The following is a 110,748-nucleotide window of genomic DNA, read 5'->3' on the forward strand; positions in this document are numbered from 1 at the left end:
TGCGTGATGAAGTCCTCATCACAGAGCTGTTGCTCAAAGGATGGTGGTTTCCCAGGCTTGGAACCAGACTCTAAAGATTTGGGGAAAAACATAAAATAAACATTACAAAAGACCCTTAACAGTTGCAAAACATGACTGCTTTAGAACTGACTGTGTCCGTGCTCTACGTATACCAGAACATAAAACACCAATGTAATTTGGAACGTGTATACCGCCACACCCACACAGTCTTCCATAGACAGACAGAGCAGTACCCCTTATGGTCACACCCACCCTCTCCAGTGATCCTGAACTCTTCCTGAGGGTCAGTCTTCCACACATCCTCTGCTGTCTCCTCATCTTTGATCAGTATGGGTTCAGTCTCCACTCTCTGCTCCACATCTGTAGGCTGTAACAGGGACTGAGGTTATTACTCTGGAAACACCATGTCTAATGCTTTTCATACTCATGAATCACACAAAAGAAGTAAATTGTCATGATATTCCAATATCAGAACTGTCATTTTAAAATGTGATGTATCACACCTTGGGTTGAGAGTCCCCTTCAACAGCCATCTCTCCACCTCTCCACTGTGAACTACTCTTCTGCTTGTTCAAAACTATCTTGACTGGATATGAAGATCTCTCTGGTGCCATGGGATAAAACACGGGAAAATACTAGTAATTGTATTCAGTCAAATATTAGGGCTATTAAAACACATTTACGTGTTGCATATGCAATCAATTTAACATGAATAACATCAACTACCTTTTCTCCTGACTCGTCCTCGTGTCTTCTTCAGCTCGCTCTCCATCATTTGACACTTCCTTTTCAGTACATCAATATCTCGCTGACTTTGGATAACTTCCATGCGTATAACAGCACAGCTATCATCTACACGATTGTTTATTTCGGCTACCGCTGCTTTAGCCAATACCTCCATAATGGATATAAACTGCACCTGAAAATTGCAGCTGGCCATCTTGTCCAGCCCAAATTAAAGATTTGTATTATCTGTGTGAAGTAAAGTCTACAATTTCCAAGCTAATGTTCAACAAACAAGCCGTAAATGTCGATAAATTAAAACAACGCGTGATGCGTGCGCAATTGCACTTCCGTTCAACAACTCGTGACCTAAGTATTTATTACCGTAAATATGAGATTGCAACAAACCTTCAAAATTGTTAGAATTAGCACTGGCACAACAAATAGCAGGGTCTATTATAGTCTGCATGTAGGATAGCCATATCTATTGACCAAAAAAGACGCCGTTTTAAAGAATTCAGATCGTAAAACGTATTAGTCAATACAAGATATGGCTACATGTAGTGTAATGCAGTGGCGCACATGGTTATTACAGGTCATGAGCAATACATGTTTTTCGTGAGATTGGATGGTATTTGGATGAAACCTGATCAAAGTATGATGACCAAAGTATGAAAAAAATGTTGCTTCTACATTGATACAATTTGATCATAAAGTTACTGGTCCCTTCCTCCATGTCAAACACTTGGATTCAGGAGGCACGCTTATTGAGAAGGGTGCAATTGCGCCCTGTGATTTGGAGTGTTCATGCATTTGAGCATTCCTGATAAACCCCACAGAAGTAGGGTCGGGCACTGTTTTTCCCGAGTTCTGTTAACGACGGCGAGGGCAGGCGGGAGCGAAGTACACTGTGTACTAGTTTAGATAGTTTGTCAATGACTCCGGTACACGGAATGCGGGGACTAGTTAGTACATGATGTCGCTAACTATCAAGATAGCTAGTACACGGTGTCACCCGAGCGGGAGGCGGAGACAATCGGGAGACAGATGCAGTAATAACCCAAATTGTGACCTGCAGTTTCACAGAGGATTATTAAAGGAATAGGGTGACATCGCCCTAACTCTCATTTTAATACACCAATGGTAACATGATATCCTCTTACCTAATTTACATAAATACCGCCTTGTAACCAACAGGCATGTCTCTACACCCGCGATAACATCTGCTGAACACGTGTATGTGACCAATACAATTTGATTTGAACATTGGAGAACGCGTGTTTGCGGAGGGGGTGCTAGATAGCTATAGAACCTCACAGTGGAGGTCATAATACCCATAAAACCTAACAGGGAAATTGTTCCAATTGCTATTTCCACCATTCATTTTTCCCATAGGGAATTTTAGAAAAACTTAAAAATAAGGGCAGTGTTTGGTGTAGGCTTACCCTGGCGTGACTTTTTGAGAACCAAATATATATCAAATATTCAGCTCGATTTACTGTCAGATTCAAAAATGCTAATAAGCATCAAAGACATCATGCAAGACTACAAATCTCTAGCTGACACCAAGAAGGAGAGTGATGTCTACTGCATCAGATGACCTGGCCTCCACAATTACCCGACCTCAACCATACAGAGATGGTTTGGGATGAGTTGGACCGCAGAGTGAAGGAAAAGCAGCCAACAAGTGCTCAGCATGTGGAAACTCCTTCAAGACTGTTGGAAAAGCATTCCAGGTGAAGCTGGTTGAGAGAACACTAAGCTTGTGCAAAGCTGTCATCAAGACAAAGGGTTGCTACTTTGAAGAATCTAAAATAAACAAAATCAAAATACATTTTATAACACTTTCTTGGTTACTACGTGATTCCATGTGTTATTTCATAGTTTTGATTTCTTCAATGTAGAAAAAAATAGTAAAAATAAAGAAAAACACTTTAATGAGTAGCTGTGTTCAAATTTGTGACCGGTACTGTGTGAGAGAGCGAGAGATAGAGCACACAAACCCACACTTTATTTCAGGTAACTATTGCATACTACATGCATTATAGCTGATTAACATTCAGAGGTCCTTCTCTTAGGTTTTAAAGGCATGTACATATAAAAGTATTGGGTATTAGTATGCATATTACATGGTGTGTAGAAGATAGTGTTGATTGAGGTGCTTGAGAGAATATTCATAAAAGTACAGTAGTACTGATAGACTACATGCAAAAGTATGTGGTCACCTGCTTGTCAAACATCTCATTCCAAAATCATGGGCATTAATATGAAGTTGGTCTCTCCTTCTGCTATAATAACTTCCACGCTTCTGGGAAAGCTATCCACTAGATGTTGGAACATTGCTGCGGGGACTTGCTTCTATTCAGCCCCAAGAGCATTAGTAAGGTCGAGCACTGATGTTGGGCGATAAGGCCTGGCTTGCAGTCAGCGTTCCAATTCATCCCAAAGGTGTTCAATGGGGTTGAGGTCAGGGCTCTGTGCAGGCCAGTCAAATTCTTCCACACCAATCTCAACAAACCATTTCTCTATGGGTGCATTGTCATGCTGAAACAGGAAAAGGGCCTGCCCCAAACTGTTGCCACAAAGTTGGAAGCACAAAATGATCTAAAATGTAATTCTATGCTGTAGCAGTAAGATTTCCCTTCATTGGAAATAAAGGGCCTAGCCCGACCATGTAAAACATCCCCAGACCATTATTCCTCCTCCACCAAACTTTACAGCTGGCACTATGCATTGGGGCTGGTAGCGTTCTCCTGGCATCCGCCAAACCCAGATTCCTCTGTCGGCCTGCCAGATGGTGAAGCATGATTCATCACTCCAGAGAATGCTCCAGAGTCCTATGGCGGCGAGCTTTACACCACTCCAGCCGACGCTTGGTATTGTGCATGGTGATCTTAGGCTTGTCTGTGGCTGCTCGGCCATGGAAACCCATTTCAAGAAGCTCCCGACAAACAGTTCTTGTGCTGACGTTATGTCCTGAAGCCGTATGGAACTCGGTAGTGAGTGTTGCAACCGAGGACAGACATTTTTTTTACACGCTTTGGCGGTCCAGTTCTGTGAGCAGTCCCGTTCTGCAGGGCAGAAATTTGATGAACTGACTTGTTGGAAAGGTGGCATCCTATGATGGTGCCACGTTGAAAGTCACTGAGCTCTTCAGTAAGGCCATTCTATTGACAATGTTTGTCTATGGAGATTGCATGGCCCCCCTAGCTCTGACAGCTACGTTAAAGGAACATTTTTACTTTCTATGCCTGTAATATGTGGTTGTCCCCCTAGCTATCTTAAGATGAATGCACTAACCTTTAGTCACTCTGGATAAGTGCATCTGCTAAATGACAAAAATGTCAATGTAAAATGTGTGGCTGAAATAGTCAAATCAACTAATTTGAAGGGGTGTCCACATACGTTTGTATATATAGTGTATATCTGTGTGAGAGTAAGTTAATTTTGACTCTGTGCGTGTATACAATGTATGTGTGTACACTGGGTGGTTATTCTCTCCAGGAGAGGAAGTAGAGCTGGCCCAGTGCATCGCCACACACCAGTTCACTGGAGCAGTGTGGGTTCACCTCCAAGACCAGAACAGGACCCGCACACACAAACACACCCACCTGTGCAGAAACACAGAGATAGTGTAAACACACACACACACACACCATTACTGTGACTATTCATCTGTTCTTTGTGAAATGATTTGAGTGCGTGAAAGAGTTAGAATGACATGCACCTGTTTCTTGGTGTTTCTGTCCCACATTTTGACCGTTCTGTCATGGGACGCCGAGATGATAGTGCTGTTGGTGAGTCTCAGAACACTGATCCTGTCACTGTGTGCCTAGGGAAAATCAATCAAAATTATCATAGAAAAATAAGACAACAGTTTCCTCTTCAAGACAGTCACCATCACCATCAGAGAAAAGGGGAGGGATCTTACAGGTTTCCTGCTGCTCCAGGAGTTGATGTTTGGTGGCTGGTTGAACCACATATTCCCCTTGGAATCTCCACACACCACCAACTCTGGAGACAGGACACAAATTACAGTGCAGTTAATACATTATTAATTTACAGATGATTCACAAGTAGTATCAAAATTAATATGAGTATGTGAGTGTCATTTTACTGCAGTGCAGCTACCTCTCTCCACAGTCACAGCAGTTATCCAGCCACCTTTTCCACCACAAGTCTCCTCCATTTCTAGCTCAATTTTACCACATGATGACAGCAGGTCAGTCTTTGGGCCCATGGCATACTAGGGAAGGCAGATAGGACCATATTATAATCCACCAATATAACTCTTATTAAAACAATCTAAAACAGCAGCAGTGTTGTCATTGATGATGATTATATCAGTGATGGTGGTAAACTTACCATGAAGCCAAGCACAATCTGTCCTTTCTTTTCGCCCACCAGCCAAGTGCTTTTTTCATCATTGGCCACCATCCCAAGAATTTGTGTGTCATCCTTCCAACTGCAATTTAGGCAAGTTATGTACATTTCAAGTCAGTATTTTTCATCTAATAATGTGTATACCATGAGTGAGTGAGTGAGTGCTTTACTTGTCAATCTCTCTATCAGCGTCAGCGAGGACATTGATGATATTTCCATCCTCACAGGTTCCCAGCAGGATGGAGCAGTAGTACAGGTGCATCACTGGGGTAGGCACTGAGTATGTGGACACCTTCAACAGACTAGGGACAACAGGATGACAGTCTTTGCCGGCAGGCAATGCAGGAGTACAAGAACAAATGTTGACAAAAATTTTATCCATGTACTAATGAAAGTTCTACAAATTTGCAACCAGCAGATATTGCCTGAATCAATCTCTTACAAATGCCAAATTGGGCCAATAGCAATCATCGCCATAGTGTGAAAACTTGACATATAATGGCCAAGAGCTGACCTTGCAGCGTTGTGCTGAGGATTCCACTCCACCTTCCACACTGACACAGAGCGTTGCCTGCATCCCACAGCAAACTGGTCATCAGGCATGGAGCATATCGCTGTTACACTACTGTCAGACACCTGAGCGACACAAGCAAATCAAAGATAAACCAACTTTGTTCTATTAGTCAATGAGAGAATCACAATAACACTACAAGGTGCTGAATGGTTGGCACTGTATGGAGATACCTTTTTGTGGCCAACTGCAGAATTGTGTTTCCATAGCTCTACTCTGCCAGACTCATAGCCAGACAGTAGCAAATCCCCACTCTGGCAGAAGGACAGGGCGGTAACAGTGCCCCTCTGGTTGAGAGGACTCTCTGGAAGAAAAAATAAAGAGGGGAAATTAATCAATAAAACAAAAACAAGTATAGAAATTGGATGATAGGTTTAGGTTGACAATTCAGGTTGATTAATTTGTTACCCATTGCTGCAGCAACGCTCCAAGACCTCAACGATCGATCTTGAGACACAGTGAGGAATGCCGGGACTCCTTTCTGCTTTGAGACTGCTCCATGTATCCCTCCGCTGTGGCCTTGCAAGGTGCTGTGATGCTGTACCTAGAATTAGGAGGCAAAGAGACAATCAGACCAAGTATCACTGCATATTGATACATGCATCTTATTCAAATCAACCTAAATCCTAGAAATTACAAGCAAATTGCATTAATCCCACCTGGAAGGGGTGCCACAGCTTCACTGTGCCATCATCAGACGCCGTAGCAACCACCATGTCCTCCTGCTTAGTTTCCTTGGTCTTGTCTGAATACAAAACATTTAGGAACAATACACTACATGACCACAATGGTATGTGTATCATAGTATTTTTAAAAAGGGGAATAATATTAATATGTTTAATTATTTTGTAAAGATGCAGTACCTGGGTCAGGTAGCACAGAGCAGTGGTGTATGCGTGACCTGTGAGCTGAAATCCTGCTGATTTCCATCCCTGAATCCCATTTCCACACGTGCAGCTCCCCCTCGGCACAGCCTGCTATCACAAACTCTCCCTGCGGACCCCCCAAGACAACAAACATCATCAAGACAAAATGGAAACACCATCACAACTTACAGTGCCTCATTACATATAGAAAGCACAATTTCACCGTGAAGATACTTTTTTCCCCCTCAACACCTTCTCCATTAAGACTACAGTTTAAAGCCATCCATCCAGTACCATTTTAGAGAGGTCCATACTGCCCCCTATTGTTAGACTCACCAGGCAGCAGACTGCACTGAGGGAGGATCTCGCCAGGATCTCTCTCACACTGCGACCTTTCTGTAGGTCCCACATACGGATCTTGCAGTCACTGGAACAGCTCACCTGAGAGACAAACAGACATCAAGTTACTTGGGTTTAATTCAGAAGTATCTTTGTAGTTGAAATGATAATTATCATCAAGATAAAAACAGGCAGCAAAAGGACATAGAAGAAAAAAAAACACTAAAACAGACACTAACCACACAGTTTGGGCCCCAGACACAGCCAGTTATCCAGTCTCCATGGCAGTGTGGTAGAGACTGAGTGAGAGTAGGAGGAGAGGAACTGGCATTCCACACCATTAGAACCTGAAAAGAAAGTCACATTATCACTACAACTGCCACAAGTAACAGACAGCTCTTAATATTCTTGGTTGTTTCCATCAACAACATCCCCACTATTCACAATAAAAGTACAATTTCAACACACTAACTAATCTCTCGTGGACTGACTACGTAAACAACAGGTACCGTAGATCTGTCATGACACAACGGGATGCATAAGATAACGAGCAGCATTCATTTCAGTACTTGTCAATGGTTATTTGGACAAAACACAATTTCACAGGTGTTTGCAACTTTCACATTTCTGAAGGGGACATTTGGCCCATAGACTTGCCCGTAACTTGCAAAGAGAGCGGGTGGAGCTCTTAGTTCCGATCCTCGTTCTCCCTCTTCCTTTAACACGTATGGACCCAGAACTTAAATCGAGCATCTGACCACTTTAGTTCTGGGTTAACTGAGATTACACACCAACCGAAAGTCAAATATGAACACACTCTTTAAACCTATACCTGATCTTTTCCACCAGACAGCAACTCCTCCCCTGTTGGACTGAAGGCCAGGCAGGTGACCCCTCCACTGTGACCTCTCAGGACAGAGATCACACTGGGGTCAACCCAGGGGTCAGAGGTCAAGTCCTTCACTGCCCACAGAGCAATGGAGCAGTCATCTGAGGAAAGAGATGGCGAAAGTTAGTAAATTGTTAATAAAATGATTAGATTAATTAGTGATTAGTACAAAATGAGTTTACTACTGATCAACTGAGTGTTTAAGTTATTGGTCTGACCTGAGGCAGAGGCCAGATAAGAGGAGTTTTGTGCCAGGGCCAGGATGGGGCCTTGTTGCACCCCAAAAATTCCCAGCAACACCATGTCTGCATCCTCCTGTCTCCACACCCTCAGCCGCTGGTCCCCGCCCCCAGACACCAGCAGCTCAGGTTCGTCTGCAGCCAGCCACATCAGGCAGAGGATAGACACCCGCAGGTCCTTGCTAGCCCATGTCCTCTCACCTGCACAATAGGGTTGGAGTGTGTTAAGTGATTCATTAAATTGATTAATTTCCTTGGCTTGCAGAGTTGTGTTTGTTGGAAAACTTAAAACCATATACCTGATTCAAGACTGAAAAGTTTCAACCCATCACCATGGTAACCCACTGCAGCATAACCACCAGCGACAGCCACACATAGAGCAGCGGGCTCCGTGGTCGACATCTTCTTTCCCTTCTGAATAACAGACTCCTGTCAAGGCAAAGAAAGTGATTTTTGAGATTCCAAGTGACAGAAATGGAAATTGAGGAACTTCTGAAACATGAGTGGAACAGCATACCTTGGATTCTCCAAATACATTCACAGAGCGACCCAGACCACCTGACCATAACTGGACCTGTGGAGGAAGGGGGAACAGGCAAATAAGGAACCTCTCAAAGTGTGTGTGCGCATATGGGAAGATCTCAATTGCCTACTCCTCGCATCCGCTCTCCTCAAAATCCATTGGATGAGAAAGACAGAGGTCCCTCCTCTCTGAAACTACTCCTACAATGGGTTTTGACAAGGAGAGGATGCAAGGAGTATGCAATTGAGATCTTCCCTGTGTGTGTGTAGGTAAACCATCCTTCTCACCGTGTGGTCAGATCCAGCACTCAGGAGTACCGTCCCGCCCAGCAGGAAGGTGAGCACCTCTGTAGATCCGCTGTGAGCCTGGTAGCGCCCCACGCAGGTAGAGGCTGGAACGGACCACATCCTCACCTCTCCAGACAGACAGCCAGAGCATAGCAGAGAAGAGGAGGGAGAGAAAGACAGACTGCGTACTGACCTCTGATGACCAGAGAGAGTCTGAAAGGGAGGAAGGAAGGAGGAATGATGAAAGGTTGTTTTAAAACAACGAACTAATTAAACATTTAACAGTGTGACATCTCTCGCTGCAATGCGGTCCTTCATTCGACTCACCGTAACTTCACCCTTCAGCCAGTTCCAGAGACGCACAGCTCCATCCCAACCCCCAGCTGCCACCTGATGACCTTCAGGGTCAAAGGTCACACAGTTCAGAGGGCTAGTGCTGGAGAGGGCTGTGACCAGACTGCCCTTTGGAGATGACCACACCTGTGGAGAATAACATTGATAACATTAACTTTCAAATGAATGGCTGAAGTAGGAATCAGAGCGACTGGCATTGTCTTGATGTGAGACTCACTTTAAGGCTTAAGTCCAGAGACACAGTTGCAAGGTGCTTCCTGTCTGCACTGACGTCACTTCCTGTTATTCTGTTTGAGTGGCCATCGATGAGGGCAGTTCTAGAAAGACAAGACAGTTAACCATTTTGTATGACTGCAAATTTGGAATTTCATAATCCCATATAGGCCTTGGGAACTTTTTTAAATTCCAAGCATTGTCTCACCTGCAGCCATTCTCAACATCCCACAATTCAATCCGTCCATCAAATGAAGTAGTTCCCATAAGCCCCTCCCTCAAGAAGACACATCCTGAGATTCCGTCACAGCTGCTCACCAGTGACCTCACTTCCTGTTAACGGTCAAGGTAAAATGGACTTAGATTCAAAGATATTACTGTCATATTTTAGTGCTGATGGTGGCATATAGTCAGTAGTAAGTCCTTTTCTAGTCTGTTAGGTCAGTGGCATATTGTTGTTATGAAAATAGAGCAGGAGTTTACCTGTCCAGTCTCTGTGTGGATGAGGTGGAGGGTGCCCTGTCCAGTCCCTACTGCCATGACCTCACCCCCTGGACTCACAACCACACAGGTGGGCTCAGAGGAGAAGGTGGAGACCAGCTTACTGTGGTAACAGAGGACACCAGCATCACTAAGATAACAATATAACTAACTCACTGAGGTAGGGAACACAGAGGTCAATATGGTCTAACTGCAATAACTGTACAAATCAGATTAGCTACCTGGTTTCCGTCTGGGTATGTTGTTCATTGTTCAGCCACCTCATCACATGCACCCCTTTTCCCATCATGCCTTGTGCCCATACATGGGCGTCAGTGTGGTTGGGCTCGTTGAGAGCTTGCTGCAGAAACAGGGCTGGCCATGAGGACAGGATGGGTGCATGGCGCTGCAGGAACCCGACACAATCTGTCAGACCGCTCTGGTCTTCAGAGGAAAAAGGAGAGAAAGACTCAACTCTGGGCTTTGTCTGAGGAACAGATTCTAGAGACTTTTCTATACAGGTAACCAGTAAAAAGGGCTAAATTATTTTACCTAAAGTGTCCCATGAACCAATACCTTCCAACTCGAACCTCTTGCCTGCAGTGAAGAGAATAATAAAAGTGGAAGTAGAGTAGATTAGTTACTAGATAACCTAACACCCATTATCGAATGAAGTTCTTCCATTTCTCCAGAGAGGTGACTTACCAAACAAGCTGTAGGTCTCCAGGAGGTGGTGCAGGAGGCCATGGCGCACGTTTGCAAACAGGAAATTATAACTCGAGAGCAGGCAATGCAGCGCGTCCCACTGGCCACTTCTCATCTGACCAAAGACAACCAAGTGTTAAGGTGTGGTCAGTGACACAGAGGTCAACTGGGAGAGAGGTTAAAAAGCTAGAGGAAATGTCACTGACCAGGTGGAATGGCAGGTTCAAGATGGAGCTGGCCTCACAGTGAAGAAATGTGCATGTTCCCTGAGGATCTGCCTGCACCAAAAGATGGGCTGAGAGAGAAATAAACAAATCCTTATGTATCCATGTTTGTTTATATACAGATGTAAGCAGTGAATTTGTGTGTAGGATCTTTATAATAGTAGCTACCTGCCAACAGGATATGAGCCCTGGTCCAGTCAGCCTCTCCTGGTAGGAGGAGCTCTTTTTTAAAGGCCAGCTTGACCTCGGGATTGGTCAGTGCCAGGAGGTCATCCGGGCCGTAACAGCGGGATGGATCAATCAGGCTGCAGAACAGAGTCAACAAAGAGATGGACTGTGTTTACGTTCAATTCCTTACAACAGCGCATTCCATGAGAGGGAGTGAACACTTCTGGGAGAAGGGTAGAGAATTGAGCATCATCCAATATTAGTTTTATTGCCTCATTAACCCAAATCTGACCTCCGACTGCCCATCATTTGACACAGCCTCATACCTCTGTAGACTCCGCACCATGTGGGAGAAGGTTGCCATTGGGACACGCTTTATGGGCTTTCTGGCCAAGTGCAGCATATCCTGCCATGTTGCCTTCTCACCTCCAGAGGTCAGGCCATTGCACATGTTCAGTATGGCATATAGGTCTCTCTCCCTTAGGCCTGCAATGGAACCAGGTTGGAATTGTTATGATATGTCACAGAGCAGCATTGCTGAGTGAGATGAGGAAACGTGATTAGTAAGTAGGGTATGAATATTAGTGAGTGGTAGATTTTAGCCACTGGAGTCACTTGAGCAGATATAAAAGTTTGTCCATACCACCATCAGCCACCAGGTAAGGAGTGCATGTCCAAATTAGGTTTTGGGTAACATATAGGAAGTACAGTTGAAATCAGAAGTTTACATACACTTAAGGTTGGAGTCATTAAAACTTGTTTTTTCAACCACTCCACACATTTCTTGTTAACAAACTATAGTTTTGGCAAGTCGGTTAGGACATCTACTTTGTGCATGACAAGTAATTTTTCCAACCATTATTTACAGACAGATTATTTCACTTATAATTCACTGCATCACAATTCCAGTGGGTCAGAAGTTTACATTCACTAAGTTGACTGTACCTTTAAATAGCTTGGCTGGCTTTAGAAGCTTCTGATAGACATATTTGAGTCAATTGGAGGTGTACCTGTGAATGTATTCCAAGGCCTACCTTCAAACTCAATGTCTCTTTGCTTGACATCATGGGAAAATCAAAAGAAAATCAGCCAAGACCTCAAAAAAAATGTGCAGACCTCTACAAGTCTGGTTCATCCTTGGGAGCAATTTCCAAACGCCTGAAGGTACCACGTTCATCTGTACAAACAATAGTACGCAAGTATAAACACCATGGGACCACGCAGCCGTCATACTTCTCAGGTCTCCTAGAAATGAACGTACTTTGGTGCGAAATGTGCAAATCAATCCCAGAACAACAGCAAATGACCTTGTGAAGATGCCGGAGGAAACAGGTACAACAGTATCTATATCCACAGTAAAATGAGCCCTATATCGACATAACCTGAAAGGCCGCTCAGCAAGGAAGAAGCCACTGCTCCAAAACCACCACAAAAAAAGCCAGACTACGGTTTGCAACTGCACATGGGGACAAAGATCGTACCTTTGGGAGAAATGTCATCTGGTCTGATGAAACAAAAATAGAACTGTTTGGCCATAATGACCATTCTTATGTTTGGAGGAACAAAAGGGATGCTTGCAAGCCGAAGAACACCATCCAAACCGTGAAGCACAGGGGTGGCAGCATCATGTTGTGGGGGTGCTTAGCTGCAGGAGGGACTGGTGCACTTCACAAAATAGATGGCAACATGAGGCAGAAAAATTATGTGGATATATTGAAGCAACATCTCAAGACATCAGTCAGGAAGTTAAAGCTTGGTTGCAAATGGGTCTTCCAAATGAACAATGACCCAAAGCATACTTCCAAAGTTGGGTAACACAACAAATTCAAGGTATTGGAGTGGCCATCACAAAGTCCTGACCTCAATCCTATAGGAAATTTGTGGGCAAAACTGAAAAAGCATGTACGAGCAAGGAGGCCTACAAACCTGACTCAGTAACATCAGCTCTGTCAGGAGGAATGGGCCAAAATTCACCAATCACTTATTGTGGGAAGCTTGTGGAAGGCTATCCGAAACATTTGACCCAAGTTTAACAATTTAAAGGCAATGCTACCAAATACTAATTGAGTGTATGTAAACCTCTGACCCACTGGGAATGTGATGAAAGAAATAAACGCTGAAATAAGTCACTCTCTACTATTATTCTAACATTTCACATTCTTAAAATAAAGTGGTGATCCTAACTGACCTAAGACAGGGAATTTTTACTAGGATTAATTGTCAGGAATTGTGAAAAACTGAGTTTAAATGTATTTGGCTAAGGTAAACTTCCGACTTCAACTTTGTGTGTTGAAAAGACAGTGGATGGTGCCTCCCGGGTGGCGCAGTGGATGGTGACAGTGGATGGTGCCTCCCGGGTGGCGCAGTGGTTAACAGCGGATGGTGACAGTGGATGGTGCCTCCCGGGTGGCGCTGTGCCACCAGAGACTCTGGGTTCGCGCCTAGTCTCTGTCGTAACCGGCCGCGACCGGGAGGTCCGTGGGGCGACGCACAATTGGCATAGCGTTGTCTGGGTTAGGGAGGGATTGGCCGGTAGGGATATCGTTGTCTCATCGCGCACCAGCGACTCCTGTGGCGGGCTGGGCGCAGTGCACACCAACCAAGGTAGCCAGGTGCACGGTGTTTCCTCCGACACATTTGTGCGGCTGGCTTCCGGGTTGGATGTGTGCTGTGTTAAGAAGCAGTGCGGCTTGGTTGGGTTGTGTATTGGAGGCCGCATGACTTTCAACCTTCGTCTCTCCCAAGCCCGTACGGGAGTTGTAGTGATGAGACAAGATAGTAGCTACTAACAATTTTTTTTTTTTTAACACACAAAAAAGAAAAGACAGTGGATGCAGTTTGTGAATAAGGTGGTTTTGAAGTGCCCTGGCTCTCACCGGTGCTGCTGACAGTCAAGGCGGCCAACGCCCAGCCAAGTCCCACTTCTCTGTACTGGGACTGCAGTCTGCTCAGGCTGTGCTGCACCAGCTCACTCAGAGACGGAGGAAGAGCCTGCAGGCTCTCCTTCATCTGGAACACAGACACTTATTCATCATCTGACACAGATCATCATGACTATGGGTCGGGTCAATGTGACATGCATGATGTCTGACCTTTTCAAAGGAGGCAAAGTTCCTCAGGTCCTCACAGGCCAGGTGCAGATAAAGTGGACTCACTGCTCCCTTCTTCATCAGAAGGGTCTGAAGCTATACAGGTACACAGAGACAAGAGTTAATTAATGGTGACAAAATTATACAGAGCAGGTTAGTAGTTTACTATTCACAACACTGTTAGTAGGCTTTTCAGAGTGATGATATGGTGTCCCATGTGGCTCAGTTGGTAGAGCACGGTGCTTGCAACACCAGGGTTGTGGGTTAGATTCTCACGGGGGACTAGTACAAAAAAGTATCCACTCACTACTGTAAGTTGCTCTGGATAAGAACAGCTGCTAAATTACTCAGAAGGAAAAATAATAACCTGATTATTGAAAGCTGAGTCACTAAGCTTCTTCCCGTAAACGCCAAGTTCCTTCTGAACTATCTCCTTTCTGTCCGGCAAAGAAAGCTGTCCTAAAGGAAACAAGAAGGCCAGTTTCCTCTTGGCAAGGACTCGCAGCAGGGCCGAAGTGGAGGTGACACTCAGCACCAAAGACACACCCTGTCAGAAGAACACAACAAAAGAAAGAGCAGAAGTTTTTTAAATTTATTCGTTATTTTACCAGGTAAGTTGACTGAGAACACATTCTCATTTGCAGCAACGACCTGGGGAATAGTTACAGGGGAGAGGGGGATTAATGAGCTAATTGTAAACTGGGGATTATTAGGTGACCGTGATGGTTTGAGGGCCAGATTGGGATTTTAGCCAGGACACCGGGGTTAACACCCCTACTCTTACGATAAGTGCCATGGGATCTTTAATGACCTCAGAAAGTCAGGGCACCCGTTTTAACATCCCATCCGAAAGACGGCACCCTACACAGGGCAGTGTCCCCAATCACTACCCTGGGGCATTGGGATATTTTTTTAGACCAGAGGAAAGAGTGCCTCCTACTGGCCCTCCAACACCACTTCCAGCAGCATTTGGTCTCCCATCCAGGAACTGACCAGCACCAACCCTGCTTAGCTTCAGAAGCAAGCCAGCAGTGGTATGCAGGGTAGTATGCTGCTAGTGTTAAGTCCTATACTACAGTGGAGCAAAAAAGTATTTAGTCAGCCACCAATTGTGCAAGTACTCCTAATTAAAAAGATGAGAGAGGCCTGTAATTTTCATCATAGGTACACTTCAACTATGACAGACAAAATGAGAAAAAAAATCCCGAAAAATCACATTGTAGGATTTTTTATGAATTTATTTGCAAATTATGGTGGAAAATAAGTATTTGGTCACCTACAAAAGTTTCTCAATACTTTGTTATATACCCTTTGTTGGCAATGACAGAGGTAAAACGTTTTCAGTAATTCTTCACAAGGTTTTCACACACTGTTGCTGGTATTTTGGCCCATTCCTCCATGTAGATCTCCTCTAGAGCAGTGATGTTTTGGGGCTGTTGCTGGGCAACATAGACATTCAACTCCCTCCAAAGATTTTCTATGGGGTTGAGATCTGGAGACTGGCTAGGCCACTCCAGGACCTTGAAATGCTTCTTACGAAGCCACTCCTTCGTTGCCCGGGCGGTATGTTTGGGATCATTGTCATGCTGAAAGACCCAGCCACGTTTCATCTTCAATGGCCTTGCTGATGGAAAGAGGTTTTCACTCAAAATCTCACAATACATGGTGCCATTCATTCCTTCCTTTACACAGATCAGTCGTCCTGGTCCCTTTGCAGAAAAACAGCCCCAAAGCATGATGTTTCCATCCCCATGCTTCACAGTAGGTATGGTGTTCTTTGGATGCAACTCAGCATTATTTGTTCTCCAAACACGATGAGTTGAGTTTTTCCAAAAAGTCCTATTTTGGTTTCATCTAACCATATGACATTCTCCCAATCTTCTTCTGGATCATCCAAATGCTCTCTAGCAAACTTCAGACGGGCCTGGACATGTACTGGCTTAAGCAGGGAGACACGTCTGGCACTGCAGGATTTGAGTCCCTTGCGGCGTAGTGTGTTACTGATGGTAGGCTTTGTTACTTTTGTCCCAGCTCTCTGCAGGTCATTCACTAGGTCCCCCGGTGTGGTTCTGGGATTTTTGCTCACCGTTCTTGTGATCATTTTGACCCCACGGTGTGAGATCTTGCGTGGAGCCCCAGATCGAGGGAGATTATCAGTGGTCTTGTATGTGTGTCCTTTGACAGCTCTTTGGTCTTGGCCATAGTGGAGTTTGTAGTGTGACTGTTTGAAGTTGTGGACAGGTGTCTTTTAGGCTGATAACAAGTTCAAACAGGTGCCATTAATACAGGTAACGAGTGGAGGACAGAGGAGCCTCTTAAAGAAGAAGTTACAGGTCTGTGAGAGCCAGAAATCTTGCTTGTTTGTAGGTGACCAAATTCTTATTTTCCACCATAATTTGCAAATAAATTCATTTAAAAAATCCTACAATGTGATTTTCTGCATTTTTTTCTCTCATTTTGTCTGTCATAGTTGAAGTGTACCTATGATGACAATTACAGGCCTCTCTCATCTTTTTAAGTGGGAGAACTTGGCTGACTACTTTTTTGCCCCACTGTATATGATACTACATCACCATCAGTGGAGGCTGCTGAGGGGAGGATGGATCATGTCTGGATAGTAAAGAACAGAATGGCATAACATTCCACCAATTCCACTCCAGCCATTACCCCGAGCCCGTCCCCCCCAATTAAGGTGCCATCAACTTCCTTTGGTCACCATGTACACAGATAAACTGAAAACGTCTGTGTACATTTAGGCTGAGTTTCTGACCTGAGGAAGGTGCTGTGGTATCCAATCAGAGGTCAGCTGTCCTGTACCATCCTGCACATGCTCTGCCCCATCAACTAGCAGGGCCAGTGGTTGGTCCTTCCTGGTGTCACTCAACTGAGAGTGGAATTCTGTCAGCAGATCTCTATGATAAAACAGATATGGTTGGATTAGTCTTGAGCAGCATTGGCCCTTCCTACTGACTTTATTGGCAGGGTCATTGAAAGGCCATTTGACAAAATCTGGATAAAATGTTTGCTGTCTGCACTCACTTATAAGAGGAAGGGAGAGGCAAGTCTTCTTTTTCATTGCCTCTCCGTAACCACTGTACAAGGCAGCGTAGAAGGTTTTCCACAGTGCATGCTGATTGGGTAGCAGCAGTGGAGTAGGAGATGACATCACCTCTAGGGGTTTTCTGGGACTTGGTAGGAGTTCTTAAGGCGTTCGCCAGAGCAGCCTGTGTGAAGGGAGGAGACAATTTATGAGAAAAACCTTACAGAAACCGGGGAGGCCTAAAAGATGGATAACATCTTTATACTGAGCGAATAAATTGTGTATCTCTGCTAAAGCTGCTGCTATGGTTTACCATGAAGACAGTCTTGCCCTCTCCTGGAGCTCCCTCCAGCAGCACCATTCCTCCTTTGAGCTGAGCCTCCTGCACCTTCCCCACCGCCCCAGAGAGCAGCTTGGCACGGCCAAAGAACTGCCGCTGCAAGGCGCCCTGGTGCACTTCCTGCTCTGACAGATCTGACCTGGAATCACTTTCATCCGTTTTCTGTCAGAGAAACAACATCAATACAATGATTGGTGGAAGTGGAACCCAAAATGGCTTCAATGTTAAGTTGCCTGTCATTTTTAAAGTCTCTGACCTCCACAAACTGCTTCAACAGTGCCCCCCAAAGGTCCTCCAGCACCACCTTCCCAAACTCCTCCAGGCCTTTCACATAGGGCTTCCCATCCACAACACCACCCCACTCACAGGGGTAACTGAGACAGAGAGACAGAGCCCATGAGACCAATAATCTTAACAAAGCTACTTCAAGACAATGTGTAAGGAACAAAAACTGAGCTCACTTCTCTGTGACTTTCGCTTCACTATCCACTATTCTTCTTTTCAGGTCAGCCATCTTACATTCAGCCTCCTTGGACTCAGGAGCAAAGTCTGACCTCCACGCCACAGGAACAGACCTGAGAAACAAACATTGTACGATGATTATTAACATTATATTATTTCATATTCAAATGCATAGTAAATTTTATTGTTCATATGAATCATTGGCAGATGAACAATTGGACAAATTAGTATTTTTCAAGGTGTGAACCTGGATAAGTGGACTGATTTGATAGTGTACCTAGACAGATGGGGTGTCCTGAAGTAGCAAAATATGCGATTCTGAGCTGTGTCTGGATGAAGGGCCTGGAACTGTCGAATCTCCATCTCGGTGATGGACAACCCCGAAGGAGCAGAATCCAGCTGTAGAGAATGGTAACCAAATCATGAAATATCTTTATCTTATTAAGCATATTTTCTGACTAGGTGTGGCTGCAAATAAAAACTTCTCTCCTGATAAAAAACATGACATTTTGTGCAACCAGACAGCTTAGTAGGACTAAGAAAGAGAGAGATGGAAAGAAAGATAGCATCTTGAGAAGGCAGGCCTTACCCAGCTGTATTGTGGGAGGTCTGGTAGGGATGGACAGGGAGGAAGCAGTCCATATCGCTCTCCCAGAATGCCTAGCAGCAGTTGGCTACGGCACACCTCTGAGAGGCAGAGCTCCACGACACGCCCAGTCTCCTCCTCAGTCACCCCCCAGCGCAGTTCCACCTCCTGCAGGTAGAGGCAGTGTGGCGCCGCACGACGCCGGAGCTCAGGGAAAACACTGCGCACCAGAACATCTCTCTCAGCGTGCATGTCTCTGAACGTTGAGGAGACAAACACACGCACACCTCGCCATCTAAAAAGACAGGTAGGACAGAGAGCAAACGACAGGAGGACAGAGATAAGAGAGTCAGTGATGCAAGAGGAGAGAAAAGAGAGTAATGCTCAGCTTGTTTCGTGTTCGTTCAGCTCTATGGTTCTCTTGGTAACCCTATGGCTACCCTATGTTGTCAGAGACAGCCCAATCATCAAGTATGGATAATCATGGACAACCAAACCAGTTTTGAAGGAAACATATTCAACCTGCCCTGCCACAGTACCTCAGTTTTGGAGTGGCAGGAAGTGGGGTGATGGCAGCTTCTCGCTCAGCCTCTTTAGCACCCCCCTGTGGCGGGATAATGTGATGCAGCTTGTCTATGTGCTCCACGTGATCCAGCAGTCTAGACGAGCCTCTTTCAGCCACAAACCTGTAGAGTTAAACACTTCAGAGACACCATGCCACAATATGTGTGTGTGTGCGTGTGTGTGTCAGAGACAAGAGGGTAAATGAGAAGAAAGCTTGCCTGAGGATCTGCTCGCTGAAGCCTTGGAGTACCACACAGTTCCTGTCTGTGGATTGGTCTATCTTCCTGCAACAGACAGAGGCAGGACATACACGGCGAAGGTTGTAGCTGTTAACACACTGGGGATATAGAACATGGACCTACCAGGAAAGAAAGCAAGCAGGATGACTATAGAAAAGGTAGTTTCTCATAGAATAGCAAATGTATGGAGACAGCCCACTGCTTGCTCTCTCCTACGTGGCAGAGATATGCTGCTGCTCAGCACACAGAAAGGCACCCCCTACCCTTTCCCAAAGAAGATTTTCACTACGAGGACGTTGTTGTTCACATCCTTCCTGTATCGGTCAAGCGCTATGTCCATGTTATTATCCAAGTAACGATCCCCCAGCACGATGATATTGTCCACCTGAGAATGAAAACGGGAAGATCACGATTCAAAGTACAATTAAGTCAAATGGAGCCCTGAAAACAATTCAAAATGTACAAATAAACACACCTTGTTTTTCTGCGTCATCTCTCTGGTCATGAAAGAAGAGAATGTTTCATGCTTGTCATAGGCATTCTGAGCCTCCTGTAAGAGAAATTATTCAATCTACTATCAATCTCCAATACATCAGACTTTAAATATTCCCTTCAGTTTATTTAAAAGGACTTCACAGCAATGGCATTATGTTGGAAGTGTATTGAAACCGTTACAACAGTGTGTAGATAGACATGAGGGAAAGGAAGCGACAGCCTCACCTCTATCTGCTTCATCACATGCCTGACATTATCCAACAGCACGTCCGACTTGAGCGCTACTTCTGCACAACCCCACCAGTAAAAGTGGATCAGCTGGGGATGCTCAGCGCTGTGGGCTATCATCAGTGACAGCAACACTGCCACCTCCTGCATCTGTGAGGAAATACACAAATCAGCAGGGTCAGTAATAAGCACAGATTACAGCTGCTAGGCGTTGTAGAGTGTGGCCCCATCTAGAAAAAGATCCCTAGCCCCTACTCACTAGGCACTTGTCTGGGAGGACTGGACAAGTCTAAGCAATATGGAGAAAATGTGACCTAGCATGTCTGAGGGAAGGGTGAAGCTGCTACCATACTGACTATACTTCCCCATTTGTGTAGAGGGTAGAGGCTAGGGGTTGTTTCTGGTCAGGGACGTAGTATGTTGAGGGTTCTTACAGAGGGTGTGAGTTTCTCTTCCTTAGTTTCATCTACTTTCTCTGCCTCTACGTCAGGCGGGCAGCAGAAGTCCTGAGTGGCGCTCCAGGTGTCGTCCTCAGCCATGTTACCAGCGAACAAGATCACGGTGCGACCAGGGAGGGGTGGCACGTTGTAACGGCACGAGATCTGCACCGCTGTTTCCAGAGCCTTGCGGTACTGCTCCAGAAGGGCCTGCGAATACAGTCTCTGGCTGTGGACACACACACACTTCAGGGTGCATCGTCCTTACTCAGTATAAACATATATCTAATTATTATCACGCAAACACAGTAATGCAGATTTTAATATTACAGTTTCTCTGTACTTCCTCTACCTGATAAATATTCATGATCAAATCTCCCATGTCCCTTGGTTCCCCTGTCTGGGTCACCTGATTCCTCTCCCAGGTGAATACCCGGTGTTGATGTCTGTACCTGGCTTTCTTCAACTGACTCTTCTTCATGTTGTAGATGCGGTAGACAAAGGGCACACCTAACGCCACCCTCAGCCTCTTCTGCCCAGCCGTCTCCCAATCCAAACGACTGAGGCTCTTGCTCTTAGGCATCTTCTTCAGAATGCCCCTGAGGATCTCCTTAGAGCTGGAGACCGCTTTCTCTGGTGCACGGGCTAAAAGAGGGAGGTAAAAGCTTTTCCGACAACATCAAATGTAGACTTCTACAAACTAGAATGTATGTTTGTGTGAAAGATACTAACCCATGTTGTTGAGCTCCATTATGACCTTATAGGCGGAGAGGAAACGGAAGGGAAACTGTCTGCTCTGAATCACTGCTTTCTGTAACAACACCAGTGTTTTATTGGGATATAGGTGTTAATGTAAATATGCTGTATTCCCTACTGTAATTTTTAGCAACTTTTATTTGATCCTCCGCTAGACTTGTATCCTAGTGGTCAAAATCTACATGGATGTTGGACATGTGCTGACAATATATTTTTTATTTGTCCAATGATGTATTCTGCCGATTGCTTGAACATATTATAAAACAAGTGGGAATTTTTGTTTTTTAATTAATCATGGTTACTCACCCTGAAGGTCAGTCTTCCCAGAATCTTCTGATGATGCCGCTCACTGATGCCCTGGGTTATCATATTTCTCAAGTTCCTCAGCATTGCCATGAAGGGCAGAGAGTTACTGTCTGTAAAATAAATAAGGACAGCATTATAACAATATTACAGCCACAATCTGCATCATTGATTCACTGTGAGTGTGTGTGTGTTTTTAAACTAGACCTATCAGTTTCTCCCAGGTGGAGGCTTTGTTTCCCTCTTGGCTGAGTTTGCGTTCCCATGTGTCTGGCTGTTTGAGCTTCATGCGCTGCCCTGCCCGCTCCCTGTCCCACACCCCACTGAGCCCACTGCGGGAGAACGCCTTGGGGTCACCAGGGTAACTGAAACACACATACAAAGCACAGTATCGAGACTGTATACAGCTCAGAAAAGTAAAAACAAAAGTTAGCTAATAGATCGTTGGATCTGTCAAATAGAAAAACATCTGTCAACTTCGGTGTTTGGTGTACAGTACCGCTTTCCCAGTATGGCCAGGACATGCTGAGCAGGCTCTTTGATGTGAAGCCTCTTGATCATCTTTTTCAGACTGAACTCACTCTGCTTCTTATCCACCACAGGTCTCTCCTCCATTTTCAACTTCAAACATTTACATTATAGTAATTTAGCAGACACTCTTATCCGGAGCAACTTACAGTTCATGCAAAATCTTAAAATAGCTGTGGGTTTATATATTTTCAGGAGATGGGTAAGGCTATAGACTGCTGTCCTAGCTTCATAATCTCCTAGTTTCAAACAGAGATATCACAAACACAGTATAGGCTACAATATCAACATTTCCCAAGACATCACAAAGGCTAAAAGAGATTATTAGCATGCTAGAGAACACAAGACTGTACACACAAAATACGTTTCCATCCAAGTTTTATGCGAGTAGAGTCGTACTGTAGGGAAAAAAATGCAATTTTATAAATGCTGGCAGGTCATTTATTTGTTCGACATCTTCTGTCAGTAAAATGTATTTAGCAAGAAAATGGCAGTGGAAACACCTTTATGCGCATATAGTGATATAATAACCTTGGAACCACGCAATGATATGGTGTGTGGTTCATGTATTTAATCTGTAGCCTAATAAACCTCCCACTACGACTCAGTTTATTGCAGTTTATTAGGCTACAGATTAAATAAATTAACTTCAAAGGGTAGTAAAAGTGCACAGCGATGAGCATGATGCTCCTTTCCAATAAATATTGAGGGTCTTATTCTGGTGACATGATGATCAATGCTTAAAAATATTAATCTTATCCATAATAATCTCCTCTAGACTAGCCTACCCACTCTATCTGCCAGCAGTTGTTGGCTAGAGTGCACATGCCAAGAATTTGCTATTTTACAACAGACTGTGACAAAACTAACCGCTAGAGTTGAAAATGCATTAAAACACATTTTTATTCAGTACATGAAAACTGTGTGCACCAAGTCATCATGCACAGATTGTTATAAGCCAACAAGTCTGTTTGGTGGAAACACCACTGGTGGGAAATTTAGTATTTTTCTTTATGCGGATTTTAGAACATTCACATGAAAATCTGTCGCCAATAGGATGGAAACCTAGCACCACACTCACATATTTCTGCAGATTGGTGGCATCACTTCCAAGCATTTTTGCCCATTTTTCCAACTGCTGAGTGGATGGTTTCTGTGATGGAGAGAAAGAGAGAAGATGGAGAAGAGAAAAAACAAGGTGTGTGTGTGTGTGTGTGTGTGTACACACGCTTGCCGTACCTTGCCTTTGGGTCTAGAGCAACTGTGTTTGCAGCGATGTTTGCGTGTGTTGTATTTGGCCAGCTGATACTCGTTAAACTGCTTGAACTTGTCTCCCAGGGCTTTCTTCAGACAGGTGGGTAAAGAGTGGCCAAAACACTGAAGATGACATCACAGTGGAATGGTTAGGAGAGATATTCAGTGGATCGGCCTGAGCAAAGCACTGCACAGAATCCCTGATCTACAAATCAGTCTGCCTCCCAAACAACTACTCATTAAGTGATCAAGACGAGCAAACATGTGCAGTATCTTACCGAGTCTGTCCCATGTGGGGAGAGAGAGAGAGAGAGAGAAACATGTGCAGTACCTTACTGAGTCTGTCACATGTAGAGAGAGAGACAAACAAAGAGCAGTTGAGATTAGTAAGAGATTCACTGAGATTGACCAAGACTCACCGTGCTGTAGAGTCTCACCACTTCCAGCCAATCAGAGGGTAGCTGCACAGCTGCACAGAAGTACCTACGCACGTGTGGCTTAGTGGTGGGCAGATGGGCAGCAAGAGCCAAAAGGAAGTTAGCTGTGATACGGATGTTCAACTCCTGTCTGGTGTAAACTGCAACCTAAAAGGGAACAGGAAAATATGGTAAAATAGGGTAACTGTTTAATGCACCCGAAAATCCATAGAGGACCCTAGTTGGACATTACCAAGAGAGGTTCTCCAGTAACACACACCTTGAGGAGAAACTGGGGATCGTCAGTAGAGATGGCTTTGGACAAGTTCTGGATCCTTTTCCAGACACTTTCCTCTACATCCCAGTCCTTCTGACCGGGAGCAGTGTTCTTATTCACCAGAGAACAGCACACCTCGTTCAGCAGCAGGTACTGATTGAAGGGAAAGTGTGAGGAAAATAAATTATGGGGTAGAAAGAGAGAGCAGGAAAGGGGAGGGAGAATGGTTTTGAGGTTCAGGTTGATGTTGAGATACATGGTTTCTGTGCAAGACTAAATGCAGAATCTACTCCCTCACCTTTTTGTCTTTCAGTTCTTCCTCCAGTTCATCTTTCCCCCTCTCCATCTCACCAAACTCCTGTTCCCCAAATGGCATGGTTTGGTCCAACTTCTCTTCATCCAATGACATGTCCAGGACAGGCATTTCTGTGGATGCCTCAGTCTCCTCAGCCATGAGGCTGTCCCGGTCAGAATCCTACCATTTCATAAGGAGGAAAGAGAACACATTTGGTACAATGACAACAAAATGTGCCTGGACTGGAAGGGACCTTGTGCAAACCACATCAACAAAGCCAGACTGAAAAGGATGCATTGTGCCATATACCACAGTCATCTCTTCATAGTAAGACAGCGCGTCCTCAGAGGCAGGCTGCCTAATTCTTCCTTCTCCCCCCATCCGCTCGTCTACATTCAGAACCGGAGGGGGGAGAGAACAGGTAGGAGGCAGGACACGTGTAGAGGGTGCCAGGGTTGAAGAGAACAGAGGGGGGAGGGGAGAGGGGAGAGAGAGGGAATGAGGGAAGAGTAGTGAATCCTTCTTTAAGAATTTGTTCTCTGTGCTGAGGAGTGGAGATGTGAGGAGGGGGGAGGTAAGACAGGGAGAAGTGAGGGAGGAGGTGGTAGTGGAGAGGAGGGAGGAGGTGGTGGAGGTGAGCCTGGAGGGCTGGAGAGAGGGGCAGGAGGAGGGCTGGGATACTGGTCCAGAGAAGGACTGAGGCAGCACAGATGCATGGATCAGGCATCTGTTCTCCATGCTCTGGCCAAGGTAGTTAGAGTAGAGCCCCCCTGATGCAGCCTGCTGGTCCTGGGCCCCATGAGGCTGGAGCAAAGTCAGCACCTTCATCTCTGCTGGAAGACAGGTCAATAGACTGTCAGGCAAATATTCACTCAGCACAAGGAGGGTCCTTTTTATAGTACATCTAGGACAGCGTTTCCCAAACTCAGTCCTCGGGACCCCAAGGGGTGCACGGTTTGGTTTTTGCCCCAACACTACACAGCTGTTTCAAATAATAAAACATTTATGATTAGTTAAATTAGCTGTGTTGTGCTAGGGCAAAAAAACTAAACGTACACCCCTTGGGGTCCCGAGGAGAGTTTGAGAAACACAGCTCTAGGACAAACAGATTACACAGTACCTCAAGGTAAGAATGTATTTGTACTGTTTTACACCGATTGTAACCTGTGCACGTGGAAAGTAAACTTTGAAACTCGACTGACTACGTTTGTTAGAGATAAGCAGTTCATCCGCATTCTAGCCAGGTCTTATTTAAACAGTCAACGGTAAAACATACAAAAGGGCATTCATGTGTTTGGGTGGGTCGCTTGAATGACAAAGAGTAGTAAAAAAAGAACAAAGTTCACTCGACACACATAAAGATTGTCTTGTGCTTTAGATATGACTGGCTCATTAAATTAATGACAAATCCAGAACCATGCACCAATGCTGTTCTGTCCATGTCCAGAACACCAGACAGAAGTGGTGCTTGTACACAATGATAGATTGGTACAGTACTGCTTAGCTCTGGTCCAGGGCGTTAGGGACGCGCACTAACGCCCTGGACCAGAGGTATAGCGCATCAATGTTCTCTACAAATATAATAACACAGAAACACGAATGTCCAGACTATAATACATTGTGCCCATAGAACAATATTGTGGGAACTGCACAGGGATGAAAGTCTAAAACCAGGTAGAAATCAAAAGGCACATTGAAGTAGCTAGGCTACCCAGACTTACAGGTACTTTGAATGGGCGTGACTGTAGCTAAGTCTTCTGAAAGTCACAAACAGGGACGCAAACTTACCTAATAAGTAGCGGGACAACTACTGGCTAACACTTCAAAAATAATTCTAGATGTGTTCAGTTTCCAAATCACTGGTTCAGAGCAGCCAGATGAAATATTATTTCGGCATACGTCTCCGCCATGTAGCTGTCTGTCAGACGAGCGCAGTCTATATATCTATCCTCTACGGACACCGTAGGAGATCATATGATCAGGCGCTCCTCCCCTCCGTTTGTTTTCGCGGAAGTAAAAACTATCAATGTGGTAGCTAGCTAACTAACATTTGTCTTTCCGACTGAAAATTATCTTTAGAAACATAACACTAGTCAGATAAAATGTTGTTCCAGGAGAATATGACTAATTGTGTTACTTTTCAAACCAAATTAAGCTCAGTTATGGATGTGTTGGCCAAAACTGCGGTGGCAGAAATAAGTAAAATGTTCGATGATGGGTTTGCTGTTTTACGCTTGGAAATGTGCAGAAGAGAAAATGAAATTGAAACCTTGAAAAGACAATTATTGTTTATGGAGAACGAACGGCAAACGACGAGGTCCAAAACGCAAGAAGCAGGCTGTTCTTCTACATGCTCGTCCTCTTCCAGCAGAACGGAGGAGGGACAGGGTGAGCCACATCCGGCTTACTGTACTCATAGAAATATAATTCTGAAATGTGTTGCTGTAAATCTCATCTCAAGGGTCAATTCTTCAAAAATATATAAAATGCAGTAGGAATGAATCCTTTAGCACAATGCCTAACTACTGTAGCTAAGTTTCAGTTGTATTGTTTACTTTGTTAAATTGTGCAGTGCTCTCTCTATTGATTTTGACGTTATGCTTCTGACAATTCATTAAAACCTCCTCTTCAGGGTCCAAGGGGTCTGATGAGGATGCTAGTGAAAGGACTTCTTTTGAGCAGAACGCCAGAGAGAAAAATGACCAACTGGATCGAAATAGACCACAGCCACATGCAGAAGAAGTAGAGGGGCTTGATGAACAGTACAGGTCTGGCCACAGAGAGAAGGGTAGTGGAGTAGAGTTAGTGAAGAGAGAGCAAGTGGAGGAGTATGATGTTATTTCACTACATTCATCAGGAAGTGAACATGGCACAGAGAGTTCAGATCATGAGGAAACTGAGTTTGCTGTGGATGAGAGAGAGAGTCAGCTCTGGGCGTCTTTAACAGAGCGCAACTGTGACTCGGAGGGTCCAGATTACCATAAGTGCACAGAACAATATCCACTGGATCAAGATACAGACATACAGCTCATTCAAAGTGCAGTGGAGGGTCCTGATAGCATTCCATCGTCCGAGATGGGTGACAGTAACAGAGTTATGAAAGAAGAGATGCGAGCACAGTCTGTTTGGAATGACAGAAGGACCTCTACAGATTTGGTTCAGGCACAGCCAGGACAGCACAGAGAAACCATGCACCCAGAGAGAACCCAGGATGGGACAACTACCAGAGTGCCATCAGACAAACAAACACTAGCCAATGAGGGTGCAGGATATTCCAATGTTTGGCTAAACAGTGTATTTTCGCTTGCCCCAAATAGTTTTCACTCAGCAAAGGTATCCCCAAGGAGAACCCCAGCAAGAGAGAAGTGGTTTGTTTGCTCCTTCTGTGGAAAGAGCTTTGACCGGTTTGGTCACCTGGAGATGCATCAGCGGATTCATACGGGAGAGAAACCGTACAGCTGTGTCACGTGCGGGAGGTGTTTCGCTCAGCAGAGTAATCTCCGCACACACCAGCGAGTACACAGGACCCTAAGAACAAACCAAACTGTCTACTGATCCATCACCATGACGAGACAATTTAGAGCATCCTGGAGAAACCAGATGCCCATCCCACACATTATGAAACACAACCTCATTGACAAACATTTTCTAATGAGAAGACCATCAAGACACTTGCAGAAAGCAGCAGTGTGTTACTTTTGTCTTCCCATTCTATAAAGTGAGAGCAGTGAGACCCTACCACAACTGTTGCACTAGTGGTGCTTATATACTGTAGTGAGGGATCAGAGTTGCAAGTTTACAGCTTCCTGCTTGTAACCTTTTAAGGAACGCTTAAGAGGAGGATCTCCATTATCTTTAGGTTTTTGTAGAGATATGCCAGACTAACACTACAATGGACATGCTTTTGTTAATGCATACATTTTTCTGAATAAATGTGAATTCTCTCAAACTTTGAGCCCTTTCGTGTGTGTGGATTCTATAGGTGCCAGGATAAATGTTCAGGAGGGCTAATATCTGAAATGTTGCAGATAGAACTGACATGGGTCCTTGATGTACATGATAACCATATCTATTATACACAATGTATTTCTACATTTTTATACAGAACATTCTGTAACGTTGTACCCTACTGAATTCAACCCTTATTAACCTCTTAAGCCAACATGTTTGTGTGTGTGTGTGTGTGTGTGGGGGGGGGGGGGTATTTACACTGAACGAAAATATAAATGCAACATGCAATTACAGTTCATATAAATCAGTCAATTGATAAATTCATTAGGCCCTAATCTATGGATTTCACATGACTGGGAATCCAGATATGCACCTTAAAGAAAAGTAGGGGTGCGGATCAGAAAATGAGTCAGTATCTGGTGTGATCACCATTTGCCTCATGCAGCGTGACACATTTCCTTCGCATAAAGTTGATCAGTCTTGATTGTGGCCTGTGGAATGTTGTCCCACTCAATGGCTGTGCGAAGTTGCTGGATATTGGTGGGAACTGGAACACGCTGTCTTACACGTCGATCCAGAGCATCCCAAACATGGTCAATGGGTGACATGTCTGGTGAGTATGCAGGCCATGGAAGAAGTGGGACATTTTCAGCTTCCATAAATGATGTACAGACTCTTACGACATGGGGCCGTGTATTATCAAATTGATTTATATCGTACATCAGCTGATATCTCAAAGTGCTGTACAGAAACCCAGCCTGGAGATTATAACAGAACATGGCCAAGATGTTCAAATGTTCATAAATGACCAGCATGGTCCAATAATAATAAGGCAGAACAGTTGAAACTGGAGCAGCAGCACGGCCAGGTGGACTGGGTACAGCAAGGAGTCATCATGTCAGGTAGTCCTGAGGCATGGTCCTAGGGCTCAGGTCCTCCGAGAGAGAGAAAGAAAGAGAATTGGAGAGAGCACACTTAAATTCAACAGGACACCGAATAGGACAGGAGAAATACTCCAGATATAACAAACTGACCCTAGCCCCCTGACACAAACTTCTGCAGCATAAATACTGGAGGCTGAGACAGGAGGGGTCAGGAGACACTGTGGCCCCATCCGAGGACACCCCCAGACAGGGCCGAACAGGAAGGATATACTTAAAGGTTGAGACCGAGTTTGCATCTCTTACATGGGTAGGCAGACCATGCCTCCAGCTGTTTGGTTAGAAATTCTAGGGACAATTAGGAGGCCTGCGTCTTGTGACCGTAGCGTACGTGTAGGTATGTACAGCAGGACCAAATCAGAGAGATAGGTAGGAGCAAGCCCATGTAATGCTTTGTAGGTTAGCAGTAAAACCTTGAAATCAGCCCTTGCCTTGACAGGAAGCCAGTGTAGGGAGGCTAGCACTGAAGTAATATGATCAAATTTTTGGGTTCTAGTCAGGATTCTAGCAGCCGTATTTAGCACTAACTGAAGTTTATTTAGTGCTTTATCCGGGTAGCCGGAAAATAGAGCATTGCAGTAGTCTAACCTAGAAGTGACAAAAGCATGGATTAATTTTTCTGCATCATTTTTGGACAGAAAGTTTCAGATTTTTGCAATGTTACATAGATGGAAAAAAGCTGTCCTTGAAATGGTCTTGATATGTTCTTCAAAAGAGAGATCAGGGTCCAGAGTAACGCCGAGGTCTTTCACAGTTTTATTTGAGACGACTGTACAACCATTAAGATTAATTGTCAGATTCAACAGAAGATCTCTTTGTTTCTTGGGACCTAGAACAAGCATCTCTGTTTTGTCCGAGTTTAAAAGTAGAAAGTTTGCAGCCATCCACTTCCTTACGTCTGAAACACATGCTTCTAGCGAAGGCAATTTTGGGACTTCACCATGTTTCATTGAAATGTACAGCTGTGTGTCATCCGCATAGCAGTGAAAGTTAACATTATGTTTTCGAATGACATCCCCAAGAGATGAAATATATAGTGAAAACAATAGTGGTCCTAAAACGGAACCTTGAGGAACACCGAAATTTACAGTTGATTTGTCAGAGGACAAACTATTCACAGAGACAAACTGATATCTTTCCGACAGATAAGATCTAAACCAGGCCAGAACTTGTCCCTGTAGACCAATTTGGGTTTCCAATCTCTCCAAAAGAATGTGGTGATCGATGGTATCAAAAGCAGCACTAAGGTCTAGGAGCACGAGGACAGATGCAGAGCCTCGGTCTGATGCCATTAAAAGGTAAATTTACCACCTTCACAAGTGCAGTCTCAGTGCTATGATGGGGTCTAAAACCAGACTGAAGCATTTCGTATACATTGTTTGTCTTCAGGAAGGCAGTGAGTTAATGCACAACAGCCTTTTCAAAAAAATTTGAGGGGAATGGAAGATTCAATATAGGCCGATAGTTTTTTATATTTTCTGGGTCAAGGTTTGGCTTTTTCAAGAGAGGCTTTAATACTGCCACTTTTAGTGAGTTTGGTACACATCCGGGGGATAGAGAGCCGTTTATTATGTTCAACATAGGAGGACCAAGCACAGCTCTTTCAGTAGTTTAGTTGGAATAGGGCCCAGTATGCAGCTTGAAGGTTTAGAGGCCATGATTATTTTCATCATTGTGTCAAGAGATATAGTACTAAAACACTTGAGCGTCTCTCTTGATCCTAGCTCCTGGCAGAGTTGTGCAGACTCAGGACAACTGAGCTTTGAAGGAATACGCAGATTTAAAGAGGAGTCCGTAATTTGCTTTCTAATAATCATTTTCTTTTCCTCAAAGAAGTTCATGAATTTATCACTGCTGAAGGGAAAGCCATCCTCTCTTGGGGAATGCTGCTTTTTAGTTAGCTTTGCGACAGTATCAAAAAGGAATTTCGGATTGTTCTTATTTTCCTCAATTAAGTTAGAAAAATAGGATGATCGAGCAGCAGTAAGGGCTCTTCGGTACTGCACGGTACTGTCTTTTCAAGCTAGTCAGAAGACTTCCAGTTTGGTGTGGCGCCATTTCCGTTCCAATTTTCTGGAAGCTTGCTTCAGAGCTCGGGTATTATCATACTGAAACATGAGGTGATGGCTGAGGATGAATGGCACGACTATGGGCCTCTGGAACTCGTCATCGTAGCTCTGTGCATTAAAATTGACATCGCTAAAATACAATTGTGTTCGTTGTCCATAGCTTATGCCTGCCCATACTGTAACCCCACCGCCACCATGGGACGCTCTGTTCACAACGTTGACATCAGCAAAACGCTTGCCCACACAATGTCATACATTTTAATGCACCGGCATTCATCCATGAAGAACACACTTCTCCCAACATGCCAGTGGCCATGGACGGTGAGCATTTGCCCACTGATGTCGGTTGACGCTGAACTGCATTCAGGTCAAGACCCTGGTTAGGACGAAGAGCACGCAGATGAGCTTCCCTGAGACGGTTTCTAACAGTTTGTGCAGAAATTCTTCGGGTTGTGTAAACCCACAGTTTCATCAGCTGTTTGGGTGGCTTGTCTCAGACAATCCAGCAGGTGAAGAAGCTGGATGTGGAGGTCCTGGGCTGGCATGGTTACACATGGTTCGCGGTTGTGAGGCTGGTTGAACTTATTGCCAAATTCTATAAAATTACATTGGATGCGGCATACAGTAGAGAAATGAACATTAAATTATCTAGTAACAGCTCTGTTGGACATTCCTGCAGTCAGCATGCCAATTTCAAGCTCCCTCAACTTGAGACATCTGTGGCATTGTGTTGTAACACAACTGCACATTTTAGTGGCCTTCTATTGTCCCAAGCACAAGGTGCACCTGTGTAATGATCATGCTGTTTAATCAGCTTCTTGATATGCCACACCTGTGAGGTGGGTGGAATATCTTGGCAAAGGAGAAATGCTCACTAACAGGGATGTAAACAAATTTGTTGCCAAAATTTGAGAGAAATAAGATTTTTGTGTGTATGGAGCATTTCTGGGATCTTTTATTTCAGCTCATGAAACATGGGATTAACACATTACAATATATAGTTATATTTTTGGTTCAGTGTATATGGTTAGCTAAAATGACAGCACAAGCACCACTGATGTGGTTAGACAAGACTGGGTTTATAGTTGAAACAGTGACGCTGCAATTTGTCTAATCTCTATTTCGCTGGTAAATATTGTTTACATAGTGGAACACAAGAAGGCAATGCTGATGTAAAAAAGGACAAAAATCAACCATGAAAGTGAGCATGAGATTGCCAAACGCTTAAACTGTATTCCCGTTCAGTTCACTGGAATAAGTAACAAGCCTCCATGACCATTGGGTTAGGGCGGTCAAACAGGGAAATGTTCCCAATCGTTTTTCATCTTTCTCATAGGGGATTTTGAAACACTTAAGGGTTGTTTTATTGTAGGCTTACCGTGATGTTTTGATAACCATGTAAATCTCTCAGACAAGGACTTTTATTAATATATTCAGCTCTATTTACTCTCAGATCTGAAAATGCTAATTAGCATCTCTAGCTGACACCTTTGCTAACAGTTATGTCAATTTAAAACTTGCACAAGACGGTTCACAGAATTATCAATTTAAAGACATTTTGCAAATGTATTCATTACTAGCCAACATTAGATGGTTAATCCAGAGATTCTTACCTTTTCCTCGACTCGGCAGTCTCGTCCAGATCATCATGGCATTTATAGTTCTTTATGATAGCCACAATAGCAGCTAATTAGTGTTTCATTTTGGGGGGGTTAAATACAGGTGAATATATTAATAAGTCACTTTGTCCTAGAGAGATTTACACGGTTATCAAAATGTCACACCAGGGTAAGCCTACATGAAACACAGCCCTTATTTGAAGTGTTTCTATAATGGGAAAAATGAATGGTGAAAAAACGATTGGAACCATTTCCTTGTTTGACCGCTAGGTTTTATGGTTATTATGACTCATACTGTGGTACTCTATTGAGAGCTACATATTGCCAGGCATTGAGAGAAATAGGTAGGCCTGTGAGTTATTACATAGTAAACTTAATGTGCATTTTTAAACTTTCACAAATCTGTTCCTCTATATTGCCATCTCTTCAATCTAAGCCTACAGGATAGTGTGTGCCCTAAGGCCTGGAGGGAACAAAGGAGCACGATATTACAAAAAATACATTCCACTGCATGAGCCACAGACATTGCCTGACAACTCACCCTGAATTTAATTCCGCTGCTCTATCGATCGCTTCATACATTCAGTCCGAATCTGCAATCTGCCAGTGACTTCAAAATGGGGGGGGGGGGGGGGGGCAGGCATTGTACAAAACAAATGGATCAATGACTGGACCGCCTCTAACAAATCTATCCACATCCGAGTATAAAAGTTGATAATATCATTGTGTAGGCCGGCTCTGGCTCAACCCATCGTTTCTGTGACCAATCAGAACGGTCAGAAAGTGTTCACATTCTATAAATTGTTGCAGGTGAGGGAGGCAAATTCAGACTCTTTGTGGTGTAGAAATGTCAGTTGAACTAGAGCAATGTGGATGGGTAGCCAGGCAACATCAGATATTGATATACTAAAGAGGATTCTTGGAGGGGTTGATGTACGTTGAATGAATTGTGTGTTTAATGGCAAGAAGGAAAAGAGCTTGTTTGTCCTGGTGCTTTTTGATGTGGAGTCCCTCCCGACCTGAGCGCAGCTGGGATATGATGAAAATATGGAGTCTAATTTAAGGAATAACTATAAAGTCTCAGTAAGCTAAGATTCATATATGTCCTCATATACAATTGAAGTCGGAAGTTTACATTCACCGTAGCCAAATACATTTCCTGATATTTTACGTAGTAAAGATTCCCTGTCTTAGGTCAGTTAGGATCATCACTTTATTTTAAGAATATGAAATGTCATAATAGTAGAGAAATGATTTATTTCAGCTTTTATTTATTTCATCACATCCCAGTGGGTCAGAAGTTTACATACACACAATTAGTATTTGGTAGCATTGCCTTTAAATTGTTTAACTTGGGTCAAACGTTACGGGTAGCCTCCAACACAAGCTTCCCACAATAGGTTGGGTGAATTTTGGACCATTCCTCCTGGCAGAGCTGGTGTAACTGAGTCAGGTTTGTAGGCCTCCTTGCTCGCACACTTTTTTTTAGTTCTGCCCACAAATTTTCTATAGGATTGAGGTCAGGGCTTTGTGATGGCCACTCCAATACCTTGACTTTGTTGACCTTAAACCATTTTGCCACAAGTATGCTTGTTGTCTTTGTCCATTTGGAAGAACCATTTGCTACCAAGCTTTAACTTCCTGACTAATGTCTTGAGATGTTGCTTCAATATGTCCACATAGTTTTCCTGCCATCTATTTTGTGAAGTGCACCAGTCGCTCCTGCAGCAAAGCACCCTGACAACATGATGCTGCCACCCCCGTGCTTCATGGTTGGGATGGTGTTCTTCAGCTTGCAAGCCTCCCCCTTTTCCTCCAAACACAACGATGGTCATTATGGCCAAACAGTTCTGTTTTTGTTTCATCAGACCAGAGGACATTGATCCAAAAAGTACGATCTTTGTCCCCATGTGCAGTTGCAAGCCATAGTCTGGCTTTTTTATGGCGGTATGGAGCAATGGCTTCTTCCTTGCTGCGCGGCCTTTCAGGTTATGTTGATATAGGACTCGTTTTACTGTGGATATAGATACTTCTGTACCAGTTTCCTCCAGCATCTTCACAAGGTCCTTTACTGTTGTTCTGGGGTTGATTTGCACTTTTCGCACCAAAGTACGTTCATCTCTAGGAGAGAGAACGCGTCTTCTTCCTGAGCTTTATGACGGCTGCGTGGTCCCCTGTTGTTTATACTTGCGTACTATTGTTTGTATAGATGAACATGGTACCTTTTTAAGCATTTGGAAATTGCTCCCAAGGATGAACCAGACTTGTGGAGGTCTCCACTTTTATTTCTGAGGTCTTGGCTGATTTCTTTAGATTTTCCCATGATGTCAAGCAAAGAGGCACTGAGTTTGAAGATAGGCCTTGAAATACATCCACATGTACACCTCCAATTGACTCAAATTATGTAAATTAGCCAGAAGCTAAGTCAGAAGCTTCTAAAGCCATGACATAATTTTCTGGAATGGTCCAAGCTGTTTAAAGGCACAGTCAACTTAGTGTATGTAAACTTCTGACACACTGGAATTGTGATACAGTGAATTAGAAGGGAAATAATCTGTCTGTAAACAATTGTTGGAAAAATGACTTGTGTCATGCACAAAGTAGATGTCCTAAACGACTTGCCAAAACTATAGTTTAACAAGACATTTGTGGAGTGGTTGAAAAACTAAGTGTATGTAAACTACCGACTTCAACTGTATATTATGAATTCAATGCTCTTCATAAATGTTAAGGGGAAATACTTTTGTATATATAGTGTATGTGGACACCACTTAACATTTGTGGATTTGGCTATTTCAGCCATGCCATACATTATGTATAAAATTGAGCGCACAGCCATGCAATCTCCATAAACTTAACATGGCACTGTCATAGGATGCCACCTTTCCAACAAGTCAGTTCGTCAAGTTTCTGCACTGCTAGAGGTGCCCCGGTCAACTGTAAGTGCTGTTATTGTGAATTGGAAACGTATAGAAGCAACAACGGCTCAGCGACAAAGTGGAAGGCGACACAAGCTTAAGCAAAGGGACCGCGAAGTACTGAAGCACTTAAAAATTGTCTGTCCTCGGTTGCAACACTCACTACGGAGTTCCAAACTGCCTCTGGAAGCAACTTCAGCACAATACCTGTTCGGTGGGAGCTTCATGAAATGGGTTTCCATGGCCGAGCAGCCGCACACAAGACTAAAATAACTATGGTTCGGGCTAGGCCCCTTAGTTCCAGAGAAGGGAAATCTTAACACTACAGCATACAACGACATTCTGTGCTTCCAACTTCGTGGCAACGGTTTGGGGCAAGCCCTTTCCGGTTTCAGCATGACAATGCCCCGTGCACAAACCGAGGTCCATACAGAAATTGTTTGTTGAGATCGGTGTGGAAGAAACTGACTGGGGTGCACAGAGTCCTGACCTCAACCAGAACCCTGTTCAACCATAACCCAAAAGAGCTTCGGGACATCAGAACAGAGATTACTGACCTTGAATTGGACAAACAATTTTTCTTGAATGAGTCGGACGAGAGGGATTTACATCAGACACCCGAACAGGCCCTCATCCCTTTCATTCACAGGAGATAGAGACAGAGATTTCACGGAAGGAGATCGGGGTGCCTTGTGGGGATCAGGCAACGAGTGGCTAATCTGCCTTTGCCATCCATAATTATTAGCCAACGTACAATCGCTGGAAAAAAATTGGGACGAATTAAAATCCCACATCCCACCAACGGGACATTTAAAAACTGTAATATCTTATGTTTCACGGAGTCGTGGCTGAACGACGATAGTGTATAACCCGCCAGCTGTATGTTATCCATATCGTCAGGATCGAACAGCAGCCTCTGGTAAGACAAGGAGTGGTGGTCTATGTATATTTGTTAACAACAGCTGGTACACTAAGGAAGTCTTGATGTTTTGCTCGGCTGAGGTAGAGTATCTCATGATAAGCGTTAGACCACACTATCTACCAAGAGAGTTTCTGTATTTTCCGTAGCTGTCTACATACCAACACAGACAGATGCAGGCACTAAGACCACACTCAAGGAGCTGTATACCGCCATAAGCAAATAGGAACATGTTCAGAGGCGGCACTCCATGCCAAATGTGCAACAAGAAGGGGAAAAGAATTCTCGAACAACTTTACTACACACAAAAAAACGCGTACTAAGCTCACCCTCCATTTGGCAAATATGAACATAATTCTATCCTCCTGATTCCTGCTTATAAGCAAAAATTAAAGCAGGAAGCACCAGTGATTCTGTCAATAAAAAAGTGGTCAGATGAAGCAGATGCTAAGCTACAGGAATGGTTTGTTAGCACAGACTGGAATATGTTCCGGGATTCTTCCGATGGCATTGAGGAGTACACCATATCAGTCACTGGCTTCATCGATGACATCATCCTCACAGTGACTGTACGTACATACCCCAACCAGAAGCCATGGATTACAGGCAAAATCCTCACTGAACTAAAAGGTAGAGCTGCCGCATTCAAGGTGCGGGACTCTAACCTAGAAGATTATAAGAAACCCTACTTTGCCCTCCAACAAACCATCAAACGGGCAAAGCGTCAATACAGGACTAAGATAGAATCGTACTACACCGGCTCCAATGCTCGTCGGATGTGGCAGGGCTTGCAAACTATTACAGAACTCCAAGGGAACCACAGCTGATAGCTGCCCAGTGACACAAGCCTACCAGATGACCTAAATAACTTATATGCTCGCTTCGAGGCAAGAAACAATGAAACATGCATGAGAGCATCAGCTGTTCCGGATGACTGTGTGATGTAATGAAAAGAGCAGGTGTAATGAAAAGAACACTATGTAATTGTATATATTATTACCAACTTCAGGGAAATTAGACACAAGTCCTGGTGCAGCCCAACCTCCAGCCTAGGTTGGCCTAGATGTCACAAAATGGGCACAGTACTGTATGAGTGTGTTTTAAAGGCATTATAGATGTACAGATGTTGGATCTTAATTTGAGTCAGTTTGCAGCAACAGGAAATGTGAGTGAAGTGAATTATAATAAATTTACATTTTGTCAGGGTTGATACGTTTTTCGTAAGGGAAAATAAAGTCTACATTTCAAAATGGAAATTACAAACTTCAGAAGCCTTTCAAAACCTCAAATACACTAAGTAAAAAATGTCCTGCGTTGCATAAGTTGTCCTGCAACAGGGTGATCAAATTAAGATCCAACATCTGTATACTCAAGGTTAACTGTTACCAAGGTTATTTTTTAAAATATGTTTACGAGAAAAGTGTGCAGAGAACTTGCCGATCAGATCCTGGCCCTCAACCAATTCCACTCCCAGGTGAGGCTGTGCTGACTGGTATGGGGTCCTCGAGGTTGTGGACATGGAATTATGTAGAAATAGACCAAAAATAAATTAAATTATATGTTTAAAAAAACGCGACAACACCTAAAAATAAGAAAAGAGTTGGTGTAAAGACTGAAATCCTTCTGTAAGAAGATGCCTGTTCTCTGTCTCTCAAATCTATCAAATCCAAAAATAAATTACTTTTTAAAGTCAAGGTTAATGAATTTCGTTATTTACTATTGTGATCCTATATATTCCCACCAATGATTTCAGCCGTCTTTAAATAATCTTTGACTTTTAATGCCTTCAGGATCCCCTTCAATTCCTGTCCTCCTCACAATAATGGGCTTTTGTGGTAATGCCTGCCATTTGCCCTGTGTACTGTTAGAGTTGCGTCTTTCGAATCCGGTATCAGGAAGAATAAAAGTCAGAATCTGTCGTTAATTATCTTTAATTAAATTCAAGCAATAAATGGTAAATGCAATTTTTGTATATACGGGCTCTCTGTCCCACCTCGCAGGGCAAACAGAGAACTGACTTGTTCCTGACAAAGATATTATAAATATACTCTGACAGAGGTAGTTCCTGCTTCCGAGCCAGCCTGTCACAGAGTAGAGACTGGGTGTGGTTTAGACTCACCCAGCCTATCGTTGATTGTTGGCGCAGAGGCTGGTCCCAGCCCCCTAAGAGCTTCAGCGGTCAGTCGTTGTAGCTGTGTAGAATATACAGTTCAGGCACCTGGCTCCTGTTATCTAACAAAAGACCGTTTGATCTCTCAACACTACGTTCTGAATGTGTGTCCCCCAACTCATTGCACAGGTCCTGTCTTCATGTCATTCTGTATTTTTCCATCATGAGAAAGGCCCATGGCCCTGAAACTGTTAACAATGTTTCAAGTCAGCCATGTTGCATAACACATACATCCACACAAGCCAACAGCAGATAATATTCAATCACATATGATATGGTAACAGGCTATAGTGCATAACACAGAACCTCACAGTACCTGCCATAACTCCTGACATACAGAAAATGTGACAATGTCAGTGACACTGTTTAATTTATGTTTTCTATCAAGGTATTACAAAAACAAAACATTTACTTGTTGAAATAAAGTAGAAATGCTGTTAGCGGAGGTCCAATTCACAAACGTTGCTCTCTATAGGGAGCAATTGAAGAATGTTGATTAAATATGTTATAACTAAACCAAGAGACCACAGCCCATAGTTTCAAACGGGAACAAATTAGTAATAGTGGGCAGAACAAGCAAGGAAGTGGGCAGAGCCAAGTATGAGCTAGCGAGATCCTATTGGCGTGTTCTAGCATCATTTGCATATTTCCTTTAGAGAACGCATACTCTGAAGTGCGCGTGTGCCATAACGCTAATTCGCCTTTGCACTCCTAAACAAATCAAAAAAATATTTTTACTTTGGGAAAAGGTCAAGTCTAAAAACATAATCCACTCTGATTCTAGTTTAAGGAACACAAAACTGTATTCAGATCAAATGTTTAATCAATGACAAAACAAGCAGAAAGTCAGTCAAAATCCATCTTCTCCCACTGCCAACCACTGGGCTTCCTCTCACTACCATATTTGGATACGTCACATTTATACATATGGTGAAATTATGTATCATTGTTCTATCTTTGCTTTGATCACTTGAGGGTTGATATGACCCACAATTCAATGCAAACTGTAGACATGTGTCAAATTTAATCAACACTGCTGCATTATTGACATGTCAGAGAAAATTATGACGTTAGCTTGCATAAAAATACATATACAGTCAGTACCAGTCAAAAGTTTGGACACATCTACTCATTCAAGGGCTTTTCTTATTTTTTTTACTATTTTCTACATTGTAAAATAATAGTGTAGAAAAACTATGAAATAACACATATGGAATCATGTGGTAACCACAAAAGTGTTAAACAAATCAAAGTAGATTTTAGATTCTTCAAAGTAGCCAGCCTTTGCCTTATTTGCACATGCTTGGCATTCTCTCAACCAGCTTCATGAGGGAATGCTTTTCCAACAGTCTTGAACGAGTTCCCAATATATTTTTTTTTCCATTTATTTAACCTTTTAACTAGGCAAGTCTGTTAAGAACATATTATTATTTACAATGACGGCCTACCCAGCCAAACCTGGGCCAATTGTTTGCTGCCCTATGGGACTCCCAATCACGGCCGGATGTGATACAGGCTGGATCATGTGCTGAGCACTTGTTGGCTGCTTTTCCTTCACTCTGCGGTCCAACTCATCCCAAACCATCTCAATTGGGTTGAGGTCAGCTGATTGTGGAGGCCAGGTCATATGATGCAGCACTCCATCACTCTCCTTCAAATGATAGTCCCACTAAGCACAAACCAGATGGGATGGCGTATTGCTGCAGAATGCTGCGATTTCCATGGTGGTTAAGTGTGCCTTGAATTTGAAATAAGTCACAGACCGTCACCTGCAAAGCAGCCCCACACCTACTCCATGCTTCACAGTGGGAACTACCCATGCGGAGATCATCCGTTCACCTACTCTGAGACTGACAAAGACACGGCAGTTGGAACCAAAAAATAACATTTGGACTCATCAGACCAAAGGACATATTTCCATTGGTCTAATGTCCATTGCTCGTGTTTCTTGGCCCAAGCAAGTCTCTTCTTATTGGTGTCTTTAGTAGTGGTTTGTTTGCAGCAATTCAACCATGAAGGCCTGACTCACAGTCTTCTCTGAACAGTTGATGTTGATCTGTCTGTTACTTGAACTCTGTGAAGCATTTATTTGGGCTGCAATTTCTGAGGTGCAGTTAACTCTAATGAACTTATCCTCTGCAGCAGAGGTAACTCTGGGTCTTCCTTTCCTGTGGTGGTCCTCATGAGAGCCAGTTATATCATAGCGCTTGATGGTTTTTGCGAGTGCACTTTAAGAAATGTTCAAAGTTCTTAATATTTGGGATTGACTGACCTTCATGTCCTAAAGTAGTGATGGAATGTTGTTTCTCTTTGCTTATTTGAACTGTTCTTGCCATAATATAGACTCTTATTTTACCAAATAGGGCTATCTTCTGTATACCTTGTCACAACACAACTGATTGTCTCAAACGCATTAAGGAAAGAAATTCACCAAATTAACTTAACAAGATACACCTGTTAATTGAAATGCATTACAGGTGACTACCTCATGAAGCAGGTTGTCACATACGAGTGTATCTTAAATGTCCCTTGCCTAAGCGAGGGACAGTAACGATCGGAAAGGCAATGTCCTTGGTGAAAATCTTGAAGTTTAGCTTAAAAACAACCAACCAACCAACAACCAACCAATTAATGCACATAGCAAGCTAACATAGCTAGGTAGCACTGCTGTCAGGTAGCTAGCTACCCATAGTTAGTTTTATAGTTTGGTCATTTATTCCAATATATTTCAGAATTGCCAAAAATGTTTATGCTAGCTACATTTTATAAGCTCCTCACTATGAGACTAAGCCCATTTGCCAATGCTAAAATCAATGTAATTTCTATATATTTTTTAGCATGCAAGCATAATTTTGTCTGACATGCCGAAAATGCAGTTGATTAAATTTGACACTTCAGTGACTATAGTTTGCAATGAATTGTGGGTCATATCAACACCACAAGTGACAATGGCTGCGTTTCAAACTCAAAGTAGACAGCCCCTCGGGCCCTATGCCCTTGGGGGAATCTCCAATGCCATATTTGTCATTGGTCCAAACGATTAGCCAAGCAAGGAAAGTTTGCAACGTAAGCCCCTCAGCCCTCGTTTTTAATGGAGTTTGCGAGTGTACAATTATGTTCACGTCGGGGCCTGAAACGTCCCATAATTCCATTCACGATGATTACATCCGCTAAGAAAATTTTGCCAAAACTTAACTTAAAACCTCAACTTTAATATGGAGTCAACATACAAGTGTAAGTAAAAACGAATTTAACTAAGTTAGAAATTGTGCCACTAATGCACAAACACGTCTCGTGTTTTTGTTTGGTTAGCTTTTGGAAATTATAGAATTAAAACATTTTCCTTCTTCAGAAGTAACTAGGCAGACTAACTTTAGTTAGCTAGCTATCACACAGTAGGTGTATATTAATAATTATATAGTTAATATAAGCTGCCTGCCATCCAGGATCCAGGACCTCTACACCAGGCAGTGTCAGAGGAAGGCCCTAAAAATTGTCAAAGACCCCAGCCACCCCAGTCATAGACTGTTCTCTCTACTACCGCATGGCAAGCGGTACCGGAGTGCCAAGTCGAGGACAAAAAGGCTTCTCAACCGTTTTTACCCCCAAGCCATAAGACTCCTGAACAGGTAATCAAATGGCTAACCGGATTATTTGCATTGTGTGCCCCCCCCCCCTCCCCGCTACTGCTACTCTCTGTTCATCATATATGCATAATCACTTTAACCATATCTACATGTACATACTACCTCAATCAGCCTGGCTAACCGGTGTCTGTATGTGGCCTCGCTACTGTATATAGCTTGTCTTTTTTACTGTTATTTTATTTCTTTACCTACCTATTGTTAATTAATCTAATACCCGTTTTGCACTATTGGTTAGAGCCTGTAAGTAAGCATTTCACTGTAAGGTCTACATCTGTTGTATTCAGAGCACATGACAAATAAACTTTGATTTGACATGCAAATCATAATTGACTGCAGAGCATATAAAGCACCCACAAGCCACCGGTGGCTGAAAACACAATCATGGCGGGATGAATTTCTGAGCAAGGGAAGTCCATTTAAAAATCATTCCTTCCTCCCTTGCACCTTGCCCTGCATACTCTTCAGACGTCATGAACGTCATCAGAAGTGTCCACTTAATTTGAGGGGATAGGGTGTGTCTTAAGTGTTTGGAATGCATGAGGGGATAGGGTGTGTCTTAAGTGTTTGGAATGCAACCTAACGTTGTTCACTCGCTCCCTCGAGCTAAATCGAAGGGGCAACCTCCACATAAAATGGCAAGGGCTAAGGGGGTAAAAATAATGTGTTTGGACTGCAGCCAAGTTCTTCACTTGCTCAGTTGTTGACTAAATCGAGGGCCGAGGGGGCAACGTTAGTGAATTGATTCTCGACCTAAAATGGCAATTAAACTGCATCCGGTTTCGACGGGGATTTCGCCGAGGGAAGTGGCTATCGCGAGGGCTGAGAGGGTAAAAATGTGTTTGGACTGCATCCCCTACTCTACAGAGACACCATAGGACTCTTTAATGATCATATGACCACTCGTTCCTCCCCTCCGTTTGCTTTCGCGGAAGTAAAATCTGTCAATGAGGTAGCTAACAAAGCAGAGCATCTATTACCATTTCTTGTTTTTTTTGTCAGATTGAAAATCTGTAGAAACATAACACTATAGTCAGATAAAATGTTATTCCAGGATAATATGATAAATTATGTTACTTTTCAGACCAAATTAACCTCCGTTATGGATGTGTTGGCCAAAACTGCGGTGGCAGAAATAAGTAAATTATTCGATGATGGGTTTGCTGTTTTACGCTTGGAAATGTGCAGAAGAGAAAATGAAATAGAAGCCTTAAAAATCAAATTATTGTTTATGGAGAACGAACGGCAAACGACAAGGTCCAAAGCGCGAGAAGCAGGCTGTTCTTCCACATGCTCTTCGTCTTCCAGCAGAACAGAGCAGGGTGAGCCAGCTCCGGCTTACTGTACTAGCTAGCTAGACCTATCGGAAATGTGTTGCGGTCCATCTCAACTCAAGGGTCAATTCTTAAAAAATATGCAGTATTAACAATGGCAATTATTTCTCAATGCCTAACTAGTGTAGATAATGGGTTGCTATTGCAGTGCTCTCAATTTTGGTATTTAAAAATGTGTAACTTTAATCTCTATGCAGATAGTCATTTACTCCTGTGCACACACAGTACAGCAGGTCATACATGACCTTCAGCATGGTTTTGACTCAACTCAAATTGCCTACTTATCTTAAACTAGTGCTAAATGCTAATATAACCAAGTTTATGTAGATCTCGTAATGTTGACTCGTGAGGACCTGCATATTTGCACATTGACGGGAGCCCAAATTGAGCAAGTTCCCCATTCTAAGTACTTAGGTATTTGGATTGATGATACTCTTAAAACGCACTGAAAACTGACAAAAGATGAGAATTAAGATTGGTTTCTTTTATAGAAATAAATCCTGTCTCACTTTGGAAAGTAGAATGAAGATTGTTCAAGCAATGCTGCTCCCAGTACTTGATTATGGTGATATAATTTACATGCATGCAGCAGCCCCTGTTTTAAAACCTTTTAGATCGTCTCACTCAGCACTGTGATAATTTTTGTACAAAACACTGCATTTTATATAGTTCTGTTGGCTGGGAGTCTGATTACCAGAAGAGCCCAGCATTGGCTACTTTTTGTATATAAAGCAGTTCTTCAGACTCCCCCACTACCTCAGCTCATGTGTTAATTGGAGATACAGCCATTTTCAGACCCGCTCTATGGACTGGCTAGTTCTGGAAATCCCGCAGATCTACATTGACCTGGGGGAAAATGCGTTTAGTTTTTATGCCCCCAGCTCATGGAATAGCCTTCAGGCCACATTGAAATTGGACTCACTGGTCTTCATTGGACAGTTTAGATAGAGTTTAAGGGAGGTGATATGTGAGAGTTGTTTGTTTTGATTATTCTTACATTTTGTATATTCTTGTTCACAAGACACCCTTAATTGGACCCTGGTCTCAATGGTGACCCACCCTGTGTAGATAAAGTAAAATATCATTTTTATTTAAAAAAACATTACATACTGACAGTTCCTTTAAACCTTCCCTTTCAGGGTCCAAAGGCTGTGATGAGGATCCTGGTGAAAGGACTTCATTTGAGCAGAACGCCAGAGAGAAAGACGACCAACTGCATCAAAATAGACCACAGCCACCTGCAGAAGAAGTAGAGGGACTTGAACAGAACAGGTCAGGCCACAGAGAGAAGGATAGTGGACTAGAGTTAGTGAAGACTGAGCAGGAAGAGTATGATGTCATTTCACTACATACATCAGTAAGTGAACATGGCACAGAGAGATCAGATCATGAGGAAACTGAGTTTGCTGTGGATGAGAGAGAGAGTCAGCTCTGGGAGTCTTTAACAGAGCGCAACTGTGACTCGGAGGGTCCAGATTACCATAAGTGCACAGAACAATATCCACTGGATCAAGATACAGACATACAGCTCATTCAAAGTGCAGTGGAGGGTCCTGATAGCATTCCATCGTCCGAGATGGGTGACATTAACAGAGTTATGAAAGAAGAGATGCGAGCACAGTCTGTTTGGAATGACAGAAGGACCCCTACAGATTTGGCTCAGGCACACCCAGGACAGCACAGAGAAACCATGCACCCAGAGAGAACCCAGGATGGGACAACTACCAGAGTGCCATCAGACAAACAAACACTAGCCAATGAGGGTGCAGGATATTCCAATGTTTGGCTAAACAACGTATTCTCACTTGCCCCAAATTGTTCAAATGGTTTCAACTCAGCAAAGGTATCCCCAAGGAGAACCCCAGCAAGAGAGAAGTGGTTTGTTTGCTCCTTCTGTGGAAAGAGCTTTGACCGGGTCGGTCACCTGGAGATGCATCAGCGGATTCATACAGGAGAGAAACCATACAGCTGTGTGATGTGCGGGAGGTGTTTCGCTCAGCAGAGTAATCTCCGCAGACACCAGCGAGTACACAGGGCCCTCAGAACAAACCAAACTGTCTACTGATCGTTATCACCATGACTAGACAACTAAAAACATTGTAGAACAACATTTTCTAATGACTGAGAACAGAGTTGATAAGACCATCAAGACACTTGCAGAAAGCAGCAGTGTGTTACTTTTGTCTTCCCATTCTATAAAGTGAGAGCAGTGAGACCCTACCACAACTATTGCACTAGTGGTGCTTATATACTGTAGTGAGGGATCAGAGTTGCAGGTTTACAGCTTCCTGCTTGTAACCTTTTAAGCAACGCTTAAGAGGAGTATCTCCATCTTTAGGTTTTTGTAGACCTATGCCAGACTAACACTACAATGGACATGCTTTTGTCAATGCATACATTTGTATGAATAAAAATCTGAATTATCCAACTTTGAGCCCTTTTAAATTGTTGTTGAAATGAACATGAAAATAACTAACTCACAAGGTCAGGATATATTTGGATATCCGAACTATAAGGTTAGCTAAAATGATAGCACAATCACAACTGAGTGATTACACAAGACTGGGTTTATAGTTGATACAAAGTGATGGTGCAATCTTGTCCAATATCTACTTAGGACATACAAGAAGACAATGCTGATAAAAAAAGAAAAGACAAATGGCAATGAACGTGAGCATGTTGCCAAACCCTCACTTCTGTATAATGACCACTAGGTTAGGGTGGAGCTGAGTGCAGTTCCCTTTTCAGCCAAGCCTCATGTCTAGATGATCTGTCCTCTGGGGTGTAGGAGGATGGCGTTGGAGTGTGGTTTGGGCCGCAGGAACCCGTTGCTGTAGTGGAAGTGGTTGGAGAGCGCCTCTGAGATCTGGTAAGAACTGGTGTCACAGTCTGCCTCATCAACCTCCAGCACTGCCCGTCTGTGGCCCCAGTCTTCCCCTTTGGTCACCCCCTCCCTCTGGCCACACAGGTTACTGAGCATTGGGGGGATGTCTGTGGGCCCCACACTGCCATCCTGGTCCTGGGGCTTGATGGGGACAAGGGAGGAAGGAAGGCCAGAGTCCTGCAAAATTGAGACCACATATTGCAAGGCATTGAGAAAAACAGTTTATTTTGTAATAACTCACAGGCCTATGTGCATTTAAACTTTTACATATACTCTTCCTTGATCAAACAAATACACACCAAGGACATATTGCTTCTCTTCAGGTATGACTCCACCCTTCGTCTGCGCTCTTCCCTCTCTCCCTCCATCTCCAAGCCCCTCATACTCGCTCTGCCCTCATGCCAGCTAGACTGGTACAGGACAGGGCGGCCTAGGTAGTCCACATCCCCCTCTCCAACAGTCCCCCGCCTCCCACCCAGGGATGATTCACTGCCTATATAGATGGGACGGTCCTAACAGGAAGGATCCAAATAATGCCATAGATTAAACATCAATGAAAAAAATATTTGATAGTGGACATGTTGTAAATGTAGAATATTGCAAAAAAATATTTTATGGACTCACCTCAAGGGACATGAGGCTGTTTTTCATTCTACTGTCTAGTCTGAGTAGTGTACAGTCTTCATTCTGGGGTGAAAAGTAGAGAGAATTATTTGGGGTATCACAGTCATTCACAAGTAGATACTAACTGATCATGATAGTTATCATCTATTTTGCACCAATTTTCAGTTGAGTATGTAAAGTACTGAGTACCTGTCCTCTGGGGTCTGTGCTGACAGAGTTGAGTCTCCGGGAGGAGTCCTGTCTGGAGAGTGTGTTGATTTTTAACCTGTGAAAGACAGAGAATTTCAAACTGAAGGGGATTTGAGGATAGGGGTTAAGAGCATTGGTCAAGTAACCAAAAGGTTGCTGGTCCGAATCCCAGAGCCAACTAGGTGAACAATTGCAGATGTGCCCTTGAGCAAGGCACTGAATCCTAATTGCTCCTGTAAATCACTCTGGATAACATAATCTGCTAAATGACTAAAATGGAAAGGGGGAGCAAAGTATTGTGGAAATCAACTCACGTTCTTTCGCTAAGCTCCATCTCTAATTTTCTGTTTTTGCGCCTGTGGTATCGGTTGACTAAGATGATGATGATGATCATGACGATGACCAAAACCCCAGCAGCCACAACTATAATGATCATCACTAGAGTGTCAACAGTGGTTTCCTGCACACTGCGAATTTTCTCTATGTGAGGGATGGGAACATACACAATTGTAAACAAACAACCAACTGCAGTGATAGAGATACGTTGCAGATTTTCTATTTGAGCAAAGTTGGTATTTCAGATCACATGGGGGCAGCAATGTTTCACAAATGGTACCAAACACGGCGGGAGATAAGTTCTATTATGTTGTCCAGGTTCTCCCAATATACAGGAGTAACTTTGCCCATTACCTGTCACTGTGATGTTCGATTCTACTTTCCTTGTCCCAATGCCGTTGTTCACCACACATTCATAAACTCCAGTGTCATTCTGTCTCAGGGCTCGGCCAAACAGAAGCCTTGCTCCATTCACAGTGAGACCGTCTGGCAGGGCCTTACCACCCCTGCAGATAGAGACAAACACATACATTAAAGAAGATTGCCCATATTAATACTGAGCTACTCAACAATGTAATCGTAACCTAATTAACATGCACTACATGACCAAAAGTATGTGGAAACCTGCTCATCGAATATCTCATTCCAAAATCATAGGCATGAATATGGAGTTGGTCCTCCCTTTGCTGCTACAACAGCCTCCACTCTTCTGTGAAGGCTTCCCACTAGATGTTGGAACATTGCTGCGGGGACATACTTCAATTGAGCCATGAGCATTAACGATGTTGGGCGATTAGGCCTGGCTCGCAGTAGGTGTTCCAATTCATCCCAAAGGTGTTTGATGGGGCTGAGGTCAGGGCTCTGTGCAGGCCAGTCACGGACAGACAATTTTTTAAGTGCTATGCGCTTCGGCACTCTGCGGACCCGTTCTGTGAGCGTGTGTGACCTACCACTTCCCGGCAAGCCGTTGTTGCTCCTAGACCTTTCCACTTCACAATAACAGTATTTACAGCAGCTCTAGCAGGGCATACATTTTACAAATTGACTTGTTGGGAAGGTGGTATCCTATGATGGTGCCATGTTGAAAGTCACTGAGCTCTTCAGTAAGGCCATTCTACTGCCAGTGTTTGTCTATGGAGATTGCATGGCGGTGTGCTCGATTTTATACACCTTTCAGCAATGGGTGTGGCTGAAATAGCTGAATCCACTCATTTGAAGGGGTGTCCACATACGTGTGTGTATATACACACATATATATATATACACACATATACATATATACATACATACATACATACATACATACATACATACATACATACATACATACATACATACATACATACATACATACATACATACATACATACATACATAGTTTAAGTCAGAAGTTAACATACACTTAGGTTGGAGTAATTTAAACTAGTTTTTCAACCACTCCACAAAATTCTTGTTAACAAACTAAAGTTTTGGCAAGTCGGTTAGGACATCTACTTTGTGCATGACACAAGTCATTTTCCCAACAATTGTTTACAGACAGATTATTTCCCTTATAATTCACTGTATGACAATTCCAGAGGGTCTGAAGTTTACATACACGAAGTGGACTGTGCCTTTAAAAAAGTCATGAAGTCATGGCTTTAGAAGCTTCTGATAGGCTAAATGACATCATTTGAGTCAAGCTTCTGATAGACATATGAGTCAATTGGGGGTGTACCTGTGAATGTATTTCAAGGCCTACCTTCAAACTCAGTGTCTCTTTGCTTGACATCATGGGAAAATCTAAAGAAATCAGCCAAGACCTCAAAAAAAATTGCAGACCTCCACAAGTCTGGTTCATCCTTGGGAGCAATTTCCAAACGCCTGAAGGTACCACGTTCATCTGTACGAACAATAGTACGCAAGTATAAACACCATGGGACCACGCAGCCGTCATACCTCCCAGGAAGGGGACACGTTCTGTCTCCTAGAAATTAACGTACTTTGGTGAGAAAAGTGCAAATCAATCCCAGAACAACAGCAAAGGACCGTGTGAAGATGCTGGAGGAAACAGGTCCAAAAGTATCTATATCCACAGTAAAACGAGTCCTATATCGACATAACCTGAAAGGCCGCTCAGCAAGGAAGAAGCCACTGATCCAAAACAGCCATAAAAATAGCCAGACTACGGTTTGCAACTGCACATGGAGAAATGTCCTCTGGTCTGAAACAAAACTAAAACTGTTTGGTCATAATGACCATCGTTATGTTTGGAGGAAAAAGAGGGAGGCTTGCTGAAGAACACCATCCCAACAATGATGCACGGGGGTGGCAGCATCATGTTGCGGGGGTACTTCGCTGCAGGAGGGACTGGTGCACTTCACAAAATAGATGGCATCATGAGGTAGGGAAATTATATGGATATATTGAAGCAACATCTCAAGACATCAGTCAGGAAGTTAAAGCTTGGTCGCAAATGGGTCTTCTAAATGCACAATGACCCCAAGCATACCTCCAAAGTTGTGGCAAAATGGCTTAAGGACAACAAAGTCAAGGTATTGGAGTGGCCATCACAAAGCCCTGACCTCAATCCCATAGAATATTTGTGGGCAGAACTGAAAAGGCACGTGCGAGCAAAGAGGCCTACAAACCTGACTCAGTTACACCATCTCTGTCAGGAGGAATGGGCCAAAATTCACCCACTTTATTGTGGGAAGCTTGTGGAAGTCAACCCGAAACGTGTGACCCAATTTAAACAATTTAAAGGCAATGCTATCAAATACTAATTCAGTGTATGTAAACTTCTGAACCACTGGGAATGTGATGAAACAAATAACAGCTGAAATAAATCATTCTCTGTACTATTATTCTGACATTTCACATTCTTAAAATAAAGTGGTGATCCTAACTGGCCTAAGACAGGGAATTTTACAAGGATTAAATGTCAGGAGTTTTGAAAACTGAATTTAAAATGTATTTGGCTAAGGTGCATGTAAACTTCCAACTTCAACTATGTGTGTGTGTATATATATATATATATATATATATATATATATATATATATATGAGCGTACTTAAAATCAAATTTTATTTGTCACATACACATGGTTAGCAGATGTTAATGCGAGTGTAGTGAAATGCTTGTGCTTCTAGTTCCGACAATGCAGTAATAACCAACAAGTAATCTAACTAACAATTCCAAAACTACTGTCTTATACACACAAGTGTAAGGGGAAAAATAATATGTACATAAAGATATATGAATGAGTGATGGTACAGAGCGGCATAGGCAAGATGCAGTAGATGGTATCGAGTACAGTATATGCATATGAGATGAGTATGTAAACAAAGTGGCATAGTTAAGTGGCTAGTGATACATGTGTTACATAAAGATGCAGTAGATGATATAGAGTACAGTATATACGTATACATATGAGATGAATAATGTAGGGTATGTAAACATATTAGGTAGCATTGTTTAAAGTGGCTAGTGATATATTTTACATCATTTCCCATTATTAAAGTGGCTGGAGTTGAGTCAGTGTGTTGGCAGCAGCCACTCAATGTTAGTGGTGGCTGTTTAACAGTCTGATGGCCTTGAGATAGAAGCTGTTTTTCAGTCTCTCGGTCCCAGCTTTGATGCACCTGTACTGACCTCGCCTTCTGGATGATAGCGGGGTGAACAGGCAGTGGCTCGGGTGGTTGTTGTCCTTGATGATCTTTATGGCCTTCCTGTAACATCGGATGGTGTAGGTGTCCTGGAGGGCAGGTAGTTTGCCCCCGGTGATGCGTTGTGCAGACCTCACTACCCTCTGGAGAGAGAGCCTTACGGTTGTGGGCGGAGCAGTTGCCGTACCAGGCGGTGATACAGCGCGCCAGAATGCTCTCGATTGTGCATCTGTAGAAGTTTGTGAGTGCTTTTGGTGACAAGCCGAATTTCTTCAGCCTCCTGAGGTTGAAGAGGCGCTGCTGCGCCTTCTTCACGATGTCTGTGTGGGTGGACCAATTCAGTTTGTCTGTGATGTGTAGGCCGAGGAACTTAAAACTTGCTACCCTCTCCACTACTGTTCCATCGATGTGGATAGGGGGGTGTTCCCTCTGCTGTTTCCTGAAGTCCACAATCATCTCCTTAGTTTTGTTGACGTTGAGTGTGAGGTTATTTTCCTGACACCACACTCCGAGGGCCCTCCGCTCCTCCCTGTAGGCCGTCTCGCCGTTGTTGGTAATCAAGCCTACCACTGTTGTGTCGTCCGCAAACTTGATGATTGAGTTGGAGGCGTGCGTGGCCACGCAGTCGTGGGTGAACAGGGAGTACAGGAGAGGGCTCAGAACGCACCCTTGTGGGGCCCCAGTTTTGAGGATCAGCGGGGTGGAGATGTTGTTGCCTACCCTCACCACCTGGGGGCGGCCCGTCAGGAAGTCCAGTACCCAGTTGCACAGGGCGGGGTCGAGACCCAGGGTCTCGAGCTTGATGACGAGCTTGGAGGGCACTATGGTGTTAAATGCCGAGCTGTAGTCGATGAACAGCATTCTCACATAGGCATTCCTCTTGTCCAGATGGGTTAGGGCAGTGTGCAGTGTGGTTGAGATTGCATCGTCTGTGGACCTATTTGGGTGGTAAGCAAATTGGAGTGGGTCTAGGGTGTCAGGTAGGGTGGAGGTGATATGGTACTTGACTAGTCTCTCAAAGCACTTCATGATGACGGAAGCGAGTGCTACGGGGCGGTAGTCGTTTAGCTCAGTTACCTTAGCTTTCTTGGGAACAGGAACAATGGTGGCCCTCTTGAAGCATGTGGGAACAGCAGACTGGGATAGGGATTGATTGAATATGTCCGTAAACACACCAGCCAGCTGGTCTGCGCATGCTCTGAGGGTGCGGCTGGGGATGCCGTCTGGGCCTGCAGCCTTGCTAGGGTTAACACGTTTAAATGTTTTACTCACCTCGGCTGCAGTGAAGGAGAGGCCGCATGTTTTGGTTGCAGGCCGTGTCAGTGGCACTGTATTGTCCTCAAAGCGGGCACAAAAGCTATTTAGTCTGCCTGGGAGCAAGACATCCTGGTCCATGACGGGGCTGGTTTTCATTTTGTAATCCGTGATTGACTGTAGACCCTGCCACATACCTCTTGTGTCTGAGCCGTTGAATTGAGATTCTACTTTGTCTCTATACTGACGCTTAGCTTGTTTGATTGCCTTGCGGAGGGAATAGCTACACTGTTTGTATTCGGTCAGTGCATTCGTAAAGTATTCAGAGCCCTTCACTTTTTCCACATTTTGTTGCGTTACAGCCTTATTCTAAAATGTTGTTTTTATCTACACACAATTCCCCATAATGACAAGGCAAAAAACTGAAATATCACATTTACGTAACTATTCAGATCCTTTACTCAGTACTTTGTTGAAGCACCTTTGGCAGTGATTAAATCAAAATCAAATTTATTTATATAGCCCTTCGTACATCAGCTGATATCTGATATCTGAAATCCAGCCTAAAACCACAAACAGCAAGCAATGCAGGTGTTGAAGCACGATTATAGCTTAGTCTTCTTGGGTATGAAGCCACAAGCTTGGCACGCCTGTTTTTGATGAGTTTCTACCATTCTTCTCTGCAGATCCTCTCAAGCCCGGTCAGCTTGGATGGGGAGTGTCGCTCCACAGCTATTTTTAAGTCTCTCCAGAGATGTTCGATCGGGTTCAAGTCCAGGCTCTGGCTGGGCCACTCAAGGACATTCAGAGACTTGTCCCGAAACCACTCCTGCATTGTCTTGGCTGTGTGCTTAGGGTCATTGTCTTGTTGGATGGTGAACCGTCGCCCCAGTATGAGGTCCTGAGCACTCTGGATCAGGTTTTCATCAAGGATCTCTGTACTTTTCTCTGTTCATCTTTCCCTCGATCCTGGACTAGTCTCCCAGTCCTTGCCGTTGGAAAACATTCCCACAGCATGATTCTGCCACCATTATGCTTCACTGTAGGGAATCGCATTGGCCAGCTGATGAGCGGTGCCTGGTTTCCTCCAGATGTGACGCCTGGCATTCACGCCAAAGACTACAATCTTGGTTTCATCAGACCAGAGAATCTTGTTTCTCATGGTCTGACAGTCCATTAGGTGCCTTTTGGCAAACTCCAAGCAGGCTGTCATGTGCATTTTACTGAGCAGTGGCTTCCGTCTGGAATCCAATCAAGTTGTAGAAACATCAAGGATGATAAATGGAAACAGGATGCACCTGAGCTCAATTAGCAAAGGGTCTGAATACTTATGTAAAGAATCTTTTTTATTATATAGTTGGGCAAAAAAATATTTTGTCAGCCACCAATTGTGCAAGTTCTCCCACTTAAAAAGATGAAAGAGGCCTGTAATTTTCATCATAGGTACATTTCAACTATGACAGACGAAATGAGAAAAATCCAGAAAATCACATTGTAGGATTTTTTATGAATTTATTTGCAAATTATGGTGGAAAATAAGTATTTGGTCAATAACAAAAGTTTCTCAATACTTTGTTATATACCCTTTGTTGGCAATGAGAGGTTTTCACACACGGTTGCTGGTATTTTGGCCCATTCCTCCATGCAGATCTCCTCTAGAGCAGTGATGTTTTGGGGCTGTTGCTGGGCAACACGGACTTTGAACTCCCTCCAAAGATTTTCTATGGGGTTGAGATCTGGAGACTGGCTAGGCCACTCCAGGACCTTGAAATGCTTCTTACGAAGCCACTCCTTTGTTGCCCGGGTGTGTTTGGGATCATTGACATGCTGAAAGACCCAGCCATGTTTCATCTTCAATGCCCTTGCTGATGGAAGGAGGGTTTCACTCAAAATCTCACGATACATGACCCCATTCATTCTTTCCTTTACACGGATTAGTCGTCCTGGTCCCTTTGCAGAAAAACAGCCCCAAAGCATGATGTTTCCACCCCCATGCTTCACAGTAGGTGTGGTGTTCTTTGGATGCAACTCAGCATTCTTTGTCCTCCAAACACGACGAGTTGAGTTTTTACCAAAAAGTTCTATTTTGGTTTCATCTGACCATATGACATTCTCCCAATCTTCTTCTGGATCATCCAAATGCTCTCTAGCAAACTTCAGACGGGCCTGGACATGTACTGGCTTAAGCAGGGGGACACGTCTGGCACTGCAGGATTTGAGTCCCTGGCGGCATAGTGTGTTGCTGATGGTAGGCTTTGTTACTTTGGTCCCAGCTCTCTGCAGGTCATTCACTAGGTCCCCCGTGTGGTTCTGGGATTTTTTGCTCACTGTTCTTGTGATAAATTTTGACCCCACGGGGTGAGATCTTGTGTGGAGCCCCAGATCGAGGAAGATTATCAGTGGTCTTGTATGTCTTCTATTTCCTAATAATTGCTCCCACAGTTGATTTCTTCAAACCAAGCTGCTTACCTATTACAGATTCAGTCTTCCCAGCCTGGTGCACAGGTGTCTTTTATACTGATAACTAGTTCAAACAGGTGCCATTAATACTGGTAACGAGTGGAGGACAGAGGAGCCTCTTAAAGAAGAAGTTACAGGTCTGTGAGAGCCAGAAATCTTGCTTTTTTGTAGGTGACCGAATACTTATTTTCCACCATAATTTGCAAATAAATTCATAAAACTAAATAAGACTAAATACTTTTTTGCCCCACTGTATATATACACACACATACACATTTGCTAACTTTTTTTTTTAAACTGACTTTTTCATTATGGGGCATTGTGTGTAGATTAAGGGGGAAAAAATATTTAATCAATTTTAGAATAAGGCTGTAACGTAACAAAATGTGGAAAATTGAAGGGGTCTGAATACTTTCGGAATGCACTGTATGACTAAGGGAATAGCAGACTCACTGCATGAAACAACGGCTATGTTCATGAAGGCATATGTATTGGACAGGGTTGATCAATACACAATTCAAAAGTTCTAAGTCTATTTACGAAAACATTTTTAAGGCCTTTTGTTCAGCAAGACATTACCAGAATATAAACTTCTGAAGGGAATGTCAACTAAGCTACACAGAAGTAGCCTATAATTACATCCAAACAATAGGTCAGTGTGTATTGGTGAGGTGTTTTAGCTAAATACATTTGTTACATCAGGGTTACCACAAAAGGGAAACCAGCAATTTGCCTTCATCTGTAAAACCAGTTTAATTACTGCTCCTATTGATCTGAATAGACAAATGCCGCTTGGCTTGGTATGAGCCAACTACTATATGAAGGAAGACTAAGAGGCCCCTGAATAAGCTCAGACGTCCCAGGAACTATAATAGAGAGGCCGTTTCTGATCCCACCAGGAACTAGGTCCACTGAGAGGGCTCAAGTTGCCCAAGTTTCACTGTGCCAGACAGGCTGCCATTTTACTGCTCAGCCCAACAAGGGGCTTCTCACATTTCTCTTCTTACTCACTCAGCCCCACCTTATAACCAATCCTTTATAATGGAATCAAAGCCAGAGATTACATCTGACACTGAATACATGTTTGACAATAATTATACTGATAGGGTTTATTTTCATTCAAATGCATTAAGGTTTTAGAAACATGCCATAAATGTGATACTCTATATACAGTACATTTAGAAAAATTTCGGAAAAGTATCTCTTCAATTATTTTTAACTTCTGTGGAAACTGACGCACGATTTGTTAGCATGCTGCAATAGTGAGTATTTAATTGTGTGTGCTGTCATTATTGTAATGCTCGGAGAAGAATCTTTAATTACGTGCAGACCCTGTGTTTTACAGTGTATTAGAGTGATATTTAAAGCAAGGCACTATGATTAAGTGCTTAAGAGGCGTCTCCAGAGCTTCCTCCCTCCATGGCTCCCTCCCCTCCCTGGCTCGCTCACTCGTGTGAAAATGTATCCCTTTCAATCGGTTTTCTAATTCTGTAACTCGACAATGTATTTATTCCATATTGAATGGAACAAAGAGGAAGACACCCTCCTCTAGTTGACACTTTATCGTGCATGTCTGTGTGTTTCTCTTGCAAATATTTGAATAGTACATTTTATAGTGCAAAGTGTTACATTACGCAAATAATGACAGACAGAAACAGTCAGACAGGTAATACCTGGTCCAGGTGAAGCTCTGTGGTTTGGGGTTTCCTCCAGTCTCACACTTGAGTTCAGCTCCCTTCAGTCCCATGTACCAGTTTCCATTATAGCCAGTGACAGCTGCATCTGGGGGAACTGTCAACATAAACTTTGTCACTTTAATCCAAGCATGGCCATTTAATTATACTATCCCACCACAGTGACAGCTGAGGGTAAACTCACATTGCACCACCAGGCGGTTACTGATCCTCCGGGGTTGCTCCAGAGCAGGGTGCCAGACCAGGCAGTCCAGCCGCATGCCGTTCATACTCCTCAGGGGGTGCAGGGAGAAGTGGGTGGACACGGCCCCGCCCTCGGAGCTGCGGGTCTGGTTCTGACCAGGGAGATCCGTATCCCAGGTCAGTCGAGGTGGAGGACGGGCCACGGAGCGGCAGGAGGCAGCTATGCGGAAGGACTGGCCCTCCTCCAGAACCACTGGGTCCAGAGAGGAGATTGGTAGGGCTGGGGGGGGAAGTGAGGTAGAGGGGCAGGGCCAGGCTATATGAGATTCCATGTTGTGCAGGTAAATTGAGTGCGTAAGTAAGGCTTTGGTCAGCCAGAACAGATATTTCTTTCGGTGGTTGACGCCAACTAATCAAGTCAAATGTGGGGTTATTAACAGGAAATGACTATGATGAGTATAACAATGAAAATAGTCACATGGTTTACAACTATGATGAAGAGGATGGTGAAAGTAATTAGTCTTACTCCACACAGTGAGTGACAGCTGCCTCTCAAAGTTCCCATAGGGGAATGTGCTGATGTGACAGGTGTATTTCCCCTCATAAGACTCCTCCGTGTTCATGATGAGCAGGGCAGAGTCCACTGTGGGGCTACTGCTCTCAAACCTCACTCTCCCAGAGTATCGCCCAAACTCTGACAGACATAATACAGAGAGACAAACAGAGAGACAAAGACAGATTTATTCCTGGTAAACATTACAATCCTTGCAGACAAATGCAAGAAAACAACATTATGATTATAGTGATTGAGTGACTAAGTGGTTAAGATGGGGGTCTACTCTGTGTGAGTTGGTGAGGGCATGATGCACCAACCTGTGTGTCCCTCTGTGAGGTGGGCAGTGATGATTTGTTCCTTTGTGCCATCAGGTAGCTCCTTGAACCAGCTGACCTGAACTACCTGCTCCTCCTCCTGAACTTGAAACTGACAGGGCAGCCGCGTCTCAACCTCCGTCAAGGAACGCAGGGAGAAGGATGGAGGAGGCTCCACAAACCCACCCCACACACACACTGCTGTATGAGAGAGAGGTGTGTGTGTGCGTTAGAGAAAGCAAAACAGGGTGAGTGACGGTGTGGAGAAAGAGTAATGCATCATCACTATAACAAACAAGGAATCGCAAACATTGCCCTTTGAAGTGTTGAGGTGGGTATAGACTGTCTGTAGTTAATGATTCCTTCACTCATTAATGATTACACCCGCAGTTAAAAGACCATGGCACATACATGTAACTGCCAAAATAAAGAAAACACCAACATACTGTAAAGTGTTAATAGGGCGTTGGCCCAACACAAACTGCCAGAACAGCTTCAATGCACCCTGGCATAGATTCTACAAGTGTCTGGAACTCGACACCCTTCTTCCACGAGAAAATCTATATCATGTTTTGTTGATGGTGGTGGAGTCGCAGTCTCAAGGGACACTCCAGAATCTCCCACAAGTGTTCAATTGGGTTGAGATTTGGTGACCGAGACACACACACACACACCCTTCTAACCCCCTATTTGTATTTATTATGGATCCCCTGACAGAGTACTCTTCCTGGGGTCCAGAAAAATTAAGGCAGATTATACCATTTTAAAAACATTACAATACATTCACAGACTGTGTGCCCTCAGGCCCCTATTTCACGAACCTATGCTCCTTTGAGCCCATTCTTTGAATGTCACTGAGATCTTAAGGCTCCAGAATGGTGCAGCGGTCTGCTAGAGGTGTCATTACAGACCCTGGTTTGATCCTGGGCTGTATCACAACCGGCCGTGATCGGGAGTCCCATAGGGCAGTGAATAATTGTACCAGCATCATCTGGGGTAAGGGGAGGGTTTTGCCGGGGTAGGCCGTCAATGTAAAATAAACATTTGTTCTTAACTGACTTGTCTAGTTAAATAAATATACATCTCTTCTTCTAGCCATGGTAGCCCAAATAATAGGCAACTTGATTAATTAACTCAGGAACCACACCTGTGGAAGCACCAGCTTTCAATATATTTTGTATCTCTCATTTATCCAAGTGTTTCCTTTATTTTGGCATGTTACCTGTATACGAGTCATTCCGTTCATTTCAACCACACAAGAACAAGGACACAGACCCACAGAGGAATGCACTTATTTCTAGTGAACACAAAAAGGGACTTGTTGTGACCTATTTTACAAACGGGAGAAACAGACAGGCGCACACAGGGCCTCAGACAGAGGTCGTTAGTGCCACAAAGCTGTGTTACTTGCTTTTCCTGTTCATGGCATTTCTTGACCTTTATCACACCTCAGTTTGGCAGTTATGCTAAGGCCTATATTAACACACTAACAGAGTGCACCACACAGGAAGCTTACTTTTAAACACAGGTATAGGCCTACACATGCTACAAAAATGTGTTTGTTGAAACACTCACTACTAATCAAAACAAAAAGATAACAGCAGGGAAGTAGCCTGCACTTTGTTTTCCAAAGAATGTTACCCTAGTACATTTCTATGATGCCGATCCCTACTTGTCACCACTCCCTTTCCTTATAGTGTCAGGTATGCAACAAACATACATACCCAGATATACACCATACAATTAGGCTTCATATTTGTATTTTTTTTAAGGAAAAAAAAATCTAATAAACATTCCCAAATCTTACCAAATGCCCATAGCACCAACCACGCTGTGCCCCACTGGCTCTGGCCCTGGACAGGTAACTCCATCCCTTGATTCAGGGGCACTCCCAATATCAATCTTAGGGAGTTCCAAAATCTATCCAAGTTGAACAACAAGCTTCAAAATGGTATGAAATAATGCATTTTCGTAATCTCATTATTATTAAAAACATGAGAGTAAAGTGTTGCCATTGGAGTAGCCTATTTGGAGAAACATTTGTAGACAAGTTTACGGCGGTGGACTGTGCGTCAGGTGTTCGTGTCTCTTCGTAGGTCTTGCCAATCAAACCAAAGCTGCTCGATTTATTTACAGTAGCACACAAATTGTGTACACATTTTCTACAGTATAACTACATTCCAAATATTCAGTAACAAGAAAAAAAGGTCACAACTTTTCGGTTTACTTTTCAAACATTTCTTTCGCTCACTCTCCAGATATTCGTAGTCCGTAGCCTACCTGACGCACGAGGTAAAATGTTAATTCCAACTCGAACAGTTGCAAAACACCAGACAATCGGGTAACACTTGCTCTACAACATCGGAAAATAATTAGATTAAGTCATTAGCCTACACAAGACTAACATTCTTCTGTGAAATGTCTCGAATTTACACTTTACTCAAGCTTTTGCATTCCATTGTTGAATACATATTTTACTGCCTGCGTCTCTCTCCACCCCCTAATTATCATACAACGTAAAGTAGCCTCCTTTTTTGTCTTTTAAGTCTGACCATACAACAGTTAATTATTTTATTTGACACAATGCAATGCACAATACTGTACACCTAATTTATACGTGGTCTATTCTCAAATGGCTCTAGTCGTATTTAAATCTAAACGTATTTGGCCAGATTAATGGAAATTACTATTGAATCAGCTAAAATCTAATTTCAATAAATAACGTTGACGTCTAATTGGTCACTTTCACTCTTACCGAGGTCTACAGTCATATATTGGCCCGGAATTGTAGATGTTTTGTTTGATATTAATTATGGGTATTCACAAGGGGGCGGCAGGTAGCCTAATGGTTAGTAACCGAAAGGTTGCAAGATCGAATCTGTTGTTCTGCCCCTGAACAAGGCAGTTAACCCACTGTTCCCTGAAAATAAGAAAGAGGATGCTGTTGTTACAAAAATACATGATATAAGGTCTACATTTGTCATTCCTGTTTCAGACCAAGACCATTTTGAAAAAGTGAACTAGAATGTTATTGTGCTTTTGGTCTCGTGAGTTCATGTTACTGTGGAGATTAAATCGTGCATATTGCCGTTTCTCTATTATTTTATTTATATATTTTTTGATTTGAACCTTTATTTAACTATTGAAGTGGTTATTGTTTTGAATTTGTTTTGAATACAGTTCCATGACCAGTTATTTGTGTATGTAAATAATGGTGTTGCATGAGATATTGTAAAAAAAAGTGAACTAGAATGTTAGTGTGCTTGGAGATACTTGAGCCTCATTTCCAATGAGGATGTACCCCAGTGTTTTACCCAAAAGTCTCAGACTTATCTGTTTCTATCTACCTGGGCCGGCACCCGTATCTCACTGGGCCATGGCTCTGTCGGACCAGCTCTATCTTGGAGACAACGCAAGGCCCTGTGTACTTTTCAGCACCATTTACATAACAATGGCTAACTGTAAACTTCAATACCTTCAACCAGAGGTTGTTGATTCGGCTCGCCACAAGTATTGATGGAAACAATAACATCAAAAGGGAATTTCACCTTGGCTCTGCCACGGCATACAGCCATTACTATATTAACATTATTACGTTTTTATCATAAACACAATTATCCAAACCACAAGCTAATACTAGCACATTTTCATTTCAGTGGTAGAATCGGAAAGTTTCAACTTCCTGTGTATGTAACGGATGTGAAATAGCTAGCTAGTTAGCGATGGTGCGCGCTAAATAGCGTTTCAATCGGTGACATCACTTGCTCTGAGACCTTGAAGTAGTTGTTCCCCTTGCTCTGCAAGGGCCGCTGCTTTTGTGGAGCGATGGGTAATGATGCTTCGTGTGTGACTGTTGTTGATGTGTGCAGAGGGTCCCTGGTTCGCGCCCGGGTATGGTCTAAAGATATGCTGTTACATGTATTCATCTGCTCATAGTCAACCACAAAGTCCAGCATTCAAATGCAGATAACGCCCGCTAAGGTAGATGGGGCGTGCCCACAAACTTGAGCGATGCCAATGTGTACTTCAAACGAACACACAGCAATCTCAGAACTTCTGAGACTTCTGCAAGATTTCTTTGGACAATATTTGTTTTTCACTGTCATCATACCTGTGTGGTGTTCTGTGCTAATTACAAACAAGCATGAAAACATGTTATCTTTCAACGTTCTATCTACCAGAGATTTACCACAATTCTGCCAGTGGCTTGCATCTATCAAGAATGATGCTGCTTGCGGTGACTAAAGATTATCAGAGGGATTTTCAGGCTGAACTGATGGGGAATCCATTTCGACGACACCTGAGAAGCTCTCCCTCGCCCTCCATTTGGTAAATCCAACCACAACTCTATCCTCCTGATTCCTGCTTACAAGAAAAAATTTAAGCAGGAAGCACCAGTGACTCGGTCTATAAAAAAAAATGGTCAGATGAAGCAGATGCTAAACTAGTCTGTGTTTTTCTATCACAGACTGGAACATGTTCCGGGATTCTTCCGATGACATTGAGGAATACACCACATCAGTCACTGGCTTTATCAATAAATGCATTGAGGACGTCGTCCCCACAGTGACTGTATATACATACCCCAACCAGAAGCCATGGATTACAGGCAACATTCGCACTGAGCTAAAGGGTAGAGCTGCCGCTTTCAAGGTGTGGGACTCTAACCCGGAAGCTTACAAGAAATCCCGCTAAGCCCTGCAACGAACCATCAAACAGGCAAAGGGTCAATACAGGTCTAAGATTGAATCATACTACACCGGCTCCGACGCTCGTCGGATGTGGCAGGGCTTGCAAACTATTACAGACTACAAAGGGAAGCACAGCCACTAGCTGCCCAGTGACACGAGCCAACCAAACAAGCTAAATCACTTCTACGCTCGCTTCGATGCAAGCAACACTGAGGCATGCATGAGAGCATCAGCTGTTCCGGACGACTGTGTGATCATGCTCTCCGTAGCCGACGTGAGTAAGACCTTTAAACAGGTCAACATTCACAAGGCTGCGGGGCCAGATGGATTACCAGGACGTGTGCTCCGGGCATGTGCTGACCAACTGACAGGTGTCTTCACTGACATTTTCAACATGTCCCTGATTGAGTCTGTAATACCAACATGCTTCAAGCAGAACACCATAATCCCTGTGCCCGAGAACACAAAGGCAACCTGCCTAAATGACTACATACCCGTGGCACTCACGTCCGTAGCCATGAAGTGCTTTGAAAGGTTGGTAATGGCTCACATCAACACCATTATCCCAGAAACACTAGACCCACTCCAATTTGCATACCGCCCAAACAGATCCACTGATGATGCAATCTCTATTGCACTCCACACTGCCCTTTCCCACCTGGACAAAAGGAACACCTATGTGAGAATGCTATTCATTGACTACAGCTCAGCGTTCAACACCATAGTACCCTCAAAGGTCATCACTAAGCTAAGGAACCTGTAACTAAACACCTCCCTCTGCAACTGGATCCTGGACTACCTGACAGGCTGCCCCAGGTGGTGAGGGTAGGTAGCAACACATCTGCCACGCTGGTCCTCAACACTGGAGCTCCCCAGGGGTGCGTGCTCAGTCCCCTCCTGTACTCCATGTTCACCCACGACTGCATGGCCAGGCACGACTCCAACACCATCATTAAGTTTGCTGATGACACAACAGTGGTAGGCCTGATCACCGACAACGACGAGACAGCCTATAGGGAGGAGGTCAGAGACCTGGCCGGGTGGTGCCAGAATAACAACCTATCCCTCAACGTAACCAAGACTAAGGAGATGATTGTGGACTACAATAAGGTGCGAACACTGGCTCATTCCATCCACTGAATGCTGCCACTGTATGGAAGGTGAGGGCATACTCTGCAGCGGTCTGGTCCACTGTTGGAGTAGGCGCTCACACCCCTCTCTGCCCTCCAGTGGATGATCGAGGACTCCTCTGAACAGTGCCATAAACCTTCAATAGGAACCCAGCTCCTCCTCTCCTCACTACCAGGCAGCCGTAGCCCATGCACCCCAACATTGGACATCTCGGTGGTGGGGGCTCTTGTTTGATGAGAAAAATAGAGGGAGCACTGGAAGAGGAAGACACAGCATTTGGATGGAGTCCCATCATATTTGTCTGGAAGAGACAAAAGGGCATCGCTGACAAGGGCTGACTGCTGAATGGACTGGGGCTCTGGATCGCTGGGTCGACTCATTGTAGAAGATCCTCCGCTCGTTCGGGGTGACGTCCTTTGAGGAATATCTAGACATAGAAGAACGCAGAGGACCTCAACTCTAGTCATGTGCTAATGTTTGCTGGTAAACCTAGCTTTAGTTGGCTGGTTGTAATGTTGTAGCTTGCTGTTTAGTAGCTATATCTACAACTAAAAAGAGAAGAGGTTTTACAATCGAGAACGTGCTTCTATTGTAAAACCTCTTCTATTTTTGCGTATAGATATGACTACCGGTAGAAGTTTTGCTACCTTAGCTACCTAGATAGTTATCTAGATATTACAGAACAATTATTAGATTTCCCCCCACTGTAACAAAATAGTATGTTAGCCAGCAATACACAATTTGGGTTTCAGTAGATAAACTAAAATTAGCTAGCTAGGTGGCTTTCATGAAAAATAACTTACTTAGTTAGCTTCTTCAGGATTGGTGGGTCCCCCATGGGACAGTTGAGCTAACGTAGGCTAATGCGATTAGCACGAGGTTGTAAGTAACAAGACAATTTCCCAGGACACAGACATATCTGATATGGGCAGAAAGCTTAAATTCTTGTTAACTGCACTGTCTAACTGCACTGTCAAATGTACAGTAGCTATTAGAGTGATGCTATTATTTGAGGAGAGTGCACAGTTATGAACTTGAAAAGTTATTAATAAACCAATTAGGCACATTTGGGCAGTCTTGATACAACATTTTGAACAGAAATGCAATGGTTCATTGGATCAGTTTAACACTATGCACATACACTGCTGCCATCTAGTGGCCAAAATCTAAATTGTGCCTGGGCTGGAATAATGCATTATGGACTTTCTCTTGCATTTCAAAGATGATGGTACAAAAAAAATACAAAAAAATGATTTTTTTCTTTGTATTTTCTTTTACCAGATCTAATGTGTTATATTCTCCCACATTCATTTCACATTTCCACAAACTTAAAAGTGTTTCCTTTCAAATGGTATCAAGAATATGCATATCCTTGCTTCAATGCCTGAGCTACAGGCAGTTAGACTTCAGTTAGATGTCATTTTCGGTGATTTTTTTTTTTTTAAACAGTCTGATCCTTCAGAGGCTAGGCACCATATTTGGCATCTGCCTTCTTGGGGCTGGCATCAGCTGTAGCTGAGCTTTTAATTTTTTTATTTTACCTTTATTTAACTAGGCAAGTCAGTTAAGAACACATTTTTATTTACAATGACAGCCTAGGAACAGTGGATCAACTGCCATGTTCAGAACGACATATTTTTACCTTATCAGCTCAGGGATTCAATCTAGCAACCTTCTGGTTACTGGCCCAATGCTCTAACCTCTAGGCTACCTGCCACTTCTAATGTCATTAGTTAGCTAAATCCAACTCTTTGTTTCGAATCCTCTTCACTATATTCCGGTGGAAATATATATGGTTGAATGTCACCATATTGCTAATAGAACATAAAAAATTGTTGAGTTCATGTTGATGAAAGGAATCACTGGTCAGTTCTTTCAGTTTTGCCCAAAGGATTGTGTTTGAAAAGGAGTGTCTGCCTCCTTTAAAAAAAAGTCTGCCATGGGGGAGGGACGGTTGCCAGAGCACGAAGCACTGCCCAACACAAATTGTAGTCTTCCAGAAACTGGAGAAAATATATCTGCTTGTATATTTAGCAATTAATCAAATCAAATTTTATTTGTCTCATGCGCCGAATACAACAGGTAGACCTTACAGTGAAATGCTTACTTACAAGCCCTTAACAAACAATTCAGTTTTACGAAAAATAAGTGTTAAGAAAAAATGTATAAGTCAGGTACTCTGGTTTCACTATTATTAAAACAAGACCCAGATGGAAATATAAAGATCCAATCTATCTTAAAAACTGGAGGCCTCTTACACTTCAATGTTGTGATGCAAAAATACTAGAGAAATGCATAGCACTCTGAATTAAAATGTTTTACTAGGTTTTGTTCATCCTGATCAGACAGGTCTTTTACATGGACGATACATTGGAGATAATATACGACAACTACTAGAAATAATAGAACATAATGAAACATCTAAGAAGCCAGGCCTGGTATTTATAGAGGATTTTGAAAAGGCCTTTGATAAAGACTGGATTTTATTTATAAATTCCTGGAGTTTTACAATTTTGGTAATTCTCTTATAAAATGGGTGAAAGCAGTGTAAAGCAACCCCAGGTGTAAAATAGTAAATAGCAGCTATTTCTCAGAGAGTTTTGAATTGTCAAGAGGAGTTAAACAAGGGTGTCCGCTGTCACTGTATCTATTCGTTATGGCCATCGAAATGCTAGCTATTAAAATCCGATCAAATAACAACATTAGATGATTAGAAATCCAAGGCTTAAAAACGAAGGTGACCATGTATGCCAATGACTCAAGTTTTATATTAAGTCCGCAAGCTAGATCCCTGCAATGTCTCATTGAAGATCTAGATAACTTTTCTGGACTAAAACCTAATTTTGATAAGTGTACAATATTACGCATTGTTTCTTTAAAACTTTTACATTACTCTGCAGTTTACCTATGAAATGGGCTGACGGTGAAGTGGACATGCTTGGTATTCATATCGCAAAAGATATGAGCTCTCCACAAGGAATTTCAATAGAAAACTTGTAAAAATAGACAATATCCTGCAACCATGGAGAGTTAAATTCCTGTCTATTTATGGAAAATTTGCCTTGATTAACTCCTTAGTCATATCTCAGTTTACTCACTTATGACGCTGCCTACTATTCATTTTTCAAATCATATGGGCAAAAAATATTTCGCTTTATCTAGGATGCTAAACCAGACAAGATAAAGCGTGCCGATCAATATAATGAATTGGGTGGGTTGAGATTATTCAATATAAAAGCACTAAACCTCTCTCTAAAAGCTTCACTTAAGTTTTACTTGAACCCTAAAAGGTTAAAGTAAGTAGATTATTAAGAAAAGCTCCTCCATTGTTTAAAAATAGCCTTTTTGCAGATTGCCATGTCTCATTTTCAATTAAATGAGATGATACTTTTTTCAAAGTGTCTCTTTCAAACAAGCATTGCAGAGATGGCTATAATTTCAATTTCATCCCCCTGAAAAGAAATAACAAATATCATGGCTGAACTCAAATGTGCTGGTTGATAAAATACCTGTATTTATGGGAAAGATGTTTGAAAATTGTATTTTGGTCTTAAATTATATTGTAAATTGTAATGGTAGAGTTATGTCCTTCATGGAGTTATCAGAATTGTACGGGAAGGTCTGCTCAATCCAAGAGTACAACCAATTGATTACAGCATTGCCCCAAAAATGGAGGAGGCGGGTGGCAGTGGGAGGAAATAGTGAACTGGTCTGTCTGCCTAATATAAAGGATCAAAACTAGCGGAGGATTAAAAATAGCATAAATAGGAAAGTATACCGGTTTCTTTTGAGGACCAGGATGTTGACAACTGTGCCATACAGAATGCAAAATAGTTGGGAAGAGATTTTTGATGTACCGATTCCATGGTACAGGGTGTATGAGTTGATATATAAAACAACGCAAGATTCAGCTAAAATTATTATATAGAATTTTTGCCACCAACAAAATGTTGTAGATTTGGAGCATAAAATCATCGAAGCTCTGCACATTTTGTTGTGAGGATACAGAATCAATAGACCATTTATTTTGGTATTGCCCTCAGGTAGCCTGTTTCTGGTCTCAGGTTCAGGAATTGCTGAAAATGTAGAACATTGATCTAAAATTGACCCTAGAAATAGTACTGTTGGGAGATCTGGAGAGACCAGGTCAGTCAATTAAAAATATACTAATACTCTTAGTAAAAGTATTTATCTTCAACTCACAATCTGTAGATTCTATTAGATTAGATAGATTGAAATTGTATGTTAAACATCACAGTATGGTGCGTAGAAATCCAAAGAGGGTGGTTAGCAGAGATAGGTGGGAGGGGCTGAGGGAAGCTACGGGTTGGGATGGGGAATTGGAGACAAGTGGGAGTGGAGTTGCTGGGCGGGGGATAGAATGATGGTCAAAGATGAAAGTATAATAAAATAAAGTCAATATAAACCATAACAAAAAGTATGTTTGAATGACACTGAAGGGCAGTGTTTTTACAGCTAATGCCAGTTTGCCTGAGGCTGATGCAGTGCAGGTGTTTGACACATGCATATACACAGCACTCTCATTCAAATGCACACATGTGCATATACACGGATACACACACAGATAAATAGTGCCATACATGCACTCAAACATATTCAGTGTGCCTTGCTGTTGTGATTTTTGTTGTCCTTGATGTCTTTGTTGTTTTTTGCATTGTTGTTTTCTGTTTTCCTTTGTCTCTCTTTTTTCTCTTTTGTTCATTTTGTTGGTTGTTGATGCATGGGGGGGGGGAGTCCTTGGGGATGGGTAATGGAATTATCTTTTTAAATTATTATTATAATTTTTTATTCTCGGGGGGGCTGTGGGGGGTGTCTCGGATGGTTGAGGGGCAGCTCTTGGGGAACTGTGGGGGCGGATCTTGGAGTGCTGGCAGTTGGGAGCTTGGGCCAGTGGCTGATGGATCGCTGGTTTGGGTCCCTGTTTTTTGACCTTGTGGAAGATCTGTAGACGTGCCCTTGAGCAGGGCATTGAGTCCGGTTGCTTCTGTGTGTCTGTTAGATGACTAATGTGATGTAGTTGTTGAGCGTTGAGCTTCACTTTAAGTACTGTATATTGTATGTTTTAGTCAATTACTGCAAGGGGGGGGGGGTCTTGGATGGTTGAGGGGCAGCTCTTGGGGTACTGTGGGGGGGTCTTGGAAGCCTGGTGGGAGATCTGTCAACATGCCCTTGAGCAGGGCGTTGATCATGGTTGCTTCTGTGTGACGCTCTGGATGGGAGGCTGTTAGATGACAAATGTGATGTAGTTGTTGAGCGGCTTCACTGCAAGTATATACTTTTTTTTTTTAAACAAAACAAAAAAATAGACAAGTCAAAAATGAAATTAAAATAACAAATAATTAATTAGCAGCAGTAAAATAACAGTAGCAAGGCTATATACAGGTGTTACCGGTACAGAGTCAATGTGCGGGGGCACAGGTTAGTTGAGGTAATTGAGGTAATATGTACATGTAGTTAGAGTTAAAGTAATTATGCAGAGATAATAAAGAGAGAGTAGCAGCAGCGTAAAAGTGGGGGGGGGGGGGTGGAATGCAAATAGTCAAGGTAGCCATTTGAGTAGCTGTTCAGGAGTCTTATGGCTTGGGGGTAGAATCTGTTAAGAAGCCTTTCCGTGCTGTAGCAGAGAGAACAGTCTATGACTGGGGTGGCTGGAGTCTTTGACAATTTTTAGGGCCTTCTTCTGACACCGCCTGGTATAGAGGTCCCTGATGGCAGGAAGCTTGGCCCCAGTGATGTACTGGGCCGTACACACTACCCTCTGTAGTGGCTTGCGGTCAGAGGCCGAGCAGTTGCCATACCAGGCAGTGATTCAACCCGTCAGGATGCTCTCGATGGTGCAGCTATAGAACCTTTTGAGGATCTGAGGACCCATGCCAAATCTTTTCAGTCTCTTGAGGGGGAATAGGCTTTGTCGGTCCCTCTTCACAACTGTCTTGGTGTGTTTGGACCATGATAGTTTGTTGGTCATGTGGACACAAAGGAACTTGTAGCTCTCAACCTGCTCCACTACAGCCCCATCGATGAGAATGGGGGCCTGCTCGGTGCTCCTTTTCCAGTAGTCCACAATCATCTCCTTTGTCTTGATCACATTGAGGAAGAGTTTGTTATCCTGCCACCACACGGCCAGGTCTCTGACCTCCTCCCTAAAGGCTCTCATCGTTGTCAGTGATCAGGCCTACCACTGTTGTGTCGTTGGCAAACTGAATGATTGTGTTGGAGTCATAACTGGCCATGCAGTCATGGGTGAACAGGGAGTACAGAAAGGGACTGAGCACGCACCCCTGAGGGGCCCCCGTGTTGAGGATCAGCGTGGCAGATGTGTTGTTACCTACCCTCACCACCTGGGGTCAGCCCGTCAGGAAGTCCAGGATCCAGTTGCAGAGTGAGGTGTTTAGTCCCCGGGTCCTTAGCTTAGTGATGAGCTTTGAGGGCACTATGGTGTTGAACGCTGAGCTGTAGTCAATGAATAGCATTCTCACGTAGGTGTTCCTTTTGTCCAGGTGGGAAAGGGTAGTGTGGAGTGCAATAGAAATTGCATCATCTGTGGATCTGTTGGCGCGGTATGCAAATTGGAGTGGGTTTAGGGTTTCTGGGATAATGGTGTTGATGTGAGCCATGACCAGCCTTTCACAGCACTTCACGGCTACAGTCGTGAATGCTACAGGTCGTAGTCATTTAGGCAGGTTACTGTAGTGTTCTTGGGCACAGGGACTATGGTGGTCTGCTTGAAACATGTTGGTATTACAGACTCAGTCTGGGAGAGGTTGAAAATGTCAGTGAAGACACTTGCCAGTTGGTCAGCACATGCTCGGAGTACACGTCCTGGTAATCCGTCTGGCCCTGCAGCCTTGTGAATGTTGACCTGTTTAACGGTCTTACTCACATTGGCTACACAGAGCGTGATCACACAGTCATCCGGAACAGCTGAAGATCTCATGCATGCTTCAGTGTTGCTTCCCTCGAAGCGAGCGTAGAAGTGATTTAGCTTGTCTGGTAGGCTTGTGTCACTGAGCAGCTCACTGCTGTGCTTCCCTTTGTAGTCTGTAATAGTTTTCAAGCCCTGCAACATCCGATGATCATCGGACCTGATGTAGTACGATTCAATTATAGTCCTGTATTGACCTTTGCCTGTTTGATGGTTCGTCAGAGGACAAAGCGGGATTTCTTGTAAGCGTCTGGGTTAGAGTCCCTCTCCTTGAAAGCGGCAGCTCTACCTTTTAGCTCAGTGCGGATGTTGCCTGTAATCCATGGCTTCTGGTTGGGGTATGTACGTACGGTCACTGTGGGGATGACGTCATCGATGCACTTATTGATGAATCAAGTGACTGATATGGTGTACTCCTCAATGCCATCGGAAGAATCCCAGAACATATCTCTTGGTAAATAGTGTGGTCTACAGTTTATCGTGAGATACTCTACCTCAGGCGAGCAAACCTCAAGACTTCCTTAATATTAGATTTCGTGCACCAGTTGTTATTTACAAATAGACACAGACCGCCCCCCCTTGTCTTACCGGAGCCAGCTGTTCTATCATGTAAATGCAGCGTAAACCCCACCAGCTGTATGTTATCTGTGTCTTCGCTCAGTCACGACTCAGTGAAACACAAAATATTACAGTTTTTAATGTCCCGTTGGTAGAATATTCATGATCGTAGCTTATCGTTATCCAATGATTGTACATTGGCTAATAGGACTGATGGCAGATTACCCACTGGCCGTCGGATCCTTACAAGGCACCCTTACCCCTGACCTACACCCCTCTGTCTCTTTCTCATGTGAATGACAGGGATTTGGGCCTTGTCGGGTGTCTGAAGTAAATCCTTCAGGTCCGACTCGTTAAATAAAAAAATCTTTGTCCAGTACGAGGTGAGTAATCACTGTCCTGATATCCAGAAGCTCTTTTTGGTCATAAGAGACAGTATCTGAAACATTATGTACAAAATAAGTTTCAAATAACGCGAAAAAACACACACTATAGCACAATTGGTTAGGAGTCCGTAAAACGGCAGCCATTTCCCACGGCTGCATTCTTTGGTGTAGATAGGAACATTGCTGAAAGACGTCCAATGGCTCTATCAAACAAGAACAACCATATCTACACGCACAAAAACAAATAGTGTGATCAGTATAACATAAAGCCTTCGAGAAATGCCCACATCAATACACCCGAAGCAGTCATAGGGTGTATCATTCAGGACGCAAAGCCCAGACCTGCCATCCTCCTGGGTAATTATGTGTGAAACACATCTCACTGTCTTAGAAATGCCTCGAACATGATGAAAACAAGCCCTCAGGGTGAAAATCTCCTTTAACATAAAACACTGACATCTCACTGGTGTGGGGGTAAGTCTCAATGTAAAGGCACCAATAATTTGGAACTATGGATCTGCGAATGCCATCTAGTGGTCTTTCTTGATCTCAAGCAAGGATACCTGGCTTTGACAGATAAAATAATCTCACATGCAGTTGGTCAGTCAGTCGGTCAGTCAGTCGGACTCTGTGCAGTCAGTTGTTGAGCCTTTCTTTGGTTCTTCCCACGGTGACACAGTAGTATGTCGTAGTAACACTCATGTGTAACACAGTAGTAACACATATGATTTTGCAATATCATTTTAAACATGGACAGAATACATTCATGTCAATGAAGCTGAAATCAAAAAAGAAAACGGACCCTGATTTAAGGTAGTTTCTGAATCATTTAATCTTTAAATGACAAGTTAATTGATAGTCAATTATAGAAAGTGAAAGGGCTGCTTTACAGAATAACCAAAATGCATCTTAAACACTGCCCATCTCAGGCCCCCAGTCAACAGCCACCAACACTACTGGCCCAACCTAACCTAAGGAAAGGAAAGGAAAGCAAGCAGTCATATAGATCTAAACTCATTTAAATGCCATGTAAGACAGGGTTGTGGTTTGTTGTTTACCACCACTCACTCTACTGTCTTCTTCCTCTATCACACCAGCATCGCTTTCTTCTGCACCTTGATGGTCTCATAGGTGTCCTGACCTTTATGGGTCAAACCCTGTGAGAGGAAGAACAATGAGGAACTTGAAATCCTTAAAACTGCAATACTCTTTATCATTTATGATATACTGTAAGTCATAATAAGAATAAGAAAAAATATCTTACTGCGTAAAGTCCCTCTCCTTTCTGTAAAATGGAAATTACGAGAGCTGTTATCTGCGTTGTTATCTGCAGAAGGCACACATGCACATGCACACACACACACACAATTTATTTTATCAGAAGAACATTTAACAGAAGAACATCATTCCTCATTTCTCCTTCTGTCTTTCTCATGTTCTCCTTCTCTACTTCTTTTAATCGGCAAAGACAGGAATTGGTGTAGAAGACTAGACACAGAGGGTGATGATGCGACCGTTTAAAGCTTTCACTACTCTTAGCTTCCACTGTAATTTCATTGTCTTTCTACGCATCTGTTTACCGGGGTATTTCTGTATAACAGGATATAGTGTTGCATTTTAGTCTGACTGTAATGGAAACTGTGTTTATAAGTGGCAGGGTTGGTGGTCAGTTCTTGTTAACAGGAAATTATCACAGTTGCTGAAGGAGGGTGACGAAAAGCAGAACTGTGGATTTCGAGGTGACATGGTAAGACGGCATATGACTTAACATATTCCTCTTGCATAGCTAATTTGTTGAACAACCAGGATGAAACATTTCGCCAGCTGAATTTGATCAACATTCAGATGTATACATATATTTTTTGGTTTGTAAAGAAAGCTAGTTGAATATTGGTTATTGAGAATATTGTGTAAATTATACATGCCCAATACACATTCACTTTCTCTCTCGCTCTTTCTTTCTCTCCATCTTACATACGCACACACATTTTTATTGTACCTGTGGATACCCGCCAGTGACCTGTGGAGGTCCGCCATTGTTTATGTAGATGGGATGCATCTGAGGAACATGATAAATATCATTTTAATTAAACAGCTGTGTGAATGTGAAACACGTTCTATTTATGTGGGAGCTGGTCTTTAATTGGTGTGGCATTTATATTCTTATTGATGTTTTGAATGTGCAATTATTATTGAAATATAAATAATTTTACAGTATGAATATTGTTAATATGTCTTGGAGATATGTGTGCACTGCATACCCTGATGTATCATATGTTTTGTGGATGGTGGGATGATTTATAATGTGTTATAGAGGGTTTATAATTCCTTACCCTCAGTCTGCAGTACAAGATGGTGAGAATGACGCCGTAGATCACGAGAATCCCATCCAGGATATAACACAGTTTCCCGTCTGGCACTTGGGCCTCTGCACACATTATGGGATCACATTGCATCATCATCATCACTATCCCATCATCATGTAAAAAAATGTTTTATCTTCCATAAGCCTACTATTTGTATCTGTTCATGTTGTAATACTGCAAATAATGAATTATACATGTAATACACATTAGTGTTTAGAACATTGTAGTTAAATATAAAGATAAATCATCTATTGCATAGAGTACTGTATTACTAGGCCATTAAGTTGAGGATCAGGAGTAATTATCACAGTACACTGAGTATACATGCCCCTCTATGTGTGTGTGTGTGTGTGTGTGTATGTATATATATATATATATATATATATATATAGTATAAATATCCCTGTCCATTATGGAATAAAAAAGTGCTGAACATCATAATGTATAATAAAACAGGATTCTCACCTGCCATGCTGAAGTTCAAGAGTAGAGCGACCAAGATCAGAGATCCCCGAAACATCGTAGCAGGCACAAAATGAAAGACACGGTTAAAGAGAGTAGATGGAGAGTTGGAGTACTTGGTGTTATTTCAATGGCTGACTGTGGGTTTCTGACACCTCTGAACAGAAAGTGCAGAGAGCTCTAGCAGGAAGTTATGGGCTCATACTGGTGTCCGTTTTTATATGCTAAAACCACATGCTTGTCCCCTTCCCACCCACAGATATACAGTACTTGTTAACTTCAGTGAGATGAGAAGATGGAAACACAAACATGTACACATTTATGATGCATACATTATTACACTGTGCCTGGATACCTCATTATGTACCATACTGTAATTCAAAAGAATGGATACTGTGTAAGGCTACTTGTTAGTGTGACAAACTTTCTTTAAAGTTGTGATGTAAATATAAAATAATATGGTGGTCTGAAACATAAACTTCAACATAGTATGATATACGTACATACACATGGCTAAATAAGAAGTTACTTTTCAGGGTGTTGACATGGTGTTGCATGTTGTCACTAAAGCCTTGTTCACACTTCAGGCCTTAATGCTCAAATCAGTTTTGTTTTTCAAATTTGTTTAGGAATATTGACTGTCCAAACAGCAAGTTACAAGTAACCAAACCGGATTTGTGCATGTTCAGACAGCAGTCATTCGCTGACATGGCTACGCTATTTGTTGTAGTAGTGACAGGCGTGTGCACAGTGGTGTAGGCTGATTGGTGGTGGTGCTCCTGCTTCCTATCACACATAAGTTATGTAGCAAGCTAAGGTGACAACAATGCCTGCCTTGGACGTTTCCCAGTTGATTTGAATGTTCAAAATCATAGTGTAAGAACCCTTTAAAAGCCTCAAAGGATATGATCCAACTTTCTAAATGAGTTTCCCTAGCCACAGCAGTCAACTAGCTAGGTAGCTTTTTTGCTTTCTAGCACATTCACTACTTTGTAAACAATTATCTAGTAACCTACCACATGTTCTTGTCAACAAAGTAATTAGCAAGCAACAAGATATGCCAAATAACATTCTAAAAATCACTTGAGGGCAAATAAATCAGATTTGACCGTTCAGACACAAGTCGCATGGCCAGGTATCAATCAAATGTATTTATAAACCCTCAGCTGATGTCACAAAGTGCTATACAGAAACCCAGCCTAAAACCCCAAACAGCAAGCAATGCAAATGTAGAAGCACAGTGGCTAGGAAAAACTCCCTATAAAGGCAGGAACCTAGGAAGAAACCTAGAGAGGAACCAGGCTATGAGGGGTGGCCAGCCCTCTTCTGGCTGTGCTGGGTGGAGATTGTAACAGTACATGGCCAAGATGTTCAAATGTTCATAGATGACCAGCAGGGTCAAATAATAATTACAGTGGTTGGTCAGCACCTCAGGAGAAAATGTCAGTTGGCTTTTCATAGCCGAGCATTCAGAGTTCAAGAAAGCAGGTGCGGTAGAGAGAGTCAAAAACAGCAGGTCCAGGACAAGGTAGCACATCCGGTGAACAGGTCAAGGTTCCATAGCCGCAGGCAGTTCAGTTGAAACTGTATCAGATTTGTGTCTTGAAATGTCCTATTCCATGTTCTTTTTGACTGTTCAGACCGCAGGAAATTTAACAGATTCGAATCAGAAATGCCAAATAATAGGATGAGTCACTTCAAACTTCCAATGTGCAGTTTGAAGTAGCTTTAGCTTAAGAGCTATATTGAATTGAATAATGGGGTACTATGCACACACAAAAAATACAATGGAACTGATCAGGGAAAAAAAATGTAGGTAAGAAAGGGAAGTTTAAACTCAATCTGAATTCTTTTTTATCCTTCTCTGAATTATGAAGGAGCCCTGAGATCAGGGATTAGATATACTGTAGATTGTTCCTTGTTTAAAGACCTCACATATTCCATTAAGTCTTTAATCATCTTCTAATCAGTAGGCTTACCATACTCTTTTTGCTAACAGGGCGGGATAATGATAACCTCTTACAACCATCTGGAACTCTCCCAAGATTACATTCTGTTCCACTACACAGATTTTAGCAGTAATCAGTCTAGTAATATGAGGCTAGGAAAATGACAGACAGGGCTTCACACAATCACAACTCGGTGTGTGTGAGAAAAAGGAGTGAGAGAGAGAACAGGTGCACAGGAAAATGGTTTAATAATGTCAAAAACATCTAGCACACTATACAAGCTACTATTATTAATAAAATAAACAATGCAAGTCAAATGTACACGTGTACAAGCTGTCCTCTTTTCCAAAATAAATGTTAAATTTTTATTGAATTATAACTTAGGCATCTTTAAAAAAAAAAGAAACAAATAAGCTCATCATATAAAATGTACCTAAACCCTAAATTCTAGAATCCATAAAAAACTGGAACAACCATTTGCGTTCTGTCATCCAGATGTTCTCGTCAGTTATGTCAACTAGTTCTGAACTTTGTTTCATTGGTTGTTCTCACAGAAATGAAGGGCATTTCTGCTTGAATTAAAATGACTGGCAGTCATAGTGGCTCAGTTGTCCAAAAGAAGGTAGACAACAGTTTGGAGCAGTTCAAGTCTCAACACCAGGCTGCCAGTTACAGTATGTCTTGGCTAGAACCGAGAAGTTTAGTGGTCAGAGAAGTGGTTCCTTGCCAGAGATGACCGGAAAGCGTTTCGTAGTTCACACATGGGTAAGGCTGTTGGATACCGCAATCATACTGTGCTCGTTTTAATATGTGGCACAATCTGGTGATTTGCTACAACTGTAGAGGACTTGCAGTGAGGATACAATCACATGTTCCTGGTCAGAGGGAGATGGAGGACAGTGGACACAGGGTAAAGGCAAGAGGAGACCGTTCAAAAAAGCGTAATTGAACTACAGGTTATTCAGGACAGTCTGTCTGAGAAAGCTGTCCCAAGGCAGGGATGTATTCTCAGATTTCCTCATTCAATGTTACCAAAATCATGATAACGTGTGTAAAAAGGCAAGCATAAAATGAAATGAGAGCCACATATACACAGAATATATGACTCCTTACAACATACAGTATCAGGTACAACAAGCTCAGGAATGTAGTTCCTTCCCAAACAGATGAAGACAGTTGGCCTACAGGCAATAAGAAAAACCTTAACTCAATACGTATACATTCAGTAATAAAAAAAAGTCACACCCTATATAAAACAGGCCTAGCCATCACTTCAAACATAACACACTGGCAATGAGTAGAAGCAGTATACCAACTTTGCAGTCAGCTGACTTATATTTGAGTCATTTAGCAGACACTCTTATCCAGAGTGACTTACAGGAGCAGTTATGGTAAAGTGCCTTGCTCAAGGGCACAGATTTCCCAGCTGGTCGGCTCGGGATTCGAACCAGCAACCTTTTGGTTACTGGCCCAACGCTTTTAACCGTCAGCCTGCCTGCCACCTTTGAGAGCTGTACTCTGATTGGTCATTTCGTAAGACATGACAGAGCCCCTCTAACGGGGTCATGGCTAGAAGGGATCCAGCTTTTTTCAAATTAACGTTAGGTTGACTTTTCGTAGCAGGTTAGGAGAATTAACGTACCAGGTTAAGATAATTAACCTGGGTTAGCTTAAGGGTTAGCTAAAATGCAACTTTTGATGTTAATTTGACAAAAGCTGTATCCATTCTAGCCATGACCCTCTGGCAGTCAGATAGTGATCTTTATGTGAAGAGTTTACTACACAGTGATGTAGTCCAGTGGTTGCAGTCAAAGTAGCAAAAATTGCTGTTATTCATGAGAATAAATGTAAATAAATGCTCCCTTTGGAAAAACAAGGGAATTTGACAGTGTATCATAAAGACATGGTCAAGGCATCCATCTTCTTTCTATGGAAGATTGTAGCTTCATCACATTCTGTTAACATCCATGACAATGGTTCAATAGGAGATTACATGATCTAGCACCCTGCGTATCCCAATAGGATGAGGGGCCTCCACTGACCCCCTCTACACAGAGGTCTCCGACTGTAGCCTCATCACAAACTTGTGGCTCTTGGGGTCGATAAACTCCTCACCAATACGCAGGAAGGGGAGGGGCTGCACCGTGACGACCAGAGAAAAGTCAATGCGGCGCAGGGAGAAGACCAGACCATGACGCAGGGCAGAGGTCACCGGCTCCTCGCTCACTAGAGTCCAATGGCGCCCCCTGCCATTCTCGCGCTGGTACTGCAAGGTAGGGCCCGGGCTGAGGTAACGCTCTAGGAAAGCCTGAAAAGACAAAAATACAGCCTTTCAAAATCAACCTTAGTGAGGAAGACCTGTGAATGGGTACAGAGTAGATGAGTAGTTAAACACAAGTGACTGTTTGAATTGTAGATCTGATCAAATGCATGCTATTTATCCCAAAAGCTGTAACATTATACCCAGGAAGTGACACAATGTATCCCTTCTCTTTGCAGGTTATACATTATAGACAAGTGAACGTGATACGTTGTTTCTCACCTTGGGGGTCATGTTGTGAGTGATACAGAACTGCAGGTGTGTGAGGATGCTCTCCATGCTGTGGTAGGGCTGCTGGCGCGTGGTCCTCAGGTACTTCTGCATGGCCCGGGCCATGGGGGCGAAGATGGCCTGAGCCGCCTCCCGGGGGTCCATCACCTCACGGGGGTGTTTGGGGGACGATGCTGCGGGGTCATCATCCTGGAGACGCTTGATGTGGGTGAAGGCCTCTTCCACTGCCACTACCAGCCTGGACAACACAACAATCATCATTATGATCACCATCATCATGCTCCCGAGTGGTGCAGCGGTCTAAGGCACTGTATCTCAGTGCAAGAGCCATCACTGCAGTCCCTGGTTCAAATCCAGGCTGCATCACACCTGCCCGTGATTGGGAATCCCGTAGGGCGGCGCACAATTGGCCCAGTGTCATCCGAGTTTGGCCGGGGTAGGCCGTCATTGTAAATAATACTTTTTTCTTAACGGACTTGCCTAGTTAAATAAAGGTTCAATATTTTATTATTATTTTTATTTATTTTTAAATCATGATACAGGAGGGCTTAATGGATAGTGTCATCAGTCATCATTACTGTGCCTGAAATACACTATGAAAGGGACTGGTCATTCTCTAGCAACGTTCATAACAAAATTCACTGAACACAAACATTAACAGGGTTTGTCCCTCTGTAATCACTTTCAAGTATATTATAGAAATGTATCGGAAACAGGATGTTGTCCGCCTTACCTGGCCTTCCGCTTGCGGCACCTGCGGTCCAGCTCGGCCTCCTCGTAGTAATACTCACTGTGAGAGTTGTCTCTCCTGCGGGCTGCAGCAGCAATCATGGCCCTGGACTGACTGTTGGTGTTATTGGTGCTGTTCTCTGTGGATCAAGACATATACATTGGGGCAAAAAAGTATTTAGTCAGCCACCAATTGTGCAAGTTCTCCCACTTAAAAAGATGAGAGGCCTGTAATTTTCATCATAGGTACACTTCAACTATGACAGACAAAATCAGAAAAACAAATCCAGAAAATCAGATTTTTTATGAATTTATTTGCAAATTATGGTGGAAAATAAGTATTTGGTCAATAACAAAAGTTTCTCAATACTTTGTTATATACCCTTTGTTGGCAATGAGAGGTCAAACGTTTTCTGTAAGTCTTCACAAGGTTTTCACACACTGTTGCTGGTATTTTGGCCCATTCCTCCATGCAGATCTTCACTAGAGCAGTGATGTTTTGGTGCTGTTGCTGGGCAACACGGACTTTCAACTCCCTCCAAATATTTTCTATGGGGTTGAGATCTGGAGACTGGCTACACTCCAGGACCTTGAAATGCTTCTTACGAAGCCACTCCTTCGTTGCCCGGGCGGTGCGTTTGGGATCATTGTCATGCTGAAAGACCCAACCACGTTTCATCTTCAATGCGGCCCTCGGCCCTGTCTCAGGATGGTAAGTTGGTGGTTGAAGATATCCCTCTAGTGGTGTGGGGGCTGTGCTTTGGCAAAGTGGGTGGGGTTATATCCTTCCTGTTTGGCCCTGTCCGGGGGTGTCCTCGGATGGGTCCACAGTGTCTCCTGACCCCTCCTGTCTCAGCCTCCAGTATTTATGCTGCAGTAGTTTATGTGTCGGGGGGCTAGGGTCAGTGTGTAATATCTGGAGTACTTCTCCTGTCCTATTCAGTGTCCTATGTGAATCTAAGTGTGCGTTCTCTAATTCTCTCCTTCTCTCTCTCGGAGGACCTGAGCCCTAGGACCATGCCCCAGGATTACCTGACATGATGACTCCTTGCTGTACCCAGTCCACCTGGCCGTGCTGCTGCTCCAGTTTCAACTGTTCTGCCTTCTTATTATTCGAACATGCTGATCATTTATGAACATTTGAACATCTTGGCCATGTTCTGTTTTAATCTCCACCCGCACAGCCAGAAGAGGACTGTCCACCCCACATAGCCTGGTTCCTCTCTAGGTTTCTTCCTAGGTTTTGGCCTTTCTAGGGAGTTTTTCCTAGCCACCATGCTTCTACACCTGCATTGCTTGCTGTTTGGGGTTTTAGGCTGGGTTTCTGTACAGCACTTTGAGATATCAGCTGATGTACGAAGGGCTATATAAATACATTTGATTTGATTTGAATGCCCTTGCTGATGGAAGGAGGTTTTCACTCAAAATCTCACGATACATAGCCCCATTCATTCTTTCCTTTATACGGATCAGTCGTCCTGGTCCCTTTGCAGAAAAACAGCCCCAAATCATAATGTTTCCACCCCCATGCTTCACAGTAGGTATGGTGTTCTTTGGATGCAACTCAGCATTATTTGTCCTCCAAACACGACGAGTTGAGTTTTTACCAAAAAGTAATATTTTGGTTTCATCTGACCATATGACATTCTCCCAATCTTCTTCTGGGTCATCCAAATGCTCTCTAGCAAACTTTAGATGGGCCTGGACATGTACTGGCTTACGCAGGGGGACACGTCTGGCACTGCAGGATTTGAGTCCCTGGCGGCGTAGTGTGTTACTGATGGTAGGCTTTGTTACTTTGGTCCCAGCTCTGTGCAGGTCATTCACCAGGTCCCCCCGTGTGGTTCTGGGATTTTTGCTCACCGTTCTTGTGATCATTTTGACCCCACGGGGTGAGATCTTGCGTGGAGCCCCAGATCGAGGGAGATTATCAGTGGTCTTGTATGTCTTCCATTTCCTAATAATTGCTCCCACAGTTGATTTCTTCAAACCAAGCTGCTTACCTATTGCAGATGTAGTCTTCCCAGCCTGGTGCAGGTCTACAATTTTGTTTCTGGTGTCCTTTGACAGCTCTTTGGTCTTGGCCATAGTGGAGTTTGGAGTGTGACTGTTTGAGGTTGTGGACAGGTGTCTTTTATACTGATAACAAGTTCAAACAGGTGCCATTAATACAGGTAACGAGTGGAGGACAGAGGAGCCTCTTAAAGAAGAAGTTACAGGTCTGTGAGAGCCAGAAATCTTGCTTGTTTGTAGGTGACCAAATACTTATTTTCCACCATAATTTGCAAATAAATTCATAAAAAATCCTACAATGTGATTTTCTCCCTCATTTTGTATGTCATAGTTGAAGTGTAACTATGATGAAAATTACAGGCCTCTAATCTTTTTAAGTGGGAGAATTTGCACAATTGGTGGCTGACAGTACTTTTTTGCCCCACTGTATATCAGTCAGTGGATGGATGGATGAATGGAGTGAGGTTGGGGTTGGTTAGTTGGTGGATGAATGGAGTGAGGTTGGGGTTGGTTAGTTGGTGGATGAATGGAGTGAGGTAGGGGTTGGTTAGTTGGTGGATGAATGGAGTGAGGTAGGGGTTGGTTAGTTGGTGGATGAATGGAGTGAGGTTGGGGTTGGTTAGTTGGTGGATGAATGGAGTGAGGTTGGGGTTGGTTGGTTAGTTGGTGGATGAATGGAGTGAGGTTGGGGTTGGTTGGTTAGTTGGTGGATGAATGGAGTGAGGTTGGGGTTGGTTAGTTGGTGGATGAATGGAGTGAGGTTGGGGTTGGTTAGTTGGTGGATGAATGGAGTGAGGTTGGGGTTGGTTAGTTGGTGGATGAATGGAGTGAGGTTGGGGTTGGTTAGTTGGTGGATGAATGGAGTGAGGTAGGGTAGTTGGTTAGTTGGTGGATGAATGGATGGATAGAGGGATGAGGTAGAGAAAGTAAGTAGTATACAGTGCTATTTACCATCCAGAGAGTAGATTTTGAATCCAGACATCTTCTTGGAGAGGATAGACTTGGGCAGGTTGAGCAGGGCAGGGTTGTAGACAGGGAAGTCCCTGTAGTACTGATCCAGAACCCACACTGCTGCCCTCTGGACACTGGAACACACAGACACCATCAGCATCACATTGAGCATGCAGAAACAGCTATAATGTACATACTTGCCCTGTGTAAAACCATGACAGGATGGACCATCATCATTGTGAGATCCATCGTCATCATAATCTTTATCATTGTGTTAGTAATGATTATCCTCATCCTGACACACTACAGTCACACACAGACAGCACAGACTGACCTGAGGTGTCCCACGTTGTAGAAGCGGCTAGCCCCGTCTGTGGTGCGCACCACCTTGAGGCAGAAGGCAGGCTGCAGGTGTCTGACCTCCAGTAGCACCAGGGCCAGGTACTGGATGAAGAGCAGCGCGTCCACCAGCGACGCCGCATACTCCACGATGCCTCTATAGTCCCTTTCCCGGGGCTCCAGCACACGCACGCCGTAGAACAGCCAGTAGGACGCCACAAACAGGAACACCAGCACCATGAGCAGGCAGCGGAAGACGAAGAAGCGGGGCAGGGTGGCGCGCGGAGGGCGCAGGAACAGCGCCCAGGAGGAGATGAGGAGCACCAGGAGCTTGAAGGCCAGAGAGACGTATAGACCCTCGCAGGGCGTGCCGCAGGGCTCCAGGGCCTCACGCCACAGCAGCTGGGGAAGGACCAGGAAGGCCAGGGGGGTGAACAGGGCGAACAGGCCCAGGCAGCCGCCCAGCACAGGCCCCAGGAAGCGCTTGCATTCCAGAGGAGACGATTCCTCCAGCTCCTTGGAGACGCGTGTCAGGTCCTCGTTGGAAACGCTGTGTTCTGATGTGCCTGTGACCACAGTGGTGGTCTCACCCCAGTTGTCATCCTACAGAGAGGAACAGAGACAGGAGATCATGTAAACGTACAGGAGAGATTGGAAAGGGGGCTTTAAAGAGATATGAGAGGATAGAGATGTTGAGATTTGGATGGGTAGGGAAGACGACTGGGGCCTTGAGGTTTTTCTGACCACATAACCTGATCTGAGTTTTTCCTGCTTAGGTCACATGGTCAGGAAAACCTCTGGCCCTATTATGAGATAAGGATTTTGAGATGTAGAGGGGTTGGAGAGGAGGTTGTGATTCTGACCCGGTCATCTCCGCGGGTGGATTCTGCATCTAGCAGTGGCTCCCCAGGGGCATGGACGGTCACAGACTTGTCTCCACGGCTGCTGCCATCTCTGCTCTTGGAACGATGCCTGTCCCTCCGATCCCTGGAGCACAGAAACAGGACAACCACACAGTTATGTCAGCGTGTTAAGCCCATGTCATTGTGTGACCGAAGCCTGGGGGTACATGTGTGATCCGTGCGTGTGGTTGCTCATCAATGTGCCCATTGACTATTTGATCGATGTGTATTACACACATGCCTTTGATCTCAGTGTTTACAGTGTGCGTGCACGCTTGGGTGTTTTTGGGGCATTTGTGACCACCCTTCTGGTACCTGTGCTTGCGGGAGCTGCGGGAGTGGGACGACTTGTAGGAGTAGCCCGAGTACTGCGACTCGTTGTCCATGTCGCGGGTCGGTGGGCAGGGTTTGTGGGCCCTTCCTCCCCCCGTGGCTTGTTCCCTGGCTCCGCCCAGCTGGCTCTTGCGCTCAGAGATGGACTTGGTGGACAGGGCCAGAGGCAGCTTCAGCAGGTCAACCTTACTCCTGAAGGAATCTATTTTGGAGGCCGGAGGACAGGGAGAGGTAGAAGAGCCCACCAGATAGAGGGAATCAGGGAAACGATGGAAGGAGAAGAAAAGCTAGACTAGACAGGGGGGGTAAAAAGATATGATGGTTGGGAGTATAGGAGGCGGGTGTTGAAGTGGACAGGTCCTGAAATAGAGGAGAAAAGGGGTAGAATTAGTGACAAAAACCAACTCCTATCCCTAAGCTGTGGTGTTTAAAACCAACCAGTTTTTTGGTATTTGACCCCAACTGTCTGTGCAACTCAAGACGACGTTAGCCAATTGAGCTAAAATATGTTAGCTCTAGGGGTAAAGATAAGCCTTCAGATCTCAGGGAAGGTTGGTCCTCACGTGAGCGTAGTTCTACAGGCCATAAGACTGCAGTGAGATGAGGTTCTGGAAAGCCTACAGATCCGATACAATGGCAGCCACATTGGATTACTGTGTTTTCACAAACTTATTTGACCTCTCCCTCTTTCCCCATCTCACATTCCCTCTTGGTCTCCCTTGGTCCCCTGGGTAACAGGGCCTCTCCGCTGCCATGGTGATGAAAGAGGGTGTTCAGCTGGAGGGGATTTGAGGTTGACAGTTTCCATGGGAACCTGACCTTACCCCACCCTCTCGTACCCTGGGGAAAATGCCAAATAAATACAAGTGTTTGTGTGACTGTCTTGTCACATGCTTAATTGATATGGGCACTATGTTAATTGTATGGGCTAACCATGTTAATTGGAGAGCTTGATGTTAATTGGAGAGCTTGATTTGTCACATGTGGGGCGATAGTAAGTCATAGCCTTGCAAGGCATTCAATTAAACAACTCCACCAAAATACCATTATATTCTCAAGTTCCCTCCTTCCATAAAAAATGTAAAAGTATGCGTGTGTCTGCTTGCACAAGTTGACATAAACCTCGTCTTAGTAGAGTGCCCCACCGTTTATGCTAATAAACACAGCCTTTGTACACACCAATAAAAACATATGAGCCCCAGAGCATGTGCTGAACTTCAGCTACCATCGCATGCTGAAAAGAAACAATCTATTAATCAGTCTCTATGGAGGTGCTGTGTAAAGGATGTGGGGAAAAATGTATGCTTAATGTATATGAAATTCGAGACAAGGTAGGCTATGCTACAAGGTAGGCTACGCTATGCTACATAGTGAGGAGCAGGGAGAAGACATGCTCATCCCAGCTTGCTGTTAGTATTCCCGTGATCTGGACTTGATCCCCCAAGGACAGACCAGGCTGTCTGCTTGATACTGGGGATATGATGAACATCTGATCCATCAAGGTGTGGTCTGCTGGAGAGATGTATAGGCCTAGATAGAGTTTCCTTTCCCTATTCAACCCTGTGTGTCTTGTGACCCAGTTAATTAACTGTGCGGGTGGTGGTGGTGACTCCTCACGTGACTAACGCCAACCTCACTCAACCACATCATCATGTCATAAAGGCTAACCAGAGCCACGTAATTAGAGAGTTGGGCCATTGAGGTTTCTGCATTATGATGCATTAACATGACACTCCAACATTCTGTGGCAGCCATGTTAGCGCCTTGTTAACATAACATGTGGAATATTTAAATAATGGTATAACTGAATGTCTAGAATTACAACAATATTAAAAAATATTAAAAAATGGCCCAACTCTCTAAATACTCGGCTCTGAGGCCAACCATACCGTAGCAATCTAAACAAACATAGAAAGCTGTCAGATTCACCTGCCTGTGCTTGTAGAAAATCCATACACAAGCAAGCCCAGTAACAAATCAACCCAATTCACTTTTAGCAGCCTAATCTGGCCCTGTAGTCATATTATATATAGATATATACACACATTTTTTAATTGTATTATTTTCCTCCCAATTTCAATTACAATCTTGTCTCAACGCTGCAACTCTCCAAGGGACTCGCTCGGGAGAGGCGAAGGTCTAGTCATGCGACCTCTGAAACATGACTCGCCAAACCGTGGTACTAACACCCGCCCACTAAACCTGGAAGCCAGCTGCACGCAGGCGCCCGGCCCGCCACAAGGAGTCGCTAGAGCGTGATGAGCCAAGTAAAGCCCCCCCAGACAAACCCTCCCCTAACCCGGACGATGCTGGGCCAATTGTGCGACACCCTATTGGACTCCCGGTCGAGGCCGGTTGTGACACAGCCCGGGATCTAACCCGGGTCTGTAGTGACGCCTCAAGAACCGCGATGCAGTGCCTTAGACAGCTGCACCACTCGGGAGGCCCCTATTTATTTATTTTAATAGGTAGTCCCATTGAACCTTAGTCTCTTAAAATATTAATTTTATATTTAAACTTTATTTTAAAAAGATGATGATCCAGTCAGAAAAGGGCTTTCCTGACAGTGTATTACTACTATGCACGTCTCATTGCTTCATAGTGAGTATCATAGATGCCTTGCCTTCTCTGAGTACATCTCTCTCTTCACATGATCCTACACCATTACCTAGACTACCAAAACAGCACACATGCCTGACAAATGACACCACCATCTCCTTCCGCTCTCACAAAGCTTAATCTTTTAATGGCGCTTGGTGAATATAAGCAGGGGAGGTGATATACACCTAACTACATGCCCACACAGAGAGACCCTTCAAAACCATTTGTATTAAATCAAATCCAAACTTTCACCAACTGCTTGAGGGAGTGGCAAAGTCCAAACAGAAACAATGATCATAGTGACAAAGAGGTATGTTACTTCATGTCAGAGTAATGATCATAGTGTCAAAGAGGTATATTACTTAATGTCAGAGTAATGATCAGTGTCAAAGAGGTATGTTACTTCATGTCAGAGTAATGATCATAGTGTCAAAGAGGTATATTACTTCATGTCAGAGTAATGATCATAGTGTCAAAGAGGTACATTACTTAATGTCAGAGTAATGATCATAGTGTCAAAGAGGTATGTTACTTCATGTCAGAGTAATGATCATAGTGTCAAAGAGGTATGTTACTTCATGTCAGAGTAATGATCATAGTGTCAAAGAGGTATGTTACTTCATGTCAGAGTAATGATCATAGTGTCAAAGAGGTATGTTACTTCATGTCAGAGTAATATGAAGGAAAAAATGGCAACTGTGAAAATAAATGAAATAAAACGAAATAAACAAAGCCCAGCACCAGTGGTGTAGAGAGAGTGTATGAGAGAGGGCCACACACACACCATTTCAAACCCCACCCACCTACTGCTAGCTGCAAAAACACCAGAAAACCAACTGGAAAACAGACAACTGTGCACTCTCAACCTTTGTGCCCAATCTACCCATGGGATATGAAGTGGAGCTGGTGTGTGTAGAATACAATGTGGAAGATGGGGTGTGGCCAAATCAATAGATTATAGACTGGACAGTGCAGTCTTGTTACGAGTGATACAAGAGGGGCAAGACAATTTACCAAACACAAACTGTGCTGTGCCCATAAGACATATTCAAGCCCATGCATGGGTTAGAGGTTACCACTGTCCCAAGTCTTGCCTCTGTCACCATTGACTTCGCCTCATCTATAGGCCTATGACTTGTTGGCCTGTTTATTTTGAGAGCCACGGCAGCTGGGACAATAGCCTGGGCATTGGGAACTCTACAGTAGCCCAAGCAAAAGCTAGTGGCCAATTACTACATGATAAAGGTAGGCATAAAATTCACAAAATAATAATATTGTAGCCAGCTGTTATTTTGTTTATATATTTTGGATGATTGCAGTGGCAAAGTTGGTTATTTGTTGTACTTTCATTAGCTTCTGATAATTTTACAAGACCATTTTGATTTCATTATGTGTAACACAAAAGTTAACATTAACCTAACATAACTTTCAACTGAAAACATTGTAATTGTGTACATTTTAGTAATTTAGCAGACACTCTGACTTACAGGAGCAAATAGGGTTAAGAGCTTTACTTAGGGCACATATAGATTATGTTCACCTAATGTGTTCGGGGATTCGAACCAGCGACCTTTCGGTAACCGGTCCAACGCTCTTAACCACTAGGCTACTTGCTGCCCAGTTTTTGTAGTTTACTTTGATCGGAAAGTAAAACAAGCACCAGCATTTGAGCTGCTGCAGTAGTCTACATACATACTGTTTCACTTTAATTTCTAGACTGCAGAATACATTACATGCCTAGCTAGTCCTTTTTACAATGTTACAATCTTGTTACAATGGGGGCAATCCTTGCTACAATGTTGTAACAATGTTACAAACATGTACTTTAACCACCAGCTGAATCAGATACACTGTAGCAAGTTATATTCGTAACATACTGGCATGCATCAGCCTCATTTCATGCCCAGCCTGTTTAGAACAGGGACCAACATGAAGGTCTATTAATAATTAAACATCACAACCACAAAGGACTGAATGAAACAATAACCTGTTACTACATGAGCAATAAACTAGCAAACAAAATATGTTAATCGAAGATTCACCTACGAAAAACAAGTTAAAAATGCTAATTGTATGCAACATCAGCATCGTCCATTATGAGGGTTAGGGCAAACAATGGGGCGAGACTGACATTTCCAGTCGGCGAATCTTTTCACCCTCTTTTCGAAAGGGAAAACCCTGAATGAATGGATCATGCACATTGAAATAAACACCAACCTTCCGCGAAAATTCTCACGAAGCTGGAACCCATGTATCCTCTCCGAGTCTAGTTTCCATGCCGTCGCGATGAGGGTAGGCTACTTCCTCCCAAATTGTTGGGGACTCAGGACTCAGCCCTACGAACCGTCCGATATCTGGTTAGATACCGTAGATACGTGTCCAGGGTGAAAATAACAATAGGCCCGATCAGGGGTCCTCTCTAAACTTCCCTGCAACTGCGGTCTCGAGCGATAACAGACTTATTGTTTCGGAAACATGAGACTCTAGCGCCTATTTATTTTGTCTTCCCCTGTACTTCAATGGTCAATGAGGTCCAAACATTGTTCTCTATACCTATCCACACTGAAAAACTGCTTAGATGTCTCAAAATATTAATTCAGGTATTTTCTCACGTTCCTCATTTCCCCCCCTCAACAGTAGTACCCTGGGGCCTGCCCCCGATTCATTGCCCCTCCTCCACTCCTTTTTTTTGTGGAACCTCAAGGCTGATGACGTAGCCAATTTCAGACCCCCCATATAACATCCTACTTAGAACTAGTACCAAAACCAGTGATGCCAAAAAAAAAAAAAAAAAAAAAAAAAACAAACTGTGATGCCAACTTAGCAATTTTGTTGCTAGATTTTGCTACTTTTCAGACTACCTTGGCTTTATTCAAACAGCACCTAGCAACAAATTTAGCTACTTTAAAAAATGTATTTGGAACTTTTAGCAACTTTTGAAAAGTGACTCAAATGCTAAAATGCACGCATTTCCCCTCTAAATGACACAAAAACTATTCTCTCGGTCACACAAATTATCAATTTATCAATGAACCTACCAGGTACAACCCCAAATCCTTAAACATGGGCACCCTCATAGATATCATCCTAACTAACTCGCCCTCCAAATACACCTCTGCTGTTTTCAATCAAGATCTCAGCGATCACTGCCTTATTGCCTGCATCCGTAATGGGTCTGCGATCAAACAACCACCCCTCATCACTGTCAAACGCTCCCTAAAACACTTCTGCGAGCAGGCCTTTCTAATCGACCTGGCCGGGGTATCCTGGAATGACATTGACCTCATCCCGTCAGTAGAGGATGCCTGGTTGTTCTTTAAAAGTGCCTATCTCACTATCTTAAACAAGCATGCTCCATTCAAAAAATGTAGAACCAGGAATAGATATAGTCCTTGGTTCACTCCAGACCTGTCTGCCCTTGACCAGCACAAAAACATCCTGTGGTGTTCTGCATTAGCATCGAATAGCCCCCGTGATATGCAACTTTTCAGGGAAGTTAGGTACAAATATACACATGCAGTTAGGAAAGCTAGGGCTAGCTTTATCAAACAGAAATTTGCTTCCTGTAGTACAAACTCAAAAAAGTTCTGGGACACTGTAAAGTCCATGGAGAATAAGAGCACCTCCTCCCAACTGCCCACTGCTCCGAGGCTAGGAAATCAAATCAAATCAAATGTTATTTGTCACATACACATGGTTAGCAGATGTTAATGCAAGTGTAGCGAAATGCTTGTGCTTCTAGTTCCGACAATGCAGTAATAACCAACGAGTAATCTAACCTAACAATTTCACAACAGCTACCTTATACACACAAGTGTAAATGGATGAAGAATATGTACATAAAGATATATGAATGAGTGATGGTACAGAATGGCATAGGCAAGATGCAGTAGATGGTATCGAGTACAGTATATACATATGAGATTAGTAATGTAGGGTATGTAAACATTATATTAAGTGGCATTGTTTAAAGTGGCTAGTGATACATTTTTTACATGTATGGCAGCAGCCACTCAATGTTAGTGGTGACTGTTAAACAGTCTTTAACAGACTCTCGGTCCCTGCTTTGACGCACCTGTACTTACCTCGCCTTCTGGATGATAGCGGGGTGAACAGGCAGTGGCTCGGGTGGTTGTTGTCCTTGATGATCTTTATGGAATTCCTGTGACATCGGGTGGTGTAGGTGTCCTGGAGGGCAGGTAGTTTGCCCCCGGTGATGCGTTGTGCAGACCTCACTACCCTATGGAGAGCCTTACGGTTGTGGGCGGAGCAGTTGCCGTACCAGGCGTTGATACAGCCCGACAGGATGCTCTCGATTGTGCATCTGTAAAAGTTTGTGAGTGCTTTTGGTGACAAGCCAAATTTCTTCAGCGTCCTGAGGTTGAAGAGGCGCTGCTGCGCCTTCTTCACCACGCTGTCTGTGTGGGTGGACCAATTCAGTTTGTCCGTGATGTGTACGCCGAGGAACTTAAAACTTTCTATCCTCTCCACTACTGTCCCGTCGATGTGGACAGTTTCCTGAAGTCCACGATCATCTCCTTTGTTTTGTTGACGTTGAGTGGGAGGTTATTTTCCTGACACCACACTCCGAGGGCCCTCACCTCCTCCCTGTAGGCCGTCTCGTCGTTGTTGGTAATCAAGCTGGTGCTTAAAGCTAGTTAAAGCTATATGACTCTCCAGCTTCAGTGATTTTTGCAGTTTGTTCCAGTCATTGATAGCAGAGAACTGGAAGGAAAGGCGACCAAAGGAGGAATTGGCTTTGGGGGTGACCAGTGAGATATACCTTCTGGAGCGCGTGCTACGAGTGGGTGCTGCTATGGTGACCAGTGAGCTGAGATAAGGTGGGGCTTTACCTAGCAGAGACTTGTAGATAACCTGTAGCCAGTGGGTTTGGCGATGAGTATGAAGCGAGGGCCAACCAACGAGAGCATACAGGTCCCAGTGGTGGGTAGTGTATGGGGCTTTGGTGACAAAACGGATGGCACTGTGATAGACTGCATCCAATTGTTTGAGTAGACTGTTGGAGAAAACCAAATGCATGCTTTTCAACCGTTCGCTGCCTGCACCCGCACGCCCGACTAGCATCACCACCCTGGATGGTTCCGACCTAGAATATGTGGACATCTATAAGTACCTAGGTGTCTGGCTAGACTGTAAACTATCCTTCCAGACTCATATAAAACATCTCCAATCTAAAATCAAATCTAGAATCGGCTTTCTATTCCGCAACAAAGCCTCCTTAACTCACGCCGCCAAACTTACCCTAGTAAAACTGACTATACTACCGATCCTCGACTTCGGTGATGTCATCTACAAAATAGCTTCCAATACCCTACTCAGCAAACTGGATGCAGTTTATCACAGTTCCATCCGTTTTGTTACTAAAGCACCTTATACCACCCACCACTGCGACCTGTATGCTCTAGTCGGCTGGCCCTCGCTACATATTCGTCGCCAGACCCACTGGCTCCAGGTCATCTACAAGTCCATGCTAGGTAAAGCTCCGCCTTATCTCAGTTCACTGGTCACGATGGCAACACTCACCCGTAGCACGCGCTCCAGCAGGTGTATCTCACTGATCATCCCTAAAGCCAACACCTCATTTGGCCGCCTTTCGTTCCAGTTCTCTGCTGCCTGTGACTGGAACGAATTGCAAAAATCGCTGAAGTTGGAGACTTTTATCTCCCTCACCAACTTCAAACATCTGCTATCTGAGCAGCTAACTGATCACTGCAGCTGTGCGTAGTCTATCGGTAAATAGCCCACCCAACTTTACCTACCTCATCCCCATACTGTTTATATTTATTTACTTTTCTGCTCTTTTTCACACCAATATCTCTACCTGTACATGAACATCTGATCATTTATCACTCCAGTGTTAATCTGCAAAATTGTAATTATTCGCCTACCTCCTCATGCCTTTTGCACACAATGTATATAGACTCTCTTTTTTTCTACTGTGTTATTGACTTGTTAATTGTTTACTCCATGTGTAACTCTGTGTTGTCTGTTCACACTGCTATGCTTCATCTTGGCCAGGTCGCAGTTGCAAATGAGAACTTGTTCTCAACTAGCCTACCTGGTTAAATAAAGGTGAAATAAAAAAATCTAAAATAAAACACACTCAGTCACAACACACGTGCCTGGCTGCAAAATTGCATTGTGAGTGACGTCCGCAGCAGGCGCTCAGCTCGTGCACAGGCAGCAGCAGGCCAGCAGCAATTTCAGCTAATTGCAAATTATTGTTGGCTGACTGCAGCAGCAGTAGTACGGGTTTGACGAGACAAACCCAATGAATCTAGTTGGTCACGAATGTTTGATCTGGAACAGAACTTACAACATCAATCAATATGTCTCAATCAAAATTGTACAGCCAGAAGTACAGAAAAGAGTGGGAGTCTGTACCTGAATAAATGTCAAATCATATTTTTCGCTGAGATGGCCTGTCAATTTGAGTAACGTTATTGTCTATTCTACGTAATGACGCGATTTTACGTTATCACGCAATGACATCACAATGTCATTTAGCAACTTTTAGCAACAAATCAACCTGCCTCTAGCAACTTACCTTGAAAATTAGTTGGCAACACTGACTTAAACTCCAATATCAAAGATACAAAGCCTTCAGATATTCACACCCTTTGACTTTTTCCACATTTTGCTGTGTTACAAAATTAGATTAAATGGATATAATTGTAATGTAATTGTCTTTTTTTTTTTGTCAACGATCAACACCTAATACTCTGTTATGTCAAAGTGGAGGATTTTTTTTAACCATTTGTAAAAAAATATATATATATATACCTTGATTAGATGACTATTCAACCCCCTGGGTCAATACATGTTTGAATGACCTTTGGAAGCGAATACAGCTGTGAGGCTTTCTAGGTAACTCTCTAAGAGCTTTCCACACCTGGATTGTGCAACATTTGCCCAAGCTCAGTGATTTGGTTGCTCTGTCAAATTGGTTGTCAAATTGCTCTGTCAAATTGGTTGTTGATCATTGCTAGACAACCATTTTCAGGTATTGCCGTAGAATTTCAAGTAGATTTAAGTCAAAACTGTAACCTGGCCACTCAGGAACATTCAATGTCTTGGTAAGCAACACCAGTGTAGATTTGGCCTTGTGATTTAGGTTATTGTCCTGCTGGAAGGTGAATTAATCTCCCAGTGTCTGGTGAAAGCAAACTGAACCAGGGTTTCCTCTAGGATTTTGTCTGTGCTTAATATCATTCTGTTTCTTTTTTATCCTAAAAAACTTCCCAGCCCTTAACGATTACAAGCATACGCATAACATGATGCAGCCACCACCATGCTGAAAATATGAAGAGTGGTACTCTGTGTTGTATTGGATTTGCCCCAAACACTGCTTTCAGGACAAAAAGTGAATTGCTTTGCCACATTTTTTTGCAGTATTACTTTAGTGCCTTGTTGCAAACTGGATGCATGTTTTGGATTTTAAAAAATTCTGTACAGGCTTCCTTCTTTTCATTCCCAATTAGATTACCATTGTGAAGTAACTACAATGTTGTTGATCCATCCTCAGTTTTCCTCTATTACAGCCATTAAACTCTTAAATGTTTTAAAATCCCCATTGGCCTCATCAAGGACCCCACACACCCCAGGAATGAGCTGTTCTCTTGTTTTTCTCACCATGCTCAGAGGGATATTCAATGCCTGTTTATTTCAATTTTTTTACACATTTACCAATAGGTGCCCTTCTGGAGGCATTGGAAAACCTCCCTGGTCTTCGCGGTTGAATCTGTATTTTAAATTCACTGCTCAACTGAGTGACCATACAGATAATTGTGTGTGGGGTACAGAGGTAGTCCATGCAATTTATGTGACTTGTTAAGCACATTTCCTGAACTTATTTTGGTTTGCCTTAACAAATGGGTTGAATGCTTATTAACTCAAGACATTTGATTTTCATTTTTAATTAGTACAAATTTTAAAAAACAATTCCACTTTGACATTATGGGGTATTTATTTTAAATGTACCTTTATTTAACTAGGCAAGTCAGTTAAGAACTAATTCTTATTTACAATGACAGCCTACCAAAAGGCATCCTGCTGGTATGAGGGCTGGGATTAAAAATAAAATATAGGACAAAACACACATCACAACAAGAGAGACATCACAACACTACATAAAGAAAGACCCAAGACAACAACATAGCATGGTAGCAACACAAAACATGGTACAAACATTATTGGGCACAGACAATAGCACAAAGGGCAAGAAGGTAGAGACAACAAGACGTCACGCGAAGCAGCCACAACTGTCAGTAAGAGTGTCCATGATTGGGTCTTTGAATGAAGAGTATTGTGTGTAGGCCAGTGACAAAAAAAACTATATCTAATCAATTTTAAATTCAGGCTGTAACAAAATGTGGAAAAAGGGGTGTGAATAGTTTCTGAAGGCACTGTATGTAATTGCATACTGCAGTACCTTCTCCTGTCCTAGACCATGTCCTGTACCAAAACCATGCTGGGAAATAGTAGAGAAGCAACATTAGATAGGAAAAAAGGCCATGTTTATTTAGTTCTCTCTCCTTTATTTAACCAGGTAGGCAAGTTGAGAACCAGCTCTCATTTACAATTGCAACCTGTTATCAAGGCATTAATCACATTTATTCCCCAGTTGGTCAAAATCAGAGATCACCTTCACATACAAAAAAACCCTAGGTCAATTAACAATTCCATCAATACATGATTAAAAACATGTGGGCATGATGTTATTAAATCCTGCAATTTATGTCTAGACTTAAAATAAAGTTGATTTTTAAAGACATTCAGATATCTGAATGTTTAAGCATAGTAATGGTCATTCAGCTGAACCCACATCCAAAGTCCATTTGCCCGACATAAGGTTTCATTCTCCTGAGAAATGACAGGAAAGCTATTGTACATACTACAACCGCATACTCAATAAACACACTTGCACACGCTCGCAAACACTCACCTCCCATTTGGACACACACCCACACACACATGTCAAGGTCAAACAAAGTTTAGTGCCTAATCCCATGATACAGTAAACAAAACATTATTTGACAAAACAAAAAAAATGAAATATGAACATATTTTACACTGGTGGCAATCTGACCCTGTTGAGTCCACATCCATCCAGGCCAATCAAATCCGGTTATGTGTTAAAACTCATCTGTTTGAGTCCAAACAGGCCATTCCCTGTGAGTTAAAACCTCAAGTTCTGCCTAACCTGTCTGTTGGTCACCCTAACCTGTCTATCTATTTGTCTGTGTACCTATTGTGTGTAAAAAAAAAAAACTGTTTGGTTGTGAGAGTAGTGGTCGCTGGTCACAGGTTAGTATGAGGCAATCAGTATGCGGCGTTGTTGGGTTCCCTGACGGAGCTGAAGAGGACATCTGCCTTGGTACTGACAAAGTATGTGACCAGTAGCGATGTGAACAACACGGCCACTCCCACGCCTAAGGTCAGCATCTATGAGAGAAATTAAGAGGAAAGAAAAAGTTAAATAATGTGATTCTCTTCTACCATCATCTTTATCAGACAATGGACAGTCAAACATGTAAAAACAATATACAATAAAAATACAATATTTGACCACTTACACAGGCTTACTAGATTCAAACATAACTATATGAATGTATACAAAACTGTAATTAATTAAACAGATGGATCATGGTGGGAAAATTGAGTGCAGTTTTACCTCCAGGTCCCGGCTGGCTACTAGGAAAATTCGAGCTTTGATGAACTTCCACTGCGATTTTGTCCATGTGGAATATTCTTTGGAAACGTAATCCCCCAGATCGAAGGCGGGGGACACTGCCTTGACCAGGCGTACTGCTGTGCGTACGCAGAAAGACTCCCTCTGGGTGCTGTTGGGTGGGACCATGCCCTGAACCCAGAGATAAGAGTACAACTGAGGGAGAGAATGAGCGAATCAGAGTGCGGTGTGGTTCCAGCAATACAAAGAAACACATTTTTAATTTGTAAACATCTATCCATCAGTACAGACAGATACAGAGCTACATTTACATATGTGCTCTCGTTCGGCAGCTCATCTGGCTTCTTGCACTGGCTCTGGGTGAGGTTGGTGGCTGTTCCCGTTAAATTAGCCAGGAGATATTGGACCAGATAGGTCAGTGCGTTAGCTTGATGGGACGACTTGGCAACACCAACGTAGTACTGGGGTGGGTTGGGCTCTGAGAGACAGAAAACACAACGCAATGAAGACCCAAGTACCTTCTTTATGGATGTGAGTGTGTCTGTGACTAGTCCATATCTGTATGGGTTTTACGACGTCAGTAGTAGCAGAATAACTCTATAGCGTCAAAGGGTGTCCTTGTGAAAAAGTATCAGACTAAAACTCACGGAGGATGTCCTTCAGTTCTGGGGCCATCACTGCCTGAAACCAGCTGTTGTTGGATCTAACCAGAAACCCATACAGCATCTGGGTCACCTGAGAGAGAGATGCACAGTGTTGGTCAAACAATTCTGCTCACTGTTCCAAAAAAGTGAATTTTAAAAGATTTTAGATGTTGAGAATGACATATGGTAACAGGCATATTGAAAGTGTCATGGAAAATAACAGACTATAACAGTATGACTGATCAGTTTAAAAAACATTTCTTACCCCTTTTTCTCCCCAATTTAATTTTGTGGTATCTAATTGGTAGTAACAGTCTCGTCTCATCTCTGCAACTCCCGTACGGACTCGGGAGAGGCGAAGGTTGAGAGCCATGCGTCCTCCGAAACACAACCCAACCAAGCCGCACTGCTTCTTGACACAATGCCCACTTAACCCAGAAGCCAGCAGCACCAACGTGTCGACCGAAACACTGTGCACCTGGCAACCGTGTCAGCGCGCACTGCGCCCGGTCCGACACAGGAGTCGCTAGTGCGCGATGGGACAAGGACATCCCTGCAGGCCAAACCCTCCCCTAACCCGGATGACGCTGGACCAACTGTGCGCCGCACCATGGGTCTCCCGGTCGCGGCCATCTGCGACAGAGCCTGGACTCGAACCCAGAATCTCTAGTGGCACAGCTAGCACTGCCTTATAGACCACTGCACCACTCGGGAAGCCATGACTGATCAGTTTCACTTGTACAACACCTCATCAATCATCAAGTCTTACTGTTTTGGGGTCTGCATTGATTTTGTTTACTTGGGAGTTGTTTCCCCCAGCCTGCTTGAAGAGAGTGCGGGCAACTGCAGTAGCCACCTCGGTAAGAGACTGAAAGAGTACAGTGAGGGAGGGAAGAGAGAGATATTATTCTAACAGACAGTGGACAATGTAATGGAAACTGTGACTACTACAAATAAACCCATCAGTGGGTTTACTATGGTAACAATACCTTTGCAGTATCAGTCACAAACTCTAGCTGTTCCTCTGGACTCAAGTTAGATGGATAAGTCAGGTTCAGGTGGGCAGCATTGTCATAAAAACTCTCATAGTACCTGCGCATGGGTAAACAAAAATAGCTGAAGTTGGAGACTTGTATCTCCCTCACTAACTTTAAACATTAGCTATCTGTGCAGCTCACCGATCGCTGCAGCTGTACACAGCCCATCTGTAAATAGCCCATCCAACGACCTACCTCATCCCCATATTGTTTTTATTTACTTTTTTGCACATCAGTATTTCTACTTGCACATCATCATCTGCACATCTGTCACTCCAGTGTTAATTGCTAAATTGTAATTACTTCACCACTATGGCCTATTTATTGCCTTACCTCCTTACTCCATTTGCACACACTGTATATACAGTGTGTGCACACTGTATATGCAAATTATGGTGGAAAATAAGTATTTGGTCAATAACAAAAGTTTATCTCAATACTTTGTTATATACTCTTTGTCGGCAATGACCGAGGTTAAACGTTTTCTGTAAGTCTTCACAAGGTTTTCACACACTGTTGCTGGTATTTTGGCCCATTCTTCCATGCAGATCTCTAGAGCAGTGATGTTTTGGGGCTGTTGCTGGGCAACACAGACTTTCAACTCCCTCCAAAGATTTTCTATGGGGTTGAGATCTGGAGACTGGCTAGGCCACTCCAGGATCTTGAAATGCTTCTTACGAAACCACTCCTTCATTGCCCGGGCGGTGTGTTTGGGATCATTGTCATGCTGAAAGACCCAGCCACGTTTCATCTTCAATGCCCTTGCTGATGGAAGGAGGTTTTCACTCAAAATCTCACGATACATGGCCTCATTCATTCTTTCCTTTACACGGATCAGTCATCCTGGTCCCTTTGCAGAAAACCAGCCCCAAAGCATGATGTTTCCACCCCCATGCTTCACAGTAGGTATGGTGTTCTTTGGATGCAACTCGGCATTCTCTGTCCTCCAAACACGACGAGTTGAGTTTTTACCTAAAAGTTCAATTTTGGTTTCATCTAACCATATGACATTCTCCCAATCTTCTTCTGGATCATCCAAATGCTCTCTAGCAAACTTCAGATGGCCCTGGACATGTGCTGGCTTAAGCAGGGGGACACGTCTGGCACTGCAGGATTTGAGTCCCTGGCGGCGTAGTGTGTTACTGATGGTAGGCTTTGTTACTTTGGTCCCAGCTCTCTGCAGGTCATTCACTAGGTCCCCCCGTGTGGTTCTGGGATTTTTGCTCACCGTTCTTGTGGTCATTTTGACCCCACCGGGGTGAGATCTTGTGTGGAACCCCAGATCGAGGGAGATTATCAGTGGTCTTGTATGTCTTCCATTTCCTAATAATTGCTTCCACAGTTGATTTCTTCAAATCAAGCTGCTTACCTATTGCAAATTCAGTCTTCCCAGCCTGATGCAGGTCTACAATTTTGTTTCTGGTGTCCTTTGACAGCTCTTTGGTCTTGGCCATAGTGGAGTTTGGAGTGTGACTGTTTGAGGTTGTGGACAGGTGTCTTTTATACTGATAACAAGTTCAAACAGGTGCCATTAATACAGGTAACGAGTGGAGGACAGAGGAGCCTCTTAAAGAAGAAGTTACAGGTCTGTGAGAGCCAGAAATCTTGCTTGTTTGTAGGTGACCAAATACTTATTTTCCACCATAATTTGCAAATAAATTCATTAAAAATCCTACAATGTGATTTTCTGGATTTTTCTTTCTCATTTTGTCTGTCATAGTTGAAGTGTACCTATGATGAAAATTACAGGCCTCTCATCTTTTTAAGTGGGAGAACTTGCACAATTGGTGGCTGACTAAATACTTTTTTGCCCCACTGTAGACTTTTATTCTCTATTGTGTTATTGACTGTACGTTTGTTTATTCCATGTGTAACTCTATGTTGTTGTTTGTGTCGCACTGCTTTGCTTTATCTTGACCAGGTTGCAGTTGTAAATGAGAACTTGTTCTCAACTGTCCTACCTGGTTAAATAAAGGTGGAATAAAAAAAATAGGGTAGAACACTTCACTAATAAAGAAATCCATATCAGGCAAGATAAAGATTGCAGTAATAAAAATAACCAGCAAGGACAGACCATAGTCAACACTCACCTATTGTTGAAATCTGTTTGATGGTCTGCAAGAACAATCCCTGGAATTGCCCGAGCTCGGAGGAAACGCTGAAAGGAGGAGGGCGGGAGTGGTTGAGAAAAATCTGTCTCAACAAATGAGAAGTTGAGACCAGCCGTGGAGGACTGTAAGTTTTTTACAAGATTCGTAACCTGAAACAGAGGTAAGAGGTTGGGAAAAGTTGGTTGAGAGAGAGCATAATGAAGAGAATATATAAAAAAGGGGTGGATGAGGATGGACCAGGTAAGCGTGCCACAAATAGAAGCATTTCACTCCCCCTTACCTCGTCATGGACGGTGTTGTTCCTCCTGGACACAGGGTCTGAGTGAAGAAATAGGTTGGTGCCACTGCGCACTGCTACCTAACAAATTACATAACAGATTCATTGTTATTTGATCGTATATCCATGCATTTGTATGTCCACACATTGATGGCTGTTGTGTATTTGAGTATTCAACAATAACATATACATGTCTTAACCTGTCCAATCTCCAGTATTGAGTGAACATTATCCAGGTCTATCACAAACATGTTATTCTTCATGTCATAAACCATTCGAGAGCTGCCAATGTAGTCAAATACTTCCTGAAAGAGAGGAATAAGCTATAAACATCCTCTTACAGTAAAACACTCAACATGGGACTCCATAATTGACATACCACAGATTGACTTGCTAAGGGAGACCAAAGGAACTCACCCCGTGGAAGAAGGCAAAGAGGATATTCCGTGTGCGAGGGGCTTCCTGAGTGGCTTCACATAGTGCCTGGGCAGCAGCCAGCAGAGTGACAAACCCTGAGACACTCCCCTCTGCTCCTGTAGAATCCTCCAAGAAAAATGCCTTGCTGTCCAGCTACAAAAATGGAGAAAGAATCCAGTGTTCAGTCAATTTTCCATAAACGCCAAACAAGGAAAAACCATGTCAGATTGTATAGAAGGAAATGGTACTGAGCAAATACCAAAGCACTTTTCAGGCTGTGTATAACACACACTGGAATGTGGCTCATATTGTATATACTATTTTGTAGATTCCAAAAGGCTTAGACATCTGTGAACATGTGACAAGATGTGTCAGTGGGAGGCAAGGCCTCAATGCATCACCCACCCTGGCTGCTGCTATAACAACACTCTCGTTCTCCTTGTGACCAAAGGCGGTGCTGTTATAAGGCCGGATGAAAGCACACACATTATAACCACCAAGAGGGTCACACACCATCACTGTGAGAGAGAGAGAGAGAGAGAGAGAGAGAGAGAGAGAGATGTCTGTAAGATATACATGACAGTGTGTGTATTGACTACTCACGCATATACAATAATGCATCTTTGTATACCTGGGGAGGTGCTGAAGTCCATGCTGCTGCGTCTCATGCAGGTTGCAGTGTCAGTGACAGCATGCATATGAGAGAAGAGCTGCATGGCACACAGAGGGTACTGCAGGCCACTGCCGTTCACCACACGATTATGATCAAAGTAGCACTGCAGGTAGAGTGGATACATTTATCAGAATGAGGAGCACATTGGTTTAATACACAGAAACACGGTAGAATAAAACATCACCTCTGTTCTTTGGATAAAGACGTTTCATGGTCATTAAGTGACATGATTTTACCAGACTGGGTTGTGACTGCTTGCAAGTGACTCACCTGTTTGATGACCTCTGTTTCATTGTCTTCTTTCAGGGAGAAGACAGGGAAGTCAAATTCCTCATAGGATAGACCGTTCCCCCGAGGATTCCATACAGTCGTGTTACAGTGCGCTAAATTATGATCATAGGTTTCCGTGTAAACACCTGAGGATAAAAGTAAACAAATGACGTTCAAAAAGCATGCTGGTTAGCAAAGATCATTTGGTCATTTTGACAGACTGGAGACCTAACGCCTGATCCTCCTACCTGTGTTCTCATTGGGACATGTCGTATGTGGCGAGAACTCTGGTGGGCTAGTTTTTGGGACCACCACAACCCCTGCCACCCTGCTGGAGGCATTCTTCATCTTCATCATGATGGACCTGTAAAATGATGACAATGTTTGAGTATGAGGGGGCTACTAGGATATAGATAATATCATTCTGTGGTTGTGCTGAACAATAGTCACAGTGAGTGTGTTCCAACTTTGTTCTGGAGGTCAATGGAGATGGAGTTGACTGTTTTCGGCTGTGTGTGTAGCCTACTTGGTGAAGAGGGATGACTCCAACAGGACCATATAAGGAGGATTGGGTCCTTTGCTCAAAGGCCATTCCAGATCTGCCTCAGACTCCAATACATGGATCACCCCTGTATCACCTGATATCGAGGCTGAGACACAGGATAGAAAAAAAATGCTTGTCTTAGTATGCAAATATCCAGCATTACATAAATATAGCAAGGATACAGAGCACAGTATTGTACCAAGCAGAGTGTGTGTGTGTCATGGCACTCACACTGGCAGCCAATCTGATGTGTAGCATTGAGCAGTCGGACGCATGGTACAGTGTTATTCAGTTCAACATAAATCTTCTGCGCAACAGAGTTACAACTCACATCTGAAAGACAAAAGAAGAGAAACAATTTAATTGAAGTGACCAGTTTCTGTAATGATGTATTCCCAAGACACCAAACCAAATAAAATTGTATTGGTCGGTACACAGTTTAGCAGGTGTTATGGTGGGTGCAGCAAAATGCTTGTGTTCATAGTTCCTATCAAATAATGCAGTAAATGCCTATAAGCACAAAATAATATTATTTTGTACAGTAGTAGATATATAAATAGAATGTAAACAAACTTGCTTACATCCCTGTTAATGAGCATTACTCCTTTGCCAAGATAATCCATCCACCTGACAGGTGTGGCATATCAAAAAGCTGATTAAACATCATCATTACACAGGTGCACCTTGTGCCGGGGACAATAAAATGCCACCTTAAAAAGTGCAGTTTTGTCACACGCCACAGAAGTCATGAGTTTTGAGGGAGCATGCAATTGGAATGCTGACTGCAGGAATGTCCCCCAGAGCTGTTGCCAGAGAATTGTATGTTCATTTCTCGACCATATGCGGCCTCCAACGTCATTTTGGAGAATTTGGCAGTATGTCCAACTGGCCTCACAATCGCATACCACGTGTAACCACGCCAGCCCAGGATTTCCACATCCAGCTTCTTCACCAGCTGGATTGTCTGAGACTAGTCACCCGGACAGCTGATGAAACGGAGGGTGTATTTCTGTCTGTAATAAAACTCTTTTGTGGGGAAAACCTATGATTGTCCCAGGCCCACGCCCAGTCATGTGAAATTCATAGATTAGTGCCAAATTATTTTATTTCAATTGACTGACTTCCATATATGAACTGTAACTCAGTAAAATCGTTGAAATGATTGCATGTTGCATTTATTTTTGTTTTGTATATATTGCCTGTATAGCCGCCCACCCACTGCTTGCCTTGAGCACACGAGTGGTCACGCTGTGGCAGACTCAAGTTGTGGTGCCTAGCAGCAACAGTTATTAGTTTCACAAGTTTGCTAGCTAGCCAGCTGGTTAACATGACTATCTATCTAGCTAAATGCATCACATACGGGATTTTTAAAAATTTGCTACATAATTCGGGTTGTCTAGTGTAAAATTATAAAGCATTATAATCCAAAGGACCTCACTGTCAGCAACGTCGTTGGCTAAATAATTGGGCTATTAGTTAGCTGTAGCTTACTGACCCAAACTAAAACTATAATAAGATATTGGTAAGTGAAAGCATGTAGCTAGTATTAACGTTACAAACGAAAGGTATTCTTACTTTTGAAAAGCCAACCAACTATGAACATAACCCATTTGGATGATTCCAAAACCATCTTCCTGGTTTCATAAAGAACAGTTAAAAACACAGGAAGCGTTGCAGTAAAACTTGTTCTGGGTTCCGATATTGCAAAACCTCATCAACATGGCAGTGAAAACAGAACATAGAGATAGATAGAGGACTCATCTTTATAGCCATAATAATGTCTTTGACAACATGGGCAGCGCGATTGAGTCTTCAAACCTATAGAAATTCCACCCAGTCAAAGTATGTGGCGGAGTTGAACCGCTAATGAAGCAGACCACTTCAGGTTCTACCCAACCACTCCAGCTAAAAACCTCTCTGCCTCACAGGGATAAAAACTGCCACTCCAAATAAGCTCCATTCATTAAAATCACAATTTAACCAACACCCATCTATTTCTGTGACTACCTGGACCTAACATTTGGTTTTGAAGTATTGAAACAAAACCATAGAAAAAAATGTGTTGCCTTTATTTAACTTCATATGATTTGAATGACAATTATGTTAATAAACATGAAAAGGTGAATGTAAGAAGAGCTCATAATTTCAAACAGGCTACATGTCATATTAAACAGCATATCAACACTCTAAATAGGCCAGGAGCCAGACAGGCATAGCTGGGGAAGTAGAGTTTTTGCCCATGCTTCAAACGGCGATATTGCTCCACTAATACAGGACTATTAAAGGCCCAGTGCACTACTTTTGTGGAAAAAAATATTGCTTAAAAAAAATATATACACTACCGGTCAAAAGTTTTAGAACACCTACTCATTCAAGAGTTTTTCTTTATTTTTACTATTTTCTACATTGTAGAATAATAGTGAAGAAATCAAAATTATGAAATAACACGTGGAATCATGTAGTAACCAAAAAAGTGTTAAACACATCGAAATATATTTTATATTTGAGATTCTTCAAAGTAGCCACCCTTTGCCTTGATTACAATAATTTTAAGTAAGCATTTCACTGTAAGGTCTACACCGGTTGTATTCGGTGCACATGACAAATAAACTTTGATTTGATTTGCTGGTTAAGTGTGCCTTGAATTCTAAATAAATCACAGACAGTGTCAGCAGCATAGCACCATCACACCTCCTCCTCCATGCTTCACGGTGGGAACCACACATGCGGAGATCATCCATTTATCTTCTCTACATCTCACAAGACAAGGTGGTTGGAACCAAAAATCTCAAATTTGGACTCGTCAGACCCAAGAACAGATTTCCAGCGGTCTAATGTACATTGCTTGTGTTTCTTGGACCATGCAAGTCTCTGCTTCTTGTCGGTGTACTTTAGTAGTGGTTTCTTTGCAGCAATTCAACCATGAAGGCCTGATTCATGCAGTCTCCTCTGAACAGTTGTTTTGGAGATGCGTCTGTTACTTGAACTCTGTGAAGCATTAATTTTGTGTGCAATTTGTGAGGCTGGTAACTCAAACTTTTTCTCTGCAGAAGAGGTAACTCTTAGTCTTCCTTACCTGTGGTGGTCCTTATGAGAGCCAGTTTCATCAAAGCGCTTGATGGTTTTTGTGACTTCACTTGAAGAAACTTTCAAAGTTCATGACATTTTTTTTTTTTTTTTTAAATGTTGTTTTTCTAGGCAAGTCAGTTAAGAACAAATTCTTATTTACAATGATAGCCTAGGAACAGTGGGTTAACTGCCTCGTTCAGGGGCAGAACAACAGAGTTACAACTCACATCTGAAAGACAAAAGAAGAGAAACAATTGAATTGAAGTGACCAGTTTCTGTAATGATGTATTCCCAAGACACCAAACCAAATCAAATTGTATTGGTCGGTACACAGTTTAGCAGGTGTTATGGTGGGTGCAGCAAAATGCTTGTGTTCATAGTTCCTATCAAATAATGCAGTAAATGCCTATAAGCACAACATAATATATTATTTTGTAGAGTAGTAGATATATAAATAGAATGTCAACTAATTTGCTTACATCCCTGTTAATGAGCATTTCTCCTTTGCCAAGATAATCCATCCACCTGACAGGTGTGGCATATCAAAAAGCTGATTAAACATCATCATTACACAGGTGCACCTTGTGCTGGGGACAATAAAATGCCACCTTAAAATGTGCTGTTTTGTCACACAACGCCACAGTAGTCTCGAGTTTTGAGGGACATGCAATTGACTGCAGGAATGTCACCCAGAGCTGTTGCCATATGCGGCCTCCAACGTCATTTTGGAGAATTTGGCAGTATGTCCAACTGGCCTCACAATATATTAGAGTGATCCAACCTAGCAAACCAATGAATGCTACCAGGCCACCCAAGGAGTGTATTGAATCGAACAAGGACACCATCTCAATTTCTCCACCAAGCATCACCACCGGAGAAGAAATACCACTTACCAAGGACAAAATGGACCCTATAGCGCTCCACGAAGTACTCCAATATCTTGCCAGCGAACTCAGCAAACATACCCAATCAACCCCTCTTACCCCCTTTGCTCTCCAAATACAAGATACCCTCATGGAAATAAGCACGGCGCTTGTACACGGCGATACCACAGCAACTAACCCTCCACAAGCTCTACCTCTATCCCCACCTCAAGATACCTATTCTGATATTGTCACATCTGAATATGGGATGATATGGGAAGCTGTACAGTAGCCACCCACAAAAACAGGCCAGAAGGAAAAGCACAAGCGACAAGCAGAAACTGTCTCCTGTGGTAATTGACTTCTTGAACAGTTATGCCCGCCCACCTCCTTCAAACGAAGACATCTACAAAGAAATCCTACTTAATAAACTGCAAAAGCTCATCCAGATGAGAAGAGGTGGAATCCTTGTATTTGTCAAGGATATCCACTCCCTGAACTCCCTCTTCTCCTCCTGACCCACAGGGGCCTTTAATGGGACAACGATAAAGTGTAGGTTGGCACAGAGAGGAAACCAAACCACCCAAGACAACAAACCCACTAAACAGCTTATCAAGGGCATCCAAATGGAAACCACCAGCGACGAAATCCAGCAGGAGCTGGAGAGGCAGCGCATTACAACCACTAAAGTATACAGGATCATCAGCCGAGCCACACAGCAACCGACTACTTTCATCCGTATTAACCTCAGCAACCCGGACGACGCGCCTGGCCTACTGCTAGAGGGATTCTACATGAACTACTTCCCCTTCAGGGTGGAAAAAGCACGGCCACCCCCCACCAGCATTAAGCAGTGCTACAAATGTCAAGAATTCAACCACGTATCCACCGACTGCAAAAATCAGGTCAAATGTCTGCGATGTGCTGAAAACCACCACCATAAAGAGTGCCCCAAAGAGAGAAATGATGCCACCTGTGCCAACTGTGGCGGCGCCCACTCATCGGTCTCCAGACAATGCCCCACCTATCTAGCCCTCACCACCACCAAGCCCACCAGGGCTACTACCACCATCAGCACAGCCACTACCAACCATCTCACAACACCAAGCCTCTCCGGCTCTCAGCCTCTCACCAACACCACTCACCTGCAGGAGGATCTGAAATTAATATGCAGAGACGAAGAAATGGTAAAGAGTTATGGACAGCATAAGGAAACACAGAGATGGCCCCACCTCTTAACTTGGAATCGCCTTCTACAGCCTTAACTATACTCCAAATCAAATGGCTACTCCAATAAATGTTCTACATATCAACATCAGAGGGTTAAGGAGAAACAAGCAGGAGCTGAAGCAACTTCTTCTAGAAAAGCAAACCAGCATTGCCTCTATCAACGAAACCTTTCTAAGTACTAATGCAAGATTCCGTATTCCTGGCTTTAACATTCTAAGGAAGGATCGACTAGAGGGATGCAGAAGGGGTGTGGGACTGCTTTTAAAGGGAGGAATCGAGTACTCTGAAGCCGTTTTCAACCTCACCAAAGAAGAACTCAACAACAATGAGTACACTGCAGCGAAAATACTCCTAAACGCATAAACAACTCTTCTGGTAGCCACCATATACTGTCCACCGGCAACAACTCCCTCCGAAAAAATGTATCGCTGCCCTTGCAGACAACGGCCATACCATCATAATGGGAGATTTCAATGCCAAACACATAGACTTCAACTGTAATACCACAAATCACTCGGGAAGAGTATTAAGGGATGTCCTTAATGACAGCACAAACCTGGCCATCCTCAACACCAACGAGCCCACACACATCCATTCCTCAACCTCCACGGCAGACATCCTTGATCTTGTCCTCTGCTCCCCGGACTTGGCTGCTAAACTCCTTCGCTTCTCCGTCAGCCATGACGTGGGAAGTGACCACCTTCCTGTCCTTGCCTCCTCTCTCCAACTCCAACAAGCACCTGAAAAACAAAGATACAACTACAAGAAAGTAGACTGGGGAAAAATACAGAAATTGCATTAGACAAGATAACAAATTTTGCAGTAACAAAACAGAACCCAGAGGATTTGGACCAGCTGGCTGAGAGAATAGGGAGTATCCTCATCCAGGCCCGGGAAGAGACCATCTCACTTACCACCATCAGACCACCACAACAACAACTCCCACCACATATCCTCAGTCTCATCAAGCAGAAAAGAAAGATCCGGAGAGACTTTATTAGAACAAGAACACCCAACCTGAAGACAGAAGTGAATTGGTTGCAGAATCACATCAGACATCAACTCACCCTCCACAAACAGAAACAGTGGACTGCCTTTTATCACCAGCTAGATACAGACACCAACCCCCGGACCTTCTGGCAAAAAAAATCTAAACAATTAACGGAGACAAAACCAATAATATCATACCCGTGCTAAAGTCTCAAAACCAACTAATCGAAGACAATGAACCACCTACAAAATGTTAATTCTTGTCCCGACGGTCCTCTCTTTGACAAAGACTGGAAAACCATCGTCGACAGAGAAATACAGAAAACAGTGTACACTTCAAATCCGACACCAGTAGACCATCCCCTTGCTCGCTCTGTTAGCATTGAAGAAATCAAGACTCACTTGAAAAAAACAAAAAACAAAGCACCAGGGGAAGACAACATTGACAGCACACTCATCAAACAAGCACCCGATGAATACCTGCACCTCCTTTCTAACCTCTTCACAGCATGTCACATGGAAGGCTACTTTCCCCTACCATGGAAATCTGCAGCTGTCACAATGATCCACAAACCCGGCAAAGTCCCATACAACGTCACAAGTTATAGACCAATCAGCCTCCTCAGTCATGTCGGGAAGCTGTTTGAGAGAGTACTCACCCAAAGACTGAGCGGCCACACTGAGGAAATGGGCCTCCTTGGAGTCCACCAAGCAGGCTTCAGGAAAACAAGATCAACCACCGATAACATTCTAAGACTGTCAGAGGACATCCTTCGGAACTTCAAGAAAAAATAACTTACCCTGGTGGTTTTCTTTGATATAGAGAAAGCATTTGACAAGATGTGGCACAATGGACTGTGTTACCGGCTTGCAGACTCCAATCTCAAACTACCGCTCTCCATCAGAAACATCATCACTAGCTTTCTCCACAACCGTACAATTAAAGTGAAGGTCTCCACAGCATTATCCTCACCTTTCACCCCTGAAGCAGGTGTCCCACAGGGGGCAGTTCTAAGCCCGTTACTTTTTCTACTCTACATATCAGATATTTACTACCCTCCACCCACCATAGGTCAAGTCTCACAGTTTGCCGATGACCTCTCGGTCACCTTCCAGAAGAACATGCACTGTACAATCCATATAGGGAACATAGAGAGAGAGGGACGAAAAATACTAAACCACCTAAAAACGCTGTGCGGAAGAAAATATGGAGCCTCACCACAGACAGTGCTGACAGTCTACATCAGCTACATCCTATCCCTCTTTGAATACGCCCTACCAGCCTTGATAACAGCTTCACCGCAGCAGATGAATCGGCTACAGATAGTCCAAATCATGGCAATAAAAATGGCTTTCAGACTACCAAGATACATCAGCAATCACTACGTTAACAGCATATCTGGACTGACAATCAATCAACAAGACAGTCAATCATTGGCAAATCATCAACAAAGCTTCCTTCACTCATGCTGCCAAACATACCCTCGTAAAACTGACCATCCTTGACTTCGGCGATGTCATCTATAAAATAGCCTCCAACACTCTACTCAGCAAACTGGATGTAGTCTATCACAGTGCCATCCGTTTTGTCACCAAAGCCCCATATACCACCACTGCGACCTGTACGCTCTCGTTGGCTGGCCCTCGGTTCATACTCGTCGCCAAACCCACTGGCTACAGGTTATCTACAAGTCTCTGCTAGGTAAAGCCCCGCCCTATCTCAGCTCGCTGGTCACCATAGCAGCACCCACTCATAGCACACGCTCCAGCAGGTCTCACTGGTCACCCCCAAAGCCAATTCCTCCTTAAGTCGCCTTTCCTTCCAGTTCTCTGCTGCCACTGACTGGAACGAACTGCAAAAATCACTGAAGCTGGAGATTCCCATCTCCCTCACTAGCTTTAAGAACCAGCTGTCAGAGCAGCTCACAGATCACTGCACCTGTTCATAGCCCATCTGTATACAGCCCATCTATCTACCTCATTCCCATACTGTATTTATTTA

At 43.3% G+C, this 110,748-nt stretch overlaps 7 protein-coding genes across 14 annotated transcripts; 2 read left to right on the forward strand and 5 right to left on the reverse strand.

The window, feature by feature from the left end:
• Positions 1–1,846: 1,846 nt before the first annotated feature.
• Positions 1,847–26,243, reverse strand: tep1 (telomerase-associated protein 1). Of its 2 annotated transcripts, none has more exons than XM_020467193.2 (56): positions 26,083–26,243; positions 24,604–25,124; positions 24,298–24,474; positions 24,003–24,152; positions 23,726–23,890; positions 23,292–23,429; positions 23,134–23,205; positions 22,024–22,145; positions 21,732–21,889; positions 21,528–21,637; positions 21,198–21,276; positions 20,918–21,110; positions 20,463–20,694; positions 20,026–20,178; positions 19,781–19,855; positions 19,569–19,690; positions 19,285–19,350; positions 19,042–19,188; positions 18,506–18,797; positions 18,194–18,315; positions 17,916–18,029; positions 17,711–17,828; positions 17,428–17,616; positions 17,114–17,298; positions 16,845–16,986; positions 14,442–14,621; positions 14,078–14,170; positions 13,862–13,994; positions 11,312–11,471; positions 10,986–11,122; positions 10,800–10,888; positions 10,594–10,708; positions 10,441–10,485; positions 10,131–10,332; positions 9,892–10,012; positions 9,617–9,741; positions 9,413–9,512; positions 9,169–9,321; positions 8,842–9,054; positions 8,549–8,605; positions 8,331–8,460; positions 8,011–8,232; positions 7,736–7,893; positions 7,143–7,250; positions 6,901–7,005; positions 6,562–6,691; positions 6,358–6,443; positions 6,107–6,242; positions 5,872–6,002; positions 5,642–5,763; positions 5,298–5,429; positions 5,110–5,209; positions 4,876–4,990; positions 4,676–4,758; positions 4,472–4,576; positions 1,847–4,355 (listed from the first exon to the last, which is right to left on the reverse strand). In XM_020467193.2, exons 2-56 carry the CDS (start codon positions 25,120–25,122, stop codon positions 4,236–4,238), a joined length of 7,746 nt encoding a protein of 2,581 aa, XP_020322782.1. In that variant the 5' UTR covers positions 25,123–25,124; positions 26,083–26,243; the 3' UTR covers positions 1,847–4,235. The 2 variants fall into 2 exon arrangements, with proteins under 2 accessions (XP_020322782.1, XP_020322781.1); XM_020467192.2 differs by having other exon boundaries at positions 24,604–25,127.
• Positions 26,244–26,278: 35 nt separating this feature from the next.
• Positions 26,279–28,249, forward strand: LOC109875049 (zinc finger protein 436-like). Its single transcript, XM_020467196.2, has 2 exons — positions 26,279–26,682; positions 26,927–28,249. Exons 1-2 carry the CDS (start codon positions 26,397–26,399, stop codon positions 27,847–27,849), a joined length of 1,209 nt encoding a protein of 402 aa, XP_020322785.1. The 5' UTR covers positions 26,279–26,396; the 3' UTR covers positions 27,850–28,249.
• Positions 28,250–43,483: 15,234 nt separating this feature from the next.
• Positions 43,484–46,287, forward strand: LOC109875050 (zinc finger protein 200-like). The gene is made up of 2 exons (XM_020467197.2): positions 43,484–43,847; positions 44,999–46,287. The coding sequence occupies exons 1-2, from the start codon at positions 43,568–43,570 to the stop codon at positions 45,922–45,924; spliced, it is 1,206 nt and encodes a 401-aa protein (XP_020322786.2). The 5' UTR covers positions 43,484–43,567; the 3' UTR covers positions 45,925–46,287.
• LOC109875048 (nectin-4) lies at positions 44,929–60,514 on the reverse strand. Of its 2 annotated transcripts, XM_031810633.1 has the most exons (12): positions 60,282–60,514; positions 59,809–59,921; positions 58,005–58,202; positions 57,658–57,825; positions 57,133–57,411; positions 56,928–57,045; positions 48,247–48,398; positions 47,871–48,036; positions 47,557–47,632; positions 47,368–47,430; positions 47,043–47,255; positions 46,285–46,920 (listed from the first exon to the last, which is right to left on the reverse strand). In XM_031810633.1, exons 2-12 carry the CDS (start codon positions 59,870–59,872, stop codon positions 46,621–46,623), a joined length of 1,797 nt encoding a protein of 598 aa, XP_031666493.1. In that variant the 5' UTR covers positions 59,873–59,921; positions 60,282–60,514; the 3' UTR covers positions 46,285–46,620. The 2 variants fall into 2 exon arrangements, with proteins under 2 accessions (XP_020322784.1, XP_031666493.1); XM_020467195.2 differs by having other exon boundaries at positions 44,929–46,920; positions 59,809–60,509.
• Positions 60,515–72,520: 12,006 nt separating this feature from the next.
• LOC109874973 (high affinity immunoglobulin epsilon receptor subunit gamma) lies at positions 72,521–74,734 on the reverse strand. Of its 3 annotated transcripts, none has more exons than XM_020467063.2 (6): positions 74,545–74,734; positions 74,047–74,141; positions 73,713–73,772; positions 72,978–73,040; positions 72,782–72,870; positions 72,521–72,684 (listed from the first exon to the last, which is right to left on the reverse strand). In XM_020467063.2, exons 1-5 carry the CDS (start codon positions 74,597–74,599, stop codon positions 72,802–72,804), a joined length of 342 nt encoding a protein of 113 aa, XP_020322652.1. In that variant the 5' UTR covers positions 74,600–74,734; the 3' UTR covers positions 72,521–72,684; positions 72,782–72,801. The 3 variants fall into 3 exon arrangements, with proteins under 3 accessions (XP_020322652.1, XP_031666494.1, XP_020322653.1); XM_031810634.1 differs by having other exon boundaries at positions 72,978–72,998; positions 74,545–74,733; XM_020467064.2 differs by having other exon boundaries at positions 72,521–72,870; positions 72,978–72,998; positions 74,545–74,731.
• A 1,987-nt stretch (positions 74,735–76,721) lies between these two features.
• On the reverse strand, positions 76,722–89,706 carry LOC109875277 (vang-like protein 2). The gene is made up of 8 exons (XM_020467564.2): positions 89,127–89,706; positions 84,291–84,668; positions 83,937–84,060; positions 83,069–83,676; positions 82,735–82,868; positions 79,775–79,910; positions 79,033–79,279; positions 76,722–78,798 (listed from the first exon to the last, which is right to left on the reverse strand). The coding sequence occupies exons 2-8, from the start codon at positions 84,359–84,361 to the stop codon at positions 78,538–78,540; spliced, it is 1,581 nt and encodes a 526-aa protein (XP_020323153.1). The 5' UTR covers positions 84,362–84,668; positions 89,127–89,706; the 3' UTR covers positions 76,722–78,537.
• Positions 89,707–95,424: 5,718 nt separating this feature from the next.
• On the reverse strand, positions 95,425–108,542 carry LOC109875137 (nicastrin). 4 transcript variants are annotated; one of them, XM_020467353.2, is made up of 17 exons: positions 104,170–104,300; positions 102,826–102,927; positions 102,577–102,700; positions 102,299–102,414; positions 102,051–102,196; positions 101,739–101,883; positions 101,513–101,625; positions 101,108–101,260; positions 100,891–100,995; positions 100,694–100,771; positions 100,393–100,562; positions 98,255–98,357; positions 98,035–98,133; positions 97,269–97,356; positions 96,933–97,099; positions 96,604–96,816; positions 95,425–96,374 (listed from the first exon to the last, which is right to left on the reverse strand). In XM_020467353.2, exons 1-17 carry the CDS (start codon positions 104,222–104,224, stop codon positions 96,252–96,254), a joined length of 2,100 nt encoding a protein of 699 aa, XP_020322942.1. In that variant the 5' UTR covers positions 104,225–104,300; the 3' UTR covers positions 95,425–96,251. The 4 variants fall into 4 exon arrangements, with proteins under 4 accessions (XP_020322942.1, XP_031666495.1, XP_020322944.1 ...); XM_031810635.1 differs by lacking the exon at positions 104,170–104,300 and adding an exon at positions 108,313–108,542 and having other exon boundaries at positions 95,447–96,374; XM_020467355.2 differs by having other exon boundaries at positions 95,447–96,374; positions 102,501–102,700.
• Between the last annotated feature and the right edge of the window lie 2,206 nt (positions 108,543–110,748).

The sequence above is a fragment of the Oncorhynchus kisutch genome, linkage group LG30 (genome assembly GCF_002021735.2).
Source record: "Oncorhynchus kisutch isolate 150728-3 linkage group LG30, Okis_V2, whole genome shotgun sequence".
In the NCBI taxonomy this organism is placed as follows: Eukaryota; Metazoa; Chordata; class Actinopteri; order Salmoniformes; family Salmonidae; genus Oncorhynchus; species Oncorhynchus kisutch.

What these genes read in the sequence shown, in the direction of transcription:
- tep1 (XM_020467193.2), bottom strand. Translation starts at nt 25,122, where the DNA reads ATGAAGGTGCTGACTTTGCTCCAGCCTCATGGGGCCCAGGACCAGCAG. An exon ending in AAGAACTGAAAGACAAAAAG is followed by an intron (nt 24,153 to 24,297) that starts GTGAGGGAGTAG and finishes CCCTTCAATCAG; the next exon opens with TACCTGCTGCTGAACGAGGT. An exon ending in GAAGCGAAAGTCACAGAGAA is followed by an intron (nt 17,829 to 17,915) that starts GTGAGCTCAGTT and finishes TCTCTGTCTCAG; the next exon opens with TTACCCCTGTGAGTGGGGTG.
- LOC109875049 (XM_020467196.2), top strand. Translation starts at nt 26,397, where the DNA reads ATGTTGTTCCAGGAGAATATGACTAATTGTGTTACTTTTCAAACCAAA. An exon ending in CAGAACGGAGGAGGGACAGG is followed by an intron (nt 26,683 to 26,926) that starts GTGAGCCACATC and finishes CCTCCTCTTCAG; the next exon opens with GGTCCAAGGGGTCTGATGAG.
- LOC109875050 (XM_020467197.2), top strand. Translation starts at nt 43,568, where the DNA reads ATGTTATTCCAGGATAATATGATAAATTATGTTACTTTTCAGACCAAA. An exon ending in TTCCAGCAGAACAGAGCAGG is followed by an intron (nt 43,848 to 44,998) that starts GTGAGCCAGCTC and finishes CTTCCCTTTCAG; the next exon opens with GGTCCAAAGGCTGTGATGAG.
- LOC109875048 (XM_020467195.2), bottom strand. Translation starts at nt 59,872, where the DNA reads ATGGAGTTACCTGTCCAGGGCCAGAGCCAGTGGGGCACAGCGTGGTTG. An exon ending in GTTGGTGCTATGGGCATTTG is followed by an intron (nt 58,203 to 59,808) that starts GTAAGATTTGGG and finishes TCTCTCATACAG; the next exon opens with CAGTGTGTGTGTGGGGTGGG. An exon ending in GCTGTCACTCACTGTGTGGA is followed by an intron (nt 57,412 to 57,657) that starts GTAAGACTAATT and finishes TTCCCCCCCCAG; the next exon opens with CCCTACCAATCTCCTCTCTG.
- LOC109874973 (XM_020467063.2), bottom strand. Translation starts at nt 74,599, where the DNA reads ATGTTTCGGGGATCTCTGATCTTGGTCGCTCTACTCTTGAACTTCAGC. An exon ending in TCTTGTACTGCAGACTGAGG is followed by an intron (nt 73,773 to 74,046) that starts GTAAGGAATTAT and finishes CATGTTCCTCAG; the next exon opens with ATGCATCCCATCTACATAAA. An exon ending in TCACTGGCGGGTATCCACAG is followed by an intron (nt 73,041 to 73,712) that starts GTACAATAAAAA and finishes TGCCTTCTGCAG; the next exon opens with ATAACAACGCAGATAACAGC.
- LOC109875277 (XM_020467564.2), bottom strand. Translation starts at nt 84,361, where the DNA reads ATGGACAACGAGTCGCAGTACTCGGGCTACTCCTACAAGTCGTCCCAC. An exon ending in TGCCGCAAGCGGAAGGCCAG is followed by an intron (nt 79,280 to 79,774) that starts GTAAGGCGGACA and finishes TGTGTTGTCCAG; the next exon opens with GCTGGTAGTGGCAGTGGAAG. An exon ending in CTCACAACATGACCCCCAAG is followed by an intron (nt 78,799 to 79,032) that starts GTGAGAAACAAC and finishes TTGTCTTTTCAG; the next exon opens with GCTTTCCTAGAGCGTTACCT.
- LOC109875137 (XM_020467353.2), bottom strand. Translation starts at nt 104,224, where the DNA reads ATGGTTTTGGAATCATCCAAATGGGTTATGTTCATAGTTGGTTGGCTT. An exon ending in GGACTTCAGCACCTCCCCAG is followed by an intron (nt 101,626 to 101,738) that starts GTATACAAAGAT and finishes TCTCTCTCACAG; the next exon opens with TGATGGTGTGTGACCCTCTT. An exon ending in TGCCGAACGAGAGCACATAT is followed by an intron (nt 96,817 to 96,932) that starts GTAAATGTAGCT and finishes TCTCTCCCTCAG; the next exon opens with TTGTACTCTTATCTCTGGGT.